General features: G+C 43.8%; 6 protein-coding genes and 1 non-coding gene across 18 annotated transcripts in view; 3 read left to right on the top strand and 4 right to left on the bottom strand.

The window, feature by feature from the left end:
* The window catches only part of LOC133370513 (C3a anaphylatoxin chemotactic receptor-like), a 5,288-nt gene extending 5,254 nt beyond the window's left edge, over positions 1-34 (bottom strand). The window contains exon 1 of the mRNA XM_061596937.1: positions 1-34. This exon is cut by the window's left edge and continues 60 nt beyond it. The gene's annotated coding sequence lies outside the window, so the exon portion shown is untranslated.
* Positions 35-59,136: 59,102 nt separating this feature from the next.
* LOC133370197 (sialic acid-binding Ig-like lectin 13) lies at positions 59,137-91,055 on the bottom strand. Of its 3 annotated transcripts, none has more exons than XM_061596076.1 (10): positions 91,011-91,055; positions 88,991-89,051; positions 67,439-67,566; positions 66,503-66,880; positions 65,423-65,710; positions 64,783-64,833; positions 63,644-63,901; positions 61,115-61,411; positions 60,201-60,267; positions 59,137-59,624 (listed from the first exon to the last, which is right to left on the bottom strand). In XM_061596076.1, exons 3-10 carry the CDS (start codon positions 67,497-67,499, stop codon positions 59,525-59,527), a joined length of 1,500 nt encoding a protein of 499 aa, XP_061452060.1. In that variant the 5' UTR covers positions 67,500-67,566; positions 88,991-89,051; positions 91,011-91,055; the 3' UTR covers positions 59,137-59,524. The 3 variants fall into 3 exon arrangements, with proteins under 3 accessions (XP_061452060.1, XP_061452061.1, XP_061452059.1); XM_061596077.1 differs by lacking the exon at positions 91,011-91,055 and adding an exon at positions 90,489-90,515; XM_061596075.1 differs by lacking the exons at positions 88,991-89,051; positions 91,011-91,055 and adding an exon at positions 74,893-74,976.
* LOC133370859 (probable G-protein coupled receptor 33) lies at positions 75,669-77,476 on the top strand. Its single transcript, XM_061597737.1, is given in 4 exon segments — positions 75,669-75,705; positions 76,403-77,215; positions 77,218-77,361; positions 77,364-77,476. Coding segments are annotated over 4 exon segments (1,107 nt in total).
* On the top strand, positions 80,451-81,353 carry LOC133370858 (probable G-protein coupled receptor 33). The gene has a single exon (XM_061597736.1). The coding sequence runs from the start codon at positions 80,451-80,453 to the stop codon at positions 81,351-81,353; it is 903 nt and encodes a 300-aa protein (XP_061453720.1).
* Positions 91,056-92,127: 1,072 nt separating the features above from the next.
* Positions 92,128-131,842, bottom strand: LOC133370198 (chemerin-like receptor 1). 10 transcript variants are annotated; one of them, XR_009759092.1, is made up of 11 exons: positions 131,552-131,722; positions 120,968-121,066; positions 120,628-120,715; positions 118,391-118,816; positions 114,980-115,282; positions 108,296-108,349; positions 106,257-106,517; positions 99,289-99,358; positions 97,566-97,604; positions 97,162-97,187; positions 97,002-97,063 (listed from the first exon to the last, which is right to left on the bottom strand). XR_009759092.1 is itself a non-coding variant. In XM_061596078.1 (8 exons), the coding sequence occupies exons 2-8, from the start codon at positions 121,037-121,039 to the stop codon at positions 93,208-93,210; spliced, it is 1,245 nt and encodes a 414-aa protein (XP_061452062.1). In that variant the 5' UTR covers positions 121,040-121,066; positions 131,552-131,722; the 3' UTR covers positions 93,110-93,207. The 10 variants fall into 10 exon arrangements, 8 of the variants coding, with proteins under 8 accessions (XP_061452069.1, XP_061452062.1, XP_061452063.1 ...); XR_009759093.1 differs by lacking the exon at positions 97,162-97,187 and having other exon boundaries at positions 96,995-97,063; positions 97,560-97,604; XM_061596078.1 differs by lacking the exons at positions 97,002-97,063; positions 97,162-97,187; positions 97,566-97,604; positions 99,289-99,358 and adding an exon at positions 93,110-93,248.
* LOC133371028 (5S ribosomal RNA) lies at positions 100,272-100,390 on the bottom strand. Its single transcript, XR_009759237.1, has one exon. It is a non-coding gene; the product is annotated as a 5S ribosomal RNA (ribosomal RNA).
* On the top strand, positions 129,170-136,538 carry LOC133370200 (chemerin-like receptor 1). The gene is made up of 2 exons (XM_061596086.1): positions 129,170-129,298; positions 135,572-136,538. Exon 2 carries the CDS (start codon positions 135,576-135,578, stop codon positions 136,536-136,538), a length of 963 nt encoding a protein of 320 aa, XP_061452070.1. The 5' UTR covers positions 129,170-129,298; positions 135,572-135,575.
* Positions 136,539-143,398: the final 6,860 nt, after the last annotated feature.

Raw genomic sequence — 143,398 nt, 5'->3', positions numbered from 1 at the left:
GGTTCCAAACTAGGGATATCTTGAACAGCTGCCTCTCCAACGAGTTCTAAAAATGGGCGTGAGAAGAGACATCAGAAGCTTGGTTGCAACAAAGACCGAAGATCATAACAGTCCAGCCTCCGCTTTGAAAAGTCACAGTGGTGCAACACATGGCATGGGGAAACCAGAAGCTGTAACATCCGGGGGTTCAGTCCCCCAGAAGACTCTTAGGAACATAGGAAACTGCAGTGTGCCAAGTCAGACCATCTAGCTCAGTACTGTCTACACTGACTGGCAGTGGCTCTCCAGGGTTTCAGGAGCGGGCATTCCCAGCCCTACATGGAGAAGCCGGGGGTTGAACCTGGGACCTTCTGCATGTAAGGCAGATGCTCTGCCACTCAGCTGCAGCCCTTCCTTCTTGCAGAGGAAATGCAGAGCAGTGGTCAGAGCAAAGACCATTCTCCTTTAATAGTGAATTTGAAGGAGTGGAAGGGAGAGGGGCTGCTATGTATGGAGGCATAAAGTGAGTTGCAAGAATGCCATGCCCACAATAAGTTTCATTTTTCCTGGACTGAGGGCCAAATGGCATGGGGCCATAACTGTACATTTCTGCTGTTCAGTGCAAGTCCCCCACCAATTGACAGCATGGGGGTGGACTGATTCAGATCCTAGTGTGGGAGGCATTGCAATGAAAGGGTCCCTTTTGCAATGGAAATTGCAGATGGGAATCCCCTGATCCGAGCTGGGACACCAGGGTGTGTATGTCTGTGTGTGTAGAGGGGGGAGGACAGAGGCTTATTTGTTTATTTATTTAAATCATTTCTATACTGCTTCAAATTCCTGGGGGGAAAAAAATCTCTAAGCGGTATACAGCCTCTCTGAAAATGTAACATTGAAGATGACAATATATCAAAATAAAACATGACAAATAAAAATCAAACACAAAATACAACAGATATGACATCCGGTGAAAGGCAGGTGGGTATGGCTTTGTCAAAATGTCCCCGTGGCCAAATGCGGAGGCCTGGTGGGAGGTTCCCCAACCCTGACCTGGGGCAATACAGTGTCATTCAAACAGCAACATAATTGCTCCCTCCCAATCCTCTTCCCCGGCAAAGCCTTACTCTATATCAGGTTAAAGCCACCTACCCTGCCCCACCAGAGTCTTAATCTGCATTGCCCTCACCTCCCGGCAATTTCTGAAGAAAAAACCCCTCTGCCCTCGAGGACAAAACTATGCAGTTAAGGCCACGTACGATTTGATTCTGAGAGTCCAATGGGAAGTAAAATGGTAAAGCAGGTTAAGATATGAAAAAACAGGACATTGCAGAGTGAAGGTTGTTGCAAAACTGCCCCTAGGCTCAAAAACATCAATCAAAGTCTGGGGAGACGATAGCATTTGAAAAGAAGATTTGGGGATTCTGTTCCCACACTTACATTTCAGTCATGACCTCCCATTCTGGGCAATTTTCAGCATGCAGCAATGGTCAGGCATTGAGAAGTACAGCTCTATTGTGTCTGACAGTTGTCCTTCTGCATTAGTGATGGGTGGAACTTTGCTCCCAAATGAAATAGCAAATTCTGACTCAACAGAGATAGCAGGTATGTTGCCCACTGCAGGAGTGCCTGTTTGTCTCTTCCCAGGGCCTGTTTATATAATTTTAAATCAAGGACATATTGCAAAGACCTAATAAGTCTCCAGTGTTCTCTGAGCAACAGGGCATCAAACTATGCAGCATTGCCCATAAATTGTCTTCCTACTTAGAGAGAAGTGGTTAGCAATAGCAATCAAATTTGCTGTAAGGAACTGTGAATAAGGAATTCCCTAACGGTAATTGCTGCCAAACAGTGGAATTGACTGTCTTAGAAAGTAACAGGATTTCTTTCAGATGAGATATGTGCACGCTTACAAACTTCTTCATTTCTCTGCGGATGTTCATCAACCACTCTCCTAAACCACTCAAACCTCATCTGCCACCCCATCTGGTCTCAGCAGAACAGCACAACACTGTGCCATAGAGACTGTTTACAAGAGTGAGGCTAGGGCTTGCTTCTCTCACCCAGAATGCCCTGACCCCTTACCTGACATTCAAGAAAAGGAAGAAAGGCAGCGTTGTATTAGTAGTTATATTTTCTGTTGCAGAGGTGGGGATCTCTTTTGACCTGAGGGCCAGATTCTAATGTGGGCCACATTCCGAGGGCCGCATGCTGAGGGTGGGCAGGGCTAGAGTCTGAAGTGGGAGGGCAAAAGCAAGGGGGGGATGCAAATATAAAAAGACAAACAAACCGCTTTCTGTAGCATCTACAGGGACAGGAACAAAGGGTAGGATCAGAGGATCCAACTCTTTTGTCTCACTTTGTAGTTCAGTTCTTGCTGCCCTTTATCCCTCTTCCTAATAATGGGCTCTTTTTGCTGTGGGGGGCAGGGTGGGGAGAACCCTGATAAGGACTGTCAACCCTTTCAGAGTCTTGATGGTTGCTGTGGTTTTGCCCTCATCTGCTGGCCTGTAGCTCAGTGGTAGAGCATCAGTTTTACATGCTAAAGGTCCCAGGATCAATCCCCGGCAACTCCAGCTAGGTCTGGAATGTACTTCTGTCTGAACCTCTGTGGATCCACTACCAGTCAGGGTAGGGCATACTTTTCTAACCTGGTGTCATCCAAATGTTTTAGACTACAACTCCCATCAACCCTAGCTGGCAGTGCCACTGGGAAGAATGAGGGAAGTTGTCATTCAAAACATCTGGAGAGCAGCTGGTTGGGGAAAGCTGGTGTAGACAAATCCTGAATAAGATGTACCAGTACCCAGACTAGGTATAAGGCAGCTTCCTCTGTTCTCCTGTCCCCCCACCCCCCCTACACAGCATCAAGTGTCCTTGTTCAAGAGTTTAGCAGTACACAATACAAGGGGGGGGAGGTTTTAGGAGAATGGGGAAAAGCTCCTCCTGTTCTGTTAAAGGCTGGGAATACACGGAAGCATTCAGCAAACTAAGGTGTTCAACTTTTGTCCATCGTTATTTTGTATCTGATTTATTTCCCATCCTTGTATATTGTTTGCAAGCTGCCCTGAAAACTTGGAAAGCCTAGATAAATAGGTTCTAAATAAATAAGCAAACATTTTATTTTATTTAAAGGAAGAAGTAGAATTGCACATGCAATGTTTTCAGGGCAAGGGTGCTAGTCCCTGGTGTTGTCAGTTAGTGGCTAGAAGAATTTTGTTGTTGACAAGAAATGAAAGAATCACTGCCAACGGTTCATTGGGTTCCGCAGCCAGCTAGGCTTCTTGATCCAGCCCTAGGTTTCTTGTTGCTGTGGAGCCTGAAGAGAAAATGGAGAGGTATCAGGTGGAACCCCCCCAATGCAATATATTAAAAGAACCTCCTCACTGTCGTAATCTTAATCTAAAAAACAAAACAAAAGCTCTTACTAGTGAAAGTGAAAGCTCTTACTAGAACAGTTCCTCCTTGATGGAAACCACATAACCTACGGAATGACTGCCTATCAGAGAGCTATTGGGGTGAGCAAATCAATCTATTTCTGGCCCATGTCACTTTCATATTTGCTCACCCTTAAGCCTGTACCATCCCAATTTTGCATTAATTGGCATTTCTTTTTTAAAAAAAGAAATCTGCACAAAAATGTGCATTAAAATTTCTAAATTTCTTTCAAATTGAAAAATGGAAAAGAAATGGACTGCGTTCAAGTTGATCCCGAGTTATGGCAACCCTATGAATAGGGTTTTCATGGTAAGCGGTATTCAGAGGGGGTTTACCATTGCCTTCCTCTGAGGCTGAGAGGCAGTGACTAGCCCAAGGTCACCCAGTGAGCTTCATGGCTGTGCGAGGATTTGAACCCTGGTCTCCCAGGTAGGCATTTCTAAATGAATTTTCACTCAAAATACCATATTATAGTATTTACCATATTATATATATATATTATATATATATAAAATACCATATTATAGTATATATATTATAGATATATTTTTTTTTTTAAAAGTCTTTTTGAGCCAACAACTGAGTCAGGACACTTGGGGGATACAAAAACTGGTGGAGAACGATGTTCTGAATTCTTCCCCTCCAACTCCTCCCCCCTGTGCAATGGGCTGGGGAATAGTTTGGAGGTGTCCCTCAGCCCAGGTCTGCCAGCCTCCACTGGTTTCTGTCTGCAGAATGACACTGGCGTCTCTCTGTTGGCGTGGAGCTCCCTGTTCCACCTGCCAAACATCTTACCGTCAGATTCTTGCCATAGAAAGTCATGAAGAAGTGTTCCAGGGGCGGTAGCGGGGGGATTGGCCTGGAATTCGCTGGGGCCCAGCCTGGCCCCACTGCCATCCTGACAGCATCAAGGCTGATCTGAGGGTGGGGCAGAGGTTTGCTTCCCCTCTCACTTTCCTTCCTTCTTGGGGCTGAGGATGTAGCAATCGTCCCACCACTCTGTTAGGCTCCAGTGCCCCCTGCTCAGGGTTTGGACTGCAGCCTAAGGCTGATTTACAATGATCGGAGAACTTTGTATTAGAATGTGCAAAGACTGAATTCCTCAAGCGTCCCTCAGTGCTAAGTAGTCTCCTACTATGGGACTTACTTCTGCGTAGACATGGTTAGGATTGCAACCATAGATGGCTTTGTGATGGGCCATTAGCCATGTCATTTACTTTGTTTTTAAGGTGTTCCAGGGATCTTTGGGGTTTTTTTTTGCTGCAAACAGGGGTGTAGTTGTCTGGGGTCCCAGGTGTATAGTCATCTGGGGTCCCAGGGGGTCTTAGACCACTTACACATTTGGGAGCAGGATCCCAGCAGGGTCCCTACATCTCCAGCATCCTACAAGCTTATCAGCATGAAAGGGGAAGTGAGTTAGCCACTGAGAACTTTCTAACATGCTTCCTTGTCCTTTCCTGATGATTGAAGTCAATCAGAATGAAAGGGGTAAGTGAGCAACTGAGAAGGCTCTTCTCAATAGCTAACATATTCTCCCTTCATGCTGATTGGCTCCTATGGATGTATGTTGTGATGGTGGAAGGACTGGGGAGTGTGGAGTGGATAATGGAAAGCAAGCAAGCGAGGGGTGTGGCGATGAGGGGGTGTAGCATGTCTAGTATGAAGGGACCCTGCACTTCTGGATTTGCCACTACACTACTGGTTGCAAAACAGTAAAAAGGGCTATCCCCCTGGAAATTTATTAACTTTGAAAGCAAACACACAGGGAAGGTAATTGATTTAAATATGTGTATTTCCACATAATCGGACAAGGGAAATGTAAGGAAGACTTGTGCAAAATAAACCAATTGCAGCAGCAAAATGGAAAATAGCAGATGAAAGTGTGAATGACTATTGGAACAGATTGAGGCATGTCCATCCATACTTTCTCTGAGCACACTCTTTGATGGGATTTTCATGATAATAAATCCATTCCTGGTTTTCCCTCCCATCTCTTCCAACAGCCAAAAAGGATTTATCTACCCTCTACCCTTTGTCAATTCTACAGTCTAATCTAGACTGTGCATTTTGGGGTGATCATGCAAACATGTATTAATAATTACCATGTCATGGTCATGTTATATGATGCACTCAAGGTCTCACCTGTATTGAAGGTGAAATATGAACATCCACTGGAGAAACCGAAGTCAGATCTCTAGGATCTATATAAAGCTGATGATGGGGAACTGGAGGAAGGACAATAATGTGAATTAAATCTGTTCCTTATGCTTAGGCCCAGCTTAAGTCTGGCCACCTATATTTTATTTTATTTTACTTTAGAACCTTGTCCTATCCTATGAGTTTGGGGTACTAAAACAGCTTTAAAAGAGACCCAGGTGTCCCTGTAGACTTGCCTTCCTGTTCCTTATGTGAAGAGCACACCAACCTGTAGGAAACCAGCATAAATTACATTGGGGTAGATTATGCTGGTGTAATTTCTTCGTATTCCAAACTCCATTCAGAAAGGGGGCTACTGACCCGAGCCTGGCAGAGGCAAAACTAGCCTTCAAAATAATTTTCACCACGCTTTTTGCCACTGTACCATCAGCTGGGTTGCTAGGCAACATGACTGAGTTGAATGGAGTTTGGAACAGCAGTAGGCCTCCCCCTGGCCAGTCACATCCCTGGAACCCTCCTTTTTGGGGTCTTGCCTCAGCTGAGGTAGGATGGAGGGCTTCAGACAGTGTATCTTTGGATGAACCAGGATAAGGGGCTGCTGTATCCCCGACCGAGTCTGGCCTCAGCTGGAGAGCCACCGAACTATTCCAAACTCTGCTCATCCTGGCAGACCTTGGGTATGGATTGAGTCCTCAGCAATACTAAATTTTAATCTTAAATAAGGAACTACTCCTAGAAACAAGGCATCTACTCATAGTTTAAAGCAGGGATTGAGGAACAGGTGGCCCACCAGATGCTGCTGGACTCCATCTCCCATCAGCTCCAGCCAGCATGGTTGTGGGGCAGGAACAATGGGAACTATGGTTCAGCAATATCCGGAAGGCCACCGGTTCCCATCCCTGATCTAAAGAAAAGAACTAAAATTAACCCTTCAGATCATGAGATATGCTTCTCTTTTTGATTTGATTTAATTCAACTTAACCTTTATTCCCCCCAAAAAGTCTGGCAATTGTAGTTTGTGAAGGATGCTTAGAGTTGTTGGGAGACCCTTATTCCCCTCACAGAGCTATAATTTCAGAGGTTCCTGGGAAGAAGGATTGAGAGTTAATGCCTATAAATTGCAAGCAATTTGTTGGATCAATCTCGAGTTGAAATCTAAAGAATCACTGCATATAAATGCAAAAGCAAATTTCCACTGGTTGAATGACTGAATTATCTATCTATCTATCTATCTATCTATCTATCTATCTATCTATCTATCTATCTATCTATCTATCTATCTATCTATCTATCTATCTATCTATCTATCTATCTATCTATCTATCTATCTATCTATCTATCTATCTATCTATCTATCTATCTATCTATCTATCTATCTATCTGTCTGTCTGTCTGTCTGTCTGTCTGTCTGTCTGTCTGTCATTGCTGGGAAAAGAACAGAACCCAAGGAATCTCGAGCTCACCTATGAAGTAGTAAATTAGGAACCCAATGAGGGCCAGCACAGCGATGGATACAAGAGTGATCCCAGAAATGATCCCAGGATTCCATTTCAACTTCACATTAGGCTGTGGACTGATCCCTGTAGCTTGATAAAGATAGTGATGGTTTATTATTTATTCTCTGGGCAGTTTATATAAACAAGGAAATACAAAATACCATTCAAGCTACAAGCACTGTAATCACAAAACAAAAAGCCCATCCAACCAACGAAACATGACACCAACCTCAGTTAAACTCAGCATAAAACACAGTAGCCGAAGCTATTTAAACCTGGAAAGGTGGGTGGGAAACCTCAGGCCCAGGGTCCAAATGCACCTCCCAGCTTCTCTGTCCAGCCTATGGGAATCTCCCTAGGCCACACTCCTGACCAGCCTAGTGTGTTTGCCAGGCTGGTATATATTCTTGAACTGTGATCATGCCTCTGGCTTGTCTGGATGGAGAGATGCACTTCTGACTTTGGCATGGCTGGAATGTAGCCCGCTCTATAAAGGAAGGAATCACAGCTGTTGCTCCACCCACTTTTGCCTCTAGCCATGCCCGCTACTGGCATGTGGCCCCTGGAAGGTAACCCATGAGGGAATGTGGCCCTTGGGCTGAAAAGTTTCCCACACCCCTGATTTAAACCATTACACCTAGTATAAAACCTAGCAAGGAGAACCTGATGAGATCTCCCTTCAGCTCCTTGCTCAACCTGAAACTTGCACTCAACTTCAGCACCACCGGTTCCATCCAGAACTCCTGACAACCTTAAAAAGCAATCAACAAATCTTAGCTAGCAATGTCATTCGTGTAAGTGTGTGTGTGTGTCTTGAATTGCTTGTTAAGTTTGATTTTTAATTAATTATGATTGGTTGGTTGGTTGGTTGGTTGACGAAAGGCATCATTAAACCAAGTAACACTGTAAGCAACTGTAGGTAAACACTGTGTTTGTGTTTGTACCTCTTGGTTTCTCTGAATGGTTTTTAATCATTTTCAGTCCTTTATTATAACTGTATAAACTTCAGAGTTAATTAAGATTGCCTTTAAAACTGTAAGTTAAACAAGCATTTCATTCTCAGCTAACAGTGTGGTTCAGTACTCATTTTTATGCTATTTATTGGATTCTAATATGTGTGCATTGTACAGTACAGTGCTGGGAAGGTCTTCACCTATGAGTTGTTTTTCTGAGACCTATCTCTTCCAAAGCATCACCTTTATGCTAGATTAACAAACTGGAATTTAGAAATCCATTTGAGAGCAGCAGTATTGTCACTGCCAGCAGATAAAGGCTCACATAAGCTCCATCCTAGAAAACCAGCAATCATTGGAGAAGAGGGCTGCCTGAAAGGGGAGGTTGGAGCCACCCCCAGTATACACAGAAGTCAACTAAATAAAGGTAAACTGTAATTTTTTTTTACTTGGGCCCCACCCACTTTTTTCCTCTGGCCCTGCCCATTCTTGGCACATGGTCTCCAGAATGTTTGTTACAAGGCAACACAGCCCTTGGATTGTAAAAGGTTCCCCACCCCTGCCTTAGATCAAGGGGAGAAGTCAAATAGCACAATCCCATGCATATTTCCTTGGAAATAAGTCCTGCTACATTCAGTGGAGCTTACTCCCGGGGAAATGTGCACAGGATTGCACACCCTCAAGTCTGGCTCTTTGGGTCTTTCAAACGTTAGCACAGAGTGCATGGGAGTTAAAGATCATGTCTGGGACATGCTCACCTGTTGTGTCTGGCCCAGGTAGGACATTGATTATGTAGTACCCAAAAGGATTGGTTGCGCTGCAGGTGATGGAGGGATCATCGTGGATCCCTGAGACTCCTTTCCACTTCAAGGTGCTGGTAACCACATTGCCTTCAGTCCAGAAAAAGACTTGCATGTCTTCTGTAGTTCTGTTACTAGTAACATTCTTTCCATTCACTTGCCACATAAGTTTGGGGGGAGGCCAGGAGTGGAAGGAACAGAGGCAGAGGTGATCTGGGTTCCCATGTCCACATGTCGTATTTAATAAGAGTTTGGTGATCTCAGGGCTGTCTGGAAAAGGAGAAAAAGCCAAGGTGAATGAGTGAAATGCAGGTCTACTAACTTGTTTTATATCATACTAGAATAGAGTTTGATAGGCTTCCAGGCAGGAGAAAACAAGCCAAAGCAAACCAAATTTGTCTTATACAGAGGCTTTTCGCCAAGAATGTTGAGAACTGTTGTTTGTTATGAGAGGAGACCCTTCACAGTGCTACAGTTCCCAGCACCCTTAAGAACTTCAGTTCTCGAGATTCTTTGGGGGAAGTCATGGCTGTTAAAGTGGTAGAAGAGGACTAAAACAGGAATGTTGGGGCTTCATGAAATTAATCAGTCCATCAATTTCTTTTGGGAAATGTCTTCTCTCAAGGGCAATTTAAATTTTCTTTCTTTGTTGTGTTCCTGCCCATAACTTGGAAGCTTATTTTTTTTACAATGTTTTCATTATAGAAAATGATAATAAAATGGCCAGTCTTCTAGAACAAGATTTTGACACTCTTCTTCCATGGATGGATCTCAGTTTCTGAAACAGAGGAGAAACACTCTTATTCAACCCTTGAAGCAGTAAGATCCCCTGGCTCTGATCTAATCCTGACAGGACTGCATAGAGCTAGGATGGGGAATCTGCTGTGGCTCTCCATATGTTGTCAGACACCAACTCACATCAGGCCTAGCTGGCAGGGCCAGTGATTAGGATCCTCAGGGATAATGGGACCGGTTGTCCAGCAACCACTGCGTAGGGGGAATAGCTTCCCACCACTGGTTTACAGCAAGCATTGATAGGTGGGCTGTAGTTTTGGCAGTTCTGATCATAGTTCTAGGCCCAGGGTGAATGTTAGTTGGCTGCTGAAGGGCAATTGTAGTGCTAGTCCAAAAAGCAGGGCTTAGAAATTATCTCACAATTTACAGGCCAATAAGTCTTCAAAGCATATGTAATAAATTTTATATGCTACACTTATAGGATAAATTAATAGGCTAGATAGAAGGAGAAAATGTTCTGTTTTGTGAACAAGCTGGCTTTCAATAATTTATCTGAGATCATTGCTGTCTTCTATCCAATTTAGTTGTGAAGTATATCAGAGGGCTAATTGCTTGCTACTTTCATCGGCCTAAACTCTGCTTTTGATATGTCATGAAAAAACATGGAATAAACTGGCAGCTACCAGCTTGGATAACAAGCCTCTTCTTTTAATTCCACATCTTTATACCAATATTTCAGTTCAGGCTTGCTGTGGCATAAATGGCCACTTGGCTTCTCCAGACAGCTCTTCTCAAGGGGTAAAAGAGGGTTGCATATTGCTGACACCAATCCTTTTTAATATGTATATTATTTTTAATGATCTAATGCAACCTTCCCCAACTTGGTGTCATCACCACTGATCATTGGCCATTCTGGCTGGGGGTTGATGGGAGCTGAAGCTGGACAACCTCTGGAGGGCATCAGTTGAGAAAGGTTTACCTAGAGCCTGCCTTTGCAGTTGTTGATACTCATTCTTCTAAAATTGCCTCAGAACCATTGTAACTGAGCCCTGTTGTAAGCGGCAAAGCTGCCTTGCTCTCAGGGACTCAGCATGGACCAGCAAAGGGATTTCAAACCTTTTTGCTTCTGCATGAAATTAGGCAGAAGACCATGTGTGGCCCAAGGGTTTCCTTAGGAGACTGGGATGCACTGCAACATTGTGACATAGATCCCACTTCTAAGAAAGTGGATGCTGAGGACGCCAAAAAGGGAATTGGGTAAACCAAAGATAAAAGGGGAGGGGGAATCTAATTTTCAAAGGGAATACAGAGAGTGTCCATGGATGGGGTGTGAGGAATCAAAAAGGAAATACAGAGCTAAGACAGCTACTCACAGCCCAAGGGAAGTTGGATTTTATCCTGAACCATTTGCCCTGTTTTACTGTATTCGACCCTGCAGGTGAGAACTTTGCCCACATCATCTAAGGTGGGTATGAAGGTGATGTCTGCTCCATTGGTCAAGCTCCATCTGCTGTGTACAATAGTCCATGGAACTGTTTCGTAAGTGTTTGACTCAGCAGGCCAGGTGATATTGACCTTGGTCGATGAGCAGAGTTCTGGCACTACACATCGGAAAGTGGCTGGCTTCCCCCAAATTATCTCAGATGGTGCCATGACCTTAGGCTTCTTGAGATCTAAAGGAGTGATAAAGGAGTGAGAGTCCCCAGGAAGGAATTAGAAGAAAAGTCACAGGGCATTGAATACAGCACATGAGCCCTGGATTAAGGAAGGGGTTCTGAGCTGCTGCCACTTTGCCACTCTTACCTCCAACCCAAGGCTGCCATTCTTTTGTTCACATGAGACTTCTGTACAAACATTATATGCACATCCATGTGCCTTAGTGTTGGCCATGTCACATCTCGGTACAATAAACAACAACAACAACAACAATAAATAATTTTTTGACATAAATGAGCCAAAGTGGCTTAGAAAACAAACATTAAATTATAAAAACAAGAGTAAAAATGACCTCATCAGTAATATGTATCGCATCAATAATATGTATCTGGCGCTGGCCCTGGACATGTTGCATATCCATCATAACTTGTAACCTTTGATAGCCTTATCCTCCATGAATTTGTCTAATCTCCTCTTAGAGCCATCTATGTTGGTGGCCGTCATGACATCTTGTGGTAGGGGATTCATAGTTCCATTATGCACATTGTGAATAATGATGAAAGAAAAAGCCCTGCTTCTCTCAAACAGAAGGCAATAAAATAAAACAAAACAGACAAGCGAGCCAGAAGTTCCCCAGTCCTGCATTGCAGTTTTAGATTTGTTTCAAAAAAGATTCACTTAATTGTCTGTATTGTTTTCTGAGCAATTTGTATGAGTGTATATCATAGAGGGTCCCCTAGGAAAGAAACATGCAAACTTTTAGAAAGAGAGTTGCAGGGGAGGGAGGGTTGTTCTCGGTGCCTTTAAAGGTTATTGGGGGACACTAAAAGGGAAACAGTTCCCTCCCTGTGGTTTTGTGGGCAATGATTTTAGTATGAATATGGCATACATTGTAGAGGTGGCCCTAGAAAAGTAATCTCCAAAATGACGGAAGGATGCATGCTGGGGCTACAAAATGGTGATGAACTAAGGGGGGAAAAATACCAGCTTCAGTCTCTTGGGTTATGCTCCATTGGCACAAAAGACACAGAAACTAAGTGCAAAGCTGATTTGACAAGAGTGGACATGTGAGCATGTAGCCCAGAGGGAGAAGGACTTGAATGTCCAGCATTTCCCAAGCTAGCACTACTAGCAGAACTAACAATGAGCAGATAACAGTCAAGAATAAGGTGATACATTACATTAATATCACTTCCCCAAAGCAGTGTAATTGCCTTGGGAAAGTCTTTCCCTCTGAGTAGAAGCTAGGTCTATCAGTCACAAAAAAGCTTCACTTCCTCTCTCTACCCCCTCCCCCGGCAGTTTCCTTATATGGCATGCTTGGGGAGAAAAGGATTGCATTTTTGCAGACACATTGCCTGCACAGTTTTAAAACATCCAAATCCCTGAATCACCCTGAAGCACTTCAGAGCCTCCAGCTTTGGCTCAGAGTGCTTGGGAGAGATCCTGCTTTGCTTCAGTTCTTTCTGAAGGACTATGCTTTGGCTTTGGCTTTGGCATTTGTCTGAATCCTAAGCATAGTGCTAGTAGGAAAGCAACCTACTTGTCAAGACGATCCGAGGATTTGTGTGGGTTTGAGTATGGGAAGGAGTATAACTGTATCTGTAGCCCTCTCCTCTGTCAATCCTAAAGTAGTACCACCCCCAGTCATCAGTTGCAGCATAGATGATGCTGAAGGAGCAGTCGCCTCTCGCTGGATCTCCTGTTAACTTGAAATGGGTGTCTGGAATCCTCTGCCTTCTGTCATTGGTGGTCACAAGGTTCCCCAGGACCCAGATGTTGATCCAGAGTAAATAGTGCTGGCTATCCATAATCCTAAACCAATAGCCATAGAAAGGCTCAGAGCTGCGATTGTACCAAGGAGGAGTAGTAAAACTGCAGGGAACATGGGTGCAAAAACCTCGCTGTACATGGACAGTCTCAGGCACTGTGATTGTAAAGTCCATGTTCTGAGTCAGCAGACCTGCCAGAGCAGAAAAAGAAAGATTTAACTGGGACCCAGCGATGCCCAATTAAACCCAGCTTAGTGTGCACTGCCTAAACAAAGAGGGCAAAAAAAGAAGCAAACCTGATGCTTTTGCAAAGGTCTGGTTTCCTTTTATGTCTTTTTATTATTGTTATGTATTAAATTTACATCCTGCCTTTCCTCTCAGAAGGAGCCCAGGGCAGCAAACAAATATGCTAAAAGCACCCGAAAACATCTTAAAAACAAAAGACTTTAAAACATATTAAAACAAAACATCTTTTAAAACATATTAAACAAAATATTTTCAAAACATCTTTTTTAAAAACAGTTTTAAAAAATGTATTTAAAAGGAATTCCGACACAGATGCAGATTGGGATAGGGTCTCCACTTAAAAGGCTTATTGAAAGAGGAAGGTCTTCAGCAGGTGCAGAAAAGGTAACAGAGATGGTGCCTGTCTAATATTTCCTTTATTAATTCCTCTTCTGATGATTAAGCCCCCAGCATCTCATGCTAACTTATGGTGTGATTTTATATAACAAAATTTGGTTGTTCTGTCTCCTTGTTGTATTATATCTTCCTTGTGCCTTACTTTGTATGTACAATTCCTTTCCCCTTTTTTATGACCCATTTTTGTATTTGTTATTTATTGTTCATTCTTGTGAAAAACGTTTTTTAAAAAGAGGGCAAAAGAAGACACTGCTTTTTACAAAATTTGCAGATGCTCATGTATATGGATAGGTGCAAATGTAGATATAGTGGATTGTATTCCACTAACATTTTCTCAAAGAAGATCAAGTGAAATTAATGGACCTAAGTTAGTCATGGTCATTAATTTCAATGGGTCTGCTCTGTGTAAAAGTTAGGGGAATACAACCCATTGACTGTAATTTAAATAGATGAACAATGCATCTCACCGGAGAAGTCAGCTGGACTTAGATCAGACAAACCTTCAAACAAGAGAATGACTTCAAACTGGGGACCGTTCTCTGTAAAGTGGGATAGATGGCTACCCCATCCCTATCTCAAGGATTGCATCATCAACTGGACCAGAGACTCCTATAGGAATCACCCACTGATCTTCAATTCAGGTTTCAGCAGGGAGAAGCAAAATATTTTGGTGTCTCTCGTGCACTCTGTCAGGGTTAGGGATAGAAGGATCTGTCAGTTTCAGTTCTCTGGGTTTCTCATTTTTCCAGTCTTGTTCATTTCTCCACATTTCCACATCAGTTTGTAATAAAAAAACAAACACCTCATAAAAATTTACTAGCATTTTGGTGCAAAGTTTTCCTAATATACATATTTTTGTGGGCAATTTTGCCCTACATGCATATTCTTGCAAATCAATTTCTCCTAATGTAATGCATTTTTGTATATTATTTTCATGAATAGGTGCATTTATATGCACACTTGACCCTAGTATATGCAATTCTGGACACATTACTTGCCTGGAGAATTGCACGGCAAAATTCAGAGAAGTGTGAATTTTGAAGGATGGTGGTGTTTTGGCTTGCAAATTGTTTTGGACAGGACATATTAAGAAGGTTCAACTTTAAATGCAAAGTGAATTGAATTTCTCCCCCAACCCTGTCACTATGACAAAAAGACTCAAGTGCAGGGAGAAGATGGTGATGGGAACAGCAATGGGGCAAGCGAGCAGAGAAAGCTGGAAGGCAGGGTTAACTGGGGGGGCATAATGACTTGGAGAAATCAGGAAACAACCTGGGACTTTTACAGCATTTTTTCTCATTTCTGCACATCACTCTTACCCTTGGAAAGCAGGGCAAGGATCAGGGTTGTCACTCTTGCTAGAAAAAGGGCCCACCCTTTTGTCTTTGAGGAAGGATTCAGACTGCAGCTTGTCTCTTCCTGCATCCTCTTCTGGCTAAAAAATCAACCCTGTGGAAAGAGATATGTGAGAGAGAAGGATTTGACAAGGAGGAAGATGACAGCTGAAGGCCACTTAGGGGTTTTTGATTGTGCTGGGGAGGTCTCATCAGGGATCCTTGCAGTCCAATCCTAGGTGTCTTTGCTCAGATGTAAGTTCCATTCAATCCTGTACTCCCAAGTAAATGTGCATTGGATTGCAATCTTAGATAACAATTCTGCCTGTGGTATTAGGACCATTTATTTTATTTTATTTTTCTAAGAGGGTATTGTGAGTTTGTGCATGCGGGCATAGATTTGTGTATAGACATATTAAATTGGCAACTTGCAGTTTATTGAACCTGTTTTTATGATTTTGTAATTTTGTAATTTTTTTTCTGTTGTTCCCCACTCTGGGGTTGAAATAGTCAATGAAGAATGGGCTATAAATATTGCAAATTAAATTAAAGTAAAGTAAATTAATCTCTCTCGCTCTCTCTCACACACAGACACACATTGAGTACTACACTATCCTTCAATGAATATTACCTCTGGTAACTCTAAAAGGAGAATATGGAAAGACAAACTGAAGGTTTGAAAATGAGAGCTCAATATAATGTTGGTTATTGAAATGTGAGTTAATATATTGTGTGGGGGGGTTATAACTGAAAAATCTTGGGCATCTGGATGGCCACTGTGAGAACAGCACGCTGGAGAAGATAGGCCATTTGCCTGACCCAGCAGGCTCTTCTTATGTCCTTCGAATAAATACTATGAAAAGGGGGGTCTGACCAAACGCAGAAAGGGGAAGGGAGGTCGTACTGCCTGCCTTGTGCCCCCAGGTCACAGGATGAGAAAGCTGTGTGTCACCCCAGGAGGTGCAAAAAAGGACAACCCAATTGATCAAGAGGCTGGAGCCATCTCTTACAAAGAAGGATGATAACGTGTGGGATGTTGTAATTTAGAAAAAAAAGGTGAGTAAGGGGGAACGCGATAGAGGCGCATAAAATTATGCATTGTGTGAGAAAGAGGACAGGTAGAAGTTTTTCTCCCTCTCGTATAATATTAGAACTTGGGGTCATCCAATGATGAGGAATGGTAGAAGAGTCAGGCCAGACAAGAGGAAGTACTCCTTTATGCAGCAGATAGTTAAACTGTGGAATTTGCTAAGACAAAACAGTGAGAGCATATAGTCATGGCCACCAGTTTAGATGCCTTGGAAAGGGGATTAGATGAATCCATGCAGCATAAGGCTATCAATGGCTGCTAGCTGTGATAGACACTAGTCCCTTGGGGAGTGCTTCTCAAGTCCCCGACAATAATTGTCAGGCGCCTGGGAAACACTGCACAAAGGGCTCTGCAAGCTTCCTTTGGAAAGAAGAAAAATATCCGCTTCATTTTTAAAAGGAGCATTTCTTTCAGGAAGCAGTTTGTCTTCAAAGCACTTCAGTGCCCAACTTTTAGAAATATTTCCTGCTCTGCAGACACTTCAAAGGGGTTCTTTCTAACAGCTGATCAGCTGATGGTCAGTTTAAGGCATTTCCAAGGCACACTCCCAATGCCAATCAGCTGATTGGTGCTAAAAATGCATCTTCAAAGATGGTTGCTTTAACCATCTATCAGCTGATGAGTGGTTACAGTGACCTCCTTTGTATTTTGACCAGTGTCAATCACCTGACATCATTATGATGCCACATGACTGTCAGATGGGTGGTCCTGCCCACCTGTCAAATTTGGCTCACAGGATGTGGGGAAGATAAGGATCTGGCCTGCTAGCTGGATCCACTTCCCTAGCCTTGGACAAAGGAAAGGAAGAAGGGAACCCACTCCACTGGATTGTGAGTATGGGGGGAGAGAGAGGGCACAGACAATGCCCAAAAAACTGGATGCACACAAGACACTTTTTTGACCTCTGAACAATATGTTCTCTTGTTTCTCATCTTTTACTCACCTCACTGCCTCTGGCTCATTCTAAGTGGGTTCTAACTGCTTTGGAATATTCTTATCCATCACAAAGCACACCCACATTCTAAAAGAGCTACATCTTCTATAGGGATCGACAAATTTCCGTTTCTTTCTGTTTCTCAATTTCAAATTTCAGTTCTTCACATTTGCACACCAGTTTACAAATTTGTCTTTTTTAAGACTCCCCAAGAGAATTAATCAGCATTTTAGTGTGAATTTCTCCAAATATATACATTTTGTATGCAATTTTCTGTAACATGCACATTTTTGCAAATCGTTTCCCCCAATACAATGCATTATTGTACATTATTTTCATCTGCATATGCATTTTAATGCTCCTGTTACCCTTTTGTACATATTACTTAGCTGAAGAATGGCACTGCAAAATTTAGAGAAGTTCTGTGTTTTGGTTTGGATTTTGTTTCAGAAAGTATGGATTAGGTTCACCTTTTAATGCAAACTGAAACCGATTTCTCCCCCATCCTTAATCTTTTATTTATTTCACTTCATTCAAGCCTTTCTATTTTGCCTTCAAGGCATTTGCACCTGCCACAGTGGCTTGCAAAAATGTGGAACAACGCTGCATCAATACGATTCATACAATGAAGTGGAAGAAGGTGACAAAAGAGGAGCATTTGGGAAGCCAGAGATACACATTACGAGAGCTTGTACCAAGGTATGGTTCTGGAAGGTATAAACAAACACAACTAAGGGGGAGAGAACCAAGGGCTGAGGAAGCCATGGATTTGTGGGGTGGATCCCTGGGATGGGTGAAGGGCTCGTTAGAAAAGCACATGCTTTGCGCACAATGGTTCTTGGCTCAATCCTTGGCATGTCCAGGTAGTGCTGAGATAAAGTATTCAGCCCAGCATTTCTTGCCATTTTGGAGTAGGGTGGAAATGGGTCCAAAAAATTGGGGGGGGGGTGTTGGAGAAATTTCCAAAAATGTTCAAGATTTACATAATAGTCACAAGGTGATATAATGATGCCAGGTGATTGACAGGTGGGTTGTTCTACTCACCTATTGAAGATGGTCCATGGGGGTGGGGACAATGACTTCAAAGGACCACACAAGGTTAGCAAAGAGCCCCGTGCGGTGCTTTGAAGCACCACTGATAGCAGGCTTGAACGCACCAGCCATCAACTAATGGCACCACCCACCACCCTTAGTTTGCTGTTAGCCAGCATCTGCCTGCCTGCCTGCCTTCTGACTTAACAAATAGCTTCTCCTTAGTCTCACTGTTGCACTGTTGCACTTGCAAAATTCAGCAGGGAGGAAGATGGGAACAAAACTAGAATTATTTGGCTCTGTTCTGGCTCCACCTACTGTTGGCTTCCTGCCTTACAGCCTACCAACCCCTCCTTGAATGCCTGGGTTGGAGAGCCCACCACCTCCCTAGGCAATTGTTGTTACCAGCCATTACTGGAATTAATGGAACCATCTGGTGGCTATTTGAAAATTTACAGGTTCCTTTCACCCCTGTAGGTGATATTCTTTTCTATGGCATATATTTCACATCAACCTCACATGTCTTTGGGACATTGCACTTTTCGTGTGTGTGTGTATTCCATCAAAGGTGAGTAGCTCACACAGCTTCTTGCTGGTCTTCATGTTGGGAAGCTCCAAGTCCAGGCCTGTGGCTTTGCACAACAATCCTACACTACCCCCCATGCTATTCTGACGCCATTTTCTTTCAACAAACAGCCTCATGCAAATATAAAGATTAACACTGTAGCTAAGCTTTAAGTCTCATCGGTGGAGAAGTTGTAGCCCTCCAGATGTTGATGGACCCCGGCTGCCATCAGCCCCAGCCAGCATGGCTAGTGGTCAGGAATGATGGGGGTTTTGGTCCAACAGCATCAGAAGGGCTAAAGGTTCCCCGCTTGTACTTTAGATACAGGGAGAAACAGGGAATAGTCCTGGTTGATTCCCTTAAAGTACCTTGGACGTGAGTATCCTCATCCTTTACTACTTTAGGGGAAGGTCTGTAGGTCAGTGGCAGAACACCTGTTTTGCATGCTAAAGATTATGCTGGTCATTGATTGATTCATAAAGATTGATTAATTGATAGCTTGCTAAAGGTGTCAGGTTCCGTTCCTAGTACCTCCAGCTAGGTCTGGAACATACTTCTGTCTGAAGCCCTGCAGAACCACTGCCAGTGAGGGTAGAGCAGACTTTCCCAACCTGGTGCCCTCCAAATGGTTTGTCCTACAACTCCCAACAGCTCCAGCCAGCTGTCCCACTGATCAGGAAGGAAAGGAGTTGTAGATCAAAAAATCTGGATGGCAACAGGCTGAGTAAATCTGTTGTAGAGTTCTTGTCTGTATCAGCATATTAAGGTGTTCAGGTTTTGCTCATTTTTTCAATTATCTGTATCTGATGTGATTTCCATCATTGCATATTGACTTGAACATATGGCAAGGCAAGATACACTGGTTATATATTTTTTTTAAAAAATTACTTTATTTAAACGAAGATGTAGAAGGGTACACACATTATTTTCAGAGCAAGGGTGCTAGTCCCTAGTCCTGTTGGACAGCGACTGGAAGGGTTTTTTTTTAAAGAAGCAAGAGAATTGGCAGCAATGGTTCAGTGGGTTCTGTAGCCATCTGTAGGACTGTTGATCCAAGCCATTTTTTCTTGTTCTGTGAACTATGAAAAGAAAATTGAGAGGCGGATGGAAATCCCAAATGGACTATAAATCCTCCTCTCTGTCGCAATGTTGTTTTTAAAAGAAATTCTTGGATACCATGCATATGGAATTGGTTCCAGTTTTATGGTGCCTTAAGAGCTTTCTGTATTTTTTCCAACCTTGAATTGTTTTCCACATTTCTGCAGCTTTTTGCATTTTTTAAAAAAACAAATCTTCATGAAAATTCATCAGCATTTAGTGTCAATTTATACTAATACATAACTTTTTTTTGTAGGCAGCTTTGAGTTACACACACATATTTGCAAGCATTTTGTGCACTAATTCACTAATCTATGCATTTTATGCAAAATTCTCTGAAATAATTGCATTTTTTGTATATTTTGCTTGGTTGGAGAACTGCATCACAAAATGTTTACACATGCGAATTTTAGGATAGCTGTGATTTGGTTTGCATATTGGTTCAAGAAGTACAAATTACACAATCTCTCTCTTTCAGCCCACCCTGCATGGAGGTACAAATCTTTCTTCCTTGAGGTCTGGACTGATAGCTTGCAGAGAGCTTTTTCAATTAGGCTGGGGGCTGCGTGAAATCCATCAGTCCATCAATTTCTTTTGAGAAATGTCTCTTCTCAAGGACCATTTAAATTCTCTTTCTTTGTTGTATTCCCGCCAATAACTAGGAAGCTTATTCTTTACAGCGCTGTTGTGACAGAAGTGATAACAAAAGGACCAGTCCTCTAGAACTACTGTAGATGTTGATACTCTTCATGGATCCCACTATCTGAAACAGAGGGCTTGTCCACACACTGGAGTTTACTGTATATCCGAGGCAGTTTGAGTCTCAATTTCCTGTGCATTGTCCACAGGGTGCATCTCATGGTTTTGCACAGTGAATTTGGAATTACCCGATCCTGGGTAAATCTGAAAATAAAAGGAAAATCCAAACTCAATAGAGTTACCCGTTTGCTGCTGTGGCTTCTTTTCTCTCCTCTAATTAAATGCTCCTCCCCATCCACACCTCCTGTGTTCTCTGTTATTGTGCACTGTTGTGTTAACTCCCACACTCGTATTTGTTCTGGTTTCTCCACGTCCCCCTTTTTCCATGCTGAGATGCTGATGCTGATGCTTGCTGTTATTATGATGCAGCTTTTGCAGTGGCTCATTTTCGTGATGCATTGCAGTTCACCTTGCTGTAAGCTGCTTTGAATGTGATTTTTTTTCCTGTGTGGAAAGGTTGCAAAGAAATAAAATGATGAACAATAATGATGAGAGCACGTCTCTGTCTCTGCGAGGAGTCTGTGTGGTTTTGCTACAGAAGGAAAAAAATCTCTCATGTTTTTCCCTCTGCAAAGAGAAGGGAGAGAAGAGATGGCACCTTTCCTTTATTTCAAAAATGTAAAGAGAGAGCATAAAGGGTTTGTAGCTGAATTTGGAGGGGGGGAGAAATAAATGCAAGGTCGTTGCTCGAAAGTGGAGGCAGGGGGTGCCTTGGGCAGGGGGAAAAGTTTCTAAAGTTCAGGAGTGATTTTAATATTTGCACCTCTGTGCCTATGCAGAACTGCAACTACATGTCAAAGGCAGCACTGGGGCATAGTGTTTTGGTCCAATGCTGGATCCCACAGAGAAGGAGGTGCGGCGGGGCAGAGCAAGGCACGGCATGGCAAGGGAACAATTGCTGGACCATAGACAAGTACACAAGAGGGCTTAGGGACAATTGCTGGCTACTTTCATTGACCTGGACTCTACTTTTGATACATCATCTGTATGCTGATGACACACAGCTCTGTCTCTTCATTCCACCATCAGGAGAGCTGTGAAGGTGTTAGACAAGTGTCTGGTGTAGGGATGGGCGGGGAATTCAGTTCAGTTAGCATTTCAATCCACATCTATCCAGTTTACACTTTCTGAAACAACCTGCAAATCGAAACACAGTGATCCTTTGAAATTCTAATTTATCTTAATTTTGCAATGCAGTTCGCCAGCCAACCAATGTTTACAAAAATGCATGTGTTAGAGCAGCGTTTCCCAACTAGTGGGCCACCAGATGTTGTTGGACCACAATTCCCATCTTTCCTGACCATTGCAATGCTGGCTGAGGCTGGTGGGAGTTGTGGTCCAACAACATCTGGTGGCCCACTAGTTGGGAAAGGCTGTGTTAGAGGAAAGTGTACATAAAAAATGAATATATGAGTGAAAATTACAAAAATGCATGATGAGAAATGGCTTGCAAAAAAGTGTGTATTAGGAGAAATTTGCACGAAAATGCTGGATACTTTTTGTGATGATTTTTTAAAAAAAATTGCAAATAGCTGCAGAAATGTGGAGAACTGAATTTAAGATTGGAAAAATGAGAATCTGAGAGAACCAAATTGGACAGATCTTTTCATCCCTAGTCTGAAGGCAGTGATGGGCTGGATGAGGGCCAACAAACTGAGGCTGAATTCTGATCAGACAGATGTGCTATGGGGGAGTGGATTCCATGCCTGGGAATTAGGTGTATGACCTCTTCTGGGAGGGGTTGTACAAACTGAAACATAGCCATCCTTCGAGAGCTGCAGTTCTCCAAATTTTGCAGTTCAGTTCTCCAGCTAAGTAACATGTACAAAAATGCATATACTAGGGTAAAAATGCATATGCTAGTGAAATTACCATATAAATACACTAGTAAGGGAAATTGCTTTACAAAAATGTGCATATTACAGAAAGCTGCAATCTAACATGTTGATATCAGGAGACTTTCATACTAAAATGTGTATTAATTTTTATGGAGCCTTTTTTAAAACAAATTTGCAAACTGATGGGAAACTGCGGAGAAAAAGGTTTGAAAGATGAGAATCAAAATGGGCAGGTTCATCGATCCCTGTAAAATCTGTCAGTTAAATAAGAAATGAATGAATGAATGAATAAAATGAAAATGGTTCTGATATCATTGATGATTGATTATTATTTAAGGTTGCAAGGCTATGCCCCATTGGACTGAAAGGGACTTACATCTGAATAAACACACATAGGATGGGACTGCAAGGATCTCTGATGAAACTTCCCCAAGCACAACCAAAGCCCCCTAGGTGGCTGGTAGTCCTGATCTTCCTCCTTGTCAAATCCTTATTTTTCTCTGAAAATATGGCATACTTTTTCTCTCTGAAAATATGGAATAATTTCAAGCCTTTCCTCTTTTTTTTCTTGTTTTTTCCTTCCACAGGAATACATTTGTAGCTAGAAGCGGATGCAGGGAGAAACAAGCTGGCAGTCTCAAAGACAAAAGGGTTGGCCCCCTTTTTAGCAAGAGTGACAAGCCTGATCCTTGCCCTGCTTTGCAAGGGTAAGAGTGATGCTGAGAAATGAGAAGTCCCATATCATTATGCCTCCCCCAGTAACCCCTACCTTCCAGCTTTCTCTGCTGTTCCACCCAACTTCTGTTCCCATCACCATCTGTTCCCTGGTCCTTCTCAAGCATAAAGGTAGGGGAATTCTTTGCTCAGATTCACCAGTGATCCTGACCAGTGGCAGCAGTTGCTCACTGGGACTGGTAGGACGGAAGGGAGGGAAGCCAACATCAGGTGGAGCCAGAGCCAATGGCAGGTAGAGCCAACTAATTCTGGCTTTGTCCCTAACCACCTCCTAGGGGCAACACTGAGCCCAAGAAAGAGATGATAAGGAAGAAGGTGGGCACGTGGGGACTGGCTGAGGGCAGACTGGGGTTGGTATGCCAGTGGAGCTTCTGTTGCTCCTGTCGTTTTGTCTTGGGGATCCCTCAGTAGAGTCTGGAAGAAGCAGGCCAGGCAGTGGTCTGGAGCAGATAGTGGAGCAGGGGACTGACAGGCAGGAAGTGTAAATCCTCCAAAAGGGCAAGCAGGTGAAAGGAAGCGTGGCAACAGAGACGAGCCCTTCAGGACCCTGGACAGGTCCCAGGGAAGAGATGATTAAATTGGGGTAGTCAATGTGGTACTCTTGTGATGTTGGTGGACTCCACCTCCCTTCTTGCCTGACCTTAGGCCATACTGGCTGGGGTTGATGGGAGGTGGAATTGCACAGCATTTGGAAGGAACATGTTTTATATGCAAAAGGTCCTAGGGCCAATCCCTCGTATTTCCAGTTGAAAAGGATCAGAGAGCAGGAGATGTGACAGACCTCTACCTGAGACCATATTGACCTGTTGCCAGGCAGAGCAGAAAGCCCTGGGTTAGATATAAGGCAGCTTCCTACATTTGGACTTGGCTGGATCTTGGCACACAGGAGTCTCTGGTCCAGTTGCTGAAACAACCCCTGAGAGGGGATATAGGGTAATGCCTAATAAGGTAGAGCAGGGAGGAGACAATCCCTCTTTCTAAATTTGCATCAGTACATATACATTAACAGATACAACTTTTATGCAAATAGGTTCTCTCTTTTGCCCCTATTTTTGGCAATGCATTTGGCCTTTTTTTCTTTTTCTTTTTGGCAACACCAAGTGGGGTTTAATTGAACATCTGTAGATACCAGTTAAATCTTTCCTTTTCCACTCTGGCAGGCGTGCTGACCCAGAACGTGGACTTGATTTTACAATCACAGTGCCTTTCACTACCGCTGTACAGAGAGGTTTCTGTGCCCACATTCCCTGCCATTTTACTCCTCCTAAATGGTTCATGAACACTTCTGAGCCATTATATGTCTGTTGGCTTAAGGATGCGCATATCGGCCACTCTTGGATCTGGCCCGGAATGTGGGTCGCAGGGAAACTTGTGACCACCAATAACAAAAACCAGAATGCAACCGAAACCCATATCAAATTAGCAGGAGATCCAGAGAGAGGCAACTGCTCCTTCAGCATCATTAATGCTTCATCTGAAGATGAGGGCTGGTACTCCTTTAGAATTGATAAAGCAGGGAGCTCCAGATACAGTTATGTTTCTTACCATCATCAAATTCACATTCATCCTCAGATTGTCTTGACAGGTAGGTGGCTTTTCTACTAGTGGTATGCATGGGGTTCAGACAAATCCCAAAGCCTGAGCTAAAGCATGCTTCTTCAGAAAGATCTGTGGCTCATCCAAAGAGGAGCAGGATCTCTCCAAAGCACTTTGAGCCAAAGCAGAAGTGCTTCAAGGATTATTTGAATGTTGAGAAACTATGCAGACAGTATATCTACAAAATTGGAAACATTTCTCCCAAAGGAAAATGCCAGAAGGGTGAAAGGGGGAAGGGAGAGCTCTGTTGTGACTGATAGGTCTAGCTTCTACTCAGAGGGACAGATTTTCCCAGGGTTTTCTAATTACAGTCCGTTGGGGGAGGTTGTTGATGTAATGCATCACCTTGCCCTTGTCTGCTCTCTGCTTAGTGCTCCCTGGTGAAGTTTAGACTTATGGCTCTAATCCTCCCCAATAGGGGTGGTGGACAGTTTAAGATGGTTTGCCTCTGGATACTAACGGAATCCACTGGATTCCTGAATGCCCTAGGGGAGTTCCCAGTAAATAGAGCAGGTAACCCTGCTGAAGCCCTTGTCACACTGTGGAACAGTGAGGCCCATCGGGCTCTGAACATGGATGCCCCTGAGTGCTCTCTGGAATTGTGGAGCCTGGTACACACCTTGGTACACCAGTGAACTAAGGGCAATGAAACAGGCTGGACGACTACTAGAGTGCAAGTTGCTTAAGATGTGCTGTGATTGGGCACAAGTAAAACATCATAACCATGCCTACTGTGTGGTGGTGAGGGCGGGGAAGAAGGCTCACTTCTGTGCCACCATTGCATCCTCAAGTAGCTGTCCAGTGGAGCTTTTCCATTTTATTTATTTATTTATTTATTTATTTATTTATTTATTTATATATATCCCGCCCTTCCTCCCAGCAGGAGCCCAGGGTGGCATATTGCCAGGGGTCTGTTGACATCAACTCCAGGAAATGGAGTTTAAGACCCCACTGTGAATTGTTTGCAAGGCACTTTGAGGTAAAGTTGCTCACCTCCATAGTAATCTTGATCCCCCATCCACATCCACTCTAGTCCCCTGTGAGGTGTCCAGTTCAACATCTGCTGCAACGTCTTGGGATCAGTTTCAGTTGATGGGGCCTGATGACTTGGACAAGGTGCTTGTGACAAGATGGTCAGGAACATGTCCTCTCAACCCTTGCCCTTCTTGGCTTTCAAACCTCCTGAGGGGGTTTAACAGAGTGGATCCAGGGTGTGGTCAATGCGTTGTTGCAGGAGGGAGTGTTTCTAGCTGTTCTGAAATAGGCAGTGATCTGACTACTCCTGAGAAAGCTCACCTTGGACCCATTGTTTTTTGACAACTACCACCTGGTTGCAAATACCTCCTTTTTAGGGAAGGAGATTGAGAGGGTTGTGGTGCAACAATTGACTTTTGATACTATTGGCCATGGTATCCTTCTGAGCTGACTTAGTGAGATGGTTATTGGAGGCACTGTTTTACAGTGGTTCTGATCCTATCTCCAGGGTCATTTTCAGAGAATAACATTAGACGATTGTCTTTCGACCCCTGGCAGTTGTGCTATGGGATGCTGCAGTGTGTCATCTTGTCCTCAATGCTGTTTAACATCTATATGAAGCTTTTGGGAGTGGTCATCAGGAGATTTGGGGCAAGGTGTCAGCGGTATGCTAATGATACCCAGCTCTATTCCTCTGTAACATCTGCATTGGGAGACACCATGCAAGCCCTGGACTGGTGCCTGGACTCTTTGGTGGCCTGGATGAGGCCAATAAACTGAGTCTGAATCCTAGGGAGATGGAGGCACTGTGGGTTGACGGTTCCCAAGTTTGGATAATTGGTCAGTTGCCTGCTTTGGATGGGGTCGTACTCCTTCTGAAAGAGCAGGTCCATAGTCTGGGGGTGCTCCTGGATCCATCTTTGTTGCTAGTGGCCCAGGTGACCTCAGTTGCTAGGAGGCCTTTTACCAGCTTTGGCTGAAAAGACAGCTGTTATCATTTCTGGATTGGGATAGCCTGACCACTATTGTCCATGCACTGGTAGCCTCCAGGCTGGATCACTGTAATGTTCTTTATTTGGGGCTGCCCTTGAGGTTGGTCCAGAAGCTGCAGCTGGTGCAAAATGTGGTGGCACAACTGTTCACTGGGGCAGGGTATTGCCAACATGTCACCCCGCTGCTGAAAGAATTGGCTGCCTATTAGCTATTGAGCTAAGTTCAAGGTTCTTATTTTGGTGTACAAAGCCCTATAGAGCTTGGGACTAGGATACCTGAAAGATCATCTTACCCCTTATATATCCAGTCAATCACCTCGCTCTGCAGGTGAGGGCCTCCTGCAGATATCATCAGGAGGTCCATTCTGTACAACAGGGCCAGAGTCTGAAGTGGGAGGGCAAAAGCAAAGGGGGGGGGAAATGCACCACAAAAAGACAAACAAACCACTTTCTGTAGCATCTACAGGGACAGGGACAAAAGGTAGGATCGGAGGATCCAACTCTTTTGTCTCACTTTGTAGTTCAGTTCTTGCTGCCCTTTAGCCCCCTTCCTAATAATGGGCTCTTTTTGCTGTGGGGGGCAGGGTGGGGAGAACCCTGATAAGGACTGTCAACCCTTTCAGAGTCTTGATGGTTGCTGTGGCTTTGCCCTCATCTGCTGGCCTGTAGCTCAGTGGTAGAGCATCAGTTTTACATGCTAAAGGTCCCAGGATCAATCCCCGGCAACTCCAGCTAGGTCTGGAATGTACTTCTGTCTGAACCTCTGTGGATCCACTACCAGTCAGGGTAGGGCATACTTTTCTAACCTGGTGTCATCCAAATGTTTTAGACTACAACTCCCATCAACCCTAGCTGGCAGTGCCACTGGGAAGAATGAGGGAAGTTGTCATTCAAAACATCTGGAGAGCAGCTGGTTGGGGAAAGCTGGTGTAGACAAATCCTGAGTAAGATGTACTAGTGCCCAGACTAGGTATAAGGCAGTTTCCTGGGTTCTCCTGTCCCCCCCGCCCCCCTACACAGCATCAAGTGTTCATGTTCAAGAGTTTAGCAGTACACAATACAAGGGGGGGAGGTTTTAGGAGAATGGGGAAAAGCTCCTCCTGTTCTGTTAAAGGCTGGGAATACACGGAAGCATTCAGCAAACTAAGGTGTTCAACTTTTGACCATCGTTATTTTGTATCTGATTTATTTCCCATCCTTGTAAATTGTTTGCAAGCTGCCCTGAGAACTTGGAAAGCCTAGATAAATAACCAAACATTTTATTTTATTTAAAGGAAGAAGTAGAATTGCACATGCAATGTTTTCAGGGCAAGGATGCTAGGCCCTGGTGTTGTCAGTTAGTGGCTAGAAGAATTTTGTTGTTGACAAGAAATGAGAGAATCACTGCCAACGGTTCATTGGGTTCCTCAGCCAGCTAGGCTTCTTGATCCAGCCCTAGGTTTCTTGTTGCTGTGGAGCCTGAAGAGCATCATCATCATCCTTTATTGCATAGTCATCATCCTTTATTGCATCCTTTATTGCATAGACCATAGCAGGAACAAACAAACAAGTACAAATACACAGCACATACAATTAACAGATTATTATACACTGGCTTCCAGAACCGCTTACATTACTTTAGCTTGTAATACTTGCGTAATAACTAGCTATAAACTGTAAATCATCCGGTGCATAACGTACAGTCAGACCTTCAGTCCCATCAGGTCCTTTCTAATCACCATTGCTTGGTTTAAGTATTTGGCCACACTTAAAGTGACTAGTTCGTCAAAGCCCTGAATAAGAATCTGTAAAAGTGTACTGGCCGAACGACCAGGATAATTTAAAAGAATAGGATTTAAAAGATCTCTTCTGACATCCTCGTAAAATTTGCATTTAAAAAGGACATGCATGACTGTCTCCACCTCATGCATATCACAAGGGCAAAATCTAGTATTTCTTGGGATCTTTTCATATCTGCCCTCCAACAGTTTCGAAGGAAGGGCATCACATCGAGCCAAAGTAAAGGCCCACCTATATTTAGGGATAAAAAGCCAGTACAGATAATGCATCCCATCCATACAAGGCAATGTGGGTAATCCCAATGCCCTGGGAGAACACGGCCCCTTGGCCGCTGCCAGCAGTTCTTGATTATCTATGTCAATGAGACGTCTTTTAACCAATGCCTTGGCCGCTTGGAAATCCATCCATAGCAGTTCTTGGGGTAAAAGACCAAGCAACTCAAGTCTCAGCCTGACCAATTTAGGCCACGTTGCATTATAAGAATCATTTAAAATCCGTCTAGCATAAGACTTTAACGAAAGCTTACAGAAGCAGCGTAACCAATAATAAATTGTGTGGAGGCAAGCTAAACATTTTAAGGAATTTAAGCCGACTTCCAGCATAAGAACGACCTCTGAGACACATTTAGGGACACTGAGTATAGATTTCAGAGCAGCATTAAGAGGGCCTTCTATGGACCCCTTAAAATATGGGGACCAGATCGGAGCACCATATAGCAACATCGGAATAATTTTGGTCCTAATTATACGTACGGCTGCCAGGACATACCTCCCTACTTTGGAGAGATAAAATCGTATTAGTGCTCCCAAATTTTTACCAGCTTTTCCTTTATATAATTTGCTTGTGATTTCCAGCTACCCGACACATGAAACCACATTCCCAGATATTTGTAGGAATTAACCTGTTCGATTCTACCAGATCCTAAACACCAGGGGAATCTAACCTTCTGCTTTGAAAAAACAATAACCTTTGATTTTGCATGGTTAATAGTTAGAAAGTTATCATTACAATAGGCAGCAAATCCTGCAAGTAATTTTTTTAACCCTAACCGGGTGAGTGATGTTAAGACTGCATCGTCCGCATACAGCAATATGCAGAGTTTATCATTCCCTAGTTTGGGGGAGTGGGATTTGATTGAACTCATAGCCCTAGGAAGATCAGCCAAGTATAGATTAAAAAGAGTAGGTGCTAACACACAGCCCTGCCGTACTCCTCGGGTGGAGCCAATCTCGCGAGTAAGATGGCCACGTTGTTACATTGTACTTGTACCACGGTGTCATGATACAATGCTGTTGTCAGGAGCAAAAGTCTCCTATCAGTGTTTAGAGAGTCCATTTTGCTCCACAGGCGGCTACGCGAAATGGAGTCAAATCCTAACTTTAAATCTACAAAGGCCACGAACAATTTACTGCTGGGAGACAGCGCGTGTTTGTTTGTACACCAACTGGGACAAAACCAAACAGTGGTCAAGAGTAGAAGAGAAAATGGAGAGATATCAGGTGGAACTCCCCCCCCCCAAAATGCAATATATTAAAAGAACCTCCTCACTGTCATAATCTTAACCTAAAAAACAAAACAAAACTCTTGGGTACCATGCATATGGGGTTGGCTTCTGTTTTCTGGGGGCCTTTAAGAGCTTCATGGCAGGCAGAGTGAAAGCTCTTACTAGAACAGTTCCTCCTTGATGGAAACCACATAACCTACGGAATGACTGCCTATCAGAGAGCTATTGGGGTGAGCAAATCAATCTATTTCTGGCCCATGTCACTTTCATATTTGCTCACCCTTAAGCCTGTACCATCCCAATTTTGCATTAATCGGCATTTCTTTTAAAAAAAGAACCTGTGCAATGGGCTGGGGAATAGTTTGGAGGTGTCCCTCAGCCCAGGTCTGCCAGCCTCCACTGGTTTCTGTCTGCAGAATGACACTGGTGTCTCTCTGTTGGCATGGAGCTCCCTGTTCCACCTGCCAAACATTTTACCGTCAGATTCTTGCCATAGAAAGTCATGAAGAAGAGTGTTCCAGGGGCGGCAGCGGGGGGATTGGCCTGGAATTCGCTGGGGCCCAGCCTGGCCCCACTGCCATCCTGACAGCATCAAGGCTGATCTGAGGGTGGGGCAGAGGTTTGCTTCCCCTCTCACTTTCCTTCCTTCTTGGGGCTGAGGATGTAGCAATCGTCCCACCACTCTGTTAGGCTCCAGTGCCCCCTGCTCAGGGTTTGGTTGCAGCCTAAGGCTGATTTTCAATTATCTGAGAACTTTGTATTAGAATGTGCAAAGACTGAATTCCTCAAGCGTCCCTCAGTGCTAAGTAGTCTCCTACTATGGGACTTACTTCTGCGTAGACATGGTTAGGATTGCAACCATAGATGGCTTTGTGATGGGCCATTAGCCATGTCATTTACTTTGTTTTTAAGGTGTTCCAGGGATCTTTGGGGTTTTTTTGCTGCAAACAGGGGTGTAGTCGTCTGGGGTCCCAGGTGTATAGTCATCTGGGGTCCCAGGGGGTCTTAGACCACTTACACGTTTGGGAGCAGGATCCCAGCAGGGTCCCTACATCTCCAGCATCCTACAAGCTTATCAGCATGAAAGGGGAAGTGTGTTAGCCACTGAGAACCTTCTAACATGCTTCCTTGTCCTTTCCTGATGATTGAAGTCAATCAGAATGAAAGGGGTAAGTGAGCAACTGAGAAGGCTCTTCTCAATAGCTAACATATTCCCCCTTCATGCTGATTGGCTCCTATGGATGTATGTTGTGGTGGTGGAAGGACTGGAGAGTGTGGAGTGGATAATGGAGAGCAAGCAAGCGAGGGGCGTGGCGGTGAGTGGGTGTAGCATGTCTATTATGAAGGAATCCTGCACTTCTGGATTTGCCACTACACTACCGGCTGCAAAACAGTAAAAAGGGCTATCCCCCTGGAAATTTATTAACTTTGAAAGCAAACACACAGGGAAGGTAATTGATTTAAATATGTGTATTTCCACATAATCGGACAAGGGAAATGTAAGGAAGACTTGTGCAAAATAAACCAATTGCAGCAGCAAAATAGAAAATAGCAGATGAAAGTGTGAACGACTATTGGAACAGATTGAGGCATGTCCATCCATACTTTCTCTGAGCACACTCTTTGATGGGATTTTCATTATAATAAATCCATTCCTGGTTTCCCCTCCCATCTCTTCCAACAGCCAAAAAGGATTTATCTACCCTCTACCCTTTGTCAGTTCTACAGTCTAATCTTGACTGTGCATTTTGGGGAGATCATGCAAACATGTACAGTAGGGCCCCACCCATACGGCGGGTTATGTTCCGGACCCCCGCTGAAAAGTGAAAACTGCTGAAAAGCGGAACTCATTGAATAGAATGGTGTGCAATGCCTGAAAACCGCTTTAAAAGCGGAACAAGCGCTGTATGAGTGGTGCTTTAGTCTAATTGCGTCTAATTGAGACTGCCACATTAGCGAAGCGCTGTAAAGCGGGGCCCTACTGTATTAATAATTACCATGTCATGGTCATGTTATATGATGCACTCAAGGTCTCACCTGTATTGAAGGTGAAATATGAACATCCACTGGAGAAACCGAAGTCAGATCTCTAGGATCTATATAAAGCTGATGATGGGGAACTGGAGGAAGGACAATAATGTGAATTAAATCTGTTCCTTATGCTTAGGCCCAGCTTAAGTCTGGCCACCTATATTTTATTTTATTTTACTTTAGAACCTTGTCCTATCCTATGAGTTTGGGGTACTAAAACAGCTTTAAAAGAGACCCAGGTGTCCCTGTAGACTTGCCTTCCTGTTCCTTATGTGAAGAGCACACCAACCTGTAGGAAACCAGCATAAATTACATTGGGGTAGATTATGCTGGTGTAATTTCTTCGTATTCCAAACTCCATTCAGAAAGGGGGCTACTGACCCGAGCCTGGCAGAGGCAAAACTAGCCTTCAAAATAATTTTCACCACGCTTTTTGCCACTGTACCATCAGCTGGGTTGCTAGGCAACATGACTGAGTTGAATGGAGTTTGGAACAGCAGTAGGCCTCCCCCTGGCCAGTCACATCCCTGGAACCCTCCTTTTTGGGGTCTTGCCTCAGCTGAGGAAGGATGGAGGGCTTCAGATGGTGTATCTTTGGCTGAACCAGGATAAGGGGCTGCTGTATCCCCGGCCGAGTCTGGCCTCAGCTGGAGAGCCACCGAACTATTCCAAACTCTGCTCATCCTGGCAGACCTTGGGTATGGATTGAGTCCTCAGCAATACTAAATTTTAATCTTAAATAAGGAACTACTCCTGGAAACAAGGCATCTACTCATAGTTTAAAGCAGGGATTGAGGAACAGGTGGCCCACCAGATGCTGCTGGACTCCATCTCCCATCAGCTCCAGCCAGCATGGTTGTGGGGCAGGAACAATGGGAACTATGGTTCAGCAATATCCGGAAGGCCACCGGTTCCCATCCCTGATCTAAAGAAAAGAACTAAAATTAACCCTTCAGATCATGAGATATGCTTCTCTTTTTGATTTGATTTAATTCAACTTAACCTTTATTCCCCCCAAAAAGTCTGGCAATTGTAGTTTGTGAAGGATGCTTAGAGTTGTTGGGAGACCCTTATTCCCCTCACAGAGCTATAATTTCAGAGGTTCCTGGGAAGAAGGATTGAGAGTTAATGCCTATAAATTGCAAGCAATTTGTTGGATCAATCTCGAGTTGAAATCTAAAGAATCACTGCATATAAATGCAAAAGCAAATTTCCACTGGTTGAATGACTGAATTATCTATCTATCTATCTATCTATCTATCTATCTATCTATCTATCTATCTATCTATCTATCTATCTATCTATCTATCTATCTATCTATCTATCTATCTATCTATCTATCTATCTATCTATCTATCTATCTATCTATCTATCTATCTATCTATCTATCTATCTATCTATCTATCTATCTATCTATCTATCTATCTATCTATCTATCTATCTATCTATTCAATCATTGCTGGGAAAAGAACAGAACCGAAGGAATCTCAAGCTCACCTATGTAGTAGTAAATTAGGAACCCAATGAGGGCCAGCGCAGCAATGGATACAAGAGTGATCCCAGAAATGATCCCAGGACTGATCCCTGTAGCTTGATAAAGATAGTGATGGTTTATTATTTATTCTCTGGGCAGTTTATATAAACAAGGAAATACAAAATACCATTCAAGCTACAAGCACTGTAATCACAAAACAAAAAGCCCATCCAACCAAGAAAACATGACACCAACCTCAGTTAAACTCAGCATAAAACACAGTAGCCGAAGCTATTTAAACCTGGAAAGGTGGGTGGGAAACCTCAGGCCCAGGGTCCAAATGCACCTCCCAGCTTCTCTGTCCAGCCTATGGGAATCTCCCTAGGCCACACTCCTGACCAGCCTAGTGTGTTTGCCAGGCTGGTATATATCCTTGAACTGTGATCATGCCTCTGGCTTGTCTGGATGGAGAGATGCACTTCTGACTTTGGCATGGCTGGAATGTAGCCCGCTCTATAAAGAAAAGAATCACAGCTGTTGCTCCACCCACTTTTGCCTCATGCCCACTACTGGCATGTGGCCCCTGGAAGGTAACCCATGAGGGAATGTGGCCCTTGGACTGAAAAGGAACATAACATAAGAACATAAGAACAGCCTGCTGGATCAGGCCAGTGGCCCATCTAGTCCAGCATCCTGTTCTAACAGTGGCCAACCAGGTGCCTGGGGGAAGCCCACAAGCAGGACCTGAGTGCAAGAACACTCTCCCCTCCTGAGGCTTCCAGCAACTGGTTTTCAGAAACATACTGCCTCTGACTAGGTCCCACACCCCTGATTTAAACCATTACACCTAGTATAAAACTTAGCAAGGAGAACCTGATGAGATCTCCCTTCAGCTCCTCGCTCAACCTGAAACTTGCTGTCAACTTCAGCACCACCGGTTCCATCCGGAACTCCTGACAATCTTAAAAAGCAATCAACAAATCTTAGCCAGCAATGTCATTCGTGTAAGTGTGTGTGTCTTGAATTGCTTGCAAGTTAAGTTTGATTTTTAATTAATTATGATTGGTTGGTTGGTTGATGAAAGGCATCATTAAATCAAGTAACACTGTAAGCAACTGTAGGTAAATATTGTATTTGTGTTTGTGTGTGTACCTCTTGGTTTGCCTGAATGGTTTTTAATCATTTTCAGTCCTTTATTATAATTGCATAAACTTCAGAGTTAATTCACTACTAGGCAAAAAAACCTTGCGGTTTAAGAATGTACCTATAGCCCACAGATATTTCTATCAAACTTTAAAAAGCAGGGAAATTGGGCAGCTATAGTAAATGCACCAGGGGAGCAGGAGACCTGAACTCCTCTCTGAGATATTGTACTGCCCTACAAATTTGTCAAAATGCAAACACAATTTGGGTTGGTCTTTCACAGTCCAATCCACTTGCTGTGTAGCTTGCAAGCATTTGGTAACATGTGCCTCTGAGCATATGGTGAGTGATGGCAACACCTGCCACCTCCAAAGATGGAGAATTATATTTTTGTATGTTTGTTGGTGTTCTTCTTACTTTGTTTCTTTCCTGTGTTACTAATGTTTCTACAGACAATCTAAACTAGAAAGTTTTATTTCCCTCATTATTCATCCTAGAAATCCGTGTCAAATTTATTTTTATTAATTTCAAAGCCTTTTTATTGGTCAATGTCATATGATGGTGAAGACAGCCTTTTGTGTTTCAAATTGGAGGTTATGTTCTACTTCTATTTTGGATGCATTAACAGTTGAATCAGAAACTGCAGTTTGATGTAAAATCAGACTGATTATAATATGTTGCTACTTCAGCAATGACTGTTAGCTGTTGGAAAAAAGAGGATGCATGGTTTCACGTTGCTATATTTAAACCACTCCATTTAAGGCAAGGTGGGCACGGTCAATTAAAAACATAGAGCACACCTACAATTTTACTAGTATATATTTCACCTCCCACTGTTTTATCTTGTGCAAATTGAGAAACTCCTGAGATCCACTGGAGACTATTCTGCAGAAGTCAGTGCCATTATTCCACAATTATGTTTGGAGTTATTTTAGTATAAATTTTGCAAAGTGTTGCTGTACTTCACATACTCACAGAAATAGAAAGAAAAGAAAATAGTTTCCTATAGGAAACTTCACTAAAATTGCAAGGTAAATCAGACATATTTAAAGTGACCATCTGAACTATATCAACTGTCTTAATAATGTTGCTTCCTCCCTGCTAAGACAAGATCAGCACAGCACATGCCTTCTTTCTATTATTTAGGCTGATTGCAGGTGTTGCCACCACTCACCATATGCTCAGAGGCACATGTTACCAAATTATTGCAAGCTACACAGCAAGTGGATTGGACTGTGAAAGACCAACCCAAATTGAGTTTGCATTCTGACAACTTTGTAGGGCAGTACAATATCTCAGAGAGGAGTTCAGGTCTCCTGCTCCCCTGGTGCATTTACTATAGCTGCCCAATTTCCCTGCTTTTTAAAGTTTGATAGAAATATCTGTGGGCTATAGGTACATTCTTAAACCGCAAGGTTTTTTTGCCTAGTAGTGAAATTCCCTGCTTTTTAATCCAGGAGGCAAGAAATGGGATCCTGTCCAAGTTTGCTGAGAATGGATCGATCATTTGCATGCTTACTGAGTTCAGTGGGATTTACTCCCCTGCAATCATGCTTAAGATTGGTGAAACTGACCACAGGGGATGGGGAGGGGAGGAGGACAGGTTTGATCATTTGCATGTTTATTGGATTCAGTGTGCTTTACTCCCATGCAATCATGCTTAGGATAGGTAAAACTGAACAGGGTGGGAGGGAGGGAAGACTGGAGTGGGCAGGGGAGGAGGAAGAAGGAAGAGAGGAGGGGAGGAGGAAGGTAGAGGAAAGGGGGAGGAGGGGAAAGGCAGGTCTGATAATTTGCATGCTTATTGAGTTCAATGGGATTTACTCCTATGCAATCATGGTTAGGATAGGAAAAACTGATCATGGGGAAGAGCAGGGGGAGGGGGGAGGAGTGTATTGGAGGGGGAAAAGGAAGGGGGTGGGGAGGGCAGGTTTGATCATTTGCATGCTTATAGAGTTCAGCGGTATTTACTTCTGTGCAATCATGCTTAAGATAGGTAAAACTGACCATGGGGAGGAGGAAGGAGGAAGGGGGGAGGGGGGGGAGGGAGGATGGTATTGGAAGGGGATGGGGAGGGAGGGGCAAAGGAAGGGGGAGGGAAGGGGCAAGTGGGAGGGGATAGGAGGGAGGAGAAGGGAGGGTGGATTTGATAGTTTGCATACTTTTTGAGTTCAGTGGGATTTATTTCTGTGCAATCATGTTTTAAAATGGAAATGGACTGCCTTCAAGTCGATCCCAACTTATGGCCACCGTATGAATAGGGTTTTCATGGTAAACAGTATTCAGAGGTGGTTTTACCATTGCCTTCCTGTGAGGCTGAGAGGCAGTGACTGGCCCAAGGTCACCCAGTGAGCTTCATGGCTGTGTGGGGATTCAAACCCTGGTCTCCCATGTCATAGTCCAACATTGACCTGGAGGAAGGGCAGGGAGGGAAGGGGGAGGAGTTAGGAGGAGGGGGAGGGGAGGAGATTGGGTGGGTGGGCACTGGGCAGAAGGGAAGCGTCTTTTCTTTATTTATTTATATCCTGCCCTTCCTCCCAGCAGGAGCCCAGGGCGGCAAACAGAAACGCTAAAAACACTTTAAAAAATCATTAAAATACCTTAAAATACATTAAAACAAAACAATGTTAAAAACATTTTAAAAAAAGTTTTAAAAACATATTTTTTAAAAAAACGGTTAAAACATATTATTAAAGAAAACATATTAAAAGCAATTCTAATGCACACTGGGATAGGTTTCAACTTAAAAGGCTTGTTGAAAGAGGAAAAGTCTTCAAAAGGTGCCGAAAAGATAGCAGAGATAGCAAAAGGAAAACATTGTGAACAGTATCATTGCTTTTCAGTGTTTCCCCAACCATTTTATTCTACAGCAGGAACATGTAGCCTCCCACCCAAATTTAAACCAAAGCTGTCCCTGGCCATATCCACACCAGGCCTTTATTTCACTTTGGACAGTCATGGCTTCACTCAAAGAATCCTGGGAAGTGTAGTTAGTGAAAGGTGCTGAGAGTTGCTAGGAGACACCCTGTTCCCCTCACAGACCTTCAATCAGAGTGGCTGACTGTTAAACCCGTCTGGCCACTGACGCTCTGTCAGTGGAACAGGAGTCTCCTCTCAGCACCCTTCAGAAACTACACTTCCCAGGATTCTCCGAGGGAAGCCATGACTGGTGTGGGTGTGGCCCCCTGATTAGGCAGGCCCAGCAGCTGTGAGTCTGGCTGTTAGAACTCTGACAGTTGGTCCTTACTGAGCATGCACTGCATTATCACTGGCTTCCGGCCAAACTTTCTTAAATTAATTAAAAGTCAGCCAGGCATTTTTTTAACTGTTAACCTGCAGAGGATGAAGGTCAGAGTATGGGGCAAGGACAGTATTAGGATTACAGGTACTCTGTGAACATGGCTGATTTTTAATGAATTTCAACAGATTATGAGAACTCTCAGAGAAAAAAGTCCAAAAGGGCTCTGGGTTCTCTCTCTCTCTCTTTAGACTTTGAACTCTCTATTCCAGCCTTTCCCAACCAGTGTGCCTCCAGGTGTTGTTGGACCACAACTCCCATCAGACTGAGCCAGCATTGCCAATAGTCAGGAAGATGGGAGTTGTGGTCCAACAACATCTGGCAGCACACTGGTTGGGAAAGGCTGCTCTATTCTCTCTGTTTTGTGTATCGCCATGAAAATTGAGAGTGTTGTTAAGCAAGCATTTCTGAGTTCAGGACTATAAGATTTGTAAGGTTTTGTTTTGAGATGAGCTTATGGGAAGCATCAGAATGGCATGGGAGGGTTTTTTCAATTTAACATTGCAGAATGTGAAACATCCACGCTGGCTATAGTATACAGCCACTCTTGTGGTTGTATGATTAAGATTGCCTTTAAAACTGTAAGTTAAGCAAGCATTTCATTCTCAGCTAACAGCGTGGTTCAGTACTTGTTTTTTATGCTATTTATTGGATTCCAATATGTGTGCATTGTACAGTACAGTGCTGGGAAGGTCTTCATCTATGAGCTGTTTTTCTGAGATCTATCTCTTCCATAGCATCACCTTTATGCTAGATGAACAAACTGGAATTTAGAAATCCATTTGAGAGCAGCAGTATTGTCACTGCCAGCAGATAAAGGCTCACATAAGCTCTACCCTAGAAAACCCAGCAGTCATTGGAGAAGAGGGCTGCCTGAAAGGGGAGGTTGGAGCCACCCCCAGTATACACAGAAGTCAACTAAATAAAGGTAAACTGTAATTTTTTTTTACTTGGGCCCCACCCACTTTTTTCCTCTGGCCCTGCCCACTCTTGGCACATGGTCTCCAGAATGTTTGCTACAAGGCAACACAGCCCTTGGATTGTAAAAGGTTCCCCACCCCTGCCTTAGATTAAGGGGAGAAGTCAAATAGCACAATCCCATGCATATTTCCTTGGAAATAAGTCCTGCTACATTCAGTGGAGCTTACTCCAGGGAAAGTGTGGACAGGATTGCACATCCTCAAGTCTGTCTCTTTGGGTTTTATAAATGATAGCACAGAGTGCATAGGACTTAAAGATCGTGTCTGGGACATGCTCACCTGTTGTGCTGGACCCAATTAGGACCTTGATAGTGGAGTGCCCAAAAGAATTGGTTGCAGTGCAAATGATGAAAGGGTCATCATGAATTCCCATGGGTCTTTCCCACCTCAGGGTGCTGGTAACCACATTGCCCTCAGTCCAGAAAAAGACTTGCATGTCTTCTGCGGTTCCGTTACTAGTGACTTTCTTTCCATTCACTTGCCACACAATTTTGGATGGAGGCCAGGAGTGGAAGGAACAGAGGCAGAGGTGACCTGGATTATCATGCCCACATCTATTTATGAAGGGGTTAGCGATCTGAGGGCTGTCTGGAAAAGGAGAAAAAGCCAAGGTGAATGAGTGAAATGCAGGTCTACTAACTTGTTTTATATCATACTAGAATAGAGTTTGATAGGCTTCCAGGCAGGAGAAAACAAGTCAAAGCAAACCAAATTTGTCTTATACAGAGGCTTTTCGCCAAGAATGTTGAGAACTGTTGTTTGTTATGAGAGGAGACCCTTCACAGTGCTACAGTTCCCAGCACCCTTAAGAACTTCAGTTCTCGAGATTCTTTGGGGGAAGTCATGGCTGTTAAAGTGGTAGAAGAGGACTAAACAGGAATGTTGGGGCTTCATGAAATTAATCAGTCCATCAATTTCTTTTGGGAAATGTCTTCTCTCAAGGGCAATTTAAATTTTCTTTCTTTGTTGTGTTCCTGCCCATAACTTGGAAGCTTATTTTTTTTACAATGTTTTCATTATAGAAAATGATAATAAAGTGGCCAGTCTTCTAGAACAAGATTTTGACACTCCATGGATGGATCTCAGTTTCTGAAACAGAGGAGAAACACTCTTATTCAACCCTTGAAGCAGTAAGATCCCCTGGCTCTGATCTAATCCTGACAGGACTGCATAGAGCTAGGATGGGGAATCTGCTGTGGCTCTCCGTATGTTGTCAGACACCAACTCACATCAGGCCTAGCTGGCAGGGCCAGTGATTAGGATCCTCAGGGATAATGGGACCGGCTGTCCAGCAACCACTGCGTAGGGGGAATAGCTTCCCACCACTGGTTTACAGCAAGCATTGATAGGTGGGCTGTAGTTTTGGCAGTTCTGATCATAGTTCTAGGCCCAGGGTGAATGTTAGTTGGCTGCTGAAGGGCAATTGTAGTGCTAGTCCAAAAAGCAGGGCTTAGAAATTATATCACAACTTACAGGCCGATAAGTCTTCAAAGCATATGTAATAAATTTCATATGCTACACTTACAGGATAAATTAATAGGCTAGATAGAAGGAGAAAATGTTCTGTTTTGTGAACAAGCTGGCTTTCAATAATTTATCTGAGATCATTGCTGTCTTCTATCCAATTTAGTTGTGAAGTATATCAGAGGGCTAGAGGGCTAATTGCTTGCTACTTTCATCGGCCTAAACTCTGCTTTTGATACGTCATGAAAAATCATGGAATAAACTGGCAGCTACCAGCTTGGATAACAAGCCTCTTCTTTTAATTCCACATCTTTATACCAATATTTCAGTTCAGGCTTGCTGTGGCATAAATGGCCACTTGGCGACTCCAGACAGCACTTCTCAAGGAGTAAAAGAGGGTTGCATATTGCTGACACCAATCCTTTTTAATATGTATATTATTTTTAATGATCTAATGCAACCTTCCCCAACTTGGTGTCATCACCACTGATCATTGGCCATTCTGGCTGGGGGTTGATGGGAGCTGAAGCTGGACAACCTTTGGAGGGCATCAGTTGAGAAAGGTTTACCTAGAGCCTGCCTTTGCAGTTGTTGATACTCATTCTTCTAAAATTGCCTCAGAACCATTGTAACTGAGCCCTGTTGTAAGCGGCAAAGCTGCCTTGCTCTCAGGGACTCAGCATGGACCAGCAAAGGGATTTCAAACCTTTTTGCTTCTGCATGAAATTAGGCAGAAGACCATATGTGGCCCAAGGGTTTCCTTAGGAGACTGGGATGCACTGCAACATTGTGACATAGATCCCACTTCTAAGAAAGTGGATGCTGAGGACGCCAAAAAGGGAATTGGGTAAACCAAAGATAAAAGGGGAGGGGGAATCTAATTTTCAAAGAGAATACAGAGGGTGTCCATGGATGGGGTGTGAGGAATCAAAAAGGAAATACAGACCTAAGACAGCTACTTACAGCCCAAGGGAAGTTGGATTTTATCCTGAACCATTTGCCCTGTTTTACTGTATTTGACCCTGCAGGTGAGAACTTTACCCACATCATCTAAGGTGGGTATGAAGGTGATGTCTGCTCCATTGGTCAAGCTCCATCTGCTGTGTACAATAGTCCATGGAACTGTTTTGTAAGTGTTTGACTCAGCAGGCCAGGCAATATTGACATTAGTCCATGAGCAGAGTTCTGGCACTACACATCGGAAAGTGGCTGGCTTCCCCCAAATTATCTCAGATGGTGCCATGATCTTAGGCTTCTTGAGATCTAAAGGAGTGATAAAGGAGTGAGACGTGTGTTTTATGTTTTGTATTTATTTTGCTTGCTGGTCATGGACCGAAATAAACATTCATTCAAAGGAGTGAGAGTCCCCAGGAAGGAATTAGAAAAAAAGTCACAGGGCATTGAACACGACACATGAGCCCTGGATTAAGGAAGGGGTTCTGAGCTGCTGCCACTTTGCCATTCTTACCTCCAACCCAACGCTGCCATTCGTTTGTTCACATGAGACTTCTGTACAAACATTATATGCACATCCATGTGCCTTAGTGTTGGCCATGTCATATCTCGGTACAATAAACAACAACAACAATAAATAATTTTTTGACATAAATGAGCCAAAGTGGCTTAGAAAACAAACATTAAATTATAAAAACAAGAGTAAAAATGACCTCATCAGTAATATGTATCGCATCAATAATATGTATCTGGCGCTGGCCCTGAACATGTTGCATATCCATCATAACTTGTAACCTTTGATAGCCTTATCCTCCATGAATTTGTCTAATCTCCTCTTAGAGCCATCTATGTTGGTGGCCGTCATGACATCTTGTGGTAGGGGATTCATAGTTCCATTATGCACATTGTGAATAATGATGAAAGAAAAAGCCCTGCTTCTCTCAAACAGAAGGCAATAAAATAAAACAAAACAGACAAGCGAGCCAGAAGTTCCCCAGTCCTGCATTGCAGTTTTAGATTTGTTTCAAAAAAGATTCACTTAATTGTCTGTATTGTTTTCTGAGCAATTTGTATGAGCATATATCATAGAGGGTCCCCTAGGAAAGAAACATGCAAACTTTTAGAAAGATACATGCAGGGGAGGGAGGGTTGTTCTCGGTGCCTTTAAAGGTTATTGGGGGACACTAAAAGGGAAACAGTTCCCTCCCTGTGGTTTTGTGGGGAATGATTTTAATATGAATATGGCATACATTGTAGAGGTGGCCCTAGAAAAGTAATCTCCAAAATGATGGAAGGATGCATGCTGGGGCTACAAAATGGTGATGAACTAAGGGGAAACCAGAGTTTGGAAAAGTTACTTTTTTGAACTAAAACTCCCATCAGCCCAGCGGCCATGCTGGCTGGGGCTGATGGGAGTTGTAGTTCAAAAAAGTAACTTTTCCAAGCTCTGGGAAAAACCCAGCTTCAGTCTCTTGGGTTATGCTCCATTGGTACAAAAGACACAGAAATAGGGTTGCCAGGTTCTTGGCCTGAGGCTGCTCCTGTATCTTTAGGAAAAGAGAAAGTCAGCCAAGTGCAGGTGTTCTTGCAACTCTGTAATGGGAAAAACCACAACGTGGGATTCTCCCTTTCCCCTGGCAATCAAGAGGTCTTCTGTGTCTTTAAAAGTTGTGCAGGAGGAAGGGAGAATTCTACCTTGTGGTTTTTCTCATTACAGTGTTGCAAGAACACCTGCACTTGGCTGACTTTCTCTTTTCCTAAAGATACAGGAGCAGCCTCAGGCCAGGAACCTGGCAACCCTATTTCTGTGTCTTTTGTACCAATGGAGCATAACCCAAGAGACTGAAGCTGGGTTTTTCCCAGAGCTTGGAAAAGTTACTTTTTTGAACTACAACTCCCATCAGCCCCAGCCAGCAGGAACCTGGCAACCCTACATAGAAACTAAATGTGAAGCTGATTTGACAAGAGTGGACATGTGAGCATGTAGCCCAGAGGGAGAAGGACTTGAATGTCCAGCATTTCCCAAGCTAGCACTACTAGCAGAACTAACAATGAGCAGATAACAGTCAAGAATAAGGTGATACATTACATCAATATCACTCCCCCAATGAAATGTAATTGTCTTGGGAAGGTCTTTCCCTTTGAGTAGAAGCTAGATCCATCAGTCTCAAAAAAGTTTCACCTCCCCCCTCTACCTCCTCTGGCAGTTTCCTTATATGGCATGCTTGGGGAGAAAAATATTGCATTTTTGCAGACACATCGCCTACACAGTTTTAAAACATCCGTATCTCTGAATCACCCTGAAGCGCTTCAGAGCCTCTGGCTTTGGCTCAAAGTGCTTGGGAGAGATCTTGCTTTGTTTCAGTTCTTTCTGGAGGACTATGCTTTGGCTTTGGCTTTGGCATTTGTCTCAATCCTATGCATACTGCTAGTAGGAAAGCAACCTACTTGTCAAGACGATCCGAGGATTTGTGTGGGTTTGAGTATGGGAAGGAGTATAACTGTATCTGTAGCCCTCTCCTCTGTCAATCCTAAAGTAGTACCACCCCCAGTCATCAGTTGCAGCATAGATGATGCTGAAGGAGCAGTCGCCTCTCGCTGGATCTCCTGTTAACTTGAAATGGGTGCCTGTAATCCCCTGCCTTCTGTCATTGGTGGTCACAAGCTTCCCTATAACCAAGATGTTGATCACGAGTAAATAGTGTTGTCTCTTCATAATCCTAAACCAGTAGCCATAAAAAGGCTTAGAGCTGCGATTAAACCAAGAAGGAGTAGTAAAACTGCAGGGAACATGGGTACAAAAACCTCGCTGTACGTGGACAGTCTTAGGCACTGTGATTGTAAAGTCCAAGTTCTGAGTCAGCAGACCTGCCAGAGCAGAAAAAGAAAGATTTAGCTGGAACCCAGCGATGCCAAGTTAAACCCAGCTTAGTGTTCTCCTCCTCTAGTGTAGCCACTTATGTACAAACCTGATGCTTTTGCAAAGGTCTGGTTTCCTTTTATGTCTTTTATTGTTATGTATTAAATTTACATCCTGTCTTTCCTCTCAGAAGGAGCCCAAGGCGGCAAACAAAAACGCTAAAAGCAGCCAAAAACATCTTAAAAATGAAAAACTTTAAAACAAATTAAAACAAAACATCTTTTAAAACATATTAAACAAAATATCTTCAAAACATCTTTTTTAAAAACAGTTTTAAAAATGTATTTAAAAGGAATTCCGACACAGATGCAGATTGGGATAAGATCTCCACTTAAAAGGCTTATTGAAAGAGGAAGGTCTTCAGCAGGTGCAGAAAAGGTAACAGAGATGGTGCCTGTCTAATATTTCCTTTATTAATTCCTCTTCTGATGATTAAGCCCCCAGCATCTCATGCTAACTTATGGTGTGATTTTATATAACGAAATTTGGTTGTTCTGTCTCTTTGTTATATTTTATCTTCCTTGTGCCTTAGTTTGTATGTATGATCGCTTTCCCCTTTTTTATGACCTGTTTTTGTATTCGCTATTTTTTGTTCATTTTTGTTAAAAAGGTTTTTTTAAAAAGTGGGCAAAAGAGGACACTGCTTTTCACAAAATTTGCAGATGCTCATGTATATGGATAGGTGCAAATGTAGATATAGTGGATTGTATTCCACTAACATTTTCTCAAAGAAGATCAAGTGAAATTAGTGGACCTAAGTTAGTCACGGTCATTAATTTCAATGGGTCTGCTCTGTGTAAAGGTTAGGAGAATACAACCCATTGACTGTAATTTAAATAGATGAACAATGCATCTCACCGGAGAAGGTGAGAATTTGTCCAAGTGACCTGTATGCCAACTAAGTTTGCTGTCCAGGGGCAACTGTTGATGGGCAGCTTCAAGATCCCTGATGTCCCTTCTTTGTCTTTGTCTTTCAACTGGATTTAGATCAGACAAACGTTCAAACAAGAGAATGACTTCAAACTGGGGACCGTTCTCTGTAAAGTGGGATAGATGGCTACCCTATCTCTATCTCAAGGATTGTTTCATCAACTGCACCAGAGACTCCTATAGGAATCACCCACTGATCTTCAATTCAGGTTTCAGCAGGGAGAAGCAAAATATTTTGCTGCCTCTCGCGTACTCTGTCAGGGTTAGGGATGGAAGGATCTGTCAGTTTCAGTTCTCTGGGTTTCTCATTTTTCCAGTCTTGTTCATTTCTCCACGTTTCCACATCAGTTTGTAATTAAAAAAAAAACACCTCATAAAAATTCGCTAGTATTTTGGTGCAAAGTTTTCCTAATATACATATTTTTGAGGGCAATTGTGCCCAACATGCATATTCTTGTAAATCAATTTCTCCTAATGTAATGCATTTTTGTATATTATTTTCATGAATAGGTGCATTTATATGCACACTTGACCCTAGTATATGCAATTCTGGACACATTACTTGCCTGGAGAATTGCACGGCAAAATTCAGAGAAGTGTGAATTTTGAAGGATGGTGGTGTTTTGGCTTGCAAATTGTTTTGGACAGGACATATTAAGAAAGTTCATCTTTAAATGCAAAGTGAATTGAATTTCTCCCCCAACCCTGTCACTATGACAAAAAGACTCAAGTGCAGGGAGAAGATGGTGATGGGAACAGCAATGGGGCAAGCGAGCAGAGAAAGCTGGAAGGCAGGGTTAACCGGGGGGGGGCATAATGACTTGGAGAAATCAGGAAACAACCTGGGACTTTTACAGCATTTTTTCTCATTTCTGCACATCACTCTTACCCTTGGAAAGCAGGGCAAGGATCAGGGTTGTCACTCTTGCTAGAAAAAGGGCCCACCCTTTTGTCTTTGAGGAAGGATTCAGACTGCAGCTTGTCTCTTCCTGCATCCTCTTCTGGCTAAAAAATCAACCCTGTGGAAAGAGATATGTGAGAGAGAAGGATTTGACAAGGAGGAAGATGACAGCTGAAGGCCACTTAGGGGTTTTTGATTGTGCTGGGGAGGTCTCATCAGGGATCCTTGCAGTCCAATCCTAGGTGTCTTTGCTCAGATGTAAGTTCCATTCAATCCTGTACTCCCAAGTAAATGTGCATTGGATTGCAATCTTAGATAACTATTCTGCCTGTGGTATTAGGACCATTTATTTTATTTTTCTAAGAGGGTATTGTGAGTTTGTGCATGCAAGCATAGATTTGTGTATAGACATATTAAATTGGCAATTTGCAGTTTGTTGAACCTGTTTTTATGATTTTGTAAGTTTGTAATTTTTTCCCCTGTTCCCCACTCTGGGGTTGAAAATAGTCAATGAAGAGTGGAATATAGATATTGCTAATTAAATTAAATTAAATTAAATTAATCTCTCTCACTCTCTCTCTCACACACAGACACACATTGAGTACTACACTATTCTTCAATGAATTTTACCTCTGGTAAAAGGAGAATATGGAAATACAAACTGGAGGTTTGAAAATGAGAGCTCAATATAATGTTGGTTATTTAAATATATAATATATTATAGGGTTCTTTTTTTTACTGAAAAGTCTTGGGCATCCAGATGGGCAGTGTGAGAACAGGATGCTGGAGAAGATAGGCTATTTGCCTGACCCATCAGGCTCCTCTTATGTCCTTTGAATAAATACTATGAAAAGGGGGGGTCTGACCACACACAGAAAGGGGCAGGGAGATCGTACTGCCTGCCTTCCCCCCCCAGGTCACACACTGGGGGGCAGGATGAGAAAGCTGTGTGTCACCTCAGGAGGTGCAAAAAAGGACAACCCAATTGATCAAGAGGCTGGAGCCATCTCTTACAAAGAAGGATGATAACATGTGGGATGTTGTAATTTAGAAAAAAAAGGTGAGTAAGGGAGAACGCGATAGAGGCGCATAAAATTATGCATTGTGTGAGAAAAAGGACAGGTAGAAGTTTTTCTCCCTCTCGCATAATATTAGAACTTGGGGTCATCCAATGATGAGGAATGGTAGAAGAGTCAGGCCAGACAAGAGGAAGTACTCCTTTATGCAGCAGATAGTTAAACTGTGGAATTTGCTAAGACAAAACAGTGAGAGCATATAGTCATGGCCACCAGTTTAGATGCCTTGGAAAGGGGATTAGACGAATCCGTGCAGCATAAGGCTATCAATGGCTGCTAGCTGTGATAGACACTAGTCCCTTGGGGAGTACTTCTCAAGTCCCTGACAATAATTGTCAGGCGCCTGGGAAACACTGCACAAAGGGCTCTGCAAACTTCCTTTGGAAAGAAAGAAAAATACCTGCTTCATTTTTAAAAGGAGCATTTCTTTCAGGAAGCAGTTTGTCTTCAAAGCACTTCAGTGCCCAACTTTTGGAAGCATTTCCCGCTCTGCAGAGATTTCAAAAAGCTTCTTTCTAACAGCTGATCAGCTGATGGTCAGTTAAAGGCACTTCCAAGGCACACTCCCAATGCCAATCAGCTGATTGGTGCTAAAAATGCATCTTCAAAGATGGTTGCTTTAACCATCTATCAGCTGATGAGTGGTTACAGTGACCTCCTTTGTATTTTGACCAGTGTCAATCACCTGACATCATTATGATGCCACATGTTTGACAGATGGGTAGTCCTGCCCACCTGTCAAATTTGGCTCACAGGATGTGGGGAAGATAAGGATCTGGCTTGCTAGCTGGATCCACTTCCCTAGCCTTGGACAAAGGAAAGGAAGAAGGGAACCCACTCCACTGGATTGTGAGTATGGGGGGAGAGAGAGGGCACAGACAATGCCCAAAAAACTGGATGCACACAAGACACTTTTTTGACCTCTGAACAATATGTTCTTTTGCTTCTCATCACTTACCCACCTCACTGCCTCTGGCTCATTCTAAGTGGGTTCTAACTGCTTTGGAACATTCTTATCCATCACAAAGCACACCCACATTCTAAAAGAGCTAGGACATCTTTTATAGGGATCGACAAATCTGTCCATTTCCATGTCTTTCTGTTTCTCATTTTCAAATCTCAGTTCTTCACATTTCCACACCAGTTTACAAATTTGTTTTTTTAAGACACCCCAAGAGAATTAATCAGCATTTTAGTGTGAATTTCTCCAAATATATACATTTTGTATGCAATTTTCTGTAACATGCACATTTTTGCAAATCATTTTCCCCCAATACAATGCATTATTGTACATTATTTTCATCTGCATATGCATTTTAATGCTCCTGTTACCCTTTTGTACATATTACTTAGCTGAAGAATGGCACTGCAAAATTTAGAGAAGTTCTGTGTTTTGGTTTGGATTTTGTTTCAGAAAGTACGGATTAGGGAGGTTCACCTTTTAATGCAAACTGAAACCGATTTCTCCCCCATCCTTAATCTTTTATTTATTTCACTTCATTCAAGCCTTTCTATTTTGCCTTCAAGGCATTTGCACCTGCCACAGTGGTTTGCAAAAATGTGGAGCAACGCTGCATCAATACGATTCATACAATGAAGTGGAAGAAGGTGACAAAAGAGGAGCATTTGGGAAGTCAGAGATACACATTACGAGAGCTTGTACCAAGGGATGGTTCTGGAAGGTATAAACAAACACAACTAAGGGGGAGCGAACCAAGGGCTGAGGAAGCCATGGATTTGTGGGGTGGATCCCTGGGATGGGTGAAGGGCTCGTTAGAAAAGCACATGCTTTGCACACAAATGGTTCTTGGCTCAATCCCTGGCATGTCCAGGCAGAGCTTGGAAAAGTTACTTTTTTGAACTACAGCTCCCATCAGCCTAATCCAGTGGCCATGTTGCCTAGGGCTGATGGGAGTTGTAGTTCAAAAAAAGTAACTTTTCCAAGCTCTGTCAGGTAGTGCTGAGATAAAGTATTCAGCCCAGCATTTCTTGCCATTTTGGAGTAGGGTGGAAATGGCTCCAAAAAATTGGGGGGGTGGTGGTGGAGAAATTTCCAAAAATGTTCAAGATTTACATAATAGTCACAAGGTGATATAATGATGCCAGGTGATTGACAGGTGGGTTGTTCTACTCACCTATTGAAGATGGTCCATGGGGGTGGGGACAATGACTTCAAAGGACCACACAAGGTTAGCAAAGCGCCCCATGCGGTGCTTTGAAGCACCACTGATAGCAGGCTTGAACGCACCACCCATCAACTGATGGCACCACCCACCACCCTTAGTTTGCTGTTAGCCAGCATCTGCCTGCCTGCCTGCCTTCTGACTTAACAAATAGCTTCTCCTTAGTCTCACTGTTGCACTGTTGCACTTGCAAAATTCAGCAGGGAGGAAGATGGGAACAAAGCTAGAATTATTTGGCTCTGTCTGTCATTGGTTCTGGCTCCACCTACTGTTGGCTTCCTGCCTCACAGCCTACCAACCCCTCCTTGAATGCCTGGGTTGGAGAGCCCATCACCTCCCTAGGCAATTGTTGTTACCAGCCATTACTGGAATTAATGGAACCACCTGGTGGCTATTTGAAAATTTACAGGTTCCTTTCACCCCTGTAGGTGATATTATTTTCTATGGCATATATTTCACATCAACCTCACATGTCTTTGGGACATTGCACTTTTCGAGTGTGTGTGTATTCCATCAAAGGTGAGTAGCTCACACAGCTTCTTGCTGGTCTTCATGTTGGGAAGCTCCAAGTCCAGGCCTGTGGCTTTGCACAACAATCCCACACTACCCCCCATGCTATTCTGACGCCATTTTCTTTCTACAAACAGCCTCATGCAAATATAAAGATTAACACTGTAGCTAAGCTTTAAGTCTCATCGGTGGAGAAGTTGTAGCCCTCCAGATGTTGATGGATCCCGGCTGCCATCAGCCCCAGCCAGCATGGCTAGTGGTCAGGAATGATGGGGGTTTTGACTTCCGGGAAGGGTGACTTAGCCTGTGCCTGCTTTTGAGACGGGCTCCTGCCTCAAAAGAAGCTTATTCAGATATATCAGTCAGATTTTTTTTTTTTTTTGACTGATTAAACTTCTCCCGGGTAGGGAGAAACGAAGAGATTAACCTCAAAGCCTATTTTTGTTGGGACGACCAGATCTCATTAATTTATGGGACGAGGTCCAGCCGACGAAGGTGGGACGGATTTTCAACAACAAGCTCTATCTGATAAAGCGAACGTTCATCTTATCTTCTAAGAGAGAACGCACTAACAGGCAAGCACCCTTCTTTCTATATTTTTCTTTTACTTGACTTAAATTGTTGCTGTTTAAAAGAGATTTGCCAGATTGATCGGTTTTTGACATCTCACTGGGGAGCCATAACTTCTCTCTGCTACTCACTAATTAATAGCTTATCTCTGTTTTTGTTGCAAAAAGCTGTCCTGGATTTGCATTCTAAAGATATACACAGAAGAGGGATTTCTATTCCAGATTTTTATTTTGAAGAATATTATATTGTCTGAGACTACTCTCTTTTTGGTCTATTTTATTTTGACGAATCTGTTTCCTGACGACCGCCATTAATTGTTTCGATCCTGGGAACTGCATTTTGTTTACTTAAGCATGGAGAGATAAGGCTGTCTGCTCTGTTTATACTGTGATGTCACCAAGTTTGGAGTATTAACCCAATTGTTGCTGAAATAAGAAGTGGTTTTCCTATATTTTTCTTTTAAAATGGCAATTAAGAAAGTGGCTGAGAATCTGGAAATAACTATGTTTCAGAAAATAATGGATGAGATTGAGATAACGAAACAAAACCTGCGACAGGGTTGTAAGGAGCTGAAAATTGAATTGAGTAAAATGAAGCAGGAGATTAAAGATATAGGGGTCCCTGTGAGAGAGGTGACCCTGGAAGGGGTCCCTGTGAGAGAGGAGACCCCGGAGATTGGAACAAACGTGGAACAGGAAAAAGATTTGGAGTCTATGGACTTTAGAAACAAAATCTATTGTTTGGAGACACAGGAGATTAAAGACATAGGGGTCCTTGTGAGAGAGGAGACCCTGGAGACTGGAACAGGGGTCCCTGTGAGAGAGGAGACCCTGGAGACTGGAACAGGGGTCCCTGTGAGAGAGGAGATCCCGGAGATTGGAACAAACGTGGAACAGGAACAAGATTTGGAGTCTATGGACTTTAGAAATAAAATCTATTGTTTGGAACTCAATGTTATCTCTGAAGAAATTAATGAAGATTCTAGAGATAAAGTTATCAATGGCATGGATAATCTTCTGGACTGGAATGATGTGATGGAGCCCAATATAGAGAAAATCTATGGAATTAACTGCAGCCATGTGACAATGGAAAAACTTTCAAGAGATGACCCAGTGTATTTTGAAAAAAAGAACAGAGATATGATTTTACAGCAGTATTTCAGCAACCTATTCAGAATGGATGGCAAGAAAATATTTGGGATAGAGGTAATTCCCATCAGACTCTTACTATATGACTATGGCTTTGACAGCAAGATTATTATGGAATACTGATAATGGAAGATTGGATACTGAAATTACTGGACTTAACAAGACTACTGAAGATGGAAGATGGAAAATGGAACTAATAGGGATAATAGAACAATGGCTACTGAAATTACTGAACCTAACAGATTCTGATGTGATGGATTAATTGAAATGTTTATTTTGACTATGGTTATGACAATAAGATTATCATAATTAGTAATGAGATGGATTAATCGATATGCTTATCTGGAAAAAAAAAATTGATAGATATATTTCTTAAAGAATTGAAACCTCTCTTTGACTTTTTGTGGAAAGAATAAAGTAATGTTTATGAGATTTGATGATTAAGTAAGATAACTATTGGAGGAAAGTGATTTTATAATATGACTTAAGAGACAGGATTGTTATATATTATAGACTTATAACTGATTTGATCTTTGACAAATGGGAAGTCAATATTTTACTCTTTATTTTTTCTTTTTGTTTTTTTTTTTTCTTTTTTTTTTTTTGTTTAACTATTTTTGATTTTGTTTTTTGTCTTTGAATGTTTTATGATTTCGTCTTGTATGTTTTATGAAAATCTGAATAAAAATTATTGAAAAAAAAAAAAAAAAAAAAAAGGAATGATGGGGGTTTTGGTCCAACAGCATCAGAAGGGCTAAAGGTTCTCTGCTTGTACTTCAGATACAGGGAGAAACAGGGAATAGTCCTGGTTGATTCCCTTAAAGTACCTTGGATGTGAGTATCCTCATCCTTTACTACTTTAGGGGAAGGTCTGTAGGTCAGTGGCAGAACACCTGTTTTGCATGCTAAAGATTATGCTGGTCATTGATTGATTCATAAAGATTGATTAATTGATAGCTTGCTAAAGGTGTCAGGTTCCGTTCCTAGCATCTCCAGCTAGGTCTGGAATGTACTTCTGTCTGAAGCCCTGCAGAGCCAATGCCAGTCAGGGTAGAGCAGACTTTCCCAACTGGGTGCCCTCCAAATGGTTTGTCCTACAACTCCCAACAGCTCCAGCCAGCTGTCCCACGGATCAAGAAGGAAAGTAGATCAAAAATCTGGATGGCAACAGGCTGGGTAAATCTGTTGTAGAGTTCTTGCCTATATCAGCATATTAAGGTGTTCAGGTTTTGCTCATTTTTTCAATTATCTGCATCTGATGTGATTTCAATCATTGCATATTGATTGTAGGTTGCTTTGAATATATGGCAGGGCAAGTTACATTGGTTATAATGTTTTTTAAAAAAATTACTTTATTCAAACGAAGATGTAGAAGTGTACATGCACTATTTTCAGACACTCTTCATGGATCCCACTATCTGAAACAGAGGGCTTGTCCACACACTGGAGTTTACTGTATATCCGAGGCAGTTTGAGTCTCAATTTCCTGTGCATTGTCCACAGGATGCTGCCCTCAAGCAGCACCCATCTCATGGTTTTGCACAGTGAATTTGGAATTACCCGATCCTGGGTAAATCTGAAAATAAAAGGAAAATCCAAACTCAATAGAGTTACCCGTTTGCTGCTGTGGCTTCTTTTCTCTCCTCTAATTAAATGCTCCTCCCCATCCACACCTCCTGTGTTCTCTGTTATTGTGCACTGTTGTGTTAACTCCCACACTCGTATTTGTTCTGGTTTCTCCACGTCCCCCTTTTTCCATGCTGAGATGCTGATGCTGATGCTTGCTGTTATTATGATGCAGCTTTTGCAGTGGCTCATTTTCGTGATGCATTGCAGTTCACCTTGCTGTAAGCTGCTTTGAATGTGATTTTTTTTCCTGTGTGGAAAGGTTGCAAAGAAATAAAATGATGAACAATAATGATGAGAGCACGTCTCTGTCTCTGCGAGGAGTCTGTGTGGTTTTGCTACAGAAGGAAAAAAATCTCTCGTGTTTTTCCCTCTGCAAAGAGAAGGGAGAGAAGAGATGGCACCTTTCCTTTATTTCAAAAATGTAAAGAGAGAGCATAAAGGGTTTGTAGCTGAATTTGGAGGGGGGGAGAAATAAATGCAAGGTCGTTGCTCGAAAGTGGAGGCAGGGGGTGCCTTGGGCAGGGGGAAAAGTTTCTAAAGTTCAGGAGTGATTTTAATATTTGCACCTCTGTGCCTATGCAGAACTGCAACTACATGTCAAAGGCAGCACTGGGGCATAGTGTTTTGGTCCAATGCTGGATCCCACAGAGAAGGAGGTGCGGCGGGGCAGAGCAAGGCACGGCATGGCAAGGGAACAATTGCTGGACCATAGACAAGTACACAAGAGGGCTTAGGGACAATTGCTGACTACTTTCATTGACCTGGACTCTACTTTTGATACATCATCTGTATGCTGATGACACACAGCTCTGTCTCTTCATTCCACCATCAGGAGAGCTGTGAAGGTGTTAGACAAGTGTCTGGTGTAGGGATGGGCGGGGAATTCAGTTCAGTTAGCATTTCAATCCACATCTATCCAGTTTACACTTTCTGAAACAACCTGCAAATCGAAACACAGTGATCCTTTTAAGGATACGGAAGACCTCTTGGTTGCCAGGCCCGGCCTCCAGGAGGTCTTCTGTATCTTTAAAAGTTGTGCAGAGGGAAGGGAGAATTCCACCTTGTGGTTTTCCCCATTACAGGGGTGCAAGAACACCTGCACTTGGCTGACTTTCTCTTCTCCTAAAGATACAGGATCAGTCTCAGGCCCTGAACCTGGCAACCCTACCAATGACCCATCTAGTCCACCATTGTGTTCTCACAGTGGCCAACCAGATGTCCATGGGAAGCCCACAGGAAGGACCTGCCTGCAACAGCACTCTCCCCTCTTGCAGTTTCCAGCAACTAGTAGTCAGAAACATACAGCTTCTGACTACAGAGACACAGCATAGCCATCACAGCTAGTAGCCATTGATAGCCTTATCCTCCGTGTATTTGCCTAATCGTCTTTTAAAGCCATGCAGATTGGTGGACATCACTGTCTCCTGTGTCTGTTCCATAAGGTTGGGGAATCCACTGCAGGCAGAATACATCCCATGATCTATTTTTCCCATTATTGATGGGATGATTGGCGTCTTCTGGTGCTTAATGTAACAAATTATCTGTGCAACCATATTAAATGGCACTAAGGCTCCTCACTAAGCCTCATTGAATTCCGTAGGGGTTACTTCTGAATAGGCATGGTTAGGATTGTACTCATGAAAATGCACGGGGAAATTCTTTGTGTTACTGAAGAGGAAGCCCATGTGCTCTAGAGTCAACATTGCCTTACTTATCTTAATGAAAGCATATTGATTTTGTTGTATTTTTAAACCACCCAGAACGAGAGAAGAAAACACAAAAAAGAACAAAAATAATATTAAATAAATAAACAAAATAAATAAAAAGGAGTGTGCTCTCTGGCCTCTAAAGGTCTGGCTTTCCAATTTTAGGTTTAAACTGTAAAGGTGAATTAAAGAGGTGAAATTGGGTCTGTGAATTTAGATAGGTAAAACTGCATGTAGAAATTCGATTTCAGTTTGAAAAAATCTCCAGGATTTTTCTCAGCCAGAGTTGGCAACTCTATATTGGCCTGATCAACAGGCTCTTCTCATTTTTTAAAAAAATCTTCATCAGATCCGTTTTCTGCACATTGAGGACTAGAATCTTGGCTTTTCATTTTCACTTTGAATATTTCAACAACTCTGTAGTGTCATCTGGCCTTGGTACCTTGAGGACTCTCCTCTCCCTGGTTTCCGTGCACACAAAGTTAACAGGAAGAATTTCTTATGTCTCTTGTCAGACTCAACTGAAAAAAACTATGCATTATCCAAGTCCTTAAGCAAAAGTTCTAGTGATTTTGGTGGCAAAATATTTTCTGCTATCTAGTTTCTTTTGTTTGCCCAGAAGAATTTTAATATGTGGCATTTTCAGAATCAGGCAATATTAAGATTAGAAATATTTTCCCTCCTATTGAGAAACAATGAGAAGGAAAGAAGAGGGAGAAATAGTCTGAGTATGTCTAACTTTAAGGACCGTAGCTCAGTGGCAGAGCATTTGCTTTGCATGCAGAAGGTCCCAGGTTCAAGCCTCAACATCTTCGAACAGGGCTGGAAATGACCACCACCTGAAAGTCCACTGCCTGGAAAGCCACTGCCAGTCAGTGTGGACAACACTGAATAAGCTGGACTAACTGTTGTACTCGGTATACGGCAGCTTCCTATGCTCCTAGCTCCATCCCATTTCAGTCTTGCTGGTGCTCAAGCCTTCATGTTCTCACAATGGCTTTGCACATGTTCACCTGCTTTCAAGGAGAGCTCAGGAATGCTTAGCTTAAGCCTTAAGGGATGTCTGATGAAGGCGATATCTTTGAAGTTTCTGCCTTATTTACAGATAGCTATGTTGACGCAATCTAGCACTACTACAGCAAACAGAAAATCCACTGGCCTTATTAGATTCCCAGAGAGCGGCTGTTGCAGCCTTGTCCTGCGCATTTTGCATCCCGCATCTCGCCAACTTCAACTAAACTCTCCATTCTCTCTTTCCCCGTCACCCACCGCTGGCTTCAAACTTTCTCTCCTTCCTTCCACTCTCTGGACGGCTTCACTTTCCCAAACTCTGAGGGCTCTCACATTCCACAGTCTATAAAGAGGTTCCCAACTCTCCAGGAGTCTTTTGTAAGATATGACATAGTAAAAGAAAATAAAAGAAATCACATCTATTAGCTTGAAAATTAACTTACGAAAGCAATCCTCTCAACCCTTGGAAAGCATCCCAGGGCCCATCGGAGTGACTGGATTTCCCTCTCTGACATCAGAGCCAGAGCTGTGATGTCAAAGAGGGAGTTCTGAAGTTGGATCCTCCATTCTTAACACCCACTGCTTCCCCCCCCCCGGTGGAATGATCTGGAACAGAGTACCAGCATCCTTTCTCAGGTCGTTGCTGCTCATTAAATAAAGCTGGGAGGGAGGATAAGAAGCAGTGGGGTTATTTGGAGGGGGGAACGCAAGATGCTGCCCTGGGCTCCTGCTGGGAGGAAGGGCAGGATATAAATAAAATAATAAATAAATAAATAAGATTTCCCTACATGCTCTTTCACCCTATGCTGAGGTTTGCTTTTTAAAAAAGATTGGGGATGGAAGGAAGGAGCATATCCTCAGATGCTCAGCCTGGCAGGTGCCTCCTTGGTCCCATGCTGGGGCTTGCTTTTGTTTTTTTTAAGGTTGGGTAAAGAAGGAAGGAATGGGGGGGAATCCTCAAGCTTCTGTTGCCCACCAGCAAGGTGGAGTTGGTAGCAGGTGCTTCCTTTGCCCCAGAAAGGAGCTTTTCTGAACTCTGTGTGTGTGTTCAAGCAGCAGATGTGTGAGAGAGATTGAGAGAGGAATTTTTATGATTGGTATGTGTGTGAGAGAGATGAGGTGTGCGTCTGTGATGTAGGGATGGGTGAGAAATTTGATTCACAACGCATTTCAAGCCAAATCTATCAAACCTGCACTTTCTGAAACAAGATGAGATGGAAAACACAGCCATCCTTTGAAATTTGCACTGATTTGAATTTTACAATGCAGTTCGCCCACCAACCAATGCTTACCAAAATGCATCTTAGGGGAAAGTGTGCGTAAAAATGAATAAAGGAATGAAAATCACATAAAAATGCATTACGTGTGGAGAAACGGCTTGCAAAAATGCACACATTACTCAAAACTACCTACAAAAATGTGTTTATTGGGAGAAATATGCACTAAAATGCTGGAGAATATTCATGAGGGTTTTTCTTAAACAAAAATTCTCAAACTGCTGCATAAATGTGGAAAACTGCATCTGAGATTGGAAAAAATGAGAAATGGAGAAAATTGAAATTGACAGAAGTTTCCATTCCTGGTGTGATGGAGAGAGGGAGAGAAAGATCTACCTGTTGTCTGTGTGCAAGTGAGAGAAAAGGAACTATGTGTGGGTGGTGGTGGGGGAGAGGTGCACCTGTCTTGGGCAGAGGGAGAAGGAGACATGGTTGTGGGTATGTATATGTGAAAGATGTGCATGTGACAGAGGGTCAGAGACAGAGAGATGAATGTGTATCTGTGGTCTGTATGCGTATGGTGAGGGCATGTGTGTGCTCTGTGCATGTGCAAGGGCAACTGTGGTGTGGCCACTTGTATCTTGTCCTTGGTACTGGAGAATGCTAGTTGTTGTTATTAGACATAGAATCATAGAATAGTAGAGTTGGAAGGGGCCTATAAGGCCATCGAGTCCAACTTCCTGCTCAATGCAGGAATCCAAATCAAAGCATTCCCGACACATGGCTGTCCAGCTGCCTCTTGAATGCCTCCAGTGTCGGAGAGCCCACTACCTCTCTAGGTAATTGATTCCATTGTCGTATGGCTCTAACAGTTAGGAAGTTTTTCCTGATGTCCAGTTGAAATCTGGCTTCCTGCAACTTGAGCCCATTATTCCGTGTCTTGCACTCTGAGATGATCAAGAAGAGATCCCATCCCTCCTCTGTGTGACAACCTTTCAGGTACTTGGAGAGTGCTATCATAGCTCCCCTCAGACTTCTCCAGGCTAAACATGCCCAGTTCTTTCAGTCTCTCCTCATAGGGCTTTGTTTCCAGTCCCCTGATCATCCTTGTTGCCCTCCTCTGAACCTGTTCCAGTTTGTCTGCATCCTTCTTGAAGTGCAGAGACCAGAACTGGATGCAGTATTCAAGATGAGGCCTAACCAGTGCTGAATAGAGGGGAACTAATATTTCACGCGATTTGGAAACTATACTTCTGTTAATGCAGCCTAATATAGCATTTGCCTTTTTTGCAGCCACATTACACTGTTGGCTCATATTCAGCTTGTGATCAACAATTCCAAGATCCTTCTCACATGTCGTACTGCTGAGTCAAGTATCCCCCATCTTATAACTGTGCATTTGGTTTCTTTTTCCTAAGTGTAGAACTTTGCATTTATCCCTGCTGAACTTCATTCTGTTGTTTTCAGCCCAATGCTCCAGCCTATCAAGGTCCCTTTGAATTTTGTTTCTGTCTTCCACGGTATTAGCTATGCCCCCCAATTTTGCATCATCTGCAGATTTGATAAGCATGCTCTGTACTTCCTCATCCAAGTTGTTAATAAAAATGTTGAAGAGCACCAGGCTCAGGACTGAGCCCTGTGGTACCCCGCTCATTACCTTCCCCCAGTTTGAGAAGGAACCATTGATTACTCTTTGAGTATGATTCTGGAGCCAACTGTGGATCCACCTGATAGTGCCAAAAAATAAGTGCCAGGATAGTGCCAACTGCATCTGTTGGATTTCTGTTTGAAATGCATGTGTGTAGGGGGGAGGAAACTGGTAATCGTACAAGCAGAGAGAAGGAAAGGACCGGGAAAGGGACAAGGCTGGTAACAAGAAGAATGAAAATCAGCTTGCGTAGGGCTGCTGCACAACATTGTTCTCCCAAGTCTGGCCAGAGCAGCTGAAGGGTCTGTAGTTGTTTAACGGCCATGGCGCTGAACAGAAACCATTCGGAGAGAGGCGGTGTCATCGTCAATAACAGTGAAAGCATCCTGATGACTTATGATCACATTGAAATGACATGCCATGATATGGAGCACAAGTCAGATGCATTCAAAGGGACCAAGAAAGGCAGCATCTTCATGACCCCATATCTTTGTGTCTAAAGGAAAAGATGCAATGCAGTCTTTCACGATGCCCTTTTATTTCATGAAAGAATGTGAGATTAAGCAGCCAGTTTTGGGAGCAAATCATGTCAAGGGTGCAGTGAAAGCAGAGGCAGGAGGTGGCTGGGAAGGGTGAGTGATTCTAATTCATGGTTGAAATGATGAGTATCAACCCTATGAGTTTTACCAATGAGCAAGCAATTAATTCTCTTCAATCTGAAGTAAAAGAGCATGACGTTCTGTGTGTGCCTGAAGGCTCCTCTGCATATTGACACACTTTCACTCTGTGGACCGAGGGGATCCAGCAGCAGGCAGTTATATGTGTGAGTCTTTTTCCTTCCCAAGCAAAAAGAATTGCAGGGGATCAAGTCATCATCATCCTTCTGACTTGCTGGGGCTCTCTCGCGTCACTGAAGGCTTCCAGTAGTTTAAATACCAAAAGGAAAACGAAAAGAGGAAGAGACAAAGCAAAGCCCTGAAAGCAGATTGCAAAGGAAAAGATGTGTTAGTAACAGGATGTCTTCCATTTCTGCCCTACCTTTCAGCCCAAACTGCAGTACAGGTAGGGATGAAAAAGTCTATCAGTCTCAGTTCTCTCAGTTTCTCATTTTTCCAATCTGAAATTCTGTTCTCCACATTTATGCAGCAATTTGTGATTTTTTTAAAAAAAATCCTCAGGAAGATTCTCCAGCATTTTAGTGCGAATTTCTCCTAATGAAGACATTTTTGTAGGCAGTTTTGACTAATGTAGACAATTTTGCAAGCCATTTCTCCCAATAGAGTGCATTTTTGTATGTTATTGTCACCAATATATTCATTTTTATAAATGCTTTCCCCTAATCTATGCATTTTTGCAAACCTTCTTTTGCTGGAGAACGGCATCACAAAATTTGGACATGTTCAAATTTTGAAGTATGGTTGTGCTTATGTTCTGACAGCGTTTCAGAAAGTGCAAAGTTGGTAGAGTCAGCTTTAAATGCAAACTCAACTTAATTTCTCCCCCATCCGTACTTACAGGACAGATATCAGTACCAGAAGGAGAACCACTTACTTGGTCAGGTAGAGGGCAAGCACTAAGGCAACAGTTGTTCCCACATGCAAGGGCTCATAATGGGCTCCTGCAATGATCAAACAAGAGCTTAACATCAAAATGCAAAACTGTTCAGCTTTTACTTCTTTGGATTGTAAGATACTAATGTGTAGACTATTTTACCTCCCTGGGGTGCCAACAAGATTTTCTGGAGCCAGTAAACTGTATGAGGCTCTGACCCTCTGACCCACTCACAAAGAGGACACAGATTTGCATAAAATTTGCATGTGTGTTGTGTCATCTGCAAACCTGTGTTCTCTTTTGCAGGTGGAGTGGAGGGCTGAAGATTATATCAGTGCTCACACGCATAATTGCATTCCCATATCAGAAAAAAAGCTTAACCTGGTAAATTTCTGTCTACCACAAAGCTGGTAAAGATACAAGAACCCTGCTTTTCCCCAATGCCAAACCTAAACCAAAGCCTAGGCTGCACTCCTATACTCGCTTATCTGGGAGTAAGCCCCATTAAACACAGAGATGTACTTCTGAGTAGACATATACCATTGTACTGCAAGTTAAACATACAGTTAATTTTTAATGAATGCCTGGTCTGTAGTGTGTGTATGTACATCGTATGTATGTGCGCGTGTGTGTACATACAACCTTAACATACACTTTGTACATGTTAACACACTCACACATTAATACACAATTCTGCAGAGCTCTTTGATTGCCTGAACAACATAAACATGGTATTCTTATCTCCCCCCCCCATATAAAAGTATTGTTAGTGGGTTGTGTCTGCGTGTGTTTTAAGGCTGGTCTTTATGCACAGCATCTGTTGGCAACCCTTTATGTGGCCTGCGAGCATGGCTGTTCTCTGGAACAGGGCTCTTGGCAATGGTACTGGACTGCTCTGCATCCCAGAGACATACCTGAACTAAACAGGAAGAACTTCATGGGAAGTTCTCCGCTGGGGTTGGTTCCTTGGCAGACAACAGGGTGCTCTCCATCCCAGCTCCCTGTCAAGTGCAGAGTACTGGCGGCTACTTCCTCCTCATTCCAAGAAGTGACCCGCCACTTCCCTTTGGTGGTGTTTCCCTCCAAGCTCTCCCCATCCACCTGCCACTGAATCCTGGGGGCAGGATAGGAGCAGATGGAACAGTTGCACCGGAAGCTGTTGTCCTCTCTCCAGCAGTGGGAAGGATCCTGTTCACATGGCCTAGGGCTGTCTGGAAAAGGATCAGACGGAATGGTCTGCATCAGGATCTTTGCCAGCCCTTGCCCTGGCTGGTTTCCAGTTGTTTTCCAGAAAGGCCAGATTCAGTAAATTAGGTCTAACCACATATCTTCTCTATTTTGGGCTCTGTATACTTTGCTGACAAAATTATTCCTATGTGTTTTGATTTGGGGGCTGCCATTTTGAATGCAGTGTCAGAATTTAAGGCCTTGGAGGCTCAGAGAGCCTCGAACTGGGGAAGGGGTGTGGTTCAGGGATAGAGCATGTGTTTTGCATTCAGAAGTCCAATCTCCAGCATATTTTGATGAATGACACCCACTGCCAATCAGTGCAGGACAGGGATAGCCAACATGGCATCCTCCAGATGTTGTTGGACTCCAACTCCCATCAGCCAATGGTCAGGATGATGGGAGTTGTAGTTCATCATCATTTGGAAGGTACCATATTGGCTGCCTCAGGTGCAGACAATGCTGAGCTAGGAGGACCAATGTATGACTCAATATAAGGCACCTCCCCATTTTCTTAAATTTGCAGTGGTTCATCCCCTTGCTCCAAAATCCTTCTCTGCATGCAAGACTCTCCAGCCAGCTACCAACCCATTTTCAGCCTTCCCTTTCTGGGGAATCTTAGCAATCATGGGATAGCGTTCAACTGCAAAAACTTGTCTTACTAGACCCATCTTGATATGGTTTCTGACCCAGCTATGTTACTGTGGCTGCATTTTCAGCCTTAGTGGCTAATTTTTCTCGTTAAGATCAATAGGGGCTATTTCAGCCTGTTCATCCTGCTAGGCCAGTGATTCCCAAACGGTGAATATGAAAGAAATCAGATCTGCAAGCCCTGTGATTGTTGATTTTTTTTTGTGAGGGGTAGTGAACCTCACTAACTGCGTAGCCAATGCCTATATGAAAGCTTCCTAAGTGTAGGGGGGGAAATACAAAGAATGATTCCATGGCTTGGGGAAATCACAGAAGCAAACACTCCTCATGCAGTAAGGTGTTCCATGGTGCAGCCTGATTTCCTTTGCAGCAATATACCCTGGGGTGCAGTCGTCCAGGGTCCTGGGGAGTCTTAGACCCTTTACTTTTGGGGGGACTAAGGTCCCCATGTCTCGAGCATCCTTTCCTGCTGATTGCAGCCAATCAGAGTGAAAGGAGGTGGGTTAGCCACTGAGAAGATTCTTCTCAGTAGCTAACACACTCCCCTTTCATGCTGATTGGCTCCTAGGGACTTTTGTTGTGATGGGGGAAGGCACATGGGGAAGGACTGAGGATGACAGTGATGGACAGCAAGCAAACAAGCAAGGGAAAGTGGAAAAGGAGATAGAGAAGGGCAGATTTGGGGCTGAAGGGGGGGCTCTTTTACTCTCCCTGCTGCATGGCCTCCAGTTTGTCTGTTTGTTAACAAGGATCTTATTCTCAACCCAGCAGCATTAAAAGGGGGGAGGGAGATGTGTAGTTTTGTTCTAGCCCAAAGCCAAGAGTGGTAGGGGAAGAGGAGGGAAAGAGAGAAAAAATATGTTTGGGGGGTGAGAAATGTGTATGATGGTGTTTCAGCTTTTCATGATGTTCTATATAACATGTGTTGTACATAGTAAGCTGAAATGAAAATGAAAGTGCCTAAGTGTGTGTGTGTGCGTGTGTTGCAGCCAACACCAGAGGGTTAGGATCAGGAATCTGCATGTTTAACTTTCCTCTTAAAACCCATAAGCTCTGTCCAAATGCAGTTAATCTGAGCCTTAGTATGATAATCAAGAAGGAAAACTCAGCAAAGGAAGTTCTTTAATGTACAACATCTTAGTACATTAGCCCATGTACATGCACACAAAATAGTAAATCTAGCTGAAATGCAACACATGGAGATCTGCATTGAGCGGTGCAGTAAGGGAAAGTACTCCAAACAAAGTAAGAGACTGAAAGCCCATTGTATTCTATAATCTTAGACGGGGGCAGAGCTGTGAGGGAGCATGGCTGTGAGTGGCTGTGGTGTGACTATCATGAAGGGATCCTGCATTTCTGAATTTGCCACTATGCCACTGAATATACCAGGCCAAGCTCCCATATTTGCCACTGTTGTGAACCCCAACAATGGCCCAGGAAGGAATTCTAAAGTCATTCCCGACATTCCCAAATGCCCCCTTTGAGGACAAGCCTCAGGATCTCCTTGACAGCTTTTATCTCCCAGCAACATCCCTCTGTGTGGACCCCCGTTTTGCTTCACTTACATGCTAGATAGATCCGGAAAGTGGCCTCGGCAGAGCCCTCTGTGTTCTGTGCCTGGCATCTGTATCTCCCCTTGTTCTCCAGTTTCACATTGGAAAGCTTCAGAGTATTATCTGATGTGAGCTGCAGAGTCCCTGAGTGTTGCGATTCCTTCACCCAGGTCACGTTGGCCGAGGGGTTGCCGTCTGCCTTGCAGTGCAGTTTGATGCAGTCACCTTCCTGGGCTTCAATCCTGGAAGCATTTGTGAAGTTCCTCCTACCTGTGAGATTCCCAAAGGGACAATGGGATGCCACAGCAGTTCTCAAACTTTGACCTGGCCGCCCTCCCACTCCAGGCTAAGAAAACAGTAATTATCCAATCCTTTCCGGGTGCCACACAAAATAAAGTGGATGCATCTTGCTTGTGTGAGGAGGAAGTTGTTCCCAAGAAGACTGTTGGGGTTACCAAATCCTCTGGTGCAGGTCATTGCTGTGCCTGTTTTACAGGCAGGAAACAGAGGCTGGGCATTTGTGATGCCCAAGGGCACAGAGAGGATCCATGGCAGAGATGGGATTTCAATTGGTTTATCTATTTTAAAAACGTATATCCTGCTTTTCAACATCTGGGTCCCAAAGTGGCTTACAAAATAAAAACATACAGTATAAAAAATTTAAAATATAAATTAAACACCAGAGAGTAAAGCATCAGAACAGCATTCATGGGGCAAAGGCCTCCTAGAAGAAAAGAGTTTTAACCAAGTGCCTGAAATGTAGCAGGGATAATACCTGCCCGATTTCAACTGGAGGTTCCATAGAGTTGGGCCCACTAAACTGAAGACGCAACTCCTCGTTGACATGAGTGGGGCTTCTGGTCCACAGGAGACAACTAATAGTGCTCCCCCAGATGATCTCAGTGATTGGCTCGGGACCTACACCTTCACTGGGACTCTCTTGCCTCACATGCAATGCTTTATCTGCTGGACAGTGTTTACTTTCCAGACACATGACCTTACCCATGAAGGGCCCATGCTTCGAAGCATGCGCATGCATGTGGACACACACAAATTTATTGCTATTTGCCTCAAGGAACTGTGGGTTAAGCTGCCACCTTTATTTCTGGGACTATATCATGGTGTGGATAACGAATGCACAGAAAACTTACTTCCATTGGAGTGTCGAAGTTCCCCGCTGAACCGTAGCATCTGAGGTGGGTCTGGAAGACAAGCACAAGCCCTTTGGGTGAATAAGCCCATCTGAGGAGGATTTAACAAAGGCTGGGAGAGAGCCTGATCCCAGGATATCACACTTACACACATCTTCCTTAGTGAGTAGTCCTGCAGGCCACATCTGGCCTGCTTTGTTTGCCCGACTCAGCCCCCACCAAGACTTTGCAGCTTTCTCCTCTAATCGTCATTGACTCCATGCTTCCCTGCTGCCTCTAGTGCAGGGATGGAGAACCTGATGCCCTCCAGGTGTTGCTGGACTGTGCTTCCCATTATCTCTACAAATTTCTCCTAATACAAACATTTTTTGTAGGGAGTTTTGCCTAATGTACTCATTTTTTTAAAGCAATCTATCCTAATATAATGCATTCCATTCATTTTTATGTACATTTCCCCCTAATACATGCATTTTAAAACCATGGCTTGGTTGGTGAACTGCATTGCAACATTCAGATAATTGCAAATTTCAAAGGATGGCTGTTTCGATTCTCATCTTGTTTCAGAAAGTGTGAATTTGATAAATTCCCCTTTAAATGCAAACTGAATCAAATTTCTCCCCCCCCCCCCGTCCCTACTCACAACTGATGTTCAGCTGGAGGCTCTTCTCCATTTGCACAGGATTAGTTCCACTGTCATATTTGGCAATGCAGGTGAGCTGCTGGCCATCGTCCTCAGCTGAGGGTGTGAAGGTGCTGCGAAGCTTGATATTTCTGGGCAACACATGGATCCTTGAGGTGATGCTTCCAGAAATGCCTGCCCAAGTGATGTTTGGCTTCTGGAAACAACTCAGTGGGGCTGTGCAAGTGATATTTACAGGACGTTCTGCCTGAAGCTTTCCCGGTATTTGTATTTTGGGGTTTCTGCTACCTATGAAGAAAAAAGAGGCATCAGTATATAGTTACCCCGGCCAGCCTTGTATTCGTGGTGGACACTGGGGTCACTTCAGAAGAAGAGGCAATGGGTTTCTGGTCACTTCTTGTAGTTTAAAGCCAGGATCCCTTTGCTACATTTGTTATGTTGGAAAGTGCATCTTTATCTGCGCAGCTCAGGATCTCTGGATACCTTTATGGAGAAGTGTGGCATTTTGAGCAGGAAGCGGTGCATGAAAAATGGGTACGGATGAGAAAACAGTGGTAAAAGAAGCCACATCCTTTGTTAATTCCATGGACACAAGAACAGGCTCTGCTAGTTATCTTTCAGGTTAAGGATGCCCCATCATGGAGATATGGCTAAAGGTCATTTGGGGCTGTGTATGGGGGGAGGGGGGAGCACTTCCTTCATGCACTCACAAAAGCCATACTTTCATTTCTCAAAAAAGGGGATCAGCCACTGCTTCTTTATCCCAGAACACCAGGTGTGTAATCTGGTATCTGCAGCACCTGGGAGGGATTTATCCCGCCTTCAGTCTCCATCTTGGAACTGGGGCTACAAGCTGACCTCACGGCTGCAACATCCAGTCTAATATTTGCCCCCTTTTGTTTCTGCTTGTGAAGCGCATCGCATTGCACCTTGTTGCTTCCGCATCTGTGCCCAGGGTGCCCTGTGGATCATCTTGCATTGTGTGTTTGTGTGGTCCTGAACTATTTGTATCCCACCTAAAAAGGCTCATGGGCAGCTGAGGGCTTCGGCAGACAGCCAGGCAAGCTTGCAGGCACTCACCTGTCACTTCCACAGATATTGTTTCCGGGTAACTATATTTTAAATAGCCTTTCTCCATTCTGAAAAAATATTCCCCTTGGTCTATTTGCTGGGCATCAATGATCATGAGGGAGCAGTTCTCTTTTTCCAAGTCCCCCAACAGACTAAAGCGATTGTGAGCGAAGTCTTCTATTGCTCTCTTCCCATCGGTGGTGGCCACTGCAGGATCATGCCAGGAAGGGTTCCTGCCTTTGCGATACCAATATCCATGCAATTCATCAGTGTCCATTAAACTTCGGTAAGTGAAACTGCAGGGGATGACGACACAGAGTCTCTCATGCACTGACACAACTTCTTTGGGGACCATCAGAGTGAATTCACTGGTTTTGCATTGCACACCTGCATGGAGGTGAAGATGAGAAACTCAACCATCAGAAGACCAGTCCCTTCCCCCCTGTCCCCCATTCCTGAAAAATTTTGGATCATTCTGAGTGTAGCCTAAGGATGGAAAAACCTGTCACTTTTGGTTGTTTCTCATTTTTCCAGTCTGAAATTGAGTTCTCCACATTTCTGCAGCTATTTGCAAGGAGAAATCCTCATGAACATTCTTCAGAATTTTAGTGCAAATTTCTCCTAATAAATTCATTTGTGTATGCGTGTTGACTGAAGTCTACATTAGTGCAAGCAATTTCTCCTAACATAATGCATTTTTGTAATCTTATTTACACTAACATATTCATTTTTTAATGCACTTTCCCCGTTTGGCTGGAGAACTGCCTAACAAAATTTGGACAACTGCAAATTTCGAGGGATGTCTGTTTCAGTTCTCATATTGTTTTGGAAAGTGAAAATTTGATAGATTCAGCTTTAAACGTGAACCGAATCAAATTTCTCTTCCATCCTTGATGTAGCCTCTGTGCTGTTCCCATAGCTCAGCCCTCACAGCCTTCTCCTTACCTTCCCAAAGGAGGCAGGTTGAGACCAGTCCAAGAATCAAGACTTCAAGGGGACACCTCATCTTGCTTCTTTTTCCAAAAATGTCAGTCTCTTTGTAACTCTGCTGTCCACTTTAGGATCCCAAGAAACTGGAAGAATGAGAAGTGAAGAAAGTAGTTACTGAAAGAATGACTCTCCCTTTGAAGAATTTTGCAGCATCACCACTCTCTGACTGCTATTTGATTTATTTTATTTTTTGACAGAAAAATGCAAAAACCGCTTAATCAAAAAAAAATAAACATCTATTTATGTATTTATTTATTTTATTTATACCCCACCCTTCCTTCCAGCAGGAGCCCAGGGCGGCAAACAGAAACACTAAAAACACTTTAAAACATCATAAAAACCTTTAAAATACATTAAAACAAAACAGCATTAAAATACATTAAAACAAAACGTTAAACATTTTAAAAAAAACCTTTAAAAACATCTGTAAAAGAAAAAAAGGGTTAAAGACATATTAAAAGACATATTAAAAGCAATTCTAACAGACGCAGACTGGGATAGGTCTCAACTTAAAAGGCTTGTTGGAAGAGGAAAGTCTTCAAAAGGCGCCGAAAAGATAGCAGAGATGTCGTCTGCCTAATATTGGAGGGAATTCCACAGGGTAGGTGCTGCCACACTAAATGTCCATTTCCTATATTGTGCAGAATGAACCTCCTGATTAAGATGGTATCTGCAGGAGGCCCTCACCTGCAGAGTGCAGTGATCGGCTGGGTATATAAGGGGTAAGACGGTCTTTCAGGTATCCTGGTCCCGAGCTGTGTAGGGCTTTGTACACCAAAACTAGAACCTTGAACTTGGCCCAGTAGCAAATGTGCAGCCAGTGCAGTTCTTTCAGCAGCAGGGTGACATGTTGGCGATACCCTGCCCCAGTGAGCAGTGTCGCTGCTGCATTTTGCACTAGCTGCAGCTTCCAGACCAACTTCAAGGGCAGCCCCGCATAGAGCACATTACAGTAATCCAGCCTGGAGTTTACCAGTGCGTGGACAACAGTGGTCAGGCTATCCCGGTCCAGAAACAGCCGCAGCTGTCTTATCAGCCGAAGCTGGTAAAAGGCACTCCTAGCCACAGAGGTCACCTGGGCCTCTAGCGACAAAGATGGATCCAGGAGCATGCCCAGACTACGGAACTGCTCTTTCAGAGGGAGTACAACCCAATCCAAAGCAGGCAACTGACCAATTATCCAAACTTGGGAACCACCAACCCACAGCACCTCCGTCTTGCTAGGATTCAGACTCAGTTTATTGGCCCTCATCCAGCCCACCACCGAGTCCAGGCAGCTGTCCAGGGCTTGCACAGCCTCTCTCAATTCAGATGTTACAGAGAAATAGAGCTGGGTATCGTCAGCATACTGCTGACACCTCACCCCAAAGCTCCTGAAGACTGCTCCCAAGGGCTTCATATAGATGTTAAACAGCATGGGGGACAAGATGGTACCCTGTGGCACCCCACAGTACAACTGCCAGGGGGGCGAAAGACAGTCACCCAATGCTATTCTCTGAGAGAGACCTTGGAGACAAGATTGGAACCACTGTAAAACAGTTCCTCCAATACCCATCTCACCAAGTCGGCCCAGAAGGATACCATGGTTAATAGTATCAAAAGCCGCTGAGAGATCAAGTAAGAATAACAGGGTCACACTCCCCCTGTCCTTCTCCCGATAAAGGTCATCCATCAGGGCAACCAAGGCCAATTCAGTCCCATAACCAGGCCTGAACCCAGACTGGGATGGGTCAAGATAATGTGTTTCATCCAAGAGTACTTGCAATTGCTGCGCCACAACCCTCTCAATCACCTTTCCTAAAAAGGGGGTATTTGCAACCGGTCGGTAGTTGTCATAAACCAATGGGTCCAGGGTGGGCTTTTTCAGGAGTGGTCGGATCACCGCCTCTTTCAAGGCGCCCAGAACCACTCCCTCCCGCAATGATGCATTGACCACACCCTGGATGCACTCGGTCAACCCCCCGAGGCAAGCTTTAATAAGCCAAAAAGGGCAAAGGTCAAGAGGACACATTGCTGGCCGCATCATTGAAAGCACCTTGTCTACGTCATCAGGCCGCATCAACTGAAACCGTTCCCAAGAAGTTGCAGCAGACGTTGCACTGGACACCTCATTGGGGACTACAGTAGATGTGAAAGGGGCATCAAGACTGCTATGGAGGCGAGCAACTGGCAGATCTCTGGCTGAACCAGGGCTATGCTGGCATAAGCCTCCAACCATGGCCCAGCCAGAGACCCTCATCCCTGCTCAGCCTGATGTAACGTATATCAAAAAAAAAGGGTGGTGTAAATCAAATTGTATTTTAAAGCCTCATTTTCCCCCTGCCAGGGTTGAGCCAAGTCAGGTGGCAGTGGCCTTGCTTCTGAATGGGGTTTGGATCTGCCATACTTTAAACTGGCTTAATTTAAGCCATCATCAATTCGGCTGGCTTCCCATAGTCAGAATTGCTCCCTAAATTATGAGTCTGGATAGGCTTGGTGAAATAAAAGTGTTTAGCAAGCATCTAAAATAGTGAAGGTGTCTGCCTAATGTTAATAATCAGCGAGTTCCAAAGCATAGGGGCCCACCAAACTAAAGGATTGACTTCTTTATTTAAAAGATATCACCCTTCAGCAGAGCTTTCTGCGTGGTTTACAAAAACAAGACAATCAAAACACAAATATTTGTTAGGTTCTTCTGCCAGAAGGTAGGCTATTTTAATTCAGTCTTTTCCCCACAAGCAGTATTCAGATCACAGGCAAAGGCCACAGCATGAAAACATGGATCAGGCATGCAGTTTCCCATGGCATACGGGGAACCAACATATTGGCACTATCATGTATCCTGTAACATATATGAACAGTACTAATGGATCACTTCTAGATGCAAAGATTGTTATAAGAGTTGAACTGACATGTACCCCCATCGTAATTCAAACTAGCTCATAGCCTTCTCACAACTACTGGAAGTTTGTTATTTATTTATTAAATTTATATCCCACCCTTCCTCCCAGAAGGAGCCCAGTTCCATGGCAGCTCATATAGTCATGCTAATCATGTGAGTTCGTACAACACTATGGGGAGATTAGCAGAGATTTTTGTTAACCGAGATACTGTCATGGCTTCACGGCAGAGCATCTCCTTTACATGCGGAAGGTTCCAGTTTCAATCCCTGGCATCTCCAGGTAGGGCTGCGAGAGACCCCTGTACGAAAACCTGGAGAGAACTGTCAATCAGCGTAGACAATAGTGACCTAGATGGACCAATGGTCTGAAATACCATAAGGCAACTTCCCATGTTCCTATAATATTTTACTGTGGAGAAGATATTAGAGCAATTTCATTCATTATTTCAATTACGACAGTATCTTTGTCTAAGGCTGCACCCACCCCATATATTTAAAGCACATTATTTTCCCCAAAGAATCCTATAATTTATCCCTAAAAGAGCTACCATTCCTGGTACCCTTAACAAACGAAAATCCCCAGGATTCTTTGGGGGAAGCCATGACTGTTTAAAGTGGTATGATAGTGCTTTAAATGTATAGTGCAGATGGGGCCTGAGAATTGCTTCTAGGAGACCTAGCAGGATAATTTGATAAGAGTGGTTTAACAATTAGCCCTCCAGAGAATCTTTCATAGTTTAAGAGGACCAAATGAGAGTGTTCTCTCCCCCTATGGGCCCTTGGGGACGTGGAGAGGTACTGCATACCTGCATAACACTGAAGGTAGAAAATGAAATTTTACATTCTTTTCTGTCCACCTATACCTATTATTTTTTTAATAAAATGTATGCGCCTCTCGAATGTAAAGACCTCTAAGTGGTTTATTAGGGATAGGATCAAAGAAGCCAGGTTGAGATTTAGGAGAGTATGGTAGGGAATTGAAAAGGAGCTAGACTTAGAACAGAGCAGTGTTTTGTTTCAATATGCCTACATTCAGGGAATCCTTTTCACATCTTTGTCTGCTATGGAATCTCTGGGTGCCACAAAAGATTCTGGGGCTTATTCTCAGGCATGCATACACACTTCACCATGGAGCATTATTCAGCGTCTCAAACTGCGAGTAGAGCTAAGTGTTACACCTTATGAACAACAACAAGTAGTTCCTCCTGGAGAAAGTGACCTAAAATGCACCCGACGCTCCTCTGTGGATGTGCATTGCAGGGAAAGATTGAAAATTGTGGGGAAGGTTTCTCCATCTCCATTGAGTCATACTCCAATTCAGACCAAAGGATCCTAGTCCAGCTTCCTGTTTCCCACCGTGGCCAACAAGATACCTCTGGGAGAAATCTATAAGCAGGCCATGAGTGCCACAGCCCACTCCTGCTGTTGTTCGCTAGCAACTTGTATTCAGAGGTAAATTGCCTCTGATCCGGGTGCAAGGGTGGGTGGGAGGATAACACATAGTCAACCTGACTGATAGGTAGGGAAGGAAGGATCTGTAAATTTCAGTTTTCTTGGTTTCTCCTTCCAGTCTTAAATTCAGTTCTCCACATGTCTGTAGCAATTTGTGTTGTTTTGTTAAAAAAAGAGCTGCTCTTAAAATACTTGAAAGAAACAAATCACCAGGAATAGATGGCATACCAATAGAGTTGCTACAAGCTACTGAGACTGAATCTGTCCAAATTTTGACAAAAATCTGTCAAGAAATATGGAAAACTAAACAATGACCCATAGACTGGAAGCATTCCATATATATCCCAATTCCAAAGAAAGGGGATCCCAGGGAATGCAGTAATTATCAAACTATTGCCTTAATATCCAGAAGCTGTTGTCCTCTCTCCAGCAGTGGGAAGGATCCTGTTCACATGGCCTAGGGCTGTCTGGAAAAGGATCAGACGGAATGGTCTGCATCAGGATCTTTGCCAGCCCTTGCCCTGGCTGGTTTCCAGTTGTTTTCCAGAAAGGCCAGATTCAGTAAATTAGGTCTAACCACATCTTCTCTATTTTGGGCTCTGTATACTTTGCTGACAAAATTATTCCTATGTGTTTTGATTTGGGGGCTGCCATTTTGAATGCAGTGTCAGAATTTAAGGCCTTGGAGGCTCAGAGAGCCTCGAACTGGGGAAGGGGTGTGGTTCAGGGATAGAGCATGTGTTTTGCATTCAGAAGTCCAATCTCCAGCATATTTTGATGAATGACACCCACTGCCAATCAGTGCAGGGCAGGGATAGCAAAATTTGGATAAGCGTGAATTTTGAAGGATGTCTGTGCTTCAGTTCTCATAAGATTTCAGAAAGTGCAAATCTGAGAGATTTGGCTTTAAATCCAAACTGAACTGAATTTCTCCCATATCCCTACTCTCAAACGTGCTGTTAAGGTGTGGAACCACTTACCAGCAATGGTTTGTATTCTGCAGCATGTATATATGTATGTGCATATGTATGTATGTAGAGTATGTATAGAAAGCAGTAAATAAGAGTGGGAGAGGGAGATGTAATATGGCTAGCAAGAGAGAGAGGTTCTAGTTCAAGGTTCTGGTTTTGGTGTACAAAGCTCTATACAGCTTGGGACCAGGATACCCGAACGATTGTTTTATCCCTTATATACCCAGTCGATCACTGTGCTCTGCAGGTGAGGGTTTCTTACCATCTTATCAGGAGGTCTATTCCGCCCAACATAGGAAGCGGACCTTTAGTGTTGTGGCACCTACACTTTGGAATTCCCTCCCCTTTAAATATTAGACAGGCGCCATCTTTGTTAACTTTTTGGCACCTGCTGAAGACCTTCCTCTTTCAGCAAGAAGGAAAAGTCACTACCAGTACATGGATGAACGGGCAAAGAAGACAACAGGCAATGGAGTATGTAACTGTGATACAATGCAAACTAATATTAAGAATGGTCAAAACGACAGTGAAATGCACTACCGACACCAAATGACCAAAATACAGGACAAATCACAACAGATAGTAAAATATGCTGCAAATGCCAAAAGCAGTGAAGTGTAACACTATTATTGAAGTATGACACTATAATGACAGCTATTCCGGATTATAAAAACTGTTTCAATGTTCCAATTTAAGAAGTTTGAACACCTGCCTTGATATTTACAAATGCAACACAGCGCTGTTAGCACAGTAAGGCTGTTGCGCTACTCTAACTGACAACACAGCAGACGGCAATAGATTAGAGCTGACACTGCCGCAATTGGTAGCATGTCATGTATGCCATCAATACAGGGCTTCTCAAACTGCGGCCAGCAAGCTCCATTCAAATGGTCTGTGATACGTCTGCATGAAATATTCAGGTTGATCCTTCATGGTATTTTTATCGCTATGCCTATTTCTTCCATTGTATTTTATTGTACTACAATTTGACTTCTATGGTATGCAAACTGTTAATGCAATAAAATACAATGTATAAGAAATAAAAGAAGCGATAAAAAGACAATGAAATATCATACAGCATCTAAGACACTACATTACGATTGCTCCAACAGTGAGAAAAATCATTAAGTGCTCTGACAAGACCATCAGCGATTTGCAAGTGGTCCATGAGAACAAAAAGTTTGGGAACCACTGCCATAATATATATTGTGTTACCTTGCAGACACGATGCTGAGAGGATGAAAAAATATATAGCCTGTATATCCAAGTTATTATACATAACACCAACACTAGCTATGGAAATTAAATAGATTTCATGGAAACCTATTATTCTCCTGACTTATCTCATGAATATGGGAAAAATAACTAATAATGTGTGACAGGTTGAAGCTATCAGCTGCGAGCAGATTAAACAACAAATGGAAATATAGAGAAACAAATTCAAAATGTATTTGCCTACTGGATTTATATCCCACTTTTCTTACATCATGGAACTCAAGGTGGTGAAGACAGAGACCACATTCACACCATACATTTATTCCACTTCAAACAATCATGGATTTCCTCAAAGAATCCTGGGAAGTGTAATTTGTGAAGGTTGCTGAGAGTTGTTAGGAGATTTGTATTATCCCCACCCCCAGAACTGCAGTTCCCATGATTCTCTGGGAAGAGGGACTGACTGTTAAACCACTCTGAGAATTGCCACTCTATGAGGGGAATAGGAGTCACCTAACAACTCTCCACACCCTTCAGAAAGTACACTTCCCAGGATCCTTTGAGGGTAGCCATGACTGTTTAAAGGGGAATGATAGTGGCAGAAATGCAAGCTGTGAACGTGACAAGAATTCCTCATTGTCTCCCATCCAGACACTGCCCAGGCTTCCTTAGAATCAGCAAATGGTTGTGTCATGCGACCTCAAATCATTCCAGACAAAGTTAGTCCCACAACTGTAATGCTACCCAGGGTAGCCTTCCCCAGCTGTGCTGGCTGGGGATGATGGGAGCTGTAGTCCAAAACATCAGGAGGGCACCATGGTGGGAAAGTCTGGTGATATGTAACCTAGACTGGTTACTAGGGAATAGGCCCCACTCAATGCTAATCTTACCCCTTTGATGTGGCCAGAGCGTGTTTCCAAATCTTCCAGGAGTCTCTCTGTACCTCTGTGCCTGTCACGTCCCATTGTATTAGCAAGCTCAGTAATGCAGGAAATGGGTTTCAGGAAATAAGACAAGCAAAAAGCAGAAATAGTCCTAAGGCTTGCAAACAGCCTCAAATTGCAACATTAAAGCTTAGCAATCTGACAAATAGGCTCTAGTTCAAATAAATCTCATGCTAAATACATCGGTAATCAAAGTGACACCCTCCAGTTGTTGTTAGACTTCCATTAGCCCCAGACAGCATAGACAAAGGTTGGAGATGATGGAAGCAACATCTGGAAGGCACTCCGCTGTCTTCCCCTGCCATAATAAAAGTATTAAGGTGCTGCAAGACTCTGTACTGTTTTTGCAGCAACAAACACAGCATGCGAGAGATGAGCATGCTTCCAGAACTAATCCTCTAGAACAAGTGCAGGAACCTTTAACCCTCCAGATGTTGCTGAACTACAACTCCCATAATCTCTGGCTATTGGCTATGCTTTCTAGGGCCGATGAGAGTTGCAGTTCAGCGTCATCTGGAGGGCCAAAGGTTCCCAACTCCTGCTCTAGAAGATGAGCTGTAAATATTGAATATTTTCATTTATTTTCCAATGCAACTAGCTTTATATATTCAAGATACCTGTATTTTATATAAGAGCAACCTAGCTATGGAAAGGTCAGGGCTGAAAGATTGCACTTATGCACTCACCACATGGGGCAGTTCTAGGCGGGAACCTAAACAGGTATGGAAAACCTGCCCTTTGCCCTCACAACCAGTCCAGGTAGTAGCCCTGCCTGCCAGCTTTCCCCTCCTAACTCTCAGTGTTGCCCTTGTAGAACTCAGCAGGGAGGAAGACGGGAACAAAACTAGAGTTGGTTGGTTCTGCCTGTCATTGGCTCTGCTGCCTTCTGCCCTACCTGACTCAACAGGCACAAGCTACCACCACTCCTCTCTCTCTCTCTCTCTCTCTGAGCTCCTCCCACTTACATGGAATTGGGCCGAGGGCCACACATAGCATATTACTATATGTGAGTATATTACTAAGAACAGCATACATTTCCGGTGCTCTCTCATACAAACAACAATGAACTCTGGTATGCAACTCCTAAAGCTCATCACTGAAAGAATCAAGGGGAGGGGATCAGTGCTTACAAAATCTGCTTAAAGGAGCTGGGGCTGGCAGAGGAAATGTTTGGGGAAAGTACCAGTCTTTCATTTTCCAATAAAATTCTCTGTGCCTCTTGGAGACTTCATTTCATATCTGTCCTCCTGAATGCCAAACCAGGCAAGCTGTGAGGACAATCATTTCAAGGTAGGTGGATTAAAGTGTGGACAGAGTGGCTGGAGGCCAACTGTCTTAGATTCTGTTCCAATTACAGGAGGTGCTGACTTGATATGAAGAAAGGTGGGAGGTGGAGTTCTTTTTTTCTCCCATAATCCTCTGCTGCTAATTCCATCACTTTTCTATTTTCCTCCAGGGCCTTATGGAAAAAATCAACATGACCTTCTTGGGGAATATCTCAGCAGTAGGAACAGCCACTCTACAGTAGTCATAACCCCCATGAACCTGGCCATTGCCTTCTTGGTCTCAATGTCCTTCCTGGTGGGAACAGCTGTGAATGGGCTCTTCCTCTGGTTCGGGGTGAAGATAAAGAGAACAGTGAACACCCTCTGGTTCCTCCACCTGATTCACACCCACTTAATCTGCTCTTGGAACATGCCTTTCATCATCGCCTGCATCCTTTTTGATTTACACTGGGCCTTGGGCACAGTTATGTGCAAGCTTCTCAACACAATTATTTCTCTGGGGATGTTCAACACTGTCTTTCTACTCACCATCATCAGCCTGGACTGCTACCTCCTCACCTGCCATCCCATCTGGTCCTGGCGCAAGCACACGATACCCCAGGCACAGAGGGTAATTGCAGGTGTCTGGCTTGGTTTCCTAGTTCTGAGTGCCCCATGCTTAGCTTTCTGGGAGACTTGAGAGGCAGAGAAGGGCAGGATTGTGTGTGTCGATAATTACGCCTTCTCCAATGACTGGGTTGGGGCCAAAACGAAGGCCCTGAGGGATCGTGTACATTTGGCTCTCTTTGTGATTCGGTTCCTGCTGGCCTTCCTGGTTCCATTCTTCATCATCATGGGCTGCTCTTATTGGGTGGGTCAAGAAATGAAGAAAAAAAGGTTGGTGAAAAGGACTGGGAAACCTTTCAGAATCCTTGTGGCTTCTCTGGCATCGTTCTTCATCTCCTGGCTTCCCTACCATCTCTTCCATGCGTCGTTGCTCCTTGGGGATCCAAAGTGATAGTAACAGTTCTGCGAGTAATGTATACAGCTGGATTCTGTTTCAATATCTGCTTCACACCCATTCTTTACATCTTTGTTGGGGAGAAGTTCCAGGAGGTCTTCAAGACATCCATGCTTGCCCTGGTTCGGAAGGTTTTGTGGATGATCCCATCACATTTGCCGACAATGTAAATACAGTGGAAGTGGTACTGGCCAACATTCAGAGGGACATAGGTCCCTCATCGCTCAGCCATGGTCAGGGATGAAGAAAGCTGTAGCTGAACAACATCCAGAGGGACATCGGTCCCCAACCCCTCTAACATTTAGCCTAAGTCTCCCCAGCTGGAGGTGAGGCATTTCACAGAAGACTGTTCCATTTTAGAGGTGAGCAAACATGGCCTCCTGAAATTAAGAACATCAGGGTATATCCAATGTTACTCAGAGTAGATCCATTGAAATGAATGGGCATGACTCAGGCCCATTAATTTCATTGGCTTTACTCTGAGTAGATCTTAGTTGAATGCATCCCACAGGAAGCTGCCTTATACTGAATCAGAGTGTTGGCCCATCGAGCTCAGTATTTTCTGCACTGACTGGCAGCAGCTCTGAAGGGTTTCAGACAGGGGTCTGTCCCTGCTCTACCTGGAGATGTTAAGGGTTCAACTTGGGACCGTCTTCATGGGAAAACAGATGGCTATGGCCCTTCCTCCATATTCACTTTATTCGTGGGTGGTGCAATTGGAGGAGACCATTCTGCCAAATTCTTTTCAGGAGAAGAAGAAATTCTCCAGCCATTTCTTGGGGATCCCCATAAGCAGTGGTTTTGGCACAGCTTGTTTCTTTTCCCTCAAAGGCCCCTTTTGCTTCCACTTCTATGAGGCAGCAGTGGCAACTGTGTGTGCAGCTTGGCTACTGCTTTGCATTCTTCTAATCTCCTGGACCGAGCATCTTTCCAGGGCATTGTGGAGGACAGTGCTGCTCACCAGAAACAATGAGGGATAATAGTTGGAAAAATGCTCCTCTTTTCTAGAAGGAGTGACACTTTTTTTAAAAAAAAATCTCAGAATTTCCTCAGGGAAAAAAAACTCCTTTGGAAAAGTTTTGTTAGGGCTCAAATTAACATTCCTGGATAACTGGCCATCCCTCTTCCATCTTTGGAATGTAACACTCATGAGAGTTTGGGAAGGTTATACCCTCCAGCGAGTGGAAGAAGAAAGGGAATTAGTTTGGAAGTCAGGGGGAAAAAGAGCATTGGAAAGAGGTTTATATTGGGAGGGGGAGGGGGCTGATGGGTTATCTAGAAATCAGCTGGTGGAAATTGGTTGGGAAGCTCTGAGTGAGTTGAAAAGCTGCTTTTAGGGACTCTGGTGCAAGGGAGGTGGTCCAATGCATTTGCTGCCTGCTGTTGCAATCTTTACTTTCCTCTGCTATCCTTGACTGCTTGTATATTACCAAATATAGCCAATGTCACCAAGTCATGGTAAGCAAAGTTCCAAGTAGGGTGAGATGCCATCTCACTTCCTCCGGGCCAAAAACCATCCCACTTCTTTTCAACAAATATAACTCAGCCTGGCCTATTTGAAATTAAACCTTCACACTTCCTTTTAAAACTTAAAATGAAACCACCCATTTCATGTTGTTCTTCCACCTAAAGCGCTGGGTGTAAGTCCTCTATTGGCCAACAGGGCCTTAGGCTGCAAAAAAGAAGAAGAAGATAGAAAACAAAAACCTTTATTCATGAGTAAACATCATTGGACACAGTGAGATTTACTTCTAAGTGCACATGCTGAGGATTGCATTGAAAAACTATGTCATGGTTTCTGCCGAACTCTCTAGCAATCTATTATTATTCAAAGGCATTCTGTTCCAAGAAATTGAGATGAAGGAAGTAGGTTATACTGAAAATCAACTTGCAGAAAAGATTTGTGTGACACACAAGCTTTTCAACTCCCATAAATATCTTGTACCCTTGGAACATTTCTTCAGTTCTATATGCCAAACTGAATGCCAAACAGTGGAAAGCTCTGAGGACAGCCATTTCTAGACAAGCAGATCAAGGTCACCAAGTGAGTGGGGCATGTCCAGAGGACTGGAGGTGGGTTGGGGTGAGGGTGGGGTGGAGGACTGTTCGAAAGCCAAATATCCTCAATTCTTTTCATAGTTATGGATGATGGGGCAGAGATTCAATTCAGGTTGCATTTAAAGCTGAATCTATCAAATCTGCAATTTCCGAAACAATACGAGAACTAAAACAGAGCCAGCCTTTGAAATTTGCATTTATCCAAACTTTGCAACGCAGTTCTCTGACCAACCAATGTTGTCAAAAATGCATCTATTAGGCGGAAATGTACATGAAAATGGATATATTCATGAACATAACATACCAACATGTATTACATTAAGAAAATTTGGCTGCAAATATGTACATTAGTCACAGCTGCAAATAAAAATGTGTTTATTAGGACAAGGTCACACTAAAATGCTGAAGACTTTTCATGAAGATTAAAAAATGGCAAATTTCTGCAAAAATGTGGAGAACTGATTTAAGATTGAGGAAAAAATGAGAAACTGAGAAAAATGAAATTGACAGATCCTTTTGTCCCTAGTTATGGAAGACGAAGACTTGAAATAGAAAAGGTGGGAGTTGGAACATCAAGGAACTTGAGGCCCTCCAGATATTGCTGGACTACAACTCCCATCATCCCTGGCCATTGGCGTGTGACTACTGGCTGGAGCTGATGGATGGCAGCTGGAGTTGAACAGCATCTGAAAGGCCACAGGTCCCTGATCTCAACAATGTGAGGTTTATTATCAGAACTCTGAACTGAAGGTAATTTGGCAGTCTTAGATCCCATCCCTCAAAGGGAAATGGGCTTGAGCAGGGAAACCTAGAATCAGGTTTGAATGCCAGCTCTTCCGTCTATCATTGTGAAACCATATGAAAATTTTATTGAATGTATACAGCATGTTTCTCCTTCTTTGAAGCCTAGTGTGCTAACTTTCTTAGCTTTGAATTTTGGTTACGCAGAGTGCATAAACTTGATCAGATGATAATATTTTTCCATTCCTCATGTTCTTAGACTATTCATTCTCTAAACTGATTCTGATCTCTCTTTTTTTGGCTCTCGTTCCCTCTATCTTCCATCTATCTCCATCTCACATCTCTCCTCCCTCTTCCTCCAGGGCCTTATGGACCAAAGGAACACAACAATGATCTTGCAGAATATCCAGATCGCACAAATGAATGCAAGCCACTCTACAGTAGTCATAACCACCACAAATCTGCCCATTGCCATCCTTATCATGGTGTCCTTCCTGGTGGGAACAGCTGTGAATGGGGTCTTCCTCTGGGTGCTGGGGATGAAGATGAAGAGAACAGTGAATACTACCTGGTTCCTTCATCTGATTCTCACGTACTTGCTCTCTTGTTCCCTCCTGCCTTTCTTTGCTGTCTTTGTCTTCTTTGATTTTGACTGGATCTTTGGCCCAATCATGTGCAAGTTTTTACTCTCCTCCTTCTCCCTGGGAATGTTCACCACAGTCTTTCTACTCACCACTGTCAGCCTGGACCGCTTCCTCATCACCTGCCATTCCGTCTGGTCCCGGCGCAACCGCACAATACCCCATGCGCAGAGGGTAATTGCAGGTGTCTGGCTTGCTTCCCTAGTTCTGAGCGCCCCCAACTTTCCTTTCCTGGAGATTCGAGAGGTGGAGGGGAAGAGAAAGTGCGGCCATGAATTCCGTGTTCACCTGGCTTTCTTTTTGGTCCAGTTCTTGCTGGCTTTCCTGTTTCCTTTCATCATCATTATGACCTGCTACTGTTGGATTGGTTGTGAAATGAAGAAGAAAAGGTTACTGAGGACTGGGAAGACTTTCAGAGTCCTGGTGGCAGTGGTGGCATCGTTCTTCATCTGCTGGCTCCCCTACCATCTCTACCGAGCTTCACTGCTGCTTATGAAAGAGTCTGAACTCATTGTGCAGGTTCTATGGGATACTGCAGCTGCTGGAGTTTGTTTCAATATTTGCTTCACCCCCATCCTGTATCTGTTTGTTGGGGAGAAATTCCAGGAGGTCTTCAAAAGATCAATTTTTGCGTTTTTGCAAGGTTTTGCAGATGATCCCGTTAGCCCTGGGGACCAGTAGTGTAGTCACAATTTCATAAGTGCAGGGTCCCTTCGTGATAGTCACAGCCACGCCCCCTCCCAGCCACATTCTTTCTAAGATTATGCAACCTTCTAACATTATAGAATAATCTGGGCCAGGTGTGAATACTGCTTTCTGCTTCTCTATCCTTCTTAATGCCGTCTCCTACAAACATCCCTAGGAGCTAATCAGCATGAAAGGGGAGTGTGTCAGCTACTGAAAAGAGTCTTCTCCTTTCACTCTGATTGGCTCTGAACAGCAGAAAAGGACAAGGAAGCATGCTAGAAGACTCTTTTCAGTGGCCAGCGCACTCTCCTTTCATGCTGATTGGTCATAGGATGCTGGAGACACGGGGCCCTGCTGGAGACACGGGGCCCTGCTGGAGAAACCTGGCTCCCAAAAAAGTAAGGGGTCTATGACCCCCTGAGACCCTGGATGACTATACCCCTGCTGGGAACAATACCAACGCTGGTGAGGAGGGTGATCAGACTCATATTCATAGCTCAATGGGTTGAGCACATGCATTGCAAGCAGGGGGCCCCAGGTTCAGTCCCCAGCGTCTCCAGATAAAGCTGTGAGAGGATGTTATCTGAAATCTCGCAGGGTCACTGTCAGTCAGTGTATGGAGTGACACAGACCAATTTGGTGTAAGGTAGCTTCTTAAGGGAAGGATCATAGCTCAGAGGCAGAGCATACATGATGCTTGCCCAAAGTCCCAAGATTCAGTCTCTGGCATCTCTAGGTTGGGCTATGAGAGACTTCTGCCTGAAACCTTGATGAGCAACTGCCAGTCAGTGTAGACAATGCTGAGTCAGAGGGACCAATGATCTGGTTCAATATAAAGCAGTTTCCTATGGATCCTAATCAACTCCTTTGAAATGTGTTGGAGGACAGCTTTGTGCATACCATGGACTGCGAAAAAGACAATTAATTGGGTGTTAGAACAAATTAAACCGGAACTATCACTAGAAGCTAAAATGATGAAACTGAGGTTATCATACTTTGGACACATCACGAGAAGACACGATTCACTAGAAAAGACAATAATGCTGGGAAAAACAGAAGAGAGTAGAAAAAGAGGAACCAAACAAGAGATGGATTGACTCCATAAAGGAAGCCACAGACCTGAACTTACAAGATCTGAACAGGGTGGTTTATAACAGATGCTATTGGAGGTCGCTGATTCATAGGGTCGCCATAAGTCCTAATCGACCTGAAGGCACATAACAACAACCACCACCTATGTATCCTATGGCAAAAGTACCCAGGAGCTGAAGGTGATTTTGAAGAGCAACCTACCATCTCCTTGAAGAAGCTAATTTGGGTCACATGTAGAGAGAAAGGTGGTTCTTACAAAAGGCTGACTGCAAGTTGGAGAGGTCCCTGTGTTCAATGCCCTTGGGGGGTGTCCCCTCCTCTGCTTGGGGGCCCGGGTGAGCTTCCCTGGCAACAGGGGTGCTCCAAGCTTTGCTTGGTGGTTATAGGGATGGGACAGAAATCTTGCATTTAATTTCTGAAACAGTGTGAGAACTGGAATCCCTTCAAAATTTGCACTTCTCTAAATTGCACTATGCAATGTGTACAAAAATACATGTACTTGGCTAAAGTGTGCAGAAACATGCACTTTGCTGAAAATAACATACCAAATGCATTATATTAGGGAACATTGCTCTGCAAAAATGTGTATAGTATGTTATGTGTATATCCGGCAAAATGGCATACAAATGTGTGTATTAGGAGAAATGTGCACTAAAAGGTTGATGGATTTTCATGAGGACTTTTTAAAAAAATAAATACATAAATAATGAACTGATGTTGAAATGTGGACAGACTTGACCATCCTTAGGTGGTTGGTGGCTGCATTTTAACCTACAATCCTTCCTATGCGAGACTGTAGTGGGGGGAATTAAAACGGCAGCTAAACCAAGCATGCAGTATTGCCCAGATCACTGAGCCAACTTTTTTTTTAAGGGAGGGCATCAGATGCCCTAGAATGCCAGGTGCTGATTCATACCATACATTTATTCCACTATTATTCCACTCTGAACAGTAATGGCTTCCTCCAAAGAATCCTGGGAAGTGTAGTTTGTGAAGGGTGTTGAGAGTTGGGAGGAGACTGCTAGTCCTGTCATAGAGCTATAATTCCTAGAGTTCTCTGGGAAGAGAGACTGACTGTTAACCTACTCAGGGGTGAGGAGACAATAAAAGAAATGTCAGTATTTATTGTGGACTATCTGCTCAATCACTGATTTTAGCCACTATTTGAATTCTCACAATTAATTTGCATTTATCCATTACTTTTTTTTTTTTTGTCACACACTTCATCCAAGGAACTCAGGGTAATGTTGATGAGTGTTTTAGCCTCCAATTTATCTCCAGAAAAGTCCTGTGAGGTAGGTTAGGTAGGTTAGGCTGAGAAATTAGGGAGTGGTTCATGGATGAATGGAGGTTTGAACCCAGGCATGAAGATTAAGGTTGTTCCTTAACTCAGGAGTCAAGCTGCTATTCCCAATTAATGTTTTGGATAGGCTTCCTCCACCTCCTTCATACTCTTGTTCTCTCATCAGGAAGAGACCCAAAGAACGAGGTGACAAACCTCTGGCCATCTAGATTTGGAGGGACTCTTGACTCCTCTCCCAGACAGCATGGCCAACAGCATCAGAGGGCTAGATGGCATCCCTGTCCCAGCTCTAGTGGGAGGTTGAGAAGGTTTATACTACAGAGGAGGAGAAGCCTGAGAGGAAATAGAACCAGGCCCCAGGGGGCAAAAGCCTTGACTGTGCTGCTGACCCTTCCCTACCTGCCGCCTCCTCAACTTGCAGCACAGAACAAGATGGAGATCATTTCTGGGCTGCCAATAAATTGCTCGGAGAGCACAGATCCAAATTGAACTGTTTGTTGGGATTCCATACACAGGAGGGGAAGGAAAAATGAGCTTCAAGACAAATAACACAAAAAAACTCTCTAACCTTGCCATGCATAGCTGACCCAAGACATGTTTTTTTTTTCTGGCTGAAGCAAAGGGGACAAGATGATCTCCTCACCCCACCCCACCCCACAGTTCCACATATAGAAGCTGGCCGGACTGGCAATATACTCTTTTTTCAGCACTCTGGTGATTGGACAGCAGCCTCCACTGCACCTAAAAGCAGCAGGCTCATTTAAAGGGCAGAGGACATACCCTGGAGAATGGCCAGACCTCAATGGTAGAGCATCTGCCTTGCGTGCAGACGGTCCCAGGTTCAGCATCACCAAGTAGTGCTGGGGGTGTCCCCTGCCTGAAACCCTGGAGAGCTGCTGCCAGCCAGTGTGGCTAATATTGAGCTAGATGGAACAATGGTCTGACTCGGTATAAGGCAGCTTCCTATGTGTGCCACTAGCAAAGGGACAGCATACTTTGCTGGGAACAGCAAGCTAGTTTGGGAGGCAGAAGGCAGACTTCAGAAAAGGATGACAGCTCAGAGGCAGAGCATCTGCTGTGTGTGCAAAAGGTCCTCAATTTACTCTCCAGCATTTCCAGGTGAGAATGGGAATTTCCACTGCCTGAAATCCTGGAGAGCTTGGCCAACCAACCTTGCTGGACAAATGTTAAGGACCTGAGAGTCTAATTAGGGCTGTGGGCCTTGGTTTTATTAGAAGCCGCTAACTATAACTTGGACAATCTGTTTGATAATGCTTGCTGCCATTCAGAGGGAGAGTGTTATTGGCACAGAGCTGCTGTGCACTGTACCCTGTGTGTGAGGTGAGGGAGTGAATACTGCATTGATTGATCATTACTTCCATTCTGAGACTAGGGTCACATTCACATTTATTCCACTATTATTCCACTTTAAAGGGTCATGGCTTCCCCCAAAGAATCCTGGGAAGTGTAGTTTGTGACGGGTGCTGAGAGGAGTCTTCTATTCCCCTCATAAAGCTACAATTTCCACAGTTCTCTGGGAGGAGGGACTGACTGTTAAACCACTCTGACATTTCTACCTCTGTGAGGAAAACTGGAGTATCCTGACAAGTCTCAGTACCTTTCCCAAACAACACTTCCCAGGATTCTTGGGGGAAACCATGCCTGTTTAAAATGAATAACTATGGAATAAATGTATGGTGTGAATGTGGCCTGTACGAGTTGTAATCTGCTTAGCTGTTTGTGTTGTACAAAGTGCCAGGGTTTTTTATGTGTTCTGATTTGATAGTATAATTTTATTTTAAAATATTTTATTTGAAATTAATATTCTGCACTGTACTTGATTTTGTATACCATTTTGAAAATTTGTTCTTTAAGTTCCGTTTGATATATCGTTCTGATATCTTTGTATTGCGTCTGATCTCTATTTTGTATATTGTTTCTGAGATTTCTTTATATTGTATCTGATTTTTATATTAATTTGTGGTTTTTTTCTTACCTTTTTGATAATTGATTTGTATTTTTATACATGGTTTTGTTGTTCTTCTGTATGGTACTGGCCTTTTACTTTGCACACTGTTTTGCAAATATGTTCTATAGTAATTGATTTTTATTTTTCTGTAAATCACTTTGAGATTCTTTGAATGGAAAGTGATTAAGAAATTTTCCAAATAAATAATAAGTAAATCTGAAGGAGCCCTTTCTACCCATGTAAATGCATTTGCATCATGCGTGCTGGTGGATGTACCTTCTCTGGACGCTACCTGTTTTCAGGTTATTCAAACCCCCTTTCCCTATAGCTTTTATGGAATGTAAAAGTTCCAAATAAATTGATGTATGAGCAAATTCTCAGCTAAAGACAGCTTCCACATTATATTTGGATGGTGTATCATGTTTTATATGTACCTGGATAAATGTACATGACTTTGAACATGCCACCCTGGATCCTTTGGGAGCAAGAGTGGGATCTAACTGTAAGAAATGAAAAATAATAACATTTCTTCTGCTTCCTAGTAAAAACAATATATATTATTAGCAGAAATTGCTTGGAAAAATGTGTACATTAAAATGCTTACAAATTTTCATGAAGGCATTTTTTTAAAAAAGAAACCATAAATTGATGCAGATAGAATTGGGGAAGTGAACTTCAGACTGGAAAAATGAGAATCTGAAATGGACACAGACAGCATGCTTAATGGACAGGGATGAGGGGAGATGTAGTCCAGCAACATCTGGAGGGCTACAGGGTAATGGGAGGAGGATGGAGAATATGTGGAGTGTGTATAGAAACCCCTGAGCTTTGCATAGCTGGAATGTAACCTGTCCAAAAGGTAAAATTCACATGCATTGCTCTGCCCACTTTTCTACTGACCCCACCCACAACTCCGTCCATTTCTGGAGACTGCTGATCTAGCTAAAGTGACCCATGCATTGGTCACTTCTCGACTTGATTATTGTAATTCTCTTTATACTGGGCTCCCCCAAAGAATACTGCAACAACTTAAATTGGTGCAAAGAGCAGCGGCTCTAATGATAACAGGAGCAAACTGGCAAGCACACACCACACCGCTCCTTCAACAACTTCACTGTCTGCCTGTTTTCTATCGAATACATTTTAAAATATTAACTCTAACTTTTAAAGAGCTGCATGGTTTGGGCCCCTCTTATTTATCCAATCGGATCTCTTTGTATGAACCCCCTTGGCTCTTGAGATCTGCCATGAATTCCCTCCTTTTTCCCGAATTCACTTGTCCAATGTTAGAAATAAGACATTTTCTGTAATTGCCCCTACTTTATGGAACAATTTACCACAAGAAATACGTCTGTCTTCTTCCCTCTTAATTTTTCGTCGGCAGCTTAAAACCTTTTTATTTTCTTTAGCTTTTAAACCGTGAGATGTTGTTGTACCTTGTTATTTGATATTAATTGTTTATTACCGTTCTGTTATGCTGCTCTGAATTTCTTTGGAAAGAGAGTGGGATAGAATTTTTTTTAAATAAATAAAATAAATAAATAAATATGCCCCCCCAAAGCTGCCCCTGAAGAAATGAGGCCCTCGAACTGAAAAAGGTTGCCCACCCTGATCTATCTACACCAACACTTTCCAACTTAGTATCCTCCATTTATTTTGGACCACAACTCCCACCATCCATGACTGTTGGCCATGCTGGATAGAGCTGATGGGAGCTGTAGTCCAAAACATCAGGAGTCACCAAGCTGGAGATGCCTGGTCTACAGTGACTGGTAGTGGCTGTACAGGGTTTCAGAAAGGTGTAAGAAGAAAGCAAAGGAGAGGACTGTGAATCTCACCTGTCTCTTTGGAGAAAACACTTTCAGTCCGCACCTGCTCAACGTGACACTTCCTAAGCCAGGGATGGGTAACCTATGGCCCCCCAGCTGTTGCTGGGCTCCAACAGCCCTTGCCAGCATGGCCCATGGGCAGGAACATTGGGAGCTGTAGTCCAGAAACGTAAGAAGGGCCACAGATTCCTCACTGCTGTCCTAAGCAGAGTTGGTATGACCAGGTTATAAGCCTACAAGCTGTACAAGTAACAAACAGCCTGGCTTGTTGTAAATGCTAAGCAAACTCTTCAAAATGAGGCCATTCAATTAAAACAGTCTTTGTGTTCCTAGGAAGAAGGTTTCAAAGACTAAAAACATAGTTTTTCATCGCCTTTTCAGTGGTGACTTCCTGCCTATGGAATATTCTCCCCAGGGAACCTGGAACCATCTTTATCCATTTCTAGGTGCCAGGCAAAGACCTTCCCCTACACCCAGGCCTTTGGCCCTTGGTGACCTCTTTTAATGGGGGCAGGATTTGTATATCTGCCCATTATTTGTATTGATTGTGTTTGTTTTAATTTGGTTTTTAATTGTCAGAGATTGTTTTTAGACTTTATGGATTATGTTTGTTTTTAATTGGTTATGTAAGTCACTTTGGGTCACCTGGTGATAAAAGTGACATTATCATCATCATATCACAGGATCTTGTCCTGCTGGAATCTGCTACATCACACAAAACACAACAAGTATGCTATAGAAGGGTCCCCCCCCCATCATCTAGTTCGTAGCTGTGCATGGAATAACAATTCCAATCCATGTTCATGGTTACGTATGTGAGAACAAAGAGCAGCAGTTTATGCCGTTTCATTTGAAATAAACATGTTGATGCACTTTCATTATGTGGGCTGAGCGCATCCAAGAGCGCACAGCTGAAATTGTGACGCCGTTGGCTCCCCTGAGCAAATGAACATTGCCATTATCCTTGCTTGCTTCTGCCCTCTGGTGTCCATGAATCCTTCCTCAAATACTAGAAGGCCAAGAAAAAGAACAAGGAACAAAACATGAGCCTAGAAGCAGATGGCAACATGAGAGAGTCATTAGCCAGAAGATGGGAAGGAGGAAGCCCCTGAAATCAAGCCCAATAAAAGTGAAGGGGGATTTGGGTGGACTCTCATTGCTATTGTCATTTCTTTCATGTGACTCCACTGCTCAAACAAACTGGCTCCAGAGGCAGGTGTCAAAACTAGAAGGAGGAGATCACCTGATAATGGGTGCTTGACAAGCCCCTTTCACCCAAACTGTGCCTTTACCTGCCCCACACCTGATGTAATATATAGGATGCCAGTTACAGGGAAGATGGCATGGCTTGGCAAAAAAAAAAGGCTTTTTAGGCCAAGTGGAGGCCTGGGGGATGTTATCAGGCCCAAGGGCCACAGATTCCTCATCCATGACTTACTTGATCAGGAAAATGCCGAGCAGGATGAGAATGGCTGAACTCAAATGGAGCACGTGGCCATCTGGAAAGGAGCAAAATTAAAAGTCAAGGTGAATGAGCCAGACCCAGGAATAGTATCTCTCCCTGCAATACCACAATAGATCACGAGAGGGTGCTATGCAAGAGAAAGAAAGCACAGAGTCAAGCACAGGCAAGATTTTATCACACCGGGGTGGCTAATCTGTGACGATTGCAAGAGCACTTGTGATGGCCAGAAACTGGTATTCCGAGCCATACTGCCTCTGACAGTAGCTGGTAGCTCATTGACTGCATGGAGCAGCCTTCCCCAACCTGATGCCCTCCAGATGTTGTTGACATTGTACTACAAGTCCCATCATCCCTGACCATTGGCCATCCCATTGGCTGATGGGATCTGGAGTTCAAAAACATCTGGAGGGTGGGGATAACGCTTGCATAAGGGAACACAGAGGTGGGTGGGAGCCTCTACCAACTCACCCATCCATGAAGATGGACAAGGGAGGGGGTGAATGGCAAAAACCAACCACTGCCTCTCGCTCATTCTTTTCCCCCTCCACTTTCTCAGGGGGTGGTGGGGATGGTTGCCTCTAATGATCAGCAAGAGCAGCGATGGCAATGAGATCATCCCCCGCCTGATATCTCCCACTGTGTGGCAAAAGAGGAGGAGGTGAACAGAGAAATGGAACATGTTGACCTCAGGAGTTGTTGGGCTCCAACCGCCATCAACCCCAGCCAGCATGGCTGATGGTAAGGAATGATGGAGTAATTTTGCTGGCTATGTTTTCTTACTGTTCTGATCCCAGAAGATAGGGAGAGATGGTGACATTTGGTGGGGGGGGGAGGTGATATGAAGTCACAGACACATCATGGTGTTCTCAACTATTGCCTGTACTGCAGGGTAAGTGTATGGCTAGTGAGGAATTTGCCTAGTACATCCAGGGTGGGTGTGAAGGTCACCGTAAGTCCAGCAGTTATTATGGTTATAGGTTGCATCCGAATGCCCTCTTATAGTGAGTGAGGATACAGCCACAGATTTCAGACACTGAATAGTTTCAGTGGCTTCAATTTGTGGTTTTTTCCACCTGGGGTTGCATTTCCGCAGTCTGAAGCTAACTTCTCAGAAAGCTTTGCAAATGTGTGAAATCATCATAGGACTCCTGACGATGTGGTCAAGCTGCTGAATGCTGTGTTGCACGCTACTGTGCTGCTAGACTTTGCAAAGCAACCAGTGAAGGGAGATTTATTGATCAAGCTCGATGGGTCAGGTTCTGCAGCCCTGGTTTATGTTGTAACTCAGGGCTAGGGCAGCTGGGGCCCTCCAGATGAGACTCCTACTTCCACAGCCACCATGGCCAATGGTAAGAGATGATGGGAACTGTAATCCAGCAACATCTGGAAGGCCACCGTTTCCTCATACCTGCTTGAATCCCTTGCTTGAAGTGTAGATGCAGCTAGTTTTGGAATGGAACCAACAACTTACCTTCCACTTAAGAACTTAAGAAGAGCCTTGCTAGATCAGGCCAATGGCCCAGCTAGTCCAGCATCCTGTTCTCACAGAGGCCAGAAACAAAAAGCGGGGAAAGCACCAAATGAAGATGAAAAAGAAGAGAGAGAGGCTCTGGTGCTGAGTGTGGATTTATTGAAATGCTCTACGCGTTTCAGAAATACTTTCCTTCCTCAGGAGCTGAAAACATTTAAACAAACCTAAATTACTGTTGCGGAGACAACACAGTGGTCATAAACATAACATTTTTGAAGACCACATACAATATAAATCATTAAAAAACCCTTTTTTGAATAATTAACAGTGATACATCCTTGATCACTAACATTGAACTAACATATTATAAAATCATAATGTATGGCTAAAATTAAACAGAACCTTATATTCACTATTACAAAGCAGCTTAAAAAAACTCCTTCCCCTAGAAAAACAAACGTCCTGTACTAACCCGTGGGGCTATGTTTCCTTAGCTCTATCAAAGCAATAAAAATTCATTACCAAAGCCCCATGCTGAACGTGAATCAAACTTAAAGGCTGCTAATGTTCACACATATGAGTATATAGGTTAGCACAGCTGTATAATCACTATGTGAATTTTACTGATCCAGCTAGTATTTACAGTGAAAAACTAACATGTACAGTTGTCACAGATGGTAAACCAATTTCCATATAGAAGCCGTGATTTCTTATTTTATTTAAACTCAGAAAAATCCAAGTCTTCATTTAACCCTAGAGGTGCCAAGCTTTTCAGAGAGATTATCCAAAATAACTCTCTCTTGCTAAGTAGTCTATCATTGCCCACATTTCTTTCAGTGGCCCAGAATGTAATAGCATTTGGCTTATGTTGTTCCTCAACAAAGTGTCTGACCAACGGGGCACCCATTCTTTGGTGTCTTAGGTTACAGAGATGTTCCCCAATTCTACGTTTCAATGGTCTTGATGTCTACACTACTTTGCTGTTTTTAAATGAAATAGTGGCATACCAATATATAAATATATAAAATTCTTTGGCAGTTTATTAGATAGAGTACTTGTATGCTCTGGACTCCTGAATAGTTAGAATGGAGATGGGGGTGAGAGAACCTTTAATTCTTCTGTTTGGGGGTAAGGTGTTTTGTTTATTTATTTATTTTTAATTCTCATTGTCTGTTCAGGTTTCTAGCCCCTATGTGCATGGTAAGTATGATCTGGGAAAGCACCCTTTAATCCTCTAGCTTTGAAAGGCTTTCTTGTCACACTCTTATGTTGTAATTTTGCCATCATATATATTGTTTTGTCATTTGATTGACTGATGACCTTTAACTGCACTCTACGGTATGTTTTGAGGGGCCTTTAGGCCAAAAAAGCAGTATATTAATCATCATATCATATAACTAATTCAATCATTAAAACAAAGCTTTTATTCAGGTATGGGGGAAAAATAACAATATGGCATTTAAAAGAGCATCCAGATGCACATCAGCTACATGCAACAATCCCTCTTCCTGGATTAAGAAACAAGCCTGAAATCAGGAAGTCAGTGAACACAGAATATGAGGGATATGGAGCAGGACAGTTTCTGAGTAAATGCACTGAATGATTGTACAGGCAGCCTTTGGAAAGAGAGACTGCAACAATATTCATGGCCGGATGTCCAGCTCAGTTGAGGACTTGGTGCTTGTCGTGCTCTGGCTGCTGTCTTCAGAAAAGGCATTCTCGAAGGCAGAGAGGAGGGAGAGTTTCAGCTTCTCCTTGAAATCATGTCCCATGAAGACATATAGGATGGGGTTGAGACAGCTGTTGATGAAAGCCAAGCTGGACGCCAAGGGGTAACCAATGCGCAGCACCAAAAGCAGCTCAGGCTGTACTGCAAGTTTTGTCTCAAGGAAAGAGAAGACATGATAGGGGAACCAACAGATGAAAAAGGCCACAATCACTGCAGTGATGACCTTGAAGGGCTTGCTCGATTGAGCCAACTGGTCCCTCTTCAGCTTCAGAACAATCGCCCCATAGCAAAAGAGGATGGCACTAAAGGGGATGGCGAAGGCAAAGATGAAACGGCTGATGATGATAGCTTGACGGTTGAGATTCACTTCTTCCTTGGTCTTGCCATAATTGTTAAAGCAGTTGATCTGGTTTTTATTGTTTGGGGATGGGGCAGTGTCCCGGAAATGGAAGTATGGTGAACACAGCACCAGAGCCATGATCCAAACACCCAAGGCCACAAAGGAAGCCAGCCGGGGGGTGCGGTGATTCCGAGACCACACAGGGCACCACACGGAAATGCATCGGTCGACGCTGATGACCATGAGGAGGTAAACACTGGCGTAGAGGTTGAAGAAGGCAAGGGTGCTGATGAGCTTGCACATGGCCAGGCCAAATGGCCAGTGAAAGTCCAGGGCGATATAGGCAACAGTCAGGGGCTGGAAGAAGGTGAAGGTGAAGTCAGTAATGGCCAAATTGAGGAACCAGACTGTGTTGACCGTCTTCTTCATACGGAAGCCAGCGATAAAAATGACCAGTCCATTACCGGTGACTCCCAACAGGAAGGAGAGGCTGTAGATTACCATTGTGACAAAATTTATCCGTTTGTACAAGGCGTAGGCCTCCTCATCATACTTCTGCCCCGAACCAGGAGAGGTATTGAAGATGGAGCCATTAGAATTTATTTGGGAAACAGTAAAATATGGTGGTACAGTTGTGTACTCCATTGCCTTCAACGGAGGCTCCTCACTCGTGTTTTTTCCCTTTTCCTGACTGAAAAAAGAGAAGAGATAAGAATATAAGAAATGAGCATGGATTGGACTAGATGACCTCTAAGTAGGTTTAGCATTATTTTGTCATTTCAAAAAGAGTACATTTGGCTTCGATAAGTGAAAAGTAAGAGTAATCTGTTTTACCACCTCTAAAAGAGTACAGTTGGTAACCCTACCTCTAAGGCATCTTCCAACTCTAGAATTCTATGGTAAGAGCTACCTGGTTGGATCAGATTCATATCCATCCATTTCCCACAGCTGACAGCCAAATACCTCTAGAGCACAGGTGAGGAACCTGCAGCCCATGGGCCTACTTGCTCTGCCCTAACACCATATATGATGTCAGGCAGTGGAGGCTGGTAGCTCTGATGTCAGTGAAGCAGTGAATCTGCTCCAGGTTTTAGTCAGAACTTTCAAGGAGCTCTCCAAGGTGCTGTTCAGACTAAAACCTGGAGTTCATTCCCACTGACACTGGAGCCACCAGTCTTAACTGATGTAGGTGTGGAGCAGGTAAAAACCTGGCTCAGCCAAAAGCATGTTTGCAAGCACAAGCTGATTGGTGGTGCCAGCAAAGCCTCTTTCAAAGCCCTGTACGAAAGAGCACTTTGAAAGGAGCTTCTGAAGATCAACAACCAGCTGCTTTTCATCAACAAGCCCTCTGAAGCATTATCTTGCCCAGCCCTTTGAAAGGGTTTTCTGAAGATCTAACAATCAGCTCCAACCAATGGTCAAATTTGGCCCACCAGGCTATAAAAGCTCCCCCACCCCTGCTCAAGAGGGTCTCAAAGAGTGAAGGAATGCAACTGCCTTTCCCAGTTACTTGTCCCTGGCATGTGGTGATCATGTGGTCCTCGGCCATAAGCATGATCATCAAAAAAAAAAGCTTTGTTCAGTTTGGTCTATGACCGTAAATAAAAATCAATCAATCAATCAATCAAAAAGCTTTTGTTCAGCAATGGGACAGAAGCATGTAGTTTACAAGGTCATCCACATGCAGATCATCTACAAGCAAAGACCGCTCCTCCTGGATCAAGAAACAGGCCTGAATTCACTGAATACAGAATATGAAGGAGATATCTTGTCTCTTATACGGAGTTCCCTTTGTCTGCTGGAGTTCACAGCTATTACTTGAGCCATTGAGTTCAATCCCCAGCATCTCCAGGCAGGGCTGGAAGAAGCTCCTGCACCCTAGAGAACCCCATCTGCACCATACATTTAAAGCCGTATCACACCCCTTGAAACAGTCATGGCTTCCCCCAAAGAATCCTGGAAGCTATAGTTTGTTATGGGAGCAGGCAGGTAGGTGAGCCCTGTTCCCTTCATAGAGCTACAATTCCCAGAGGGGTTGATTATTATCTATTATTATTTATTAGCTTTATATCCCACCCTTCCTCTCAGTAGGAGCTCAGGCCAGCAAACAAAAACACTAAAAACACCCTAAAACATCATAAAAACAGACTTTAAAATATATTACAACAAAACATCCTTAAAAACATATTAAAAGAAAACATCTTTAAAAACATCTTAAAAAAAAAGCATTAAAAACATATTAAAAAGCAATGCCATCACAGACGCAGACTGGAATTAGGTCTCTACTTAAAAGGCTTGTTGAAAGAGAAAGGTCTTCAGCAGGCGCTGAAAAGATAACAGATGGTGGCTGCCTAATATTTAAGGGGAGGGAATTCCAAAGTGTCGCTGCCACAGAACTAAAGGTCCATTTCCTATGTTGTGCAGAACGGACCTCCTGATAAGATGGTATGTGTAGGAGGCCCTCACCTGCAGAGTGCAGTGATTGACTGGATATGTAAGGGGTAAGATGATCTTTCAGGTATCCTGGTCCTGAGCTGTATAGGGCTTTAACAATCAGTCTCTTCCTGGGGAACTGTAGCTCTGTGAGGGGGTCTTCTCACTCTCAAAATGATAAAGCAAAGAAAAAGAGACCCAGTCTCACCCTCTGGTAAGCTTTTGGGAGTGGGAGGAGAACAGACTGACCTGGGAGAGGGTGAGGAGGAAGAAGGTGGGTTTATGTTGGAGTTATACCCAGCAAGGCCTGCCCTTCACAGAGAGACCAGGCAAAGCACATCTAGGCTAGCTCCTGTATGCCGAGAGAGAGAGAGAGAGATTCCACATTGTTCAGGAGCAGCTTCCCATCCTCCAGAAAGGCTTTTGGGGTGCCTATGTGGCTGCAGGAAGGGAAGGGAAGGGTTGCTTCCTAACATATCTTAGGATCCAAGCCACTGGGATGTATTTAATATTAGCCCAGGGCCACATTCACACTGTATATTTATCCCACTATTATTCCACTTTAAACAGTCCTAGCTTCCCCTAAAGAATCCTGGGAAACATAGTTTGTGATGGGTGTTGAGAGCTGTTAGGAGACCCCTATTCTGCTCACAGAGTTCCAATTCTCAGAGTTCTCTGGGAAGAGGGTCTGACTGTTAAACCACTCGTGGAATTGTAACTCTGTGAGGAGAACAGGAGACTTCTAACAATTCACAGCACCCTTCCCAAACTACACTTCCCAGGATTCTTTGGGGGAAGCCGTGACTTTTTGAAGTGGAGTAAGTGTATGGCGTGAATGTGGCCCTACTCAGAGAAGACCCATCCAAATTAATGGATGCAACTAACAAGTCCTTTGACTTCAAAGTGTCTACTCCCACCAATAGGGAAGAAAGAGGACATAGGAAGCTGCCTTATACCGAATCAGATTATTGGTCATCTATCTCAGTATTGTCCACACTGATTGGCAGTAACTCTCCTGGGTTTCAAGCAGGGGACTCTTCCACCCTGGAGATGCTGGGATTGAACTTGGGACCTTCTGTATGCAAAGCAGATGCTCTACCACTGAGCTCAGCAAACCAAACCCCACCTACGCTGGTGAGGTAAGTGCAGTTCCTTTTCCTGCCTTCTGAAAGCAGAAGACTTCCCAGAGGCCACGAATCTCAGAATGGGTAGCTTGACCTTCCTGTGCCCGGGGAACACTGACATATGTGTGAGGCATGACCGCCCAATATGACCATAATCGCAGGACTTTCTTCCATTTCACAAGCATGGCCTAAATTGCACAAGATGCAATTTAGGATGTGGAGAGGGACCCTGAGGTAGATTCTGCTGGTAGAGCATTGTGCAAAAGTAGATCAAGCAGACTTCCTGTAGCCTAACAGCGGCATAAAGGAAAGCTCTCCCAGCACTAAGGCATGACAAAGTGCACCTACTGAAATCAGTGGAGGCTACATCCATCACAGAGAACAGGGGCACAGTCCCTCCCACCTCAGTGTGCCCTCAACCAGTCCCCACCTGCCTGCCTTTCTTCTTATAACTAGCCCAGGAGTTGACATTGGATGTCCGCTTCCTCCTCCATAGTCTCAGTGTGGCCCTTGCAGAACTCAGTAGCAGAACAGGGACAAAACAAGAATGAGTTCCCTCCAGCTGTCATTGGCTCTGAATCCACAGGCTCTTGGCTTCCCTGCCTTCTGCCCTGCTAGTCCCAATGGACACCAGCCACCACTGCAAAAATTTTTTTGACACATACTGCAGATCCAAAAGATTATTTCTCCATCCTTCTGCATTAACCAAGAGCTGCCCAAACAACGCATTTGCAGGAAAGGGGTGTGTGTTGAAGGATAAGAATGGCCAAAGGAGGAGTTGTGCACAAGAAGCCTCCTAGTAAAGATCGTAAGAGATGCAAGTCTAGCTGAGCTACAGTAACAATGGGATTATTAGTAGGGTTGACAACTCACCAGAGAAGACATGCCCTAGTCTGTGATTTGTCTTTTACAGATGGGTTGGCAGAATTTGGCAGGCGAAGATCCCTCTCTGTGTCGTGGTAGAGTTAAGCATTAGCAAAGGATAATGTCTGATGATCAGGCTGATGCTAAAGACACAGGAGCTGGTTAAACGCCTGGCAATCCTACCTGTTAGTCCCTTTCAGAGGGCAAATCTACTAGAGGGGAACCAAAGACAGAACTGATTAGACCATATTTATTTATTTATTATTTGATTTATATCCTGCCCTTCCTCCCAGCAGGAGCCCAGGGCAGCCATAAAACGAGCCCTGCTAGATCAGGCCAAAGGTCCATCTAGTCCACCGTCCTGTTCTCACTGTGGCCAACTAGATGCCCTTGGGAAGCCCCCAAGCAGAGCCTGACCACCACAGCACTCTCCCCCGCCTGCATATCCCAGCAACTGGTATTCAGAGGCTGCCTCTGACACTGGAGGTAGAACCCAGCCATTGTGGCTAACTCAAGAAAGCAGAGATTAGGGATGGATGAGAAATTTGATAAAGGCAAACTATACATCAGATAGTTCATACATTCACCATCTTTGTGGAACGGTCTTGTTTGCTTCACAACTTTTCCTGATACCATTTTTTAAAAAAAACAAACAAAAAACAGTGTTGAAGTAACAACATTGTTATCAATGACATTTTCATTGAAAATTTTCATCTGAACTGCTGAAATGTGTATTCCCTTTAACTTCTGTCTCACTGAGGTGATGACAGTAACCACTAAACTTCATTGTTTAATTATTAACCTGTCTTCCCCTTGTATATGTTTTTTTAAAATCTCTGTGACTTTAGCTAAGCTCGCAGTTCTTTACTACTCTGTAGTCTCAGACAGGCCAGAAGTATCTTGCCAGCAGCACACTGAAAAACTGACCAAGGTGTTGGGGGGGGGGAAGAGGAAGCAACATAAGTAAGTTAATTGTAGGTCAGCTAAGTTGGTTAACTGTTGGTCAAACAGGCTAACTATAAGATCAAGCGCTCAGCAGACAGTAGCTCTCAAGGCTTGAAGATAAACTGGATTTACTTTTCAACTTCCAAAATTACATCACATAGTTGAGCTGGAAAAAAATTCAGCTGCATAAGCCTTATTTAATTGCTGGGGGGATGGACTTTCGTCCCCTCTCCTGGGACAGACAGTAACGTTGCTGGGCAATCATCTGATTCATTTCCTTTCTAATGATTTTTTTTGTGGGGTGGGGGGTTATGCATATACAAAACGCATAACAATAAGAAAAAAAAACCCAAAACAAGGAGAAGCCAACAACCAATTCTATGTATACCATTTTGTCCCATGGGTACTGGAGGACACTCCCACCAAAGGTGGAATATGTACCTCTAGCACTGCCTCCACGCCCACATGTTGGTGCTATGTTAGCCTGACAAATTTGCTTTTGAATTTAAAAAAAATCACAGGCCAATATTAGAAAAAAATGAAAACAAAATTATTTTTCAGCAATGGAAAAAAGACAAGATGGGAACAGAAGATAATGAAGGGCTAACTACAACGGACTGTAACCAGCTATCAGTTTGTCAAAATGACAACCAAACTGGCACCAAACTGCAAACTACATCCGTAGTTGAGAAGTATAAATGGATGTAATTTAGGGTGGAGATGCTTGAGGAATTTGTTCTTTGTGGATTCCAGTGCAAACTGAACTGATCTGTACCTCCTGGACTAATGTCTGGATAGGAACATAACTACCTTCTGTTTTTTGCACCTTGTATTTTGCAACTCAGTTGCCAGCTCAAGAAAATACCTTAACACATTGAAAAATACATTTTCTTTTTTTTTAGAAAAGCATATTTTAAGAGAAAATAAATTTACGAATGCATATTTTCTGAGAAAATGATTTCAACAATGCATACTCAAATGCATTTTTGGTGGGATTTTAAAAATAAGTTGCAGATTAATGTGGACAGAAGAGGGAATGGGTTTATGAATGAACACATGTGAAAGTAACAGGGGCCAGAAAGAGACTTCTCCAGAATTGATCTGCATTCCTCTCCTTTCCTAGCCTTTACTCTCTTCTCCTTATAGAACTGTTATCTTCTCTATGTCTTTCCTTCCCAGACCAACAGCTCTGTACTTTTAACAGCTCCATTTGGGACAGAGGCAGCTTATCCCATGAAGGGGATATAGTGATGTGGGAAGATGCGCTTAATGCATTTCTCCTGTCATATTTTAAGAGCATTTCTTCTATTGGGAAATGATAGGGGGGAAGATGGTAACCCTCCCTCCCAACCTAGATGTACTTACGTTATGCAAGGATGATGACTTCTGCTGTGCCTCTGACTTCTGCCTGTAGCCTGGAAGTGTTCTGCTCAGACTGCACACATTAATATTTGGGGCAACGAGGGGAGGGGGAGAGAAAAGCAGAAGCAAGAGAGAACATAGCAGCAAGCGAGCCCCATTGTGCAATTCAGCGCAAATGGAATGCTAAAGCTAAACACAGGAAGCACAGTGACATTTTGTTTCCAGAAAACCACAATGGGAAATGGGGAAAATTTGGGGTTTAATGGGGTAATTTGGGGTTTTTCTTATGTTTATCTCTGCAACTAATGATCTGATTGACATGTAATTTCAGACGTAAGTTAGCTATTTGTTCCCAAAACATTGTAATAAACATTGCATTGGAAACACTTTACTGGAACTTATCAAAAAGCTCTGCATGTCGCATGATGACAAGCATCATATTATGTTATATACGATTGCTACGTTTGTTGTATGTGTGTGCCTATTTCTGTATAAGGAAATGAAGTGAGGCTTATTCTATTTTAAAATAAGTTCATAATACAAAATCCAGCATGCCCCATTCAAAGCTATAAAAAGATGAAACATGCAAGTTGTTTTCCTATGTGATGTGCAATGTGTTTTAGCAAAATGCTGTACTATAGAACAATATGTCCTAGTTTCCAAGGCGGGGGGAATCCCAGTTATCATATTTTCCAGAGAAACCTTGATGTTAGTTTATTAATAATACAGTTTTTTTACTGAAAATTTAAATGGCTCAGAAGATCGTAAAATCGAGGTTTTCTGGAGAAATAGAATATAGAATGGTTCAACCCAGCACGTGCTACATTACGAGTGTAGTTTGTCAACAAGTGTACCTGAGTAATTTGTTGTTATATGCCTTCAAGTAGATTATGACTTATATGGTGACCTATGAATCTTTTTGGATATATTCATAGGGTTTTCATGGTAAGAGGTATTCAGAGGTGGTTTATTATTGCCTTCCTCTAAGCCTATGGCACCTGGTATTCCCAGGCAGTCTCCCATCCAAGTACTAACCAGACCTGACCCTGCTTAGCTTCTGAGATCAGATGAGATCGGGCATGTTCGGGGTAGTATGGCCATAAGCACCTGAGAAATAGTCACTTCGATTTGCAGGTGGAGTGTGGTGGTGGTAGAGTGAATCAAATGTGGACAAACTGCCACATTCAATGCCTTCCTGGGCTATCATGGGCAGGGTGGAAGTGAGGGCAGAATGGCACTTTTCAACACAACTGTGTTGTGTTGTTTTTTTGCTTTACCAACTTTCCTAATGGTAATTTCCCTAACGGAAATTCATTTTGTCAGCTCCAGAGATGGCATAATGTCCTTCCTGGTTGGGTGTGGGTTGAGGATGGGGGACTGGGAAAGCTATGAAAATTTTGGAGAAATGCTTTCTCCTGACCCCGCCACAGGACACCCCTGGTCCGCCCCTATTCCACCTCTACCAATGTCAGAGGAGCTCCAATATTGCTGAGGCTAGGACTGCAGAGGTTTTTGTAGTGGCAGGGAGACAACCTACGTGGTTAAGTCTCCTGCTCCAAGGGAGAACTTCTCTTTTTCTCTCTGTGTCTCTCCTCAGAAAGGGAGGTTCACACTGTCATATGGGCCTGGGACACCCTTCCATAGACTATAGTAGCAGGCATAGTTAATGGCCACTTTTTTCATCAGACTCATCAATCTCTAGTGCAGGAGTTGGGAACCTTTTGCCCTTCAGATGCTGTTGGACTCTGACTCCCATCATCTCAGGCCATTGTCCATGCTTGCTGGACTGATGGGAGTTGTAGTTCAGCAACATCCAGAAGGCCAAAGGTTCCTCATACTTCTAGTCCATCTGGCATTTTGACTGACATTTACCCTACATGATAGACATGCCCCCAGACAACTACATTTCCCAGAGCTCCATCCCTTCTTGCATGAGCATCTGATCAGGATAGCATGGATTGTGGGGCTGGGAGATCAAGATACCACACTAGGGATGGGATCTGTTGGCCGGTGCTGGCTTGAAAGCATTTCGTCTACCTAACAGCCTGGCATCAACTTGAGTTCGTTCTGTATCCACTAGCCGCTGCTTTTACTGATACGTGGTGGTTGTTTTTTTGCTTAGAAAAAATATCAATATTAAAATTGATGTTTTAAAAGGAAGTATGTATTTTGAAAGAAATATTGGTATTTCCTTTAAAAATATTGGTATTTTGAAGGAAGTATTGATATTTTAAAAAGAAATATCGATACATTATCATTCTTACAATCAATGTCTCAGAGGCAGTTTTTTTTAAAAAAAAATGTCTATTCTCAAAAATGGCTGCAGAAATTCACTTCATTAAAATTTGAACCTCAGCAACTGAGAATAAGCGGATTAATGGAAAATTTGGTACCAAATCCGAATTGGGTGGAATTCTAGCATATCCCTATACTACATTGGTGTGTGACTACCACCCTCCCGCTTGCAGAGCCTCATCTGGCTCTGGTCTCCTCTGTGTACCTGGAATTAAAGGTGCTAGACTGGCAGGCATGCAGGAGATGGCCTTTTCAGCTGTGCCCCCCAGGCTTTGATATGAATGAATGAATGAATTTATTCATACGGTCAGAGACCAATACAAAGGCATCAAAAATACAGTATTAATACAACCAATATAAAGACATCAAAAATACAGTGTTAATACTGCACAAAATAAAACCAGGAGCACGTTCTAGGGAAGACCAGGCTTTGGTATACCCTGCCCACAGAAGCCCACTCTGCTCCCTCCCTGATGGTGTTTCAGAGACTTCTGAAAACCATCTTCTTCCAGAGAGCCTCTGAGAGAGACTGAAGGTAGAGCCTGAAACTCATTTTATTTCCCCCCCCTTTTGAGTTTTACCTCTTTAGTCCCTCTTTTAATAACACTCATCGTGAACAGTTAACTGTATTTTAATCCATTTTAATGTTTATTGTGTTTTTATTTACTGTGTGTGATTGTATTGTGAGCCACCCTGAGTGCCCTATTGTGGGGAAGAAGGGTGGGATAGAAATGTTTTAAATAAATAAATTACATTTGGTGGCCAAGCTGACAACACAATTGCTGCTGCTGCCGCCACTTACAGCAGAAGGAAAAAAAGAACAGAGAGCAGCACAAACACAACTGTTTTATTCATGATTAATTTGACCTATTTGTAACATCTGTTTCTGATTACAAATGATTAGTCACATGAGGAAGAACCTTTACAGCAAATGTAAATTGTAATCCATGGAAGCTGTGTTTATTCTGTTCTTGTCCTGTGTGGGATGCAATCTCGGTCCAAAATCCTATTTGCATTTTGGCTAAGTTTATGTTGTACACTACTTGTGAGTTCTGGGGAAAAAAAGCTATATAACACGAAGTTATACCTGCAGTAAACCAGAGCTTGGAAGTAACTTGTTAGAAATAACGAGTTACTTGTAATTTGTTACAATTTTGCATAACGAGTGGGTAACTTCATTACATTTTGTATGTAACAGAACGAGTGGTAATTTCATTACTTTTGAGTTGCAAATGTAACTTTTTTGCGTTATATTTGGACGTTACTGGGGGGAAAGTAGGGGAAATCATCTGCTGCTGTGATTGGTGGAGGAAAGATATGTGCCTCAAACTGGGCTTCTGCGCTGTTTAGCTCTTCCCTCGTGCTCTAGGGAGGCATGAGGGAGGAAGTGGAGAGTCTGACAGAGCTGGAGGGCAAGGAGGAGTAGAAGGCAGAAGCAGCAGAATGGAAGTGAAGAGCTGTGGAGGTGAGTGTATGTGTTACCCTTTCCAGCCTACTCTCCTTGCCCCCCCCCACTCGTCCTGCCTCCCTCAGCCTGCTTGCCTGCCCCCTCTGCTCTTCCTGGCACCCCCTGCTTGTCCTTGCACCCCCTTTGCATCCCCTCCGCTTGTCCTTGCACCCCCTTTGCATCCCCTCTGCTTGTCCTTGCACCCCCTTTGCATCCCCTCCGCTTGTCCTTGCACCCCCTTTGCATCCCCTCCGCTTGTCCTTGCACCCCCTTTGCATCCCCTCCGCTTGTCCTTGCACCCCCTTTGCATCCCCTCCGCTTGTCCTTGCACCCCCTTTGCATCCCCTCTGCTTGTCCTTGCACCCCCTTTGCATCCCCTCCGCTTGTCCTTGCACCCCCTTTGCATCCCCTCTGCTTGTCCTTGCACCCCCTTTGCATCCCCTCCGCTTGTCCTTGCACCCCCTTTGCATCCCCTCCGCTTGTCCTTGCACCCCCTTTGCATCCCCTCCGCTTGTCCTTGCACCCCCTTTGCATCCCCTCCGCTTGTCCTTGCACCCCCTTTGCATCCCCTCCGCTTGTCCTTGCACCCCCTTTGCATCCCCTCCGCTTGTCCTTGCACCCCCTTTGCATCCCCTCCGCTTGTCCTTGCACCCCCTTTGCATCCCCTCTGCTTGTCCTTGCACCCCCTTTGCATCCCCTCCGCTTGTCCTTGCACCCCCTTTGCATCCCCTCCGCTTGTCCTTGCACCCCCTTTGCATCCCCTCCGCTTGTCCTTGCACCCCCTTTGCATCCCCTCCGCTTGTCCTTGCACCCCCTTTGCATCCCCTCCGCTTGTCCTTGCACCCCCTTTGCATCCCCTCCGCTTGTCCTTGCACCCCCTTTGCATCCCCTCCGCTTGTCCTTGCACCCCCTTTGCATCCCCTCCGCTTGTCCTTGCACCCCTCCAGAGAGGGTGAAAATTGGGAACTGGCAAGAGACTAGGAGGTAGGTGCAGTCTCATACTTCTGTTTGTGTGTTTTGCTTCAGTTATGTGCCTCTCATAGAGCGACTCTCACTAGGCAGCAAGAGATGACTACCCCAAGCAACTAATTTGGGGCACCATGCAACACATTATTAGCTATTTTAATTTTTGGATGTTGTATATTTACTGTCAGAGGTACTTGTGATATTTTCTGCCTCAAATGCCAACATAACTTTTCAAGCTATGGTACTATGACCTTGACTTGGGGGCAGGGCCCCATTTGCTCTTCTGCTTCAAGTAGCAAAATGTCTTGGGCTGCACCTGCTTGCAGTCATTTCACATACTGGACAACTAACATGGCTTTTTGGTGAAAAGCAAGAGAGAATAAGACTGTTATCTGAAAAACAGTTGTGCTTGAGGAAAAGATGGCAAACATGTAGAACTGAACTTTTCTGCAATAATATAGACATTTGCATAGGGTATTTTTTTCTACTCATGGAATATTAAATCTTTAAGTCCTAAATCCTTTGTCATCCCCTCCCCCTTGTGCACACCCTTTACACTGTCTTTCTCCCTATGCATGTAGGTCAAAATGACAACTGGTGTAGTTTGGGAATTAACAGAATGAGAGCTGAATTACAACTCAAAAAAGAACTTTCCTGCTGGTGTCTGCTACTGATGTGGGGGGCATTTTGTTAGGGAGAAGTGATGAGAGGGGGTAATTTGCTGCTGAAACTTTTTATCTGCAACCCCTTCCCTGGCCACTTTTCCCTAGCTGATGGAGGTCAATAAGGAAAAACATGGGGCATTGCACTGGTAAAGTGGCAGGCATGTAAAACAGCCCCTTCCATCTATCTCCTGCTTCACCTACCCAAATGCACCCCAGCAAATGCTTTGCACATTGACAGCACACATTTAGTTGGTTTTCTGGTATTTGCTGCTGAAAGTGTAGTTCCATGCTGGGTGCAGCTGGGACGTTCTGAGTTCATATCTTACCACAGCCATGAACTCACTGGATGACCTTCTGGCCACAGCCATGCCAGACATTTATGCCACTTTAAACAGTCATGACTTCCCCCAAAGAATCCTGGCAAGTGTAGTTTGTGACGGGTGCTGAGTGTTATTAGGAGACTCCTATTCTCCCGACAGAGCTCCAATGTCCAGAGTGGTTTAACAGTCAGGCCCTCTTCTCAGACAGTTCTGTGACTGGAGTTCTGTGGGGGGAATTGGCCTGTCAGGTGTGCTTTAACTTGGATTCCTGCATTGAGCAGGGGTGTGGACTCGATGACCTTAAAGGTTCCTTCCAACTCTACTATTCTATAGTTTTCTGTTAGCTGAGACATCTCTCTCTCTCACTCACTCTCTCACTCACTCTCTCACACACTCTCTCTCACACTCTCTCTCACACTCTCTCTCACACTCTCTCACACTCTCTCACACTCTCTCACACTCTCTCACACACACTGAACGGCACCATCTCTGTTATCTTTTTGGCACCTACTGAAGATTTTCCTCTTTCAATAAGCCTTTTAAGGAGAGACCTTATCCCAGTCTGTGTATGTGTTGGTATTGCTTTTTAAGATTTTTTTTTAAAGCTTTTTAAAAAAAGACTTTTTAAAGATGTTTTCTTTTAATATGTTAAAGATGTTTTGTTTTAATATATTTTAAAGTCTGTTTTAAGATGTTTTAGAGCATTCTTAGTATTTTGTTTGCTGCCCTGGGCTCCTTCTGGGATGAAGGGAGGTATACAAATTTAATTAATTATTAATTAATATACTCGTTCTGCTGGTGAAATGCTTTGCACCAGCAGAACACTGTTGTGCAAGAGAAGCACGGGCAATGTTGCTGGTAACTTTACTGTGCAACAGATTTCACAAGCTGTTGCACAGTGAGTTTCTACTAGTGCAACTGTTGCACCGGATCCCTCTGCTGCATAGCATTAAAACTCACCTGTCCACTAGCACAACAGCCTATGGGTTAGCAGACAGTGAACAGTGAGCTTAAGCTCACAAAGTAATACATTTGTTAGACTTCACATGTGTCACGAGGCTCTTGGTTGCTTAAGCTGTTCCTCCACGCTCTGCAAAGCAATCACAGCCATGCAAATTTCCAGAGGCTCCAGAAGTGGAGTGCACAGCAGTGAAAGAACATATTGACCATGTGTTATAAGAACGAATTAGGAATCTTTGCTGGTGTCATCGCAAGTCAAATTAGTTAGCATATGAAGACAGCCTGCAGCTGAAGACCCTCAATGAGACCTCCACTTACATTGCACAATCACCCGAATTGTCTTGCTGGTCAAGCCAAGCCGATTCCTTGCTTGGCACTGATATTCCCCAGCATCCTGTAATCTGATCTCGGGCAATAGAAGTGTGTGCGCTTTGCCCTGGTTCATTTTGGTGACAATCTCGTTCTCCTTCATCCAGGCCATGGAAGGATCAGGCCTGCCTTCAGCACGACAGATCACTCTGACAGTGTCACCTTCCCAGGCCACTACGGGGTCCAAACCTTCTTCCTCTTCCCTTGAACCTACAAGACAAATGGAACTGACTTACAATAGTACTGTTGTGCCCTGTTAAGGATACAGAGTTGTGCTTGTGTCTACTCTGAGATGGCAATTTACACCAGGTTTGCACAAGCTGTGACCTGCTGAGGCAAAGATGGGGGACCTGTGACCCTCCAGATGTTCTTGGACTCAAATTCCCATCAGCCCCAGCCAGCATGGCCAATGGTTAGGGGCAATGGGAGCTGCAGTCCGGCAATGTCTGCAAGCCCACCAGCCAGGAGTTTATTTTATTTATTTATTTATTACATTTGTATACTGCCCCATAGCCGAAGCTCTCTGGGCAGTTTACAACAATTAAAACATTAAAAACAAATATACAAATATAAAAACATTAAAAAAAAAACAGTTTAAAAACACATGCTAAAATGCCTGGGAGAAGAGGAAAGGAGTTGTGGCCTGCCAGGTTCTTTGAAAAAATCTGCTCTCCCAGACAGGCAACTAAAGCAGGATATTTACAAATCTTGGCAGACCAAATTTTGCAGGTCTGGTTTATGCTACAAATAATCCCTTGGCTCTCAATTGCAGCTATATTTGGGATGGGGAGTTTGGAGTAGAAATACAACGAACAACCAACCATGGTGCCCATTATTAAATTATAACTACAGCTACTGCAAGGTAGTTTATCTGACACAGATCTACACTGACCATCAGCAGCTCTTCAGGGTTTCAGCCAGAGGACATTTTCAGCCCTACCTGGAGATGCTGGGGATTGAACCTGGGACCTTCCGCATGCCAGGCAGATCCTCAACCACTGACCTGTGATCCCTTCCCTATTTTGAAGTATTTATGTATGAAATAACACACATTACCTTTCAACTCCCCCATCCTCAGTAAGACCATGAAGTCCAAAGCCTAACGTGACTTAACTGCACCACTATTCCTAGAAAGAGACGGAGGGTAATTTTCTTCTGTCTGTATTTTTAGCGAGGTGACTTATTTCACACTTCCCGGACCAACACACAGATCAGAATAAAATTATCCTTCGCATTTTGCACTTCCCTGCGTTTTGTGATATACAGCTGTCGGCTTGAGAAATCTATTCAGATGTGTAAAAAAAGAAAAAGGCTTATTTCAAGATAAAATATATCTAGAAATGTGGACACTGAGATAAAATATGTATTTACATTAGGGGTGGGGGAGAAATTTGATTCAGTTCACATTTAAAGCCCAATCTATCCAATTCTCACACGCTGAAACAATATGAGAAAACACAGACATCCTTCAAAATTTGCACTTCTGAGGATTTTGCATTGCAACTCTCCAACCAATGTTAACAAAAATGCATATATTAGGGGGAAAGGGTGTGGAAAATAACACAGAAAAATACATTATATTAGGGGAAAATGCTTTGCAAAAATGTGTACATTGTTCAAAACTGTCTGCAAAAATGTGTTTGAAGAAATTTGCACTAAAACGCTGGGGAATTTTCATGAGGATTAAAAAACATTCGCAAATTGCTAGAGAAATGTGGAGAATTGAATTTCAGATGAGAAAAAAATGAGAAACTAATTTACGTATGAATAATTATACAGATTTTTTTTTTAAAAAAATTACAGATTATTGTGGAAACATGACAGAAGTGATTTATGATGAACACATGCAAAACTGACAAAGACCAGCAATAAATTGATCCATCCATCCTTATTACTAGACGTGCCCTGAACTCAGCTGGGCAGCCACTGTATTCTGGGAATGGGGTCTTAGGGACATGGAAAAGCGTTTGTAGAGGTTCACATCTCACCAGGGCATCCAGGCCTTTGTATGTTCACTACAGTCTTGATGTCCTGGGGTTGATCTGAAACATAAGAAAAGGGGAAAGGTGAGGCTAGCAAATGAATTGCTGGGAAATCCAGAAATAAAAAAGAGGAAGGAATCTGATGCAGATGCGGGCAGAGAGATGGCAACAGCTCATGGGGGGCGGGCAGGGGACTATACCAATATAAGGGGGCTACTCATAGGCTGAATGGTGTTGGGAATGGTTTCCCAAGGAGTGGAGTACCAGACTTGGTAGGCAAGGACTTAGTCCCGGTTAACGTGAGAGGATATGAAGGTAATGCCAAATCAGAACTCCACCCTCCTTGCCATGTTCATAACTCCGTATAGGGTTGTTTGTTTGCTTGTTTTGTTCAAGTCAGTGGTCCGGGAAATTTGGATTGGGGACCCTGAGCACAGTCTCTTGGGCCTGGAAGGTGATCACTATCACTATTTGTAGTGGCAAATTCAGAAGTGCAGGGTCCCTTCATGATAGTCACAACCACATCCCCTTCTCCCTGTTTTTGCTGCAGAGTAGAGAATGAGAGCCTTGTTAATGCCTTCTCCCACTGCAACAAATGTCTCTAGGAGCCAATGAGCATGAAAGAGGAGAGTTAGCTACTGTGAAGATTCTTCTCAGTGGCTGACTCACCTCCTTTCACTCTGATTGGCTCCAACCAGCAAGAAAGGACAAGGAAGCGTGTTAGAAGACTCTTCTCACGACTTCCGGGAAGGGTGACTTCGCTTGTGCCTGCTTTTGAGACGGGCTCCCGCCTCAAAAGAAGCTTATTCAGATATAAATCAGTCAGAACTTTTTTTTTTTGACTGATGAAATTTCTCCCGGGCAGGGAGAAACGTAGAGATCAACCTCAAAAGCCTGTTTTTGTTGGGAGGACTGGATTTCATTAATTTATGAGAAAAGGTCCAGCCAGCAATGCCGGATGGACTTCCGAACAAGCTCTATCTGTTTAATGCGATACGTTTATCTTTTCTTCAAAGAGAAAACAGACTAACAGGCAAGCACCCTTCTTTCTATTATTTTTTTTACTTGGCTTAAATTGTTGCAGCAAAAAGAGATTTGTCAATTTAATCAGCTTTAAAGAGCTTCTGGGTGAGTTATAACTCTTCTCTGTTATTCACGAAATTAACAGCTTATCTCTGTTTCTATTGCAAAAAGCTGTTCTGGAAGTGCATTCTAAAGATATACACAGAAGAGGGATTTCTATTCCGAGGAACATTATATTGTTTGGGACTATTCTCTTTTTGATCTATTTTATTTTGACGAATCTGCTTCTTCACGACGCCGCTAACTGTTTTGATGCTGGGAACTAAATTTGTTTTGTATTCTTGAACATAGAGAGATAAGGCAGGCTGCTTTGTTTATACTGTGATGTCATCAAGCCTGGAATATTAACCTAATTGTTGCTGAAATAAGAAGTGGTTCTTCTTTATTTTTGTTTTGCTTTGTTTTCGTGGTTTTAAAAAATGGCAATCAAGAATTGGCTGAGAATCTGGAAGTAATTATGTTTCAGAAAATAATGGATGAGATTGAGATAACGAAACAAACCCTGCGACAGGGCAGTAAGGAGCTGAAAATTGAACTGAACAAAATGATGCAGGAGCTTAAAGAAATAGGGGATCCTGTGAGAGAGGAGAATGAGATCAGAGATGAGAAAAGAAAAAATAAAGGGAAGATACAAGCCCTGGAGATTGGAACAAATGTGGAATTGGAAAAAGATCTGGAGTTTATGGATATTAGAAATAAAATCTACTGTTTGGAATTTAACGTTATCTCTGAAGAAATTAATGAAGATATTAGAGATAAAGTTATCAATGGCTTGGATAATCTTCTGGACTGGAATGACGTGATGGAGCTTGATATAGAGAAAATCTATGGAATTAACAGCAGCCATGTGACAATGGAAAAACTCTCAAGAGATGAACCAGTGCATTTTGTAAAAAAGAAGAACAGAGATATGACTTTACAACAATATTTCAGCAACTTATTCAGAATTGATGGCAAGAAAACATTTGGGATAGAGGAAATTCCCATCAGACTCTTATTATATGACTATGGCTATGACAGCAAGATTATTATGGAATACTGATAATGGAAGATTGGACACTGAAATTACTGGACTTAACAGGACTATTGAAGATGGAAGATGGAATTATATTGGATTTAACAGATTTTGATGAGATGGATTAATCGATATGTTTATTTGGACTATGGTTATGACAATAAGATTATTATTATTATTAACGAGATGGATTAATCGACATGTTTGTTTGGAGAAAAATTGATAGATATATTTCTTAAAGAATTGAAACCTCTCTTTGACTTTTTGTGGAAAGAATAAAGTAATGTTTATGAGATTTGATGATTAATTAAGATAACTACTGGAGGAAAGTGATTTTATAATATAATTTAAGAGACAGGATTGTTATATATTGTAGATCTATAACTGATTTGATTTGTGACAAATGGGAAGTCAACATTTTATTTTTTTTTGTTTAATCATTTTTGTTTTGTTTTGTTTTTTGTCCTTGAATGTTTTATGATTTTGTTTTGTATGTTTTATGAAAATTGGAATAAAAATTATTGTAAAAAAAAAAAAGACTCTTCTCAGTGGCTCACAGATTCCACTTTCATGCTGATTGGCTCATAGAATGCTGGAGACATAGGATCCCTGCTGGGCCCCTGCTCCCAAAAAAGAAAGTGGTCTAAGGCTCCCTGAGAACCTGGATGACTGCACCCTTGCTATTGGCTTCCGCAAAAACCAGCTCAGATAAGTAAGTTCCAGGTTTCTGATTTCCCTGTCTGGACAAAGTCCTAGGCAGGAACCAGAAGACAATGCACAAGTTGTTGATTGGGGACCAGGACAGATGAGCCACCTGTTATGGGTGATCTTCTACCATTGCTATCACCAATCCCACCCTCCAAAGTCTGCCATTCTTTTGCTTCTCCTTGAACGAGCCTTTTATTTACAGCAGAGCGATGGCAGAAAGGACTATGCAGTTCTGCGCACCTTACTGTTGCTCAGTTAACGGTACTGTGCTGTAATGAATTGAAGCCACAGGCAATGCGCAAAGGGCTCTGAAGAAAGAGTAAACGGCTGTTGATGAGATCCTAATGGCGACTGTCATTATCATCATTATTATACATTTCACTTATGAATTGCTTCCTCCGAAGCATCTCAAAGTAATGTTGCCATACAATAAAAATCACATGCAAAATGATTGTGCATACAAAAACAGTTAAAAGAACTGTATACATAAAAACAATTACACATAGAAAAACAATTTCAAATAAATTCAGACTGGGGGAAAAAATCTCCACTGAGGCTTGTTAGAAGAGGAAAGTGTTCAAGCAGAGCCAAAATGTCAGCGGGCAATATCCAACACAAAGATTTATACTTGTGCAATGAGACTTCCCACATCTCCTCCCACTGTGTGTGCCCTGCACCCTCCCCGAATCTGTTGTGGTGGGTGGGGGAAACCCCAGAAGGGATTTTGGGGTACATGGAGGGAGGAGGGGAGAGCTCCACTGCACAAGCATAAATCATTGTGTTGACTGAACATGAGACTTAGCACTATGTTGGATACAATCCAGTAAAGATGGTGCCCGTCTGATGTGCGATGGGAAGAAGTTCCAAAGGATAGGTGCCACCACACTAAAGGCCCTGTTTTGACATCCTGTGGAACAGAACTCTTGATAGGATGGTATTTGCAGGATGCCTGCAATAAAATAGGAAGAAGCCAGAAGAAATGCCTTGGGGACAAAGCATGGACAGAGAAACTAGGACCCTCCACATATTCTTGGACTCCAGCGCCCATCAGTCCCAGCCAGCACGGCTGATGTTCAGGGATGATGGGAGCTGTAGTCCAACATCATCTGGAGGGCCACAGGTTCTCCAGCCCTGGGTTACAGTAAGTATTGCATCCCTCTCTGATCCAGTGTCCAAAGGGACTAAATGCAATGGAGGACAAGGCTGGAAGAGGTTAGTCATTATTCTCCAAATGTATTTTTGAAAGTGGTCACAGAGACTGATTTCTAAGCTGCTGGCTTTGGCACTATGAGGACCAACAACTTTCTGTTCGGCGAGGCAGTGGGGAACAGGTGGAAATTTTTTAGGAAACTAAGATATCAGATTTGGAGTTCTTAAAACAGCTCTGCAGATATGTGGAAGGCGCAAAATACTGACTGTGGTGCTACAGCACAATATCTAGGAGGGGGAAAGATATTTCTCAGGAAAAATAAACAATAGTGTACACAAAGATTGTGGGTTGCCACATACTCCACCCTTTAATCAAGCTCTGAAGACACACACCCACACACACACAAATCTGGACTGGAAAAGGAATTGTTTGCTCCTGTTCCCTGGGAATCAAGTTGTCTTGAGGAACTCTGGGGCAGTTGTTCCTTAAAGTGATGCTCTTTCGAGATGATAAAATGCTTGAAGAAACAGCATAGGAGTGTTAAGCTCCCCTCAAACACATACATCTTTGTTTTAAAACTTAGAGCACCCCACCCACTTTATATATGAATGAACAAGGCAAGTATATGAACAGCAAACATGGTCACCCGTCATGTCTAGCTTTGACTCTTAAGAACAACATTAAAGCTATGTCATTCTTCACAGAAGTAAGGCTGTATAAATGTGCTGCCCTCTTGCGGTTAAAAAAAGATGTGTCCACAGATTTCAGACACTGAATACGTTCAATGACTAAAAACATGTAGTTTTGCCTGTAGCCCCTTCAGACTGTCCCCCTCCCGTGGGCATATTCTGCAATACGCTCTTGCTACAATAATAGTCCATAGGTGGATTTGTTCTGTGATGCTGTCCCAGTGCTACCACATCACTGCTGTCCAAAGAGGCTACAGCACAACATAAGTGGGCCAAAAGTAAACCAGAATGATTGCATTATAAAAAGTTATGGGATTTCCACAGGAAGTTACGGGATACGAACTGATTGGACATGAAGCAGTGTGACCATCCCAAAACCTTTGCAGGTGCAAACAGTACTGAAAGCAGGGTGTGACCGCTCTGACAGCATCATGAGCATAAATCATCATGAACGTGCAATGAAAAAGACGTTTGGAGGAGCCACTAGAGGTGAACCAAAATTTCTCATATAAGAATTTTCTGGGAAGCTATCTCAAGGTTTCAGGACAGACAAAAGAAAGTACTTCTTCACCCAGCGAACAGTTAAACTACGGAATTCGCTCCCACAGGAGGCAGTGATGGCCACCAGCTTGGATGGCTTTAAAAGAGGATTAGACAAATTCATGGAGCAAAAGGCTATCCATGGGTGCTAGCCATGAGGGCTATGCTGTGCCTCCAGAGGCAGAGGCAGTATGTCCCCAAATATCAGTTCCTGGAAACTGCAGGAGGGGAGGGTGCTGCTGGTGTTGCAAGTCCTGCTGGCAGGCTTCCCTTGGGCACCTGGCAGGCCACTGTGAGAACAGGATGCTCAATTAGATGGGTCATTGGCCTGATCCAGCAGGCTCTTCTTATGTTCTAAAAGATTTTTTTTTTCTGAAGAGGACAGTTTTGCAGAATATTCCTCAAATAATCAGTAGTGTAGTGGCAAATGCAGAAGTGCAGGGTCCCTTCATGTTAGTCACAGCCATGCTCCCTCCCCACATTTTTGCTGCGCGGTTGAAAATGTGAATGTGCATGTACTGCCTTCAGAATGTTATGTACTGTTCTACATTTTTCTGTTTTTACATTCCCTTGAACAATTGTATCATTTGTATACTGACGGGTCTTTGACCGTAAAATATATATATATATGTACTGCCTTCAAGTCGATTCCAACTTATGGAGACCCTATGAATAGGGTTTTCATGAGGCTGAGAGGCAGTGACTGGCCCAAGGTCACCCAGTGAGCTTCATGGCTAGGTGGGGATTCAAACCCTGGTCTCCCAGGTTGTAGACAACACATTAACCACTACGCCACACTGGCTCTGAGATCCTTGTTAATGCCTCGGAACCAACAAGCATGGAAGAGGAGAGTGTTAGCCCTAAGAAGACTCTTCTCAGTGTTTGACTCACCTCCTTTCACACTGGTTGGCTCCAATTAGCAGGAAAGGACAAGAAAGCATGTTAGAAGACTCTTCTCGGTGGCTAACACACTCCCCTTTCATGCCAATTGGCTCATAGGATGCTGGAGGCATAGGGACCCTGCTCTCAAACAAGCAAAGGGTCTAAGACCCCCCACGACTACACCCCTGCAAATAATATGCACCTTTTGTTGTTGTTGCTGTTTGTCATCATTAACTTTTACCACCTGTGGATGCATTTACACAATCATTAATTAACTTTGCAGAAAGCTCCATAGCATATAAGCAGGACTCCTGCGATGGGGTGATGGCTGCCAACGTCAGACACATTCAGGAAAGCCAAGGCTATTGATGGCTGCTAGCCAGGATTGGCTATGTGCTGGCTTCAGGATCAAAGGAAGCGTCCCTCTGAATACAGACCGCTGGGGAAGAACAGTTGCTACAGGTGTACAAGTCTGAACAGGTGTACAAGGTTCCACCAATGCAAGCACTATACACATTGTACAAGGTGAACAAGTGCCCCATCTGATTCACGGGGAGGAGATAAGGGGGATGGCAAATTCATGGAGGCAGGAAAGACAACACAGAGCTAAAGGAGTTACTCACAGTCCAAGCGAAGGTGGATGCTTTCTTCAGCTCTTGCCCCTACAGCGGGATAGGTGACGCTGCAGGTCAGAGCTTTGCCCTGGTCAGCGAGGGAGGGCAGGAAGGTGATTTCTGATTCATAGGCCCAGCTCCTGCTGCTGTGTTGATGATGCAATAGAGAGGTCTTGTAACTTTTGGACTCGGTCCTCCAGGAGATTTTGGGTGGGGTCCCTGAGCAGCTCCCTGGTGCCTGACAAATGACAGTGACTGGCTTCCCCACAACCAGCTCAGACGTGTTCCAGATCTTCGGTTTCTCTGTCAGCTCTGAGCAAACGGACATTTCCCAGGAAACAATTTAAAAGACAGCTCACACAAGGTGTTGAAAGGGTAACAGTTTATGAGAACCACAGAGGACCTTTTTAGAAAAGCTCCATCACACATTGACTGAGACCTCATCTGCACTAGATATTTAAAGCACGATCACACCACTTTCAACAGTTATGGCTTTCCCCAATTAATTGGGAAACTGTGATTTGTTAAGGTTCAGTGATTTAACAATAAATCGTGGTTTAACAATCAATCTCTCTTCCCAGGGAACTCTGAGTACTGGAGCTCTGTGACGGAAACAGGCCTCCTAACAACTCTCAGCATCCTGAACAAATGACAGTTCTCAGGATTTTTCGCAGGAAGCCATGTCTGTTAAAGAGGTATCATAATCTTTTAAACATATGGTGCAGATGTGGCCTGAGTGCATGAAACATGGCTTTGTGCTGACTAGCTATGTTCCAAACGCTGGCACGCACCTCTGCTCCCCTTGCAATTTCTGTGTGTTCACCTGAAGGCATGAAGGGGACCTCTAGGCACATACACCTATACATATGTAGGTAGGGGCTTTCACACAATGAAGAACCCTGCAGGCTCTGGTCTCTCAAATGCATGGTGAGGATTCTAACTGCTGTCAAGTCAGCTCTCTGAGGGGAGAACAGTTTGGAAAGGGCTGTCCTGTCCTCCTAGCCTGGAGATTGTCTGCTACTCTGCTCCTGGATCTGATCTGGAGATGGGTGGGGACAAACAATGCTTCAGTGGACTGCCTTTTATCATGGGCAAGACAGCTGGAACATCAGTTGTAACTTTAACAGCTGAAACTTGTGCTTGAGCCTGCTTTTGCCTCCTCCCTCCTGTTACCTTTTCCTCGCGTGTCATGTCTGTCCGACGGCAGAGACCGATTTAGAGACTGATTTTTGTAAGCTGCTCCCAGAGCATTTTTGGCTACAGGGCGGGGTTATAAAACGCTGCAAATCATCGGGAAGCCCGGAGGGTGGTTACTAGATCTAGGGCCTTTTCTGTGGTGGCCCCTGAGTTGTGGAACAGCCTCCCCGAAGAGGTACGCCTGGCGCCTACACTTCTATCTTTCCGGCGCCAGGTAAAGACCTTTTTATGCTCCCAGGCATTTTAATCTTTTAATTTTCTTAATCTTTCTACTTTTAACATGTATCCTTCTTAATTTGTGTTGTATTTCGTTTTTGTTGTGCTTTCTGTTGTTTGTTTGTACATGTTTTTGTGATTTTTTACTATGATATATTGTATTTTATCTTGTTTGTTCACCGCCCTGAGAGCTATTCTGCTAAGGGCGGTATATAAATTGAAATAATAAATAAATAAATAAATCCATTCTACTGAACGTGTGGCCACCGCGAGTGCGGCCATAGGGATATGATGGTGTTGGGGCATGGTTGGTTCACACAACCAATCCCCCTCCCTCCACACAATCAAAGAAGGCAGCAGAAGGAAATGCTCTGGAATGGGTTATAGTGGCTGTGATGACTGGGGCAGGGAGCAGTGGCAGACATGTGGAGGGCACCAGGTTGGGAAAGGCTGGTATGAAAAGTGAAATGGACTGCCTTCAAGTCGATCCCGATTTATGGCGACCCTATGAATAGGGTTTTCACGGTAAGCGGTATTCAGAGGGGGTTGACCATTGCCTCCCTCTGAGGATAGTCCTCCCCAGCTGGCTAGGGCCTGCTCAGCTTGCCACAGCTGCACAAGCCAGCCCCTGCCTTGACTGCAACTGCCAGTTGGGGGGCAACTGGGCTCCTTGGGACTATGCAGCTTGCCCACGGCTACACAAGTGGCAGGGCACATAACCCCTGAGCCACTCACTGTGTGGGTGATCTGTAGCTGGCCCTTGACACCCAGGAGACACAAGTGGGGATTTGAACTCACAGACTCTGGACTCCCAGCCAGGGTCTCCTCCCCACTATGCTATAAAGATTATCAATATGAATGTTTGGGTGCCTTCAGTCCTTCTCTCTCTCTCTCCCTGCTCCCCAGCACCCTTAAATCCAGGTTGCTTGTATTGATGTACATTCTCCATTATGCACTGAAGCTTGAGGATGGTCAGGTGCTAGGAAGGTGTTAACAGCTCCCAAGGAGGTGTGAATGGCTGCTAATGGGACCCTATTGCTGACTCCATGGGACTTCATTGCATCCAGGTTCAGTGCGGCAGCACCCTTAGGCAGCCAACCCTGCCAGGAATTAAGATCCTCAGGCCTGGGGGGTGAGGGAAGGCGCCTGAGACTCTCTTCAATACAACACCCCTTCCCAGCCTTGCTCTGGCAAAGGGCCGTAGCTCAGTGGTGGAGCACCTGCTTTTCATCGAGAAGTCCCTGGGTTCAGCCCCTTGCAACTCCAGGAAGACTCTCTGTCTGAAGCCCTGGAGAGTTGGTGCCTGCCAGCGTAGATAATACTGAGCCAGACAGACCAATGGTCTGACTCAGTATAAAACAGGATTCTTTTGGGGAAGGCCAGTCTCAGACAAGTCGGGGCCCTTGGGCACAAGCCTGCCTCGGGCCCCAGCGCTCCCCTTCAGCAATTCATGGCAGAATCACTGCCGCAGATGGCACAGCAAGAGCTTCGGAGCCCCCCACCATTCCCTTGCTTCAACCTACCTTTCTCGGCCGCTGTGCAGTTCCGCAACCAGCACTGCCCTTAACCAAGATGGTGGCTGAAGTTTCTCAAAGGGGACGAAGCCTCTGCCGCCATCTTGGTTCATGGCAGGGATGCGCACATAGCACATCGCAGAAGGGGCACGGAAGGGCCCCTCAGGAGCCTCTGTAGCCCCAGGGGCCCTCGGCCGGGGCCTTACCTGGCCGCCCTTTGCAGCCAGCCCTGGAAGCCATGACTGTTTAAAGTAGTATAATACAGCTTTAAATGTATGGTTCAGATGGAGGCAAGGAGACGTTAAGGGTCTATTTCTGGCCTTGCAATGATGTGAACAGGAAGCCTGGGGCTCTGGTGTTTCCTGTTTTCCCCTCACATCATAACAATGTCCAGACTCGCTGATCTAACTGTAGAGAGGGCTTTTTCTGTCCTTACAGCCCAGCATGGAAGGGAACGAAAAAGGAGAAAAGCAAGTAAGCAAAAACCTCTTGCCTGTTACAACAACGTGAAGCGAAGCAGACGCAGCCTGGTTAGTGATAAAGGTGTATCTTAAATTTCCCCTTTCAATTCTGAAGTAATACGTTCCCTTGTCCTCAAACTTGGCATCGTTGATGCTGAAGGAGCAGTTGCTTTCTGCCGGGTCTCCCGTCAGGTGGAAACGGCCAACAGCGGACCTCTCGACCGGTTGCCTCTTGTCATTGGTGACCACAAGGAGACCCTGGACGTAGTGGTTGTTTGGGTAGAAATAGTACCAGGACCCTTTGTTGTTCTTGAACCAGTAGCCATACAGCGTGCCAGAGACGGTCTGATGTGGGGCGGCGTAAGTGAAGTGGCAGGGAATGTGGACGCAAAGGCCTCGCTGCACGGAGACAGAGGCAGGAGACGTCAGCCTATAACCCAGATTGTGGCTCAGCGTACCTGCCGGAGGAAAGATGATCACTGGCATGTAGCCACATGATTGGATAAGGCCCATTTTGCACTGCCTCTCCTATAGTTCTGCTAGTTAAGGCAAAGATGAGGAATCTGTAGTCCTCCAAATGTTGTTGGACTTAACCCCTGGAAGCATGACCTCTGTGTGAAACACATTTACAAATCAGCTGAAAGTCTGGTCCACAGAAATACAAATCCCCATGATCAGACTCTGCTCTGCAGATCAAGCATATTTGCAAATCCCAATCCAAAGGAATCATAACATCTCATCTGGTGTAAAACCCAATAGAAGATTGTAGTGCTGATATTCCCAACATGCCTGGTTATTCTAACAGGGGAGGAGAGGCATTTGCCATGCAAATGAGCATTCTGGTCAATGGAGATTTTGCATTTGCAGTACAGATCCAAAGGAAGCCCAGAACTGCTTCAAGCTTTGTAGGGAAACGCTCTCAGAGGTTTACATAAGGGGTGCATAAAGACAGGCAAAGCCAAGATTCAAGTTTAAAGGGCTCCACCAGATGACGTTTATTGAGCATTCATTCTGATTTGTTTGCAGGGAGGTTATACCACAAGCATTCATCCTGATTTGCTTACTGCCTTATATGCCTTCTTGTTAATCATTCATGCAGTCCACACTTTTCCATGCATTTCTCTGTCACTTTCCTAACCACAGAACATGTGTGGGTGCTTTCAGACTGTTAGGCTGTGAACACAGCAGTCACCTACAGCAAAGCGTTTCCATTAGCCACACCTGGAGGGGGAACAGGTTGATCTGCTGATCAACTGCAAAATCGCTTTTGAAGCTGAATTAAAAACAACCTCAAGCTGATCCCACCAGGTTTTACAGTAAAAAGGGGCAGGGTTTATTAATGTCATGTGCCCCCATTTTCAGAAGAGAGAGGTGTAGATGCATTGGAACCAGCAGAACGGTGAGTGTGTTTCTACCCTCGAGTATTTTTGCGGAAGGATTCAGTTGCACACTAGAATTTTAGGTTTATGCATTTAAAGTGGATTAAAGTGCTCTGCTACCTAGTGCAACAGATCCACTAAAAAAATTATTGGACTTAATAGGTCATCTGAAGGGCCCTATTATTTTTTCAAAGTGGATTTGTTGCATTAAGGCAACAGAGTCCTTTAATTCGCTTAAATTGAGCCAACCTATGTTTCCCAGTATAAGCTTGAATCTCTCTTGCAAAATATTGAGTTTGGAAGTACTCCTAGTCCTTTGCCTCATAACTTCAAATTTCAGTTCAAACAAGCAAGGGTCACACATCCTTTGACTCCAAAGATGTCAAAAAAAAAATGGCTAAAAAAGTGGAGCTGAGAATTACTTGGCTGTTGATCTTTTGTCAGAAAGCCATTACCAGCCTTAGAGATTCAGTATATATGCATGGTCCCGAGCGTTCATGATCTGAATCCTTTGAAACATCACCTTGTTTTAGCCAGTTATGACTTAAAGGAATCAAAATGGTCTGAACCACCAACAGAAAAATGAGAAGCAAACTTTTCTGTATTATGCTTTTGGAGCTAAGAACTAACTCACTGCAGTCAAGAGGTCATCAAGTCCTTTCTGAATTATATAAATAGCGTGATTTCCCAGAGGACCACTTATATTTGAAGGTAGACCAATTTGCTTGCAGGGACAGTGGAATGTTAGTGTTCTATTTATTTATTTATTTTATTTCTTATTTGATCTACATCCCGCCCTTCCTCCCAGCAGGAGCCCAGGGCGGCATCATGATTAAAGAACATTAGCTAACATTTCAAGAAGTTTCTCATTTCTTGCATATCACACATACCTTTGCACACAAAAGCAAGGATCAGGACCATCATTGTTGGTGTAGAGAAGGACATATTCTCATTTTCCTTCCAGGGGAGACCCATGAGCTGAACATAAGAACAGAAAAAGCCCTGTTTGATCAGTCCAGATGCCTATGCAGACCCAAAACTAGTGGCCATCCTGATGCCTATGAGAAGCTCACAAGCAGGACATGAGCACAACCGCACTCTCCCCACTTATGCTCCTCAGCAACTGATATTCACTGCCTCTGATAGCGAAGGTAGCATTTTTATTTATTTGTTAGTTGATTTATATCCCTCCCTTCCTCCCAGTAGGAGCCCAGGATGGCCACCATGTACCTTGGATAGCTCCTCTACGGATTTCTCTAAGCGCCTTTTGAAACCATGCCAAACTCTCCAGTCTCTTGGCATCTTACGAGAACTGGACCTTTCTTTTTTCTGGGGCAATGCACAATGACAAGAGGAAAATGAAAGCACACACACACACACACCATACAAGATCAGGTTATTTGCTCATCTAACACACCAGTAGCGGCTGATGCTTATCGGAACTAGCAATGCAATTTGCTTGTTGGTGCCAGTTCCATCTCATTCTGCCAAACTGGTCGGCGGTTTGATTCTGCATTTGTTTGTTTTCCCGCTATCTTCTGCTTTTACCAGTTTGATTTCTTTTTCCTGGCAAAAAGTAACATTACTGTTAATGTTCTTTCTACCAGTGTTTCCTTGTTTCAATATATGGCATATATGGAAACGAGGGGAAGGTAGAAAGAACATTAACGACTGATATCAAGAGAGTTGGGGGCTGAAAACAAGACTAAGAGGAGGGAGACAAAATCAATTTTTCTGTAGTTGTTTAAGTCACTCTTTGTTCAAGTTGCCTCTCCCCCACTCTACGCTGGATTCTACAGCTGCCTCTTGCCTGCCTACTCCGTTGGATCCTGTTTTACTCGAGTGGAGGAGAGGGTGGCAGAGAGAAAGAGAGACTGGGTGCAGGGGTGGCATGGGAGGGACTGAAACAAGCAGAAGAAGAGAGTTGGAACTGTGGAAGAAACAAGGTTTCGCTTTGTGGTTAAACCAGATCTTGCCAGAGACACTTTTATTGAAAGGAAAACAAACAGCTGTTCAGAGAGAAAATTCAAACAGACTAGGAGGCTTCCTGTCAGTCCAAAAGTTCTCTGCCATAGACAATGTTCGGCTCATTCTTACAGCAAAATTTCTAAGGCAGATTTCTATCATCACACAAACATTTCTCAATTACTTGCGAAACGAACGCCTGAGCTATGCACATGTGCTTATCTATTTTGTGGTTTTCTAGAAAGTTGAACATCAACAGTTTTCTTGGAATGTTCTAGAACACACCCTGTACATGTACTCTGCAGCATTTCCTCATCATTCTACACATCATTCCCTTCATGTCTGCAAGATTCAGACCAAAGTTTTGACGCCCATAGAATTTTAATTCCACAATTCCCTTCTTTTAAGCTTCTACAGCGTAACTCAATCTCAATCTTCCAGTCACATTAAACCGTTGATTGCATCCTCCTCGTGTTCTTTTATTTCAATGATCTCTGCATAGATGTTATATATTTCCTGGTTTTATTCTGGGTTCAAAGGCTTTTGCACATGCAACATTGCACAAGCATTATGACAGCTTATAACTCCAACTAACACAGCAAATAATATCAATAAGCCTGTGTTATGGTGGATCCTAACGATTCAAAACAAGGGCTGAACCAAGACCGCAGAGGCAACCTGTCTTCTTTGTGTAATTTTGCAGCTTCGTTTTATTTATTTATTTATTATTTGATTTATATCCCGCCCTTCCTCCCAGCAGGAGCCCAGGGCAGCAGACAAAAGCACTAAAAACACTTGAAAACATCATAACAAGAGACATTAAAATACATTAAAAGAAAACAACTTTAAAAATGTTTTTTTAAGAAAGCTTTGAAGATTTTTTTTAAAAAAAGGTTAAAAAACATTGTTTTTTTAAAAAAAAGGTTTAAAAGCATATTAAAAAGCAATTCCAACACTGAAGCAGACTGGGATAAGGTCTCAACTTAAAAGGCTTGGTGAAAGAGGAAGGTCTTCAGTAAGCGCCAAAAAGATAACAGAGATGGCACCTGCCTAATATTTTAGGGGAGTTCCACAGGGTAGGTGCTGCCACACTAAAGGTCCGGTTCCTATATTGTGCAGAATGAACCTCCTGATAAGATGGTATCTGCAGGAGGCCCTCACCTGCAGAACACAGTGATCGACTGGGTACATAAGGGGTAAGATGTTTCTTATACGTTCAGCTTGCCGGAACACTTCAGTGATTTTGTCCAGGATGTACACACAGCATTCAGTACTTTGGATGCCTGTTGCCATGGAACTGCAGTAACTAGGAACCAGGTCTGGTCCCCCTAGGCACATCCAGACCAGAACAGGAGCAGCCAGACTACCCTTTACAACAGAAGCCACACGACGGCAGGCCACACCCATTGAGGTGAAGTAGGATCTAGTCTGAGGGCTTCTTTCTTTCTCAGAGGTGATCTTGTCTGCCAAACAGGTTCAGCGGCATCTTGTAGTGACAAATCCGCTTCACCAGTGGGCCCCAACCACTGGGCTTTTGTTGAGGGCATTATTATGGCCCTTTGCTGAAGGTTCCTTCTCCCACCTTCCAGTCATACATCGTCTGCACCTGCTAACATTCTATCAACACTTTCCTACCTGAATACCATTTCAAAACAGTTTTAAACATGCAAATAATTCTGATTCCATTACAAGGACTTTTTTACCAAAATGGCAAACTGATGTGAAAATGTGGAGACTGGAAAACTGAGAAACAACATTAATATATTTGTCCATTCCCAGAAGCCACCCTCTCTCTCCCAACTCTCCTAATTCAGCTACTTGAATTTTGAAAACCAAACTTCTGACGTTGAACCATGTGTGCTACAGGATCTAAACATTTATAGCTTATGCCTTTCAGTTCTCACCTAGGTCTGCGACTGTTCCAGGCACTCGCATTTGTCTTCCCTCACTAGGAGGTTTTTCATTTAGTTTCACTTCTGTTCTGCAGCGTTTATTCTCCGCTCTGTTTGGTCAGATTTCAAAACCTATCTTCTGCTGAATTTTTTTCTCTTGTCGTTTTCCCACTCACCCTTCTTCCAACCTAGTCTTCTTCTTCCCTTCCAAATTCATCTCTGCTAAGCCAAGAAATCACCCCACTCTGGCCCCATGCAGCCACCATGTCAAGGGAAGAAACTGAAGTGCTGCAGGAGATAGTCCTGTCATGGGAGAACAAGCCCACAGTGGCTAGAATCTCTCCAGCACTTTATGAAAATCCAGTTAGCCACACTCGAATGCAGATCTGGATAGGCAGGAATTTCCCCCAGGGAACCATTGTAATTTTGCCCAACACGCGCCCAAGGTTTGGAAGATACCGAAAGTATATTGCAAGGTCTTTTGGATCAATCAATGTGGTTATGAGACGACTAGATAGGCTCAACCGACAGCAGTTGACCGCTATATCTCAAAGTACCAGAAACCACTTCAAAGCACAATAAGAAGTACCAGTAAGTGAGTCAACCTTTAGTTCAGCCCTCAGAGGAAAAACAGGATGCTAGCTCTATGCAGTAACTGCAAAGCAGAACTTGAAGTGACAATTAATTGCTTAGCCACAATATTATGAGGCAGATGATGCATTTTAAAGAATAGAAATCATATAAGAAAAAAAAATCCAAGTAGCTTTTGTAGCTCATGGTATAAGATATTTTCATTTTGGGAAGGAACAAGCTCCCATCCATGCTGATGGAATGACTTCTGTATATTATGATTATGAAGTGCATGTCTAATTTTTGATTGGAGGAAAAGGCATGGATAACCTCACCCAAGAGAGGAGTTTCAAGCATGTCTCAAGTAACCACACCCACCCTTGTGGACAGCAAGATCTCGAATCAACTTAGATTGAAAGCAGCATGTTAAGAGGACAAGCAGGAACAATTCTGGATTGAGAAAAACTACATTTTTCTTTAGCAAGCATTGCTGTTAGAGAATTAGCCAAAAGGGGAGAGGAGAAGCCAGATTCCCATCTTGGATTTGGATTTGTGTGAGGTACTCTTCAGATACGATGACAGAACATCGTAGACACTGTCAAAACATTAGGAAAGTGCTGACTGTTATTGTATCATTATGGAAAGATGTTGCTGTTGCTTTTTTAACAATGTTAATATTTTGTTATTTAAATCTTTGTACACTGTATTGTTCTTTTCTGATGCATATTTTGTATTTGTTTATTTTTTTGTGAGCTGCCTTGAGGGCCTTTGTGGCCAAAAGGGGCATAGAAATTAAACCGTAACATAACATAACAAGATATGCTCCTAGAATCCAATAATCGCTTAATAGGAACCCATCCAGGATTATTAGCATAAGACAGGAGTTTAGGGAAAGTATATGTTTCGTTGTAAGGCAAGACATACATTGCTTAATTTCACCATGCAACCCGGAAAAGCTCTGATGGTTCAGAAGGCTAAACAGCACATTCAGTGAGGCTTCTTCCGGAATGCGGTCAAAAGACCACGAAGTAAAGTTTAGTAGTAACCCGAGATTCATTGTGCATTTCATCTATAGATGTATGACATCATAAAACAGGTATAAATACAAGTACCCTAGATTGTAAGGATTGGTCGTGATCAAAACCTTGGCTGCATCCAAGAGTTCGAGTCCCAGGCTTGGTAAGACATACTTTTTATACTGATCAATACTCTTTTAATCATTCTTAGGGAAAGTATTTTCTGTATTAGGGATAGATAAATAAAATAGAGTTGTATTGTTCATGGTTGTTCTTGCTGACTCTTCTTCAAAATAAGTTGTCTCTCCTATAATACTAAGAAAGGTATTGGAGGCTCTTTCATAAGGGCTTGCTTACTCACAAAAGGAACCCTTGTTCTTAGGAACAGTAACGCAATTTGGGGTACAAGTGCCTGAAGAAGAGGTTACCACGACAGTCCCTCCTTCACTGAGCTCTACGCAAGTTTTCAGACATTATCTGAAATGGCCCTCCAAATGTTACTGGGACAACAACTCTTATCATCCCTGGCCATTGGCCCTACTGGCTGGGGTTGATGGGCACTGGAATCCAACAACATCTGGAGAATGAGAGGGGCAGCGGGCAACTTTTTTCAGCCCAAGGGCCACATTCCCTTCTGGGCAACCTTTCAGGGGCTGCAGGCCAGTGAGTGGTGAGCAGAACTGGAGGCAAAAATGGGTGGAGCAATGAATATAATTTTTATCTTTTTACCGTAGGCTCATTTCTGCACACACCCACACATCCGGAGAAGTAAAAGGCATGATCAGAGTTCAAAGATCCATCCCAGGCAGGCAAAACTACTCAGAGAGGGTAGGGAGTAGGGCCAGTAGTAGGTGTGGCCTGCAAAAGAGTCCCAAGGGCCTGATGGAGAGACTTGGAGGGCCACATTTGGCCTCCAGTCCTGAGGTTCCCCATCCTTATGAGAGTTGTTGGTTTTTTTTAAAAAAGGTGGGATACAAATGTAAGAAAGAAATAGCTGAGTTGCAGAACGGCTAGCACAGGTGTGTGGAAACTTTGGCCTTTCATATGTTGCTGAACTCCCATCATCCCTGGCCATTGGCCATGCTGGCTGGGGCTGAGGGGAGTTGTAGTTCAACATCTGGAGGGCCAACGTTCACCACCTGTGCTAGCGTGTCCTGAGCAGCATTACCAGAAATGACCAGGACTCGAAAAGGCCACCCATATGCACCCTCCCAAATACATTTCATAGGGCTGCCAACCTTTATTTTCCAGTACCTGCTACTGTGCCTTTAAAAAATGTTTTCTCCATGCTGTAAAAAAAACTTCAGTTGCCAATGTCTGCAGGTCAAGCTACCCTTCAGGCACAAGAGCAAGCTAAGCAGGCTCTTATTCTTTCTTTTCTTGATCTGTTGACAACCACCCTGGTATTTTAAGACCTCCTCCTCAGCTGATCCGATATTTCTTGTTCCCTTTTCCTCTTCTCTTCCTTTAGGATCACCAGTCCACCACCCCTTTTTTCTCCAGAGAAAGCTTCAGTGCTTTTATTTCAGAAAGAAACTTAATAGATGCGGGTTTTCCCTTGAAGAAGCAGCAGTAATGAGTAACACTGCACCTGATCAACTTACTCCTGTCCGTTGTTATATGCCTTTGATTACAACTTGTGGCAACCCTATGAATCAGCGGCCTCCAATAGCATTTGTTATAAACCACCCTGTTCAGATCTTGTAAGTTCAGGTCTGTGGCTTCCTTGATGGAATCAATCCATCTCTTGTTTGGTCTTCCCCTTTTTCTACTCCCTTCTGCATTTCCCAGCATTATTCTTTTCTAGTGAATCATGTCTTCTCATGATGTGTCCAAAGTATAACCTCAATTTCATCTTTTTAGCTTCTAGTGATATACCTTGTATGTAGTTGCACGATTGAAAATGTCCCCATTCCCATCCATTTTAATTCACTCACGCCAAGTGTTGTAATGTTGATACGTTCCATTTCTTGCTTGACAATTTCTAACTTTTTCTGGTTCATGCTTCTCACATTCCATGTTCCTATTGTGCATATCGTACTACTCTGGACTCTCCTTTCGCATCTGTGTGCATCAGCCTCTGGGCTTCCTTTTGGCTTTGACCCAGCTGCGTCATTAGTCACAGCGCTACTCATACTTGTCCCTTGTTCTTCCCCAGTAGCTCGCTGAGTGCCATCTGACCTGGGGGTCGTGTCTCCCAGCACTATCTAATGTTGCATATTGTATAGTCTATTCATACGGTTTTCATGGTAAAAGGTATTCAGAAGTGGTTTTCCATCGCCTTCCTCTGAGTCTGGATGCATCTTAGTCTGGTGTCTCAGCTTTGACCATTTCGCCTTGGGTGCCCCTGCTAGGAGTCTAGCCTCTTGGTCTAGACTCTTGACAGCATTGCTGACGGCTTCTTCGACACTCTCAACCCCCCCCACCACATTAAGGTGTGCATCCTAGAGGGGATCCTCCTGTCCATGCATCTGTTAAAAGAGCAAGTCCTCTCATGGGGGGAGAGATGGCAACTCTCCCCACTTACATACCATCATCTTCCTTCCAGATAAGGCTCCCTTCAATGCCTCTGGATCCTGCTGTAGACTGGGAACTGGCAAGTCACCATTAATCCCACACTGATACTAATACAAGAGCAAAAACGGGTGGAAAGGAGCAAAGAAGATAAGCAGAAATGACAGGAAAGAAAATGGTTTGTGCAAAATGACAAGAAATTGTTTGTGCAAGATATTACTGTGGGAAAGGGTGGTATCGCTTCCCCCCACCCCCTGTATAAACTCTTGAGCCTTTAAAAACCAACCGGAAATTCAAGAACCGAAGCTTTCTCCAACGCTAAAATTCCATCCACAGCAGGAAAAGCCACAATGTTAAACTTTTGCCTGCCATGTAATGGTCCAGGAATCCTCTAAGGAAAAAAAAGGGGGGGGAGGAAGTCTTACATAGAACCTTCCAGGCAACATCTGATTATTTTGATTCCAGTGTAGCTTAACAACTTGCTTACAGCAATGAATGCCCATTTATTTAAAATGTCCAGAGGGATAACCATGCCAGTCTATTGATAGGGACAGTGCCATGTAGGGGTGCAAGAAACCAATTATTATAAATAATTGTTTATATAGTGTCTTCCCCTTCCCTTCCAAAGTGTTCCAGATACGTTAGCCCAATGGCCCTTACAACAATCCTATAAAGCAGGCCAATGTGATTTACCCCGTATCATCACATTTTCTTTGTACTGTATTGCAATTTCATGTGGTTACTTATCATAAGTCATCGAGTGGTCTCTTTGCAAAAGGGAGGACATACCATTACCAACAGGACAAATTCTTGAGGCCAAGAAACAATGATCATTTCTTATACCAGCCTCTGTCACTCAGATATCAGGCATCAAGTACATTTATGGCTAAACTGTCACATAAAGCTATCTGAACTTCTCCACTTAACTGCAGGGTTCTCCATTGCAATGCTACATCCGCTTGCAAAATGCAAGAGAGGAAGAAAAACAGCTGGAAGAGGAGTTGCACAAAGACAGCCTTCCCCCAACCTGGTACCCTCCAGATGTTTAGACTATCACTCCCATCACTCTTGACCATTGGCAGGTTGGATGGGATTGATGGGAGTTGGAGTCCAAAACACGTGGAGGGCACTGGGCTGCAGAAAGGCTGCACTAACAAGTCCACTGAGAGCAAGGGAGACTCCCCTTTCTGATCCCATCAATTCTATTGGGCAGCTGAGTTTCTTGGTATATTATAGACCAGCTTGCTCTCTCCAGCGTTAGCTTTTATGCTGTCTCTTGCATGCACTCTTTCACTCTCTCTCTCACACGCACACACACACATATACACACAAGCAAGCAAGCTGAAAACCACCTTACAGGGAACAGCTAATCCGCTCTGCTATCACTGAGCACCTGGGCTCTTTTCATTGATAGATGGTGCATGATTATCACTGCTCATAGCATTGGGCTCAGGTAGTTCTGCCGCGCCTGGATCAAAAGAGCATCTTCTGCTCTTCGGGAGCCAGGAAAATCCATACCTTCTCCTGGCAGATGGAGAGCAGAAGGCAGCCAGAATCCACTGCCTTTTCAACCTGCTGAAGAGACAGCCAACACCTGTAGCAAGGTAAGACAGTTCAATCCCAAAAGGGATTTCTCCATTCCCTCTGCACGAGCTCCTCAGGATGATGATAATGATGGTAATAATATAACTACAAAACCTTCCTAAACCAATCTCCACCAAACTGTTATTACCATAATTGCCTTTTTAAAGCCATACCTATGGAGATAAGACCAGCTCTTTATAATGATGGGTTTATGCCCCACAACCCAAAGGGGGGTTGTACTGTTCCCCCTGTCCATGTTCTGTCCACAAACTCACCTGGGCTAGAGAAGGATAACTTAATATGCATCGTTTTAAACACACAGATGTAACGTTTTCCTTCCTAGGTCCCTTCTGCAGTTATTCTCAGAGTTATGGGATTGTAACATGTTGACAAATAACAGGTGTTCCAAAAGGACCATTTCATAGATGGGGAAACTGAGGCAAAGGCAAAGTGTTTGACAGTGCAATACATTCCTATACATGTCCTATACATGTTTATTTAGAAATAAGTTTACTGAATTCAGTGGGTGCTATTCCCAGGTAAATGAGCACATGATTGCAGCCTAAAGGAACTAAATAAGAATCATTTTACTGGATGTGACTCCATGTTGCCTAGTGCTTGGTCTCCGACAGTGACTAGTCAGATGCCTCTGAAAATCTCACAAACAAGGCTTGTAAGTGATGGTCACCCCCTTGTTCTTTGTTCCTATCCAGCATCTCTTACACTGTTTCTGAATATGGAGGCTTCATATCCTCTCTTTTATTCTTTTACAAAGAAATATTAGGCAAAGAGATCACACTTCTTACCTAGCACATCTTTGGTCTCTTTAATGCTTGTTTTAAAGAAAGGCTTCACGTGTCTCAACATTTCTGCCCAGAAAGCACTTCCACATACGGAAATTGTTGTGCGCACACATATTTGGAAGCCACAACATATCTACAGTGTAGGGGAAGCAGCCTCTCACACGTGGGGGATTCATGCTGTTTCCTGAGGGTAAATTGCTTTCCATGCAGGAATTCTGCAATACCCGAAGCAGTCTTAGCTCTTGGGGAAAATGGTACCCTGCTGTTACAGAGAGCGAGATGGATGCCAGCACTCTTGGAAGTTATGTCTGGCTCTGGCAAAATATGGGGAGAGATGTCTAGTGGTTGTTATGAGGATGAGAGACAGAGAGAATGAGAGTAAAACCACATATTTTCCTTTGTTTCAATTTGTAACCATCACTTGATCACAAGTCCCCAGGATGGCGAACGTACATTCCTATTCCTGTGGTTGTAATTTGGTTTAGTTGGTTTTAATATTGAATTTTAAACTGTTGTAACCTGCCCCTGGGACCTGCTGGTGAAGTGCAGGTAATAAATTGAATAACAGTAATAATAATAATAATTCAATAAAACATATTATGCAATGTTAACACATAACTTAGAACGATACTTAAATCAACACAGATGACTACAGTACACAAATGGAGAAGCACTCCCAAAATATTGAAGAGGTGCATCTTGACTAGCCAATAAAAAGAGTAAAGTGACCATGCCAGATGCACCTCTGAAAGGATGGAGTTCCATCACAGGGGGCTACCAAAGAGAAGGCTCTGCCATGTACTACTGGCCCTGGGATCTCAAAAGGTTGCAGCACCATCAGCAAGATGTGCTCATGTTAACATTTAGGCAGGTCTATAATGGGGGCAGGGGAGGCAATCCTTCAGTTGTTTGGGACCCCAAGGCTTCAATCCAATATACACTTTCCTGAAAGTAAGTCCCATTGAAACCAATGGAGCTTGCTTCTAAATAGACATGTATTGCAGCCCAAGTTGTTTTAGGGGCTATGTATGTTGACATAACCACCTTGAATTGGGCTCCTTGGAGAAATACGTCAGCAATGTTGGGGTTTTTGGTAAATTTTGAATTTGATTTTTTCCAGATAATTTCCATAGGGTATTTTGCATCAGGAAAAAATCAGCTTGCATTGGAAAAATTTCTGATGTCCTTGAGTGTGCCCTAATTCAACATGTCAATTTTACTTTTACTCAGGGAACAAAGCTAAAATATTTGAAACTACCAAGCATTCCTGATATTGTATTAGCAACTGGCATCCACCCATTGTTTTATAAGTAACAGATCCACCCCATCCACCCGGAAAAATTAAGCTCTGTAAAATTTCCTGCCACACATCACTGATGGATTCAATAAGAAAGTAAGATTTCATTAGAGAATAAATATTGGAGTGGATATCCAGCTTGCTAAAGGGAAGACGGGAGTGAGAATACGGACCGCAGCCAAGGCTTTATGATCGCGTTTCCTCACCGCCGCGACGGGAGCATCGCCCAGTGGTCAGAGCAGGAATTAAGGACTTGGGCAGCGTCGCGCTGTGTTCTCGAGCCTCAATTAAAACCTTTTCTCCCCAGTCAATCCTTCTCCGCCTCGTCTGAAGAGAGCTTAATGAATTAATAGCTCACCAGCCGCGCGCGCCTCACGTTTGTTAGCTGTGCGTGCGTTGAAACAGCTGGGCGCGCATCAATTAAGCGCGCCTAATAGGCCTCGGCGACTCGGAAGCACGTGGCCCGCCGATTCCCCGACGGCTCCGACCTCCCAAAGAGGCCCGCGGCCCGGGCTGGCTCATCCTAATTCGTCATTATTAGCAAACTCCCCCCCCACCACAAGAGGGATTAAAATCCATCCCTGCCGGGGACAGCAGTAGAACGCCTTCCTGATCTGCCGCCCCGTCGGGGGAGGTTGATCAATGAGCCTAGTGTTGGACACGCCCGCCTGGAGGGATTCACTGGCGCTTCATCAGAGGGGCAAGGCTCCTCCACCTGCCTGCCTGCTTTCATCCCTGCGCAACCGAGTGGTGCCAAGGAGAAAAAGGGTTTTATCTAACTAACCTGTACTCAGAGTAGATCCACTGAAAGTAATGGACCTAAGTTAGCCATGCCTGTTCCTTCCGTGGGTCTACTCTGGGTCCGCCCTGGGCTCCTACTTGCCGCCCTGGGCTCCCACTGGGAGGAAGGGCAGGATATAAATCTAATAAATCGATAAACAAAGACTAAGGTTAGCATTGGCTCCCCCCCCCCCGGGCGGTTTAACCGTTGCATAAGAGGCAGCATAATTCACCAGGTCGAGCTTTCCCAACGGAGATTTTTTTTTAGAAAAATGAAACCTGTTGAACACCTGCCTCCATGCGGCGCTAGGAAACTCTTTCCCAGTTCTCATCTTTAGATAAATAAGAAAGCTTAATAATAATTAAAAAGGCGGTGCTGTGCTTTTAACAATTGCCTCTTGTATTGCTTAACCTCCCGAGCTCTCCCTGGCTTTGCCACGGAGCAACCTTCCCTTATCTCTCCGCTTGCCATGGGAGACTGGGAGCGTGTGCGCGGCTGTTGAGTTTCTGCCTTTTCAAATCGCAAATATTGGAGCAGAGGAGCAATTACAATGGGATTGTTAGGCATTCTGCATATTTTTATTATTTTATTTTACTCTTTCCAAGTTATGTGCCTCTGGGTGTTGAAACAGCACCTGGGATCCGCTCTAAGAGATGTTACACAACACCCACACATCGAGCCCTTCTAGGTCCTGGCCAGCCACTACAATGGCTCTGTAAATAATCCAGCCACGGCAGTGTTGCATAACAAGATCGCATGAGAATGGTGATCTCCAGCAACAAGCAGAGCTAAGGCCAAAGTACTTCTTGTCCTTTAGAAATCCAGCAGTTGTTTTTTGTCACATCTCCAGTGCCAAAATTCTGAATTCAGGAATGTCATGAACCATCTCACCTGACTAAATACTGAAATCACCAGCTGAAAATTTCTCTGGTTCCAAAAGCTCTCGCACCAAATTCTGCTTGCAGATTTGACAAAGGGGAGAGTCCCAACCACCACCATCAAGAGTGTCTGCAGAAGTATTTCTAGTGTGTGTGTGTGGGGGGGAGAGGCCAGTGAATTGTAATTACAGGACATTGGTAACACACTCCACCCACCATTACATTTAGAATTCTGGAAGGGGCAAGCACCCCCTTTCCTGGGGACACTCTTGACCGTCATCACCACCTTTTCCCAGACTGAATTTATTAAAATGTAATAATGTAAATGTACAGCCTTCAAGTCGATTCCAACTTATGGCAACCCTATGAACAGGGTTTTCATGGTAAGGGGTATTCACAGGGGGTTTACCATTGCCTTCCTCTGAGGCTGAGAGTCAGTGACTGGCCCAGGGTCACCCAGTGAGCTTCATGGCTGTGTGGGGGATTCGAACCCTGGTCTCCCAGGTCATAGTCCAACACCTTAACAGCCTGCTCCTAAATCTTTGGCTTCAATATGAACATTTTTAACACAGGAAACAATCCACTGGGAAGCTCTCCTGGTCAAACTATACCGGCCATTGAGGAGAGCAGCGCAATGAGGCAAGCACACCCAACTGCCTTCCTGGAGGATTGTGCTGCTCGGATCATAGCTACCCATTTCCCGCAGCGACACTCTTAATGACACTTAAATCCAGTCTGCTATCTAAAATGGCAACTTAAAAAACGCCACCTGTGATGGGGCCACCAGCTCTTCTTACACTGCCTCTCCCCATCTCTTGGCGACAGAACATCTCAATGATCCCATAGCAACTTTCCAGCTTTGAATGAAGGGTCGTTTACTGAAGGGGCCCTCCTGGGCGTGCAAACACACCCTCTCCTCCGCTCTGCATAATATTCCCAGCTAGGCAGAAGTTATGCTGTAACCAGAGCAACTGAGATTGCCCTTGAGAATTTCAGTTGCAGTGATTTTTTTTAAAAAAGCAGTTGCTTTGGGTGGTGGGTGCGTGGGAGAGAAGAGCGGCGGAGTCGAGTTGAGTGCAGAGGGCACCTTTGGAAGAAAACCCAGAAGCTCTGACCCCTCCAATCACACACATCCTTTTTTTTCACTACCATATGAGACTGGTCTATTAGGGCAAATGGAGCATTGCCCTACCAATCTCATTCTGCCTTTAGACATCCCCCCCCCCCAAAAATGCCTGCCTTCTTTCTTAGAACTAGCTTCCTACTCCTTTGCCTCAGTGTTGCCCCTGCTAAAACTCAGCAGGGAGGAGGACAAAGGCTAGAACTAGCATTAGGTAGCTTTGCCTGTCATTGGCTCTAGCTCCACCTATTGTTGGGCTCCCTGCCTTCCGCACTACCATTCCCAATGGACACCAGCCACCACCGGAAGATCCTACTTACCCACCTAGAATGATTGACTGAGCTTGTGGAGGGATCACTGGTTTCCCCCTTCTGGCTGCAGCCTCTTGTCATACTGCATGGGATAGAGGGGCTGTGAATGGAAAGAGAGGGGCTGAAAAGCTGCAGCGGTGGTGCAGAAGGCCTCCTGTGACCCTTTGCATCCCAGTCAAGAATAATAACAATCATGTTTATGCTAATCATTTCAGTGGAGCAGTGACGGTCAAGTGGCTCATGTGGTGTTAAGTCCAAGTGTGAGGATGTGCTGTCCTCGGGTACGTTACAGTACCTAACCCTATGCAGCTCCCTTGATGTGGCTTTGCAGGAGCGGGCAGCATAAGAAGAGCCCCACTGGATCAGGCCAAAGGCCCATCTTGTCCAGCATCCTGTCCTCACAGTGTCCAGCCAGATGCTCATGGCAAGCCCACAAGGAGAATCTGAGTGCAACAGTACTCTCTCCTTTTGCAGTTCCCAGCAACGGTAATTCAGGGGCATACCGCCTCTGATAGTTGAGGTAGAACTGGCTGGTAGCCACTGATATAGCCCTATCCTCCATGGATTTGTCTAATCCCCCTTTAAAGCCGTCCAAGTTGGTAGCCATCACCTGCGGGAGCAAATTCCATAGTTTTAGCTGTGTACTGTAGCAAAGCATGGGAGGAACAAGAAGCACGTATCTCACTTTATCCCACAGCCAGGCCCATGGATCCTCCTGCTTCTGTCCAGGGGGAGGGTCATTCCATACTGCTAGTACCTATTCCAGTTGTGGCTCCTGCACCGCTGTTTGGCCATACGTGCTGCACCAGTGCAGGGATGGGGTACCAGTGGCCCTCCAAGTGTTGCTGTACTACAGTTCCCATCATCCCTGACCACTGGCTATGCTAGCTGGGGCTGATGAAAGTTAGAGTTGAAGAACATCTGGGTGGAAAACAGGTTGCCTCTCCCTAGAACAATGGCTCCAATCCACATTTGTGATGATGGGCATGAAAACATGGAGTAGCAGTTAATCCTCTTGAAGGCGGAGTAAACAAGCAGTTATAGCACCTTATAAATTGCTATTAATACGAATGGCTTTTCCCTCCTCCTTCTCTCTTTGGCAGGGAGATGTCAACAAGTCCAGCGGCCAATGACTCCTCTTCCTCTCTGCTTCAGGAGGAAGCCACTGTGCGCAGCACTGTAAAGATCATCACTGGGGTGGTCTTCAGCTTCATCTTCCTGGCTGGAGTGGCTGGGAACGGGGTCGTGTTGTGGGTCACTGGTTGGAAGCTCCGCTGGACATCCAACACCATTTGGTTCTTCAACCTCGCCTTGGCTGACTTGGCTTCCACCTCCCTGATCTTTGTCACGCTGCTGAACTTGGCCCTGGACCTGCACTGGCCCTTCGGCTCGGTGGCCTGCAAGATGGCCAACTGCCTTTTTGGGCTGAGCGTATGCAGCGGTGTGCTGCTGCTTAGCTGCATCAGCCTGGACCGCTGCGTGCTTGTGGTGGCCCCCGTCTGGTGCCAGAACTACCGGAACCCCCGTCTCACGTGGGGGGCTTGCGGGCTTCTCTGGCTGCTCTCCTTCACCTTCTTCGTCCCCAGCTCCTACTTCTTCACAGAGATCTCACTGGAAAAGAATAACCGGAGCTCTTGCAATAACCTGGACATCTTCCAGGACTGGCAGGAAGCTGAGGTCCTCACCATCTGCATCTTTCTCTACCAGTTCCTCCTGCCCTTGCTGGTCATCTCCATTTCCTACACCATTCTGGTAGTGACCATGCACAAGAAGAAGCTCAACAAATCCAGTAAACCGCTCTTGGTCGTTACTAGAGTGGTTTTCTGCTTCTTCCTCTGCTGGCTGCCCTACCATGCCCTGGCTCTGGCAAGGATCTCCATGGACGTCGTTCCAGATGCCATGCACCTGGTGGCCATCCCTCTCTCCAAGTGCCTGGCTATGTTCAACAGCTGCATCAACCCCTTGCTCTACGTCTTTGTGGGGCAGGAGTTCCAGGACGCAGTGAGGAGGTCCTTGCTGCAAGTCTTCAAGTCGGCTTTTGAGGAGGCACCAGTGGCCGCCAACATTTGAGAGAAGCAACTGGAAGTATTGCAGAAGCCAGGGAGGCACTTTTCTTTTTGAGTCATCATAGCCCACTGCAGCGCTCCATTGTGCTACTAACAGGGGCTGTCTTGCCAGGGAGGAGGCCAACTCATGTGCACTGTGTGCTTGGACATATCGACATTCTGCAGCAAGGTTCTGCGAGGTCAAATTCTGCAACGTGTATAAAATTCTGCAAAATTAACACACATCTTTTTCATTATTAAAAAAAGAAGAAGAAGAGGGGAGCATTATCCGTTTCCTGCTAGCCAGCCCCTGAAGAAAGCTTTTAAATATGCACTGATTGAAAAGCGTTGGACTGCTTTGAGGATAAAATCCTTTTTTTTTTTCAGCATCTTGAGATTGGCTTTTTTTTTGTTTTGGAGTTCATTTTGGATGCTCTGGCTTTTGCATTTCTCATCTATCTTGAAGCCAATTTTTGCGATCACAAGGGCTAGAAACTTGCTTTTTTAAAAAAAAAATGGATATAGCTGAGTCTCACAGGGTACCCCATTTGACTCCCAAAGCCCTGTTGACGTGTGTGCGTTGTTGCGTGAAACAGCATACATTACGTTGGAGTTAAGTTGAGCAAGAAACTTCTTCAGAGCATTAGATCATGTTAAGAGTCTTTATTAAGACATTATGGCCAAAGGCTTAAGAGTAAATACATGTTGAGTTTCTTCAGTCACCCCCCTTTTGGTACATCTCTCTCCAAAGGTAAACACAGAAGAGAACCTCTCAGTTCAGAGGCAATACACAGAAGACACAGCTTAACACAGATAGCTGCTAGAACTTTTCCCAGTCTATCGCGATGGTTACCATAGCAACGGCCTTGGCAGTCCGTTCCCAGACTGGGCAAAGACATAACTCCCCCCTAGTTACAGTTTTTCAGACTTGATGGAAAACAGACTCAGTGACAGTGCGGTTCAATGGTCAACAATCCCCCTTTTTTCCCATCATGTCTGTAACTCATTACAACAATAACAACAATACATTTCTCCAATACATCTTGCAATGCAGTTCCAAATTACATCTCAGTACATTACAGTACATTTCAGAACATCTCTGTACTTTTAGCTAGAACTTTATTCAATCAAATTTTGGCTCATTCCAAGCCTTGTCACCAGTTTGCCAAATTTCTCCTCACACAAAGGCTTGGTCATTATGTCAGCCACCATGTTTTGTTTCTTGCTGCTCCAGTCAATGCATGACCCGTGCCACATCACAACTATGCCAGAGGTTGACTTACGACTGCTCAGCTCCTCTGCATGATCTGCATCCACAAAACATTCAAGACCTCCTGTCTTTGCTCCTGACAAAACCAGACTCTTTGTCTTCGTGCCTTTCAGATTTATGTCAAGATCTGGTTTAAATGTTTGCGCTTGTGTTTCTGGACACCAAGCTCTGAAATATGCATTCTCTTGTGCTCTAGGTGCACGTTTGCCACGTCTCTTTCCCTGTGGCTTGTAAACTCGGCTGCGATGCACTCTTTCAGGCATCAGCCTGACTGCATTACATGAATACTGTGACTGTGTGCTTTTTACAGCTGTCTTCTTACAGCTCTGACCGTCATTCTCTTTCCGCCCCATTAAACTCAAGGCATCAGCACACTTCACACCCATGGACATTCTAAACAGCCCTTGTGTCATAAAACCCTGACAGACAACTTTGCCTCTTCTCTGTACAAAACATTTTCCTCTATCAAATGTTACACAATACCCAGAATTCACCAGTTTTTGAACTGATAAAATATTATGAGCCAATTCTGGAACAAACAAACATTCTGACATTATCCCAAGTTTATTAAATCTCACCAGTCCTCGGGCTTCCACCCGTTTCTGTGATCCATCCGCAAGTTGCACAAAATCCTGCACTTCTTCTGAAGCATAAAACAAACTTTTGTCTTTAATTAATATATGGCTTGCACCGCTGTCAAGAAGCCAGTTAACAGGTCCTAAATCTTCAGACTTTTGTTTACAAACAAAGTTCACACTTCACTGCTTCAAGCCTCCGTCCCTGGAGTTTCGCTTGACTGCACAGTCTTTTCGGAGATGCCCACGAGCCCCACAGGCATAACAAGCCTTTAACAGCTGCCGCTTGTAATCCTGTTTGCTTTCGGCTGCCTCCTCCGGTTCGGCACTTTTGTCCTCCTTGCTTCTGACAGCTTCCATCAGCTCGGCTCTCTGCGCCTTCTGCCTCCGCTGCCATTCCTGGGACAAATCCTGCAACGCGTCCCACATCTGTTTAGCCGACGGCTCATCTCTCACACACATCAGTTGAGAATCCGATAGAGCCAAGATTATAAACGCATGCGCCCTCTGATCTTTGCGCTTCCAGGCCGCGGTCAATACCGCCGGGGGTGGTCCATCTATAATGTCCCATAAATCCTCTGTTATCAGCAAAGCCCGCATCCTCGGCTTCCAGCTGCCATAATTCTTTTCCGTCAATCTTTCCATTGGCAAGCCTCCCCCAGACAGGTTTACAGTCATGTTGCTCACCTCCGTCTGGTACAATCAATCAAGCTGCCCTCTGGAACTCCGTCTGCCGTTCAGACCAGCAACTTACTCCTGTGTAACGCGCTGTGGATCTGGGCCCATAACCCCTGTTGACGTGTGTGCGTTGTTGCGTGAAACAGCATACATTACGTTGGAGTTAAGTTGAGCAAGAAACTTCTTCAGAGCATTAGATCATGTTAAGAGTCTTTATTAAGACATTATGGCCAAAGGCTTAAGAGTAAATACATGTTGAGTTTCTTCAGTCACCCCCCTTTTGGTACATCTCTCTCCAAAGGTAAACACAGAAGAGAACCTCTCAGTTCAGAGGCAATACACAGAAGACACAGCTTAACACAGATAGCTGCTAGAACTTTTCCCAGTCTATCGCGATGGTTACCATAGCTACGGCCTTGGCAGTCAGTTCCCAGACTGGGCAAAGACATAACTCCCCCCTAGTTACAGTTTTTCAGACTTGATGGAAAACAGACTCAATGACAGTGCGGTTCAATGGTCAACAATCCCACCTTGGATGAGCCTAGCATTGCTAAATACGCACAACTCTGCCAGAGACTCCTCAGTCCTCCTTGACATCGGCCTCTGAGTCCCAGTCACCAGTCTTCAGTGTACATGTCTACTGAACACTAAAAGTAGGGACTTAACTCCAAGGCAGCCGTCCTCAATCTGGTGCCCTCCAGATGTTGGGACTCCCATTCCCATCAGGCCCAAGCAACATGGCTGATGGTCAGGGATGATGGGAGGTGTAATCCCAACAACTTCTGGAGGGCACCAGATTGGAAGCACTTGTAGGATAACGGCATAACACTGCAGCCTTAACGTGTCATGCTTCTCCAGCCTGGCTTACTGAAATCTCCCAGCCTGGGGACACCATGTCAATGCATGCAGCTGCTAATGAGAGGCACATCCCTGTCTGGATGTCTCTCTTACCTCAGAAGCAGTAAAGGCAGGACCAAGACACCTTCTTGAACCCAAGATCCAGGCTTAGGTTAAAGAAAAACAACAATGCTTTAAAACAGCAACAAAATGTTGCAGTGTGGAGCGCTTTTGTTCAGGGTGCCAACCTGCAACACCCTTTCCCAGGATACTTCTTTCAGTCCCCCCCCCCCGAAAGCCTCAGCATTTTCTGCCAACTGAGCCCGCTCAGTCCCCATTGAGTGGTTTTGGGGTGACTCCAGGGTCTGTTTTGTACTTCTGCACACCTTGGGGTTCCCTCCAAGCTATTATAAACAGCTGTCGTCAGACTCTGTTTCCCCCACCTTTCCTATGAACCATTTGAAAATTGTTGGGTGTCTTGGTTGAAACTTTTTTCTCCCCAATAGCCCCTATTGTAATAACCGTAGCCTTGCCTTTCTAATGCAACAGATGTGCCTGTTTTTTTGTGAGCAAAGTTCTGTGAAGTCGGGTGCAAAGCTTGTCAGCTTTAATTCTGGGTCGCATTCCGGCTTCGTACTTGCTTCTGTATTTGGACTTGAGGCCCTAGGTCAGAACAGCCTCAGGTGCTGTCATCAGAAAAATAAAATACATCAAATGCAGATATTCTTGGACATTCTGCGGCCTTTCCATGGACAACTTGAATAGCGCTTGTGGATCACTAGAGGTATACGGGCCACACTTTGAGAACCTCTCATTCAGTGGTTCCCAAACTATTTCCCCCACGGACCACTTGGAAATTACTGAGGGTCTGGGGGGACCAGTTAATGATTTTTCTGCTTCTTTTAGCAATTGTAATGTGTTGTGCCAGATGTTGTATGATTTTTAATTGCATTATTACAGACACACCTCAGACAACCTGAATGAAGCAGGCAGACTGCTGGCCGTCTGTAGACCACAGTTTGGGAACCAATTTATTAGACCAGCTTTTCATGGTGTTGAAAATCATGGTAAAGTTGGCCCTAAAAAGAAAGTCCCAGGTTTAGACCAGGTCCAGCCCAAGATATTATGGAGGTGAAGATGAATAATCCAAATTATATACACAGAAAATAATTCAATGAGAAATTATTTTGCATAAATTGCCTTCTCCTTCATACAGGAGAGTGTGCCTCTTCTAAGATTGTAAGCACTATCTGCAGATCTGTTTTTTTTAAAAAAATAAGTATGTCTTTAAAACTTATATTTTTAATGATGCACCAATAATCTGGGGGGGGTGTTTTTTAGTCAATCAAAATGCTTTCAAACCTGTCTTACCTGATTAAACACCACAGCCTGCATTTTTGCAGTTTTTGGCTATTTATTTGCACACATAGACAAGTGCCTTTGGTTATTTTAAACAAGTTCCTCAATTTATTTTTTTGTCTACTTCTGTCTATATAAAACTTTCAGATACATTTTTGGCCCAACAAATTATTTGACTGCTAATAAAGTTACGTCTTCATTTAGAAAACATTGCAAAAATGTAATACCATTCCCTCACAACTCAGTTGCCAACTGAAATATAAGGAGATGAGTTAGAGCAGAAGCAGGGAACCACTGGACCTCAAAGCTATGTTGCAGTCCACCAGCCTCAACTAGCATGCCCAATGATCAGGGATGATGGGAACTGCAGCCCAGCAACATCAGGACCAGCACAGAGCTCTTTACCCGTGTTCTTCAACCTTGGGTCCCTAGATATTATTGGACTACACTTCCCATCATCCTCAGTTAGCTTAGCACAATGGCCAGGAATGATGGGAGTTGTAGTCCAATCATATCTGATAGACCCAAGATTGAAGAACACTGTCCTACTCTTACTCTTGAAAGAGCATCTGTTGTGACTTGGTTGACGAAGATATTTAAGTATGAAAGGATTTTCATTAAGAGGTGGTGGGGCATGGGGAGCTGGTATGATGTTTTGATTACCTGAAACATAAGCTATCCCACTTTCTGAACTTTTAAACCTTCCCAGATTGCATCTTTCTCTCTCACTTGCAATGATGGCTAGAAACTTGACCTTTCTAGAACAATACAAAACTACTGCCTAGATGCCCTAAACTACTACTACTACTGCTACTACTTCTTATTAGTTGCTTGCTACTGAAAGGTAACATGTGAGAATATATAAAATGCCCTTTTAGACATTACACCATCTCTGGTGGTCTCTGCAGATCCTGTTTTTAGAGGTCGGTCACTGTGAGTACAAGATGCTGGACTAGATGGACCACTGGCCTGATCCAGCAGGTTCTTCTGATGTTCTTAGAAGTATAAATATTCCTTCTTCATCATTTTGCTCCATGACTTCCTTTCCTTCATTCTGATTACAAATCAGGACCCCTGTGGGATTGTTTGGGACTTACAGTTAAGAAAACTGATTTACAGAAGGGGGAAAAAAATACTTCCACCTACCTGTAATGCTAAAAATCAGACAGCTCAGCATGGGACTAGAATACAGAAGCTAGACCACCAAGCAACTGATTGCAAAAAAAAACCCCTTAGACAAACAGCTGATTTGGGATGAACAACAGAACGTGCCTCCTCTGAAACAAGCGACACACACAGCTACTTCATGTCAGAGGAGAGAAATAGAAGATACTGTCCACACTGCCTTGATGCTTTGCTGGTTCTGCTTCTCACTGGCCCGAGACATTTTACTGCCTGAGGCCAAGGACAAGATCAGATGGCACTTGCTGTCCCATGTACTGAAGCCAGCTGAAATATTAGCAATGAGAAGGACAGCATCCTCCACAGCAACTGAGGGCAACAAGCTAGCTTCAGGGGTGGAGAGGCCACATGGAAATCAGAGCTGTGCATGCCATCGCTGGACCTTTAGCATCTGCTTCCCGAGACAGCTGCATTATGTGCCTAATGGTAGAGCCGATCCTGCTGCCCGTGCTCTGAGAACTCACTCTAGGAATAAGTAGAACAGGAGCTGTTGGCAACGGCTCCACCTCTTGCTTTGTGCATCGCAACTCGCATCACCCCCTCTCAGGGCTGGGAAAGCCAATGCGGCAAGGTTTATTCTACTGTGCAGCTAGACACAGTTTGTGCAGTGTCAAAAGAATTTTGAGCAGTATGAAATAAGTTTCTGTGTTGTTGAGCATATGGAATTTAATAAGGAGCTAGGTAGCTTCTAAAAATGAAATAGATGTCCTTTTCAAATCTTCATAACCATATACTACTAGTCAAAGCTTTTTCGGTAAAAATAACAAGGTGCCAATATTCACATCTTGATAAAAGTACTGTGGGTGCCAGCACAAAATGGCTGGAATGGGCAGTAAAAAGAGAAGTGATGGTACTCCGTACTGGTGAGTACCGGTCACAAAAAAAGCCCTGCTAATAGTATTTTGGGACAAATTACTTGACTAATTTGGGGCAGGCAGTCTGCTGGCTGCTTGTGTGGTAGGGAAAAAAAAGCTTAGAATAAAC

Source organism: Rhineura floridana, chromosome 15 (genome assembly GCF_030035675.1).
Source record: "Rhineura floridana isolate rRhiFlo1 chromosome 15, rRhiFlo1.hap2, whole genome shotgun sequence".
NCBI classification, from domain to species: Eukaryota; Metazoa; Chordata; class Lepidosauria; order Squamata; family Rhineuridae; genus Rhineura; species Rhineura floridana.
This window is presented reverse-complemented; position numbering and strand designations above follow the sequence as displayed.

What these genes read in the sequence shown, in the direction of transcription:
- LOC133370197 (XM_061596076.1), bottom strand. Translation starts at nt 67,499, where the DNA reads ATGAGGTGTCCCCTTGAAGTCTTGATTCTTGGACTGGTCTCAACCTGC. An exon ending in AACCTGCCTCCTTTGGGAAG is followed by an intron (nt 66,881 to 67,438) that starts GTAAGGAGAAGG and finishes ACCTCCATGCAG; the next exon opens with GTGTGCAATGCAAAACCAGT. An exon ending in AATATCTGTGGAAGTGACAG is followed by an intron (nt 65,711 to 66,502) that starts GTGAGTGCCTGC and finishes TTTTCTTCATAG; the next exon opens with GTAGCAGAAACCCCAAAATA.
- LOC133370858 (XM_061597736.1), top strand. Translation starts at nt 80,451, where the DNA reads ATGAATGCAAGCCACTCTACAGTAGTCATAACCACCACAAATCTGCCC.
- LOC133370198 (XM_061596078.1), bottom strand. Translation starts at nt 121,039, where the DNA reads ATGCCAAGAGACTGGAGAGTTTGGCATGGTTTCAAAAGGCGCTTAGAG. An exon ending in CCGTAGAGGAGCTATCCAAG is followed by an intron (nt 120,716 to 120,967) that starts GTACATGGTGGC and finishes TCTTATGTTCAG; the next exon opens with CTCATGGGTCTCCCCTGGAA. An exon ending in GCTTCACGTTGTTGTAACAG is followed by an intron (nt 115,283 to 118,390) that starts GCAAGAGGTTTT and finishes CCGTTTGCTCAG; the next exon opens with AGCTGACAGAGAAACCGAAG.
- LOC133370200 (XM_061596086.1), top strand. Translation starts at nt 135,576, where the DNA reads ATGTCAACAAGTCCAGCGGCCAATGACTCCTCTTCCTCTCTGCTTCAG.